Source organism: Hemitrygon akajei, chromosome 18 (assembly GCF_048418815.1).
Source record: "Hemitrygon akajei chromosome 18, sHemAka1.3, whole genome shotgun sequence".
Taxonomy (NCBI): Eukaryota; Metazoa; Chordata; class Chondrichthyes; order Myliobatiformes; family Dasyatidae; genus Hemitrygon; species Hemitrygon akajei.
This window is the reverse complement of record NC_133141.1, coordinates 25,670,969-25,815,147: the sequence shown is the minus strand read 5'-3', so window position 1 is coordinate 25,815,147 and position 144,179 is coordinate 25,670,969. Positions and strand designations below refer to the sequence as shown.

At 42.4% G+C, this 144,179-nt stretch overlaps 2 protein-coding genes across 5 annotated transcripts; one reads left to right on the top strand and one right to left on the bottom strand.

Moving 5' to 3' along the window:
• Positions 1-32,137: 32,137 nt before the first annotated feature.
• On the top strand, positions 32,138-102,343 carry os9 (OS9 endoplasmic reticulum lectin). 2 transcript variants are annotated; one of them, XM_073071138.1, is made up of 15 exons: positions 32,140-32,318; positions 60,578-60,754; positions 62,842-62,905; positions 64,352-64,428; positions 66,351-66,449; positions 68,412-68,613; positions 72,030-72,200; positions 72,875-72,993; positions 75,200-75,260; positions 75,693-75,778; positions 77,122-77,370; positions 77,984-78,167; positions 81,944-82,117; positions 96,267-96,382; positions 101,184-102,343. In XM_073071138.1, exons 1-15 carry the CDS (start codon positions 32,175-32,177, stop codon positions 101,319-101,321), a joined length of 2,061 nt encoding a protein of 686 aa, XP_072927239.1. In that variant the 5' UTR covers positions 32,140-32,174; the 3' UTR covers positions 101,322-102,343. The 2 variants fall into 2 exon arrangements, with proteins under 2 accessions (XP_072927240.1, XP_072927239.1); XM_073071139.1 differs by lacking the exon at positions 81,944-82,117 and having other exon boundaries at positions 32,138-32,318.
• A 17,640-nt stretch (positions 102,344-119,983) lies between these two features.
• Positions 119,984-143,328, bottom strand: tac3a (tachykinin precursor 3a). 3 transcript variants are annotated; one of them, XM_073071134.1, is made up of 7 exons: positions 143,191-143,328; positions 134,800-134,912; positions 131,074-131,176; positions 130,255-130,284; positions 127,637-127,690; positions 125,615-125,687; positions 119,984-120,169 (listed from the first exon to the last, which is right to left on the bottom strand). In XM_073071134.1, exons 2-7 carry the CDS (start codon positions 134,896-134,898, stop codon positions 120,139-120,141), a joined length of 390 nt encoding a protein of 129 aa, XP_072927235.1. In that variant the 5' UTR covers positions 134,899-134,912; positions 143,191-143,328; the 3' UTR covers positions 119,984-120,138. The 3 variants fall into 3 exon arrangements, with proteins under 3 accessions (XP_072927235.1, XP_072927236.1, XP_072927237.1); XM_073071135.1 differs by lacking the exon at positions 119,984-120,169 and adding an exon at positions 123,881-124,298; XM_073071136.1 differs by lacking the exons at positions 119,984-120,169; positions 125,615-125,687 and adding an exon at positions 123,881-124,298.
• Positions 143,329-144,179: the final 851 nt, after the last annotated feature.

The following is a 144,179-nucleotide window of genomic DNA, read 5'->3' as shown; positions in this document are numbered from 1 at the left end:
TCACACTGACACTCCACACCTCACACCTACACTCACACACTCCTCTCCACAGTCCCTCAGAACCCTTCACCCCTCATACACTGTCACTTCACACTGACACTCCACACATCACACCTACACTCACACACTCCTCTCCACAGTCCCTCAGAACCCTTCACCCACCATACACTGTCACTTCACACTGACACTCCACACATCACACCTACACTCACACACACCTCTCCACAGTCCATCAGAACCCTTCACCCACCATACACTCACTTCACACTGACACTCCACACCTCACACCTACACGCACACACTCCTCTCCACAGTCACTCAGAACCCTTCACCCCCTCATACACTGTCACTTCACACTGACACTCCACACCTCACACCTACACTCACACACTCCTCTCCACAGTCCCTCAGAACCCTTCACCCCCCCGTACACCGTCACTTCACACTGACACTCCACACCTCACACCTACACTCACACACTCCTCTCCACAGTCCCTCAGAACTCTTCACCCCCCCATGCACTGTCACTTCACACTGACACTCCACACCTCACACCTACACTCACACACTCCTCTCCACAGTCCCTCAGAACCCTTCACCCCTCCATACACTGTCACTTCACACTGACACTCCACACCTCACACCTACACTGACACACTCCTCTCCACAGTCCCTCAGAACTCTTCACCCCTCCATAGACTGTCACTTCACACTGACACTCCATACCTCACACCTACACTCACACACTCCTCTCCACAGTCCCTCAGAACCCTTCACCCGCCATACACTGTCACTTCACACTGATACTCCACACCTCACACCTACACTCGTCTCCACAGTCCCTCAGAACCCTTCACCCCCATACACTGTCACTTCACACTGACACTCCACACCTCACACCTACACTCACACACTCCTCTCCACAGTCCCTCAGAACCCTTCACCCACCATACACTGTCACTTCACACTGATACTCCACACCTCACACCTACACTCACACACTCCTCTCCACAGTCCCTCAGAACCCTTCACCCCCCACACACTGTCACTTCACACTGACACTCCACACCTCACACCTACACTGACACACTCCTCTCCACAGTCCCTCAGAACTCTTCACCCCTCCATAGACTGTCACTTCACACTGACACTCCATACCTCACACCTACACTCACACACTGCTCTCCACAGTCCCTCAGAACCCTTCACCCCCATACACTGTCACTTCACACTGACACTCCACACCTCACACCTACACTCACACACTCCCCTTCACAGTCCCACAGAACCCTTCACCCACCACACACTGTCACTTCACACTGACACTCCACACATCACACCTACACTCACACACTCCTCTCCACAGTCCCTCAGAACCCTTCACCCCCATACACTGTCACTTCACACTGACACTCCACACCTCACACCTACACTCACACACTCCACTCCACAGTCCCTCAGAACACTTCACCCCTCCATACACTGTCACTTCACACTGACACTCCACACCTCACACCTAAACTCACACACTCCTCTCCACAGTCCCTCAGAACCCTTCACCCCTCCATACACTGTCACTTCACACTGACACTCCACACCTCACACCTACACTCACACACTCCTCTCCACAGTCCCTCAGAACCCTTCACCCCCATACACTGTCTCTTCACACTGACACTCCACACCTCACACCTACACTCACACACTACTCTCCACATTCCCTCAGAACCCTTCACCCCTCCATACACTGTCACTTCACACTGACACTCCACACCTCACACCTAAACTCACACACTCCTCTCCACAGTCCCTCAGAACCCTTCACCCCCATACACTGTCTCTTCACACTGACACTCCACACCTCACACCTACACTCACACACCTCTCCACAGTCCCTCAGAACCCTTCACCCCCATACACTGTCTCTTCACACTGACACTCCACACCTCACACCTACACTCACACACCTCTCCACAGTCCCTCAGAACACTTCACCCCCCCATACACTGTCACTTCACACTGACACTACACACCTCACACCTACACTCACACACTCCTCTCCACAGTCACTCAGAACCCTTCACCCCCATACACTGTCACTTCACACTGACACTCCACACATCACACCTACACTCACACACTCCTCTCCACAGTCCCTCAGAACCCTTCACCCACCATACACTGTCACTTCACACTGACACTCCACACCTCACACCTACACTGACACAATCCTCTTAACAGTCCCTCAGAACCCTTCACCCCCCATAAACTGTCACTTCACACTGACACTCCACACCTCACACCTACACTCACACACTCCTCTCCACAGTCCATCAGAACCCTTCACCCACCATACACTGTCACTTCACACTGACACTCCACACCTCACACCTACACTCACACACTCCTCTCCACAGTCCCTCAGAACCCTTCACCCCCTCATACACTGTCACTTAACACTGACACTCCACACCTCACACCTACACTCACACACTCCTCTCCACAGTCCCTCAGAACACTTCACCCCCCCCATGCACTGTCACTTCACACTGACACTCCACACATCACACCTACACTCACACTCTCCTCTCCACAGTCCCTCAGAACCCTTCACCCCTCCATACACTGTCACTTCACACTGACACTCCACACCTCACACCTACACTCACACACTCCTCTCCACAGTCCCTCAGAACCCTTCACCCACCATACACTGTCACTTCACACTGATACTCCACACCTCACACCTACACTCGTCTCCACAGTCCCTCAGAACCCTTCACCCCCATACACTGTCACTTCACACTGACACTCCACACCTCACACCTACACTGACACACTCCTCTCCACAGTCCCTCAGAACCCTTCACCCCCATACACTGTCACTTCACACTGACACTCCACACCTCACACCTACACTCACACACTCCACTCCACAGTCCCTCAGAACACTTCACCCCTCCATACACTGTCACTTCACACTGACACTCCACACCTCACACCTAAACTCACACACTCCTCTCCACAGTCCCGCAGAACCCTTCACCCCTCCATACACTGTCACTTCACACTGACACTCCACACCTCACACCTACACTCACACACTCCTCTCCACAGTCCCTCAGAACCCTTCACCCCCATACACTGTCTCTTCACACTGACACTCCACACCTCACACCTACACTCACACACTACTCTCCACATTCCCTCAGAACCCTTCACCCCTCCATACACTGTCACTTCACACTGACACTCCACACCTCACACCTAAACTCACACACTCCTCTCCACAGTCCCTCAGAACCCTTCACCCCCATACACTGTCTCTTCACACTGACACTCCACACCTCACACCTACACTCACACACCTCTCCACAGTCCCTCAGAACCCTTCACCCCCATACACTGTCTCTTCACACTGACACTCCACACCTCACACCTACACTCACACACCTCTCCACAGTCCCTCAGAACACTTCACCCCCCCATACACTGTCACTTCACACTGACACTACACACCTCACACCTACACTCACACACTCCTCTCCACAGTCACTCAGAACCCTTCACCCCCATACACTGTCACTTCACACTGACACTCCACACATCACACCTACACTCACACACTCCTCTCCACAGTCCCTCAGAACCCTTCACCCACCATACACTCTCACTTCACACTGACACTCCACACCTCACACCTACACTGACACAATCCTCTTAACAGTCCCTCAGAACCCTTCACCCCCCATAAACTGTCACTTCACACTGACACTCCACACCTCACACCTACACTCACACACTCCTCTCCACAGTCCCTCAGAACCCTTCACCCACCATACACTGTCACTTCACACTGATACTCCACACCTCACACCTACACTCGTCTCCACAGTCCCTCAGAACCCTTCACCCCCATACACTGTCACTTCACACTGACACTCCACACCTCACACCTACACTGACACACTCCTCTCCACAGTCCCTCAGAACCCTTCACCCCCCCATGCACTGTCACTTCACACTGACACTCCACACCTCACACCTACACTCACACACTCCTCTCCACATTCCCTCAGAACCCTTCACCCCCATACACTGTCACTTCACACTGACACTCCACACCTCACACCTACACTCACACACTCCTCTCCACAGTCCCTCAGAACCCTTTACCCCCATACACTGACACTTCACACTGACACTCCACACCTCACACCTTCACTCACACACTCCTCTCCACAGTCCCTCAGAACCCTTCACCCACCATACACTGTCACTTCACACTGATACTCCACACCTCACACCTACACTCACACACTCCTCTCCACAGTCCCTCAGAACCCTTCACCCACCATACACTGTCACTTCACACTGATACTCCACACCTCACACCTACACTCACACACTCCTCTCCACAGTCCCTCTGAACCCTTCACCCCCATACACTGTCACTTCACACTGACACTCCACACCTCACACCTACACTCACACACTCCTCTCCACAGTCCCTCAGAACCCTTCACCCCCCATACACTGTCACTTCACACTGACACTCCACACCTCACACCTACACTGACACACTCCTCTCCACAGTCCCTCAGAACCCTTCACCCGCCATACACTGTCACTTCACACTGATACTCCACACCTCACACCTACACTCGTCTCCACAGTCCCTCAGAACCCTTCACCCCCATACACTGTCACTTCACACTGACACTCCACACCTCACACCTACACTCACACACTCCTCTCCACAGTCCCTCAGAACCCTTCACCCACCATACACTGTCACTTCACACTGATACTCCACACCTCACACCTACACTCACACACTCCTCTCCACAGTCCCTCAGAACCCTTCACCCCCCACACACTGTCACTTCACACTGACACTCCACACCTCACACCTACACTGACACACTCCTCTCCACAGTCCCTCAGAACTCTTCACCCCTCCATAGACTGTCACTTCACACTGACACTCCATTCCTCACACCTACACTCACACACTGCTCTCCACAGTCCCTCAGAACCCTTCACCCCCCATACACTGTCACTTCACACTGACACTCCACACCTCACACCTACACTCACACACTCCCCTTCACAGTCCCACAGAACCCTTCACCCACCACACACTGTCACTTCACACTGACACTCCACACATCACACCTACACTCACACACTCCTCTCCACAGTCCCTCAGAACCCTTCACCCCCATACACTGTCACTTCACACTGACACTCCACACCTCACACCTACACTCACACACTCCACTCCACAGTCCCTCAGAACACTTCACCCCCATACACTGTCTCTTCACACTGACACTCCACACCTCACACCTACACTCACACACTACTCTCCACATTCCCTCAGAACCCTTCACCCCTCCATACACTGTCACTTCACACTGACACTCCACACCTCACACCTAAACTCACACACTCCTCTCCACAGTCCCTCAGAACCCTTCACCCCTCCATACACTGTCACTTCACACTGACACTACACACCTCACACCTACACTCACACACTCCTCTCCACAGTCCCTCAGAACCCTTCACCCCCATACACTGTCTCTTCACACTGACACTCCACACCTCACACCTACACTCACACACCTCTCCACAGTCCCTCAGAACCCTTCACCCCCATACACTGTCTCTTCACACTGACACTCCACACCTCACACCTACACTCACACACCTCTCCACAGTCCCTCAGAACACTTCACCCCCCCATACACTGTCACTTCACACTGACACTACACACCTCACACCTACACTCACACACTCCTCTCCACAGTCACTCAGAACCCTTCACCCCCCCATACACTGTCACTTCACACTGACACTCCACACATCACACCTACACTCACACACTCCTCTCCACAGTCCCTCAGAACCCTTCACCCACCATACACTGTCACTTCACACTGACACTCCACACCTCACACCTACACTGACACAATCCTCTTAACAGTCCCTCAGAACCCTTCACCCCCCATAAACTGTCACTTCACACTGACACTCCACACCTCACACCTACACTCACACACTCCTCTCCACAGTCCATCAGAACCCTTCACCCACCATACACTGTCACTTCACACTGACACTCCACACCTCACACCTACACTCACACACTCCTCTCCACAGTCCCTCAGAACCCTTCACCCCCTCATACACTGTCACTTAACACTGACACTCCACACCTCACACCTACACTCACACACTCCTCTCCACAGTCCCTCAGAACACTTCACCCCCCCCATGCACTGTCACTTCACACTGACACTCCACACATCACACCTACACTCACACTCTCCTCTCCACAGTCCCTCAGAACCCTTCACCCCTCCATACACTGTCACTTCACACTGACACTCCACACCTCACACCTACACTCACACACTCCTCTCCACAGTCCCTCAGAACCCTTCACCCACCATACACTGTCACTTCACACTGATACTCCACACCTCACACCTACACTCGTCTCCACAGTCCCTCAGAACCCTTCACCCCCATACACTGTCACTTCACACTGACACTCCACACCTCACACCTACACTGACACACTCCTCTCCACAGTCCCTCAGAACCCTTCACCCCCCCATGCACTGTCACTTCACACTGACACTCCACACCTCACACCTACACTCACACACTCCTCTCCACATTCCCTCAGAACCCTTCACCCCCATACACTGTCACTTCACACTGACACTCCACACCTCACACCTACACTCACACACTCCTCTCCACAGTCCCTCAGAACCCTTTACCCCCATACACTGACACTTCACACTGACACTCCACACCTCACACCTTCACTCACACACTCCTCTCCACAGTCCCTCAGAACCCTTCACCCACCATACACTGTCACTTCACACTGATACTCCACACCTCACACCTACACTCACACACTCCTCTCCACAGTCCCTCTGAACCCTTCACCCCCATACACTGTCACTTCACACTGACACTCCACACCTCACACCTACACTCACACACTCCTCTCCACAGTCCCTCAGAACCCTTCACCCCCCATACACTGTCACTTCACACTGACACTCCATACCACACACCTACACTCACACACTCCTCTCCACAGTCCCTCAGAACCCTTCACCCCCCATACACTGTCACTTCACACTGACACTCCACACCTCACACCTACACTCACACAGTCACTGTTTTACTGTGTTTCCATACGTCCTGCTGCTACCAAGAAGAGTTCCTCTTGTCAAGAGTCACTTTGTCACTTTAACAATTCCTGTCAGTCACCTTACGTTCATGTACTCCTGCACTTAACATCACTTTATGTACATACAATCAGTCTATGTGTATAAGCTAATGTTATGTATACAGTATACAGCTACACTCAACAGTTACTTGTGCATTGTGTTTTATAGGATTGCTTTTATATTTATTGTGTTGTTAAGCTTATTGTGTATTTTTAAGCTGCATCGGATCTGAAGTGACAATCATTTCATTCTCCTTTACAGTCATGTACTGAAGAATGACAATAAACAATCTTGGCACATTCGCTTTCATTGAACAGGGCACTGAGTACAGGAGTTGGGATGTCACTTTACAGCTGTATCAGACACTGGTGAGCCCATATCTCGGACATTATGTAGTGTTTTTGTCACCAGCCAATAGGAAGGGTGTGATTAAGCTAGAGAGGGTGCAAAAGAGCTTCACAAACACATTGCCAGGACTGGCGGGCTTGCGTTGCAAGGAGATACTGGATAGGCTGGTTTTACCTGGAGCAATGGAGACTGAGGGTAACCATAGCGAGATTTAGAAAGTCTTGAGGGGCGCAGGTAAGGTGGATGATCACTGTGTTTTTCCGAGTGTAGGAGAGCCAAAAGCTAGAGAGCATAGGTTTAAAGTGCGAGGGGTAAAATTTAAAGAGGGCCTGAGGGTCAACTTTTTCCACAGAGTAGATATATGGAATGAGCTGCCACATGGGGTGGTGAAGACAGGTAAAATTACAATGTTTAAAAAAGATTTGGACAGGTTCATGGATAGGAAAGGTTTAGGGGGATATGGACCAAATGCTAGCAAAAGACATCTTGGTTAGCAAAGACAAGTTAAGCTGAAGGCCCTTTTTCTATGTTGTATTACTCTATGACTCCAAACTGAAAGAGGAGCAGTATCCTTGCAGGAAGATCTCCTCGTGCTAACTCGGGAGGGTTTAAGCTAATTCAGCGGGGGGCGGGGGGGGGTGGAATTCAGTAATTAAATACTTGGTGGGGAGATTGGCCTGAATATAGAAGATAAATCAAACAAATCCTGTGAGTAAAGCAGGAAGAGGCAAGTTGAGGAGAATAGGAGAGCCAGTGGGCTAAACTCCATTGACTTCAATGCAAAGGAAATTCACTGGTAAGTCAAATGCTCTGAGAGCATAGATCAGCACTTGGAATTACGATGTTACTACAATAATGAACACATTCTATGACTCTAGGGAGAGGTACATGGATAGGAGGGGTATGGGGGCTATGGTTCAGGTGCAGGTCTATGGGACTAGGGAGAACAATAGCTTGGCACGGACTAGATGGGCCAAAGGGCCTGTTTCTGTGCTGTAGTGCTCTATGACTCTATGGTTGAAGGAAGGACAGGCTAGAGAAATTTCAAAAGTCATGTAAGGCGACACAGAAGAGGAGAGAGTGTTACACTACAGATGAGGGAGAATATTAGAGAGGATATCCTGGAAGGATCATCCAATCAAGTTTAAGAATAAAACAGGAGTGTTCACTTTGCTGGGATTATCACTGTGCCAGGGGAATTCCTGTCTCACCAATTTGATCAAATTCTTTGAGAAAAAACAAAGAAGGTAGATGAAGGCAGGGCAGTAGATGTTGTCTATATGGACTTTAGTCAGGCATTTGAAAAGGTCCCACATGGTAGATTGGTCAAGAAAGTTAAGTCACATGGAATCCAAAGCAAGCTGGCTAATTGCATTGCAAATTGGCTTGATGGTTGGAAGCAGACGATGAAAGGATGTTTTTCTGATTAGAAATCTGTGAATAGTGGGACCTTTGCTGTTTTCAATATTGATGACTTGGGTGTGAATGTAAAATATATGATTAGTAAGTTTGTAGATGACATAAGAACTAGTGGTGGTGTGGATACTGAGGACAGATGTTTAAGGCTGCAGCAGGATATAGAACATTGGTAGATGGAACTTATCCCCAAAAAGCCTGAGGTGATGCATTTTTGCAAGCCAAATAGTGGTAAAACATAAGAAGTACATGGTAGGGCGTTAAGGAACGTTGGGCAGAGAGTAGCAGGATTTAGTGTCAGTGACAACAAAGGGCCAACTATCTATTTCAATGCAGGATGCTGTGCAAATTGGTGGGGAAACTCCAAGTAGTGGTGTTTCCATGTGTCCTCTGCCCTTGTCCATATAGTTAGTGAGTTTGGGAGTTGTTATGAAAGAAGTTTTGGAGAAGGATTAGATGTCAAAAAAGTGATTACTTTTTCCTGGATGGTATTGAACTTTTTGACAGTTGTTGGAGTTACACTCATCCAGCCAAGGGCAGAGTATTCCACTGTGCTCCTGAATGCCTTGTAGATATTGGAAAGGCTAATAGCATTAGAAAGTTAGTTACTCCCCACAGGATTTCTAGCCTCCAGCTGTGTTTGTGTAGCTTGTCCAATTAGATTTCTAGTGACACCACACCCCAACCCCCAGGATATTGATGATCAGGAATAGTCAATATTAGTAACATTGAAGATCAAGGGCAGGTAAGTTAGACTCAACATCTCTCACGTTAAGGCAGCCCACCACCCCCAACACTACTACATTCACATCAACCACTCTTTTCCTCAATCTCTCAGAACGCTTCACCCCCCTCATACTCTGTCACTTCACACTGACACTCCACACCTCACACCTACACTCACACACTCCTCTCCACAGTCCATCAGAACCCTTCACCCACCATACACTGTCACTTCACACTGACACTCTACACCTCACACCTACACTCACACACTCCTCTCCACAGTCCCTCAGAACCCTTCACCCCCCATACACTGGCACTTCACACTGACACTCCACACCTCACACCTACACTCACACACTCCTCTCCACAGTCCCTCAGAACCCTTCACCCCCCCATGCACTGTCACTTCACACTGACACTCCACACCTCACACCTACACTCACACACTCCTCTCCACAGTCCCTCAGAACCCTTCACCCCCCCATACATTGTCACTTCACACTGACACTCCACACCTCACACCTACACTCGTCTCCACAGTCCCTCAGAACCCTTCACCCCCATACACTGTCACTTCACACTGACACTCCACACCTCACACCTTCACTCACACACTCCTCTCCACAGTCCCTCAGAACCCTTCACACCCCATACACTGTCACTTCACACTGACACTCCACACCTCACACCTACACTCACACACTCCTCTCCACAGTCCCTCAGAACCCTTCACCCCCCCCATACACTGTCACTTCACACTGACACTCCACACCTCACACCTACACTCACACACTCCTCTCCACAGTCCCTCAGAACCCTTCACCCACCATACACTGTCACTTCACACTGACACTCCACACCTCACACCTACACTCACACACTCCTCTCCACAGTCCCTCAGAACCCTTCACCCCCATACACTGTCACTTCACACTGACACTCCACACCTCACACCTACACTGACACACTCCTCTCCACAGTCCCTCAGAACCCTTCACCCCTCCATACACTGTCACTTCACACTGACACTCCACACCTCATACCTACACTCACACACCCCTCTCCACAGTCCCTCAGAACTCTTCACCCCCCATACACTGTCACCTCACACTGACACTCCACACATCACACCTACACTCACACACTCCTCTCCACAGTCCCTCAGAACCCTTCACCCCCCATACACTGTCACTTCACACTGACACTCCACACCTCACACCTACACTCACACACTCCTCTCCACATTCCCTCAGAACCCTTCACCCCTCCATACACTGTCACTTCACACTGACACTCCACACCTCACACCTACACTGACACACTCCTCTCCACAGTCCCTCAGAACCCTTCACCCACCATACACTGTCACTTCACACTGACACTCCACACCTCACACCTACACTCACACAGTCACTGTTTTACTGTGTTTCCATACGTCCTGCTGCTACCAAGAAGAGTTCCTCTTGTCAAGAGTCACTTTGTCACTTTAACAATTCCTGTCAGTCACCTTACGTTCAGGTACTCCTGCACTTAACATCACTTTATGTACATACAATCAGTCTATGTGTATAAGCTAATGTTATGTATACAGTATACAGCTACACTCAACAGTTACTTGTGCATTGTGTTTTATAGGATTGCTTTTATATTTATTGTGTTGTTAAGCTTATTGTGTATTTTTAAGCTGCATCGGATCTGAAGTGACAATCATTTCATTCTCCTTTACAGTCATGTACTGAAGAATGACAATAAACAATCTTGGCACATTCGCTTTCATTGAACAGGGCACTGAGTACAGGAGTTGGGATGTCACTTTACAGCTGTATCAGACACTGGTGAGCCCATATCTCGGATATTATGTAGTGTTTTTGTCACCAGCCAATAGGAAGGGTGTGATTAAGCTAGAGAGGGTGCAAAAGAGCTTCACAAACACATTGCCAGGACTGGCGGGCTTGCGTTGCAAGGAGATACTGGATAGGCTGGTTTTACCCGGAGCAATGGAGACTGAGGGTAACCATAGCGAGATTTAGAAAGTCTTGAGGGGCGCAGGTAAGGTGGATGATCACTGTGTTTTTCCGAGTGTAGGAGAGCCAAAAGCTAGAGAGCATAGGTTTAAAGTGCGAGGGGTAAAATTTAAAGAGGGCCTGAGGGTCAACTTTTTCCACAGAGTAGATATATGGAATGAGCTGCCACATGGGGTGGTGAAGACAGGTAAAATTACAATGTTTAAAAAAGATTTGGACAGGTTCATGGATAGGAAAGGTTTAGGGGGATATGGACCAAATGCTAGCAAAAGACATCTTGGTTAGCAAGGACAAGTTAAGCTGAAGGCCCTTTTTCTATGTTGTATTACTCTATGACTCCAAACTGAAAGAGGAGCAGTATCCTTGCAGGAAGATCTCCTCGTGCTAACTCGGGAGGGTTTAAGCTAATTCAGCGGGGGGCGGGGGGGGGGGTGGAATTCAGTAATTAAATACTTGGTGGGGAGATTGGCCTGAATATAGAAGATAAATCAAACAAATCCTGTGAGTAAAGCAGGAAGAGGCAAGTTGAGGAGAATAGGAGAGCCAGTGGGCTAAACTCCATTGACTTCAATGCAAAGGAAATTCACTGGTAAGTCAAATGCTCTGAGAGCATAGATCAGCACTTGGAATTACGATGTTACTACAATAATGAACACATTCTATGACTCTAGGGAGAGGTACATGGATAGGAGGGGTATGGGGGCTATGGTTCAGGTGCAGGTCTATGGGACTAGGGAGAACAATAGCTTGGCACGGACTAGATGGGCCAAAGGGCCTGTTTCTGTGCTGTAGTGCTCTATGACTCTATGGTTGAAGGAAGGACAGGCTAGAGAAATTTCAAAAGTCATGTAAGGCGACACAGAAGAGGAGAGAGTGTTACACTACAGATGAGGGAGAATATTAGAGAGGATATCCTGGAAGGATCATCCAATCAAGTTTAAGAATAAAACAGGAGTGTTCACTTTGCTGGGATTATCACTGTGCCAGGGGAATTCCTGTCTCACCAATTTGATCAAATTCTTTGAGAAAAAACAAAGAAGGTAGATGAAGGCAGGGCAGTAGATGTTGTCTATATGGACTTTAGTCAGGCATTTGAAAAGGTCCCACATGGTAGATTGGTCAAGAAAGTTAAGTCACATGGAATCCAAAGCAAGCTGGCTAATTGCATTGCAAATTGGCTTGATGGTTGGAAGCAGACGATGAAAGGATGTTTTTCTGATTAGAAATCTGTGAATAGTGGGACCTTTGCTGTTTTCAATATTGATGACTTGGGTGTGAATGTAAAATATATGATTAGTAAGTTTGTAGATGACATAAGAACTAGTGGTGGTGTGGATACTGAGGACAGATGTTTAAGGCTGCAGCAGGATATAGAACATTGGTAGATGGAACTTATCCCCAAAAAGCCTGAGGTGATGCATTTTTGCAAGCCAAATAGTGGTAAAACATAAGAAGTACATGGTAGGGCGTTAAGGAACGTTGGGCAGAGAGTAGCAGGATTTAGTGTCAGTGACAACAAAGGGCCAACTATCTATTTCAATGCAGGATGCTGTGCAAATTGGTGGGGAAACTCCAAGTAGTGGTGTTTCCATGTGTCCTCTGCCCTTGTCCATATAGTTAGTGAGTTTGGGAGTTGTTATGAAAGAAGTTTTGGAGAAGGATTAGATGTCAAAAAAGTGATTACTTTTTCCTGGATGGTATTGAACTTTTTGACAGTTGTTGGAGTTACACTCATCCAGCCAAGGGCAGAGTATTCCACCGTGCTCCTGAATGCCTTGTAGATATTGGAAAGGCTAATAGCATTAGAAAGTTAGTTACTCCCCACAGGATTTCTAGCCTCCAGCTGTGTTTGTGTAGCTTGTCCAATTAGATTTCTAGTGACACCACACCCCAACCCCCAGGATATTGATGATCAGGAATAGTCAATATTAGTAACATTGAAGATCAAGGGCAGGTAAGTTAGACTCAACACCTCTCCCGTTAAGGCAGCCCACCACCCCCAACACTACTACATTCACATCAACCACTCTTTTCCTCAATCTCTCAGAACGCTTCACCCCCCTCATACTCTGTCACTTCACACTGACACTCCACACCTCACACCTACACTCACACACTCCTCTCCACAGTCCCTCAGAACCCTTCACCCCCCATACACTGTCACTTCACACTGACAATCCACACCTCACACCTACACTCACACACTGCTCTCCACAGTCCCTCAGAACCCTTCACCCCCCCATACACTGTCACTTCACACTGACACTCCACACCTCACACCTACACTCACACACTCCGCTCCACAGTCCCTCAGAACACTTCACCCCCAATACACTGTCACTTCACACTGACACTCCACACCTCACACCTACACTCACACACTCCTCTCCACAGTCCATCAGAACCCTTCACCCACCATACACTGTCACTTCACACTGACACTCCACACCTCACACCTACACTCACACACTCCTCTCCACAGTCCCTCAGAACCCTTCACCCCCCATACACTGGCACTTCACACTGACACTCCACACCTCACACCTACACTCACACACTCCTCTCCACAGTCCCTCAGAACCCTTCACCCCCCCATGCACTGTCACTTCACACTGACACTCCACACCTCACACCTACACTCACACACTCCTCACCACAGTCCCTCAGAACCCTTCACCCCCCACACACTGCCACTTCACACTGACACTCCACACCTCACACCTACACTGACACACTCCTCTCCACAGTCCCTCAGAACTCTTCACCCCTCCATAGACTGTCACTTCACACTGACACTCCATACCTCACACCAACACTCACACACTGCTCTCCACAGTCCCTCAGAACCCTTCACCCCCCATACACTGGCACTTCACACTGACACTCCACACCTCACACCTACACTCACACACTCCTCTCCACAGTCCCTCAGAACCCTTCACCCCCCCATGCACTGTCACTTCACACTGACACTCCACACATCACACCTACACTCACACACTCCTCTCCACAGTCCCTCAGAACCCTTCACCCCTCCATACACTGTCACTTCACACTGACACTCCACACCTCACACCTACACTCCTCTCCACAGTCCCTCAGAACCCTTCACACCCCATACACTGTCACTTCACACTGACACTCCATACCACACACCTACACTCACACACTCCTCTCCACAGTCCCTCAGAACCCTTCACCCCCCATACACTGTCACTTCACACTGACACTCCATACCACACACCTACACTCACACACTCCTCTCCACAGTCCCTCAGAACCCTTCACCCCCCATACACTGTCACTTCACACTGACACTCCACACCTCACACCTACACTCACACAGTCACTGTTTTACTGTGTTTCCATACGTCCTGCTGCTACCAAGAAGAGTTCCTCTTGTCAAGAGTCACTTTGTCACTTTAACAATTCCTGTCAGTCACCTTACGTTCAGGTACTCCTGCACTTAACATCACTTTATGTACATACAATCAGTCTATGTGTATAAGCTAATGTTATGTATACAGTATACAGCTACACTCAACAGTTACTTGTGCATTGTGTTTTATAGGATTGCTTTTATATTTATTGTGTTGTTAAGCTTATTGTGTATTTTTAAGCTGCATCGGATCTGAAGTGACAATCATTTCATTCTCCTTTACAGTCATGTACTGAAGAATGACAATAAACAATCTTGGCACATTCGCTTTCATTGAACAGGGCACTGAGTACAGGAGTTGGGATGTCACTTTACAGCTGTATCAGACACTGGTGAGCCCATATCTCGGATATTATGTAGTGTTTTTGTCACCAGCCAATAGGAAGGGGGTGATTAAGCTAGAGAGGGTGCAAAAGAGCTTCACAAACACATTGCCAGGACTGGCGGGCTTGCGTTGCAAGGAGATACTGGATAGGCTGGTTTTACCTGGAGCAATGGAGACTGAGGGTAACCATAGCGAGATTTAGAAAGTCTTGAGGGGCGCAGGTAAGGTGGATGATCACTGTGTTTTTCCGAGTGTAGGAGAGCCAAAAGCTAGAGAGCATAGGTTTAAAGTGCGAGGGGTAAAATTTAAAGAGGGCCTGAGGGTCAACTTTTTCCACAGAGTAGATATATGGAATGAGCTGCCACATGGGGTGGTGAAGACAGGTAAAATTACAATGTTTAAAAAAGATTTGGACAGGTTCATGGATAGGAAAGGTTTAGGGGATATGGACCAAATGCTAGCAAAAGACATCTTGGTTAGCAAGGACAAGTTAAGCTGAAGGCCCTTTTTCTATGTTGTATTACTCTATGACTCCAAACTGAAAGAGGAGCAGTATCCTTGCAGGAAGATCTCCTCGTGCTAACTCGGGAGGGTTTAAGCTAATTCAGCGGGGGGCGGGGGGGGGGGGTGGAATTCAGTAATTAAATACTTGGTGGGGAGATTGGCCTGAATATAGAAGATAAATCAAACAAATCCTGTGAGTAAAGCAGGAAGAGGCAAGTTGAGGAGAATAGGAGAGCCAGTGGGCTAAACTCCATTGACTTCAATGCAAAGGAAATTCACTGGTAAGTCAAATGCTCTGAGAGCATAGATCAGCACTTGGAATTACGATGTTACTACAATAATGAACACATTCTATGACTCTAGGGAGAGGTACATGGATAGGAGGGGTATGGGGGCTATGGTTCAGGTGCAGGTCTATGGGACTAGGGAGAACAATAGCTTGGCACGGACTAGATGGGCCAAAGGGCCTGTTTCTGTGCTGTAGTGCTCTATGACTCTATGGTTGAAGGAAGGACAGGCTAGAGAAATTTCAAAAGTCATGTAAGGCGACACAGAAGAGGAGAGAGTGTTACACTACAGATGAGGGAGAATATTAGAGAGGATATCCTGGAAGGATCATCCAATCAAGTTTAAGAATAAAACAGGAGTGTTCACTTTGCTGGGATTATCACTGTGCCAGGGGAATTCCTGTCTCACCAATTTGATCAAATTCTTTGAGAAAAAACAAAGAAGGTAGATGAAGGCAGGGCAGTAGATGTTGTCTATATGGACTTTAGTCAGGCATTTGAAAAGGTCCCACATGGTAGATTGGTCAAGAAAGTTAAGTCACATGGAATCCAAAGCAAGCTGGCTAATTGCATTGCAAATTGGCTTGATGGTTGGAAGCAGACGATGAAAGGATGTTTTTCTGATTAGAAATCTGTGAATAGTGGGACCTTTGCTGTTTTCAATATTGATGACTTGGGTGTGAATGTAAAATATATGATTAGTAAGTTTGTAGATGACATAAGAACTAGTGGTGGTGTGGATACTGAGGACAGATGTTTAAGGCTGCAGCAGGATATAGAACATTGGTAGATGGAACTTATCCCCAAAAAGCCTGAGGTGATGCATTTTTGCAAGCCAAATAGTGGTAAAACATAAGAAGTACATGGTAGGGCGCTAAGGAACGTTGGGCAGAGAGTAGCAGGATTTAGTGTCAGTGACAACAAAGGGCCAACTATCTATTTCAATGCAGGATGCTGTGCAAATTGGTGGGGAAACTCCAAGTAGTGGTGTTTCCATGTGTCCTCTGCCCTTGTCCATATAGTTAGTGAGTTTGGGAGCTGTTATGAAAGAAGTTTTGGAGAAGGATTAGATGTCAAAAAAGTGATTACTTTTTCCTGGATGGTATTGAACTTTTTGACAGTTGTTGGAGTTACACTCATCCAGCCAAGGGCAGAGTATTCCACCGTGCTCCTGAATGCCTTGTAGATATTGGAAAGGCTAATAGCATTAGAAAGTTAGTTACTCCCCACAGGATTTCTAGCCTCCAGCTGTGTTTGTGTAGCTTGTCCAATTAGATTTCTAGTGACACCACACCCCAACCCCCAGGATATTGATGATCAGGAATAGTCAATATTAGTAACATTGTAGATCAAGGGCAGGTAGGTTAGACTCTTTTTGGTTGGGATGTGTGCCTGGCACATATGCAATAAGATTGTTACTTTCCACTTTGCCCATGACTGCATAGGTCTGCTGCATACAATATGGGCTGTTTCCTAAGGAAATGTATGAACATCCTGCTGCTGACCCTGTGATGTAAGGAAGATCATTGATCAAACAATTGGAAATGACTGGGCTTGTTCAAATGTTGCCTTGCAATAAAGAGCAGTTACCCTCATCTCACTTTTGAAATTCATCTCTGGGGTCCATGTTTGGATTAAGGCTGTGAGGAGATATGGAACCAAATAGATCAAGCAAAACCAATACTATGCTTTGATGAGCATGTTATTGGAGATGAGGTCTTTCTTGATAGCTTTGTGGTCAACACCTTCTGTTACTTTGCTGATGATGGAATGATTAAGTGGTAATTAGTCTGATCAGATTTGCCCTTTTTCAGGACAGTACATATCAGAATCATATTTATTATCACTGGACTTACAATGTCTGCAATTTGTTGTTTTGAAGCAGCAGTACAATGTAAAGACATAACATTACTCTAAATTACAAAAATAGTGCAATAAAAGAAATAATGAGGTATGCTAATTGGCTCTTGGACTGTCCAGGAATCTGACGGCAGAGGAGAAGAAGCTGTTCCTGAATTATTGGGTGTGGCTTCCCCATGGCAGTAATGAGATGAAGGCCTGTCCCAAATGCTGAGGATCCTTAGTGATGGATGCTCCCTTCTTGAGGTACTGCCTCTTGATGATGGTGGGGAGAGTTGTGCCTGTGATGGAGCTGGCCGAGTCCATAACCCTCTATAGCCTCCTGCAATCTTGTAGATTGGAGGCTCCATACCAGGCTGTAAGGCAATCAGTCAGAATTGTCTCCACCATACATCCATAGAAATTTGTGAGAATCTTAAGTAACATACTGAATTTCTTCAAACTCCTAACAAAGCAGAGTTTCTAACATGACTTCTTCATGATTGCATCAATGTGTTGCATCCAAGGTAAAACCTCTGAGATGTTGACACCTTGGAACTTGAAGCCACTCACCCTTTCCACTAATGCCCCCTCAATGAGGACTAGTGTGTATTCTCCCGATCTCTCCTTCCTGAAGTCCACAATCAATTCCTTGGTCTTGCTGACGTTGAGTGCAGGTTGTTGTTGCAATGCCAATCTACCTCACTTCTGTATGCCTCGTCAATGCCACCTGAGATCTTGCCAACAGCATAGTCTCATCTATGAATTTATAGATGGCATTGAGTAATATTCCCCATTGTCATGTATTCTTTTGCCAGGTAATTGATTCTGCTCTCTTTCAATATGTATATTTCCTTTCCCCGTCAAAGTCTTGTTCTAAACTAATCTAAACATTAAACGAATACCACTAGTCTTCAGAATCAGTTGACTCGACAGTCCAATTTCTCAGGCAAGGCCGAATGCAAACAGGCAGCGAAGCTTTGCTGTGCTCTGTCCAAGTCTCGACAAGCACTATGATGATGAGTATGGAGTTAAATATTATCACAATTAGATAATAATTAGCTGACACGTGCATATTCACAAGCACAATTGCCGTATCTATTGTGCTGCTGAATCTGTGGTCATGACAGTCTGTTTGATATTGTAATTTTTCTTGTAACATTATAAATGGCAACTCCACCATGGATGGTCCTGAACCCAGCTGCAAAATGAGGTTTGGGCAAGGAGCTAGCAAGCACATCCCGTAAAAACCCAGGGCTACAGAAATGCCAACAGAAGCACGAAAGACCTCATCCCTGGGTCCAGGACAGAGGACCCTGGTGAGCTACTGTCGGCAGTCTATGCTCTAGTAGGGGTAACGGGCTTACGTAACTAAGTATTATAAATGGAGCAGACCATATTACTGGTGTTAATGAGATGTTATTCCCTATTCTGCATCTATAACTGCACTGTCAATACCAGGTGATGGCAGTGAAAGCTGTTGCAAAGCATTTGCCTGCTGTAGGAATTTAGTGCCTGTCATTTCACTTCACTATATATGCATGAAATGAGGGTAACAAAAATTGTCTGGATTCAACATATATAAAACTATCAAGCAGGTTTGTTTGAAAGAAAATCCTTGAACTTTAATTATTAATAATGATGTACTCATGAATAATTTAAAGTCTAAATATGTTCTTGCATTACTGTTACTGAGTGACTAACTGGACTGAAGAAGCATTAATCATGGTGGATATCTCTTGTTCAAACATGGTTGCATTCAACATCATTGCAAATCTTATTTGCATTGCAGTCCTGAGAGGATCTGAGTAATAAAAAGAAAATGGAGTATTGGCCAGGCCACCAAGCCTAAACTTCATTCTTTGGTGTTGACAGCACAAGATCTTTACTGTTAACCAAGGTAAGAACACAAGATCATAATTCAACAATCCAACCAAAGTCAGTGCCCTGATCCAAAGTCCCATACCCTGATACCAGAACATCATATAACATCATCCTTCCTATCTACACACTCCTGGGGTTTCCATGACATTTGAGGACAATTGCTGTTACTGGATTTTTAGAGTTGCAGAATGAATAATCGCCACTATTTTTGCTTCTCGTCTTCTGGAAAAGCCAAATGAATTCTTTTAGGGTAAAGATATCAGCAATTGATTTTTAAATTTGCAGTAGCTTTTCACATTTAAAGAAAAGATGGGTGCCAGTTTTATTGTTCATGGAATAACGGAGCTTATTGCATTCTGAGAATTGCAATTTGTGTTGAAGAGTTGACACTTAAAATTGTGACTATCAAAATTAACTTTGTTATTTTTGACTCAAGTTGCTGGAAAGTCATTCTCAGATCTCCAAGAGAATAGATCCTGTACTGTGGAAAATTGGGTCATTCTGGAGTAGAGCAATTATATGCATATTTTTGGGTGACCCACTTACCTGAAGGCAGTTCTTCTTTACTCAAATAACAATCAGATTTTACTAACCTGGTTTCCCTGAAATTATTATTTCAAGGACCCACACTCAATGGCAGTCTTCATCCAAACTGATCACCTGCAATTACAGACTCATGCCTGCCTGGATTATTTGACCTGTGAAGGTCAGTTTCAGGGCCAGCCCATCTTCCTAGCTTCAGGACCAACCCAGGATGCTACCGAACTCCCCCACTTTTCATAGTTTGTTGAAAACAAAAACATAAAATTGCAAATACTGGAAATATGAAATAAAAACAAAAAAACAATACTGTAACACTCATAGGCCATGGGGCATATGTGAAGAGAGAACTGAAAAGTCTTCATTCAGAACCATTAACTTTGTTTCTCTTTCCAAAGTGTTGAACCTGCTGAATGTTTCCAATAGACCTCTATTTAGTAGAGCTCTACTTTTCGTGATTTTTATTAACGACCTGGATGTGGGGGTAGAAGGGTGGGTTGGCAAGTTTGCAGACGACACAAAGGTTGGTGGTGTTGTGGATAGTGTTGAGGATTGTCGAAGATTGCAGAGAGACATTGATAGGATGCAGAAGTGGGCTGAGCAGTGGCAGATGGAGTTCAACCCGGAGAAGTGTGAGGTGGTACACTTTGGAAGGGCAAACTCCAAGGCAGAGTACAAAGTAAATGGCAGGATACTTGGTAGTGTGGAGGAGCAGAGGGATCTGAGGGTACATGTCCACAGATCCCTGAAAGTTGCCTCACAGGTAGATAGGATAGTTAAGAAAGCTTATGGGGTGTTAGCTTTCATAAGTTGAGGGATAGAGTTTAAGAGACGCAATGTAATGATGCAGCTCTATAAAACTCTAGTTAGGCCACACTTGGAGTACTGTGTCCAGTTCTGGTCGCCTCACTATAGGAAGGATGTGGAAGCATTGGAAAGGGTACAGAGGAGATTTACCAGGATGCTGCCTGGTTTAGAGTGTATGCTTTATGATCAGAGATTAAGGGAGCTAGGGCTTTACTCTTTGGAGAGGAGGATGATGAGAGGAGACATGATAGAGGTATACAAGATATTAGGAGGAGTAGATAGAGTGGACAGCCAGTGTCTCTTCCCCAGGGCACCACTGCTCAGTACAAGAGGACATGGCTTTAAGGTAAGGGGTGGGAAGTTCAAGGGGGATATTAGAGGAAGGTTTTTCACTCAGAGAGTGGTTGGCGCGTGGAATGCACTGCCTGAGTCAGTGGTGGAGGCAGACACACTAGTGAAGTTTAAGAGACTACTAGACAAGTATATGGAGGAATTTAAGGTGGGGGGTTTAATGTGAGGCAGAGTTTGAGGGTCAGCACAACATTGTGGGCCGAAGGGCCTGTAATGTGCTGTACTATTCTATATTCTATGTTCTATAGCACAGTCTCATGGAAATAGACATGATAAAACCTGGTTATTTATTAGAGTAAATAAGAATTGTTCTTTCTTCAGACAAGTGGGTCACCATTTTCTTCTGTTTAATCCCACAGTTCGCTGCTCACTACTTCATTAGGGTGGTCTCTGAGCTGCATACTCAAAGACAGCAGACTTCATCTCCTTTTCCTCCTGTCTCCAAGAGCAGGCAAAGTAACCACAGGCTGCAGATTTACTCAAAAGTACAGGTATTCAGGGACTGCATTTAACCCTCTAGAGACCTCCCTGGTAACCACTTGTTAGGAGCACCAAGTTGTATGGCTGAAGATCTCTATGGCCTCCTATATAAAGAACATACTTCCTGTGGTCACTGTTCCATACCACCTTCTCCAGGTTCCCCTCACACCTCAGGACCACTCTCCCTCCTTCTCCCATCATTGCAATATCTATTCATTCATTGGCAATGTTCCCTTCAGCTGTAAAAGTTAAGTTTATAGAAACACATGAGACTGCTGATGCTGGAATCTGGAGCAAGAAACGAGCTGCTGGAGAAACTCAGCCTGTCAAGCAGCATTTGCGAAGGTTTGAGGTCAAGTCCTCACATCAGAGATAGTGTAAAGAGGTGAGCATTAGGGGTGAGGCAGGGACTGTTAGGTGATAGGTGGATCCAAGTGAGGAGGGATTGATGGGCAGATTGAGCCATATGGGAAAGTATGGATATGGCAAAGGGGGCTAGGAGGTGGTAGGTGGCGTTAGCTTAGTCTTAAACTTATATTATGGTTACAAAGATTGTATTCGCTGTGCTACATTGTGACAGCTCAGAGGATCTAGATGCCATGCTGAAACTAGTGTGCCGTTTCACCAAGAATCCCGACAGCGCTATGCTGTGAGCCTCACACTCAGCACTGTCTCTTTATTGTGATTTTCACAAGCAGCGATAAGCTGACCCACCATGCTGCCTTAATGCCACAATAAAAGAAACAGCACTAAGCAATTTTGAGGCCAAGATATCTTTCATTTGATAGGGCAGATTAATTACCTAGAGAAATGAGAACATTGACCCAGATATTAATTGATTTATTCAATATTCAACATGGGCGTGATTCAAAGTTGGGAATTCTGGTACATTGCAGTACATTTCTGTAATGTTCATGGGGCAGTAATTCCACTGATACCCAGCAAGATATACCATTTTTGGAGATTTTGCAGAGCAGGTTATTGAACTGCAGGTTAAGTAAGTCACAGTGTTGGTTGTTGAGGAAATGTTTAGTGGGCCATACCAGATGTGGGTATGTCAGTGAAAATTACAACCAGCACAGAGTTCTAAGAAGGCAAACTATAATCCAACAATCCACATATCATCCTGATGGTTTGGTACCTGGTTCATAAGGTAATGTTTGCTGCACTCCCTTTCCTTTCACGAGTTCCCATGCTCTATTTCAACGTACCTGGTGCACAGAAACATTTCAATAGTTCCGGTCAATATCAGAGAATGCATACCATATACAACCTGAAATTCTCATTCTTCGTAGACATCCACGAAAACATAAGGATACCCCAAAGAATGAGTGAAAGAAAAAAGCATTAGAATCCCAAAGCACCCCCCCCCCACTACTCCCCCCTCCCATGCGCAAGCAGCACATAGCTGTGAATTAGGAATGGTGTGGTATTAATGGAAGTAGGATCCAATAGTCTGGAAATGTAACAAACCAGCTGACTAAAGTACTCAGTGTCTGATTACTGGAGTTTCACTGCACAATGGAACTCCGCAAGCATCTCATGTAATCGTACATTGTTTTGCTGCTGTCCAGGCCTCACGCAATATGGGAAGGGCAGAACAAGGGGAATTATGCAATGCTTCACATTGGCCAATCTGGATGTCAAGAATGATTACAAAGGTGATGGTGACTTCTGGCACCCATGCCCCTCAATATCCAGTTCACCTTCTTCATCATTTGGCCTTTCCACCTCAACCTGTGGCTTTCAGAGTGGGGGTGGGATGCATTAGTGTATGTAGTTAAAGATCTGGTTCAGGTATTCTCAAAAGAGAAGAGCATCAGGCCTACAAAGGCAGGCACCTACCAGTCTCCACCCAGCTAACAGGAGTCACCAGCCATTCATTCTGAAATCATCACCTGCAGCCTATTTAAACCCAGCTCTCACCCACAGTCCTTGTTCACTCATCCAAACCAGCCATCTCCACCAATTGCTCCTAGCCTTTAGTTACCTTGTTGCTTGTGGTACTTAGTACCTGTCTCTATTGTTTTGTGGCCCCTCAAGGCTTATTATTTTGTAGTTTTTATTAAAGCTATCGCACACCGCTAAATCATCTCCGCTGCTCTGCTTTTGGGTCAAGTTGCCTCTATACTTCTTGCCAGGATGAGTGAATCAGCGGTTGACCCAACAGAGTTTGCTTGCTTAAAAGAATTCATCTGTTGACATGTGCACACAATCCAGAAGCAGCAGGAAACCATTGATTGTCCATGAAGATGAGGAATCCCTCGACCTCACCAAACTCCCACAGGAATACCATGACCTTGCCATTGCCTTCAGTAAAAGGGAAGCCAGCACAGACCACATGGCTGTACAATCAACTTCCTCCCATGCACCGCCCCTCCCCAAGGCCATCTGTTCTCCCTCTCCCTTCCTGAGACACAAGCCATGAATGACAGCATCACCGAAGCACTATACCATGGCTTCCTTCAACTATCCCAGTCCCCAGCCCGTGCAGGATTCTTCTTTGTCAAAAAGAAAGATGGGGTCGCTGACACTGCATTGACTACTGTAGACTGAACAAAATCACCATTAAGAACCATTACCCTCTCCCCTTAACGGATAGAGCATTCGATGCACCCCCTGGGGCCCAGATAATCCACCAGGGGATGAGTGGAAGATGGTGTTTATAACACCCAGTGGCCACTATAAATATTTAGTGATGCCTTTCAGATTTTCCAACAGTCCAGCCATTTTTTAAGCCTTTATTAATAAAATCCTCCAAGATATGCTACACAGGTATATGTTTATTTACCTCGATGACATCTCCATCTTCTCTAAGGACCCCTAAGACCATGTCTGTCATTCCAGCAGCATATTCTCGAAAAGCAACTGTACTGCACATTAAAAAAATGCCAGTTCCACACCGCAGTCGTTTTCTACCTGGGTTGTGTCCTTTCACCCCAAGCCATAGCCATGGATCTAGAGAGTGCGCACCATCGTTGAATGACCCTGACATTGTTCCCTCAAACAACTACAGTGCTCCTTGTGCTTCTGCAACTTCTACCACCACTTCATCCAAAACTACAGTCAAACCACCACTGCTCTCACTACCTCATGGATAACCTGGTCTGCTGCCATGGACCCTGCTTTCGAGGAGATCAAGAGACACTTCACCACCGGTCTCATTCTTCATCGTCCGAACCCCTCTGGACCTTTTAGAGGTGGACACATCTGACATGTGCGCCGAGGCCATCCTCTCTCAGAGAGGACCAGATGGGAAGACACACTCTTGTGCCTTCTTCTCGCACAAGTTCAACTCTACATAGTGACATCCTGGAATAGGAGATGGGAGCTACTCACCATTAAATGGGCCTTGGAGGAATGGGAAACACCGAGTCCTTCCTGATCTGGACTGACCACCAGAACCTCATATCCATACAACAGACCCGCCAACTCAATCCACGTCAGGCCCTCTTCTTCGAGCGATTCAACTTCACCATCTCCGACTGACCCAGCCCCAAGAGCACTAAAACAAACGCCCTGTCATGATAGTTTGACCCAGCTGAAACAGAAATCGATTATCGGCCCATCATTCCATCCTCCCAGAACCCACCCCAATTGTCTGGGACCTTGAAAACCAGATCTGCCAGGCCCTACAGTATGAACCTATTCTGGATGACACCCCTGACAACCGCATGTACATGCTGGTGGCTGTGCACACCGAGGCACTCCAGTGGGCCCACTACTCACTCATCTCTGGCCATTCAGGCACATGATAGACTCTGGATTTTCTGTGATGCTGGTTCTGGTGGCCCGCTGTGATCAGCTCATCGTTGCCTGCCCTCTGTGCCCAGTCAAATTCCTCCAACCAATGGCCCTCTGGACTCCTGCGGTCCCTCAACGTTCATGGTTCCACATTGCTATGGAATTCAATACTGGTTTGTCACTTTCCAATGGGGCCATGGTGATCATGACGGTGGTGAACTGGTGTTCACTCCAAGGCGGCTCAATTCATTGCTCTCACCAAACTTCTGTCAGCCACAGAGACAGCAGACCTGGTTTTCCAACTTAGAGTTCACCTCCACCGTTTACCTCAGGACACTGTGTTGGATGGAGACTCACAATTGTCTCCCACTTCTGGTGAGCCTTCTACTCCTTCCTCTGCATCTCAGTGAGTTTGTTTTCTAGTTATCATCCGCAGACCAACGGACAGTCAGAAAGAGCCAATCAGCAAGCAGAGAAGGTGCTGCAATGCTTCACTGTCCCTAACACTTCCACTTGGAAAAATGTATCTGCTCTAGGCTGAGCTGTCCCACAACTTATACTTTCTCTGCCATGGGCATGTCACCTTTCATGGGAAAGGTTCATGGCTACTATCCCTTGTTAGAAACATAGAAACAAAGAAAACCTACAATGCAAAGCTGTGCCGAACATGTCCTTACCTGAGAAATTACCTAAGTTTACCCATAGCCCTCTATTTTTCTGAGCTCCATGTACCTGTCCAGGAGTCTCTTAAAAGACCCTGTCGTATCTGCCTCCACCACCGTCGCTGGCAGCCCATTCCATGCACTCATCAATCTCTACGTATAAAACTTACCCCTGATATCTCCTCACCCCTCTCTGACCATCCAGGCGCACAATGGACTCTGGATTTTCTGTTCAGCACTATCTCCCTCAATATGCTCAGTCCAGTTCCTCCAACCAGCGGCACTTGAGCCCCTGCAGCCTCTACTGGTCCCTCAGCGCACATGAACCCACATCACTATGGATTTCAACACTGGTTTTCCACCTTCTAATGGGGCCATGGTGATCATGACGGTGGTGGTCTGGTTCTCCAAGGTGGCCCACTTCACTGGCTTCCCCAAGCTTCCGTCAGCTGCTGAGGCGGTGGACTCGGTTCTCCAACATGTAGTTCACCTCCATGGCTTCCCTCAGGACATTGTGTCGGACTGGGTCCCACAATTTATCTCCCACTTCTGGCAAGCCCTCTGCTCCCTCCTCTGCACCTCACTGAGTTTGTCCTCTGGTTATCATCCAGAGTCCAATGGACAGTCAGAAAGAGCCAATCATCAAGTGGGGAAGTTTCTGTGATGCTTCACTACCTCTAACCCTTCCATATGGGAGAAGTATCTGCTCTGGGCTGAGCTGTTCCCACAATCTACACACAATACCTCCTCTGCCATGGGTCTATTACCCTTTGAAGTGTTCATGGCTACCAACCTCCGTTGTTCCCCGTGGAGGAACCAGTGGTGGAGGTCCTGTACACCAGGGTCCTGATTCGCCTTGAGAGCATGTTGGGCCATCCTAGTTTCCATGCACACCTACTACCGTCAGGCTAACCACTGTCAGCACCCAGCCAGTCAACTCCAGCCTGGGGACTGTGTCTGCTGTCTACCTGAGATCTGCCCCTGCACACTGCCTCCTGCAAGCTCTCGCCCCAATTCATTGGTCCCTTCAAGATTACCCATTACATAAATACAATCACTTACTGTCTCCACTGTCAATGTCCCTCAGGATCACACCTACCTTCCACATGTCCTGCCTCAAGACCATTGTCCATGGACCACTTGACCCACCTGAGCCTGAACCTCTGGAACCAAGGATGGTGGAGGGTGCTCCAGTGTACATGGTTCCCCCATTGATGGATTCACGGTGTTGTGGATGGGGTGTGCAGTACCTGGTCAACTGGGAAGGGTACAGCCTGCAGGAGAGGGCTTGGGTGCTGTCCAGTTTCATCTTGGATCCATCACTCATCGAGGAGTTCCACCAGAGCCATCCAGATCGTCGAGTGCCGGCTGTAGGAGAGAGGGTCCTATTAGGCCTGCAAAGGCAGGCACCTCCCAGTCTCCATACAGCAAACAGGAGTCACCTGCCACTCATTTCCAACTCTTCACTTGCAGCCTATTTAAACCCAGCTCTCATCCACAATCCATGTTCACCCTTCAAACCAGCGAGCCTCAGCCAGTTGCTCTGAGCCTTCAGTTACCTTGTTGCCTGTGATGTTTAGTACCTGTTCTCACTTGTTTTGTGGCCCCTAGTGGTTTGTTATTTTGCCGTTATTATTAAAGTTATCGCTCACTACTAAATTGTCTTTGCCTTTGGATCAAGCCTCCTCTACATTTCCTGACAAAGAGAGATAGAACAATGGACATCAAGTAAGGATATAAATACTCCACGGGGAATGCTGAGGAGTATCTTCCCCTGGCTGAGGAAGTAACCTTCACTGTAATGTAAGGCAAAATCAAATGCAACCAGTAATGTATTTCCAAAAGTAAAACTGGAATCCATTTTGGTCAAATGTATTAAAATTATTGATGTTTTCCCCTCATTGCAGACTTAAGGTAGCTTCATTGGAGTCTGTGATCATCATTCCTCTCCCCAGTGACCTAGAACAAGTGGGCACTTCCTTCACTTCAGAAGCACAGTCATCTTGTACCTTCTGGGGAACATCTAGAGAGTGCTAAATTCCAGTTTTTAAACACTTCCCCTAAATAGATACTCTGTGAAAGTTTTTAAGATCTGCTGGTATGTGTTAGATCTGCTTTGCCATGACATTGGTTATTCTGAACCAGTGCCCAGTACCATTTGCTTGACTAAAGTTGACCAATGTAAAACTACTATTTATTGCAATAAAAGTACACAACAGTCTTAATCCCTCAAAGGCATACAAAGGGAACTAGGTCAGTCACCAAGGCAGATTCACAAATGATGCTAAGCCACAGCAGCCTACTGCCAACGTTCATCTGCCACGAGATGAAGATCATTGTGGTCCCAAAGTCTCTTTAACACCTCAGCAACCAATATATTTTTCCTGATGCTGGTCACTGAAGGAGCCTCAGTGAGAGACTAATGCTGCAACATTATGATGAGGTAGAATTAAGTAATTCTCGTAAAATAGATTTGTTGCTCTCAGAATCACATTTGTTAATGAATGAGCAAATTTTAGTGAATAGATGTCACTATATCACAAAATGAAAGGATTACGGCCAGACATTTACAGCACAGAAACAGGCCCTTCAGCCCACGGAGTCCCCAGCAATCATCAACCACTTACTTGCACCAATCCCATTTTCTTCCTCCTGCTTTCCCATCAACTCCCCACACTGGGGACAATTTACAATAACCAATTAACACAATGAACCATACATCTTTACAAAGTGGAATGAAACCCAAGCACGTGGTGGAAACCCACAAAGTCACAAGAAGAACCTGCAAACTCACCAAAGACAGCTCTGGCGATTAGGATTGAAACCAGGTCTCTGGCATTATGAGGCAGCAACTCATCACCTGCACCACTAAATTGCCCTGATTGGAACTAGCAGGAAGGTCATGGCTATTTACTCATGAGGGGTGTGGGTGGTTTCAAAGGGTAATATTACAATCCACGGAAAATTTCTGGAGCAAAAAAAAACTGCTGGAGGAACTCAATAAGTCAGGCAACATCTGTGGAGGGAAATGGACGGTCAATGTTTTGGGTCACCTGAACTGGAAGAGGTGAAGGGGAGGCAATGGTAGGTGATAGGTGGATCCAGGTGAGGAGGGTGATTAGAAGATGGAGGGGACCCAGTGGGAGGGATGTCCGGTGATGGACAGATGGAGTGGGTGGGGGAGGGGACCCAGTGGGAGGGGTGTGTGGGTGACGGACAGATGGAGTGGGTGGGAGGGGACCCAGTGGGAGGAGTGTGTGGGTGATGGACAGATGGAGTGGGTGGGGGAGGGAACCCATTGGGAGGGGTGAGTGGGTGACGAACAGATGGAGTGGGTGGGGGAGGGGACCCAGTGGGAGGGGTGTGTGGGTGATGGACAGATGGACTGGGTGGGAGAGGGGACCCAGTGGGAGGAGTATGTGGGTGATGGACAGATGGAGTGGGTGGGGGAGGGGACCCAGTGGGAGGGGTGTGTGGGTGATGGACAGATGGAGTGGGTGGGGGAGGGGACCCAGTGGGAGGGGTGTGTGGGTGATGGACAGATGGAGTGGGTGAGGGAAGAGACCCAGTGGGAGGGGTGTGTGGGTGATGGACAGATGGAGTGGGTGGGGGAGAGGGACCCAGTGGGAGGGGTGTGTGGGTGATGGACAGATAGGAGTGGGTGGGGGAGGGGACCCAGTGGGAGGGGTGTGTGGGTGATGGACAGATGGAGTGGGTGGGGGAGGGGACCCAGTGGGAGGGGTGTGCGGGTGATGGACAGATAGGAGTGGGTGGGGGAGGGGACCCAGTGGGAGGGGTGTGTGGGTGATGGGAGTGGGTGGGGGAGGGGACCCAGTGGGAAATGAACCATAAGACATAGGAGTAGAATTAGGACTTACAGCCCTTTGAGTCTGCTCAGCCATTCTCAAAGGCTGATCCCGGATATCAGTCACCCCCATACATGCCATCACCTTATTTGTATTTGTGGACCAGTATGCCAAAACATGCTATATTGCCCACCTTGGCCATGCACTTTGTCGGAATGAAAATTGGATGAGGAACCAGCAGAAACATTTCACCGTAAAAATATCCAATACATGTCCCTATCTTCAGAACTCGACTCTTTAATGCCATTTCCCATACATAATTGTAAAGAGGAACAAAATAATTGTTACTCCAGATCTGATGCAGTGCAAAAGAAACAGAATAATAATAAACAAAAGCAATTAATATAAACATGTAAGATAGCTTATAGATATAGATTGATTGTGTGCCCATAAAGTATCACTGGACACAGTAAAATCTGTAAATAAGGTGACTGACAGGAAATGCTAAAGCAGTGGTGGTTCGGGGTGTGGAGGGGTGGGTTAGTGGGTGGAGGGAGTGATCAGCCTGACTGCTTGGGGAAAGTAATTGTTTTTGAATCTGGTGGTCCTGGTTTGGATACTGTGTAACCTCCTCTCTGATAGGAGTGGGACAAAGTCCATGAACAGAAACCAGTAGAAGAGCTGTTTTTTTTAATCATCCATCCCTTATCCAACCACTACTGCCACCTCCTAGCATCTTCCACAGTCAAGTCCAGAATAGAGCAACGAGCATTTCTAGTGTGTATCCTATCCTAAAGTTTCCCCTGCTTGCATGGTTTATACCCCACACTATTCTGCATTTCCCCATAATAAAATCGCGCCCTAGCTGGGTGCTAAGGTAGTAGATGCAGATTCAATAGGAACATTCAAAGAAAAACCTGAAGGGGAACAATTTGCAGATCTGGGGAGTGATATTAAGTGGAAGGTGCCACCAAACAGTTGACACAGATGCGATGGGCTGAACGTTCACGCACTCCAATTTTGATTGCCTATGACTTTAAATAAAGGGGTTTCTGTGACGGACAATACATTTTCTATGACAGGTTTGCCAGTATAAATAGGTCACGTTTAAAAACAACATACTTTTGGATACAATTTTGGACATTAGCATCATATATTAGAAGAAAAAAATGTCCAGCGAGGTCCTTTACAGATTATTCGGCGACTTAAAACCCTATTAATAAAACTAAATAATTTTGACACGTACTTTTCTGAAGAAAATGTACTTGAGCCATCATTGCAGATGTATAACATGATCTGCGAAAGTCAACATTTGTTATCACCACGATTGGCATTCTGGTAAACCAATCATTGTGGGAAAAGTGGCAAATCGTCCGCTCATTATCCAATGAGACGAGGCAGAGGTCTTAGGCCCACCATAATTCTTGGCCCGTTATACCAGTAAGGACTGTATCATGAGTGACTGAACTATTATCCAATCATCTTTCAGAACATGACAAACCCTCCGATCAATCAGCGTGGTGGAAATTGTATTATCAGGTTAGGTTGTCTGTCAGATCCAGTACACAGTGCTGTACCATCTGAGTAACGTGAGAGTTAAAGACTTACATTCGGTGTGGCAGCGCGTCACGGCATGATTGGCTCTTGTTGACCAATAGTACACAAAGGGAGGCAGGATCCAGTCTGATAAAGTTAGGATGAGATCGCGCACGCCTCCACGGTAGTTCAAGATGGCGGCCATAACAAGGAGGCTGCTAGTTGTCATCGTATATTCAATGCAGTTTTTATTTATCTTAGCCTTCCTCAACATTGAAGAGCTTAATGAGATGAAATACGGTATTGAGATCCTCTCGGATCCCATCATTAAAGGGCAGGTGAGTTCGTCAGTGTTGTCACAGGGGCTTTCTGTTGCGATTGGGCACCGTTGCCTTTGAGTGTAATCAAATCAAACTCGTTCACACAGCGCCAGAGGTGCTCGAAATGTTGTGGTCACTTAACCTTTCAAGTGCTATACTTTCATTCACCAGCTTACTTTATCGAAGCAACGCTTTGTGTTAGTTCCTGTCACGCAGCCGTCACTGGCAGGCAGTGATGGTGTGCCACTGAAATATATATGTATTTTAGCAAAAGGTGTGGGTGTAGTTCTACTGTTTTTCGTGAATGGCTATTAATGTAGTTTTTCGTCTTGTGTGTGTATTGTGTGCGTTTTAATTTGGATTGATAAGGATGAGCTGAGGTGAAATACAAGTTCTGGTAATATAGAATCCAAGGAGTTTCCATGGAATTATGAGGTTGATATTCCATCGTAAAGTCAATTATTCTTCGAAAACTTCTTTTGTTGCAGTCTATATTTCTTTGTATCAGCGAAGATGCCAAACAGACTGTGGCTATTGAGAAGTTCAAGACAAATGTCGTGAAAATGTAGCCTTTGCCAGCAGCAGCGCGGTACACGTTACAAGACGAGGGCAAACATATGTGAACAAAAACACTTAAACTGAATTAAAGTATAAATGCGTGTTGCAATAGTACAGTTGCTGCTTAAATCATTTTGATGCGTTGAGGTTACAAAATTGCTACAGAAAGCCAAATATTTATATATTTATGACTTAATTTTTTTGTTCCTTTTGGAGATTTCTAAGTTCTGAATAGAATACTCGTTGTGCCGTTTTCCTCTATGGTTTTTTTGGTGTTTCGGGTTCTGATAATTTGAGTGTGTTCCAGGTAGTGTGTACTTTTAATGTTGCCAGTGGAACAACAGAAGTTGTAGCTAAAGACTTAAGGAATTATTTTTTCTTTACTTTGTATAGACTGATGATGATTTTGCCGGAACGTGTGGCAATATCTTGTGACGCGTTTTACTCGTTTTATGTAGCAAGTGAATTGATAGTATGGCATCTGTTATTTCTACCTTACTTTGATGTAACACCATACGTGAAAATTTGAGACAGTAAGTCCTTAACTATTGCAATTCAGTATAACATTTAGAAAGATAATTTGAAATTGATAAATAATACAAAAGACTACATTTAATGTAGCGAGTTATTTGTGACATTGTCAGATAGCACAAGTGGCTGAAAATCTTTGGCATTTGGCCATATGTTCACAAATGAAAATTGGCCACATGAGTTAAACACCAGAGTGTGTCCTGTGATAGAGGAAGTACATGGTTAATGAGACTAACATATAGATTTAAAAGCATATGCAAGATAGATGGTGTGCCTTAGTTCGATAGATATATTGTCACTGTGCAGTAGATGCTACAATAGAGTTTTCCAGCTTAGATGACATTATCCATACAAAAATCTGTAAGACTATCCTTGTAATTTAATAGTCTTCCTCTCTTGATCCTGGATTTTCAACATTTGGGAAATAAAAGCACAACCTTATTTTGTTCTCCTTTTGCTCATAGTCTTTGCCCTTCCTACTTTTTTTTTTGATCTCCTGTTCTAATGTTACAACCTTTCCTCCACCAATTCTACTACAGTATTGCCACATCCTATCAATGATCTTGCCTTGCCATCCAAGTTCCTTGTACTGGTATTTCCCACTGTACCATCTTGCTACCTTCAAATATCATTTTGTTTCTCCCATCTCTGATTTATGCTTTGCATCTTTCTGGCACTTTCTCCTTGTCCCTGATCCTACTTTGTCTATTCCTATCCACCCTGTAAAGGGATGCCTGTGTTATTTCCTTCTTTGTAATGAGCTTGATTGCAGGTTGTGAAAAGGAATGCTATAATTTCCTCCCAGGAGAGATGGGTATTTTGTCTCAGCATGTCAAGAAAAAGCTAAGTTTCCTCTGACTGATGCTGCAGGTGTAATTATAAAGGTTGATGACTTTCGAAGTGTGCAAAGTTCTATGTTGTTAAGCAGTGGTAAAATTGTAGTAATGAGCAAGTAAGTTGGGGGAAGGGGCACAAAAAGTCATTAGTCATAGTTCTACAGCATAGAAACAGCCCCTTTGACCCACTGTGTCTATACAGGCCATCATGCCTTCCATCATGATCAATTCTATAGCCCTCTGTCTTGCTCATTCAAGTACTTATCCAGCTGCCTCTTAAATGTTGTTTCTGCTTCCACCATCTCTCATGCCCTATTCCCATTACAACCATCTGGGAGGAGGTACAGGAGTTGAAGGCACGCACTCAACATTTTAGGAACAGCATCTTCCCCTGCACCACCAGATTTCTGAACAGTCCTTGAACCCATGAGCACTACCTCTCTACTTTGCTCTTTTGCACTGCTTATTTTTTATATTCCTTATTGTAATGTATAGTTTTTTATGTACTGCACTGCACTACTGCCACAAAACAACAAATTTCACACATACTTTATGTCAATGATGATAAACCTGATTCTGATCTCCCCGGCAGCTCATTCCAGATACCAACTACTCTGTGTGAAATATAAATGCTTTTTAAAGTGAAATTTGTAGCAACCAGAGCATCAACCAGAATACCTCTGCTGTTCTTTGTGTACAGGTTATATGTGACACAAAATTATAAAAGTACAGTGCTCCCTCTGCTGGGAATAATGTACATCATTCCTTTTCCTGACCTGTAATCAAGTAACTTTCCATTTGTAGTCAGCACCTCTTGACTTTGCCTGATTCACAAAGTGCTGCACTGGAGTACCAGCTCTTAAATTATGTTCTCAAAATTTCTGTATTGGCATTTGAATCCACTGTCTTTCATTGAAAGCTAAATGCATTTGAATTGGTTGCACTTAGAAGATAATGTTTCTGTTTTAAGCAAGTGGTAAAAATAATTGGAGGATTGGGAAGGCGGATGAAGCAGTAAGTGTCTTCAGATTTGATCTATTTGTAATCCAATGAAATACAAATGTAATTAACGAATACTCTGGGGAATTGGATCAATTCTTTGTTCCATGGATGCTACAAGGGAAGATATTGAAAGACGCAAATTGGTTTCTGAAGTAGAATCTAACAGACAGAAGGAAATATCCTGTACAGCACCACCTTCCACCCAATTTTGATCTTTGGCCTTCATTTGTAGCCCTGCTGCAGTGCCAAATTTTGGAAAGTTTTACAACAATAGCTACACATTAAGTTAAAACTTGGCTGACTAATTCTTCAAAGTTTGTGAAGATTTGGCCTATCATCTAAAACTTTGACAAACTTCTATAGATGCACAGTGGAGAATATAATGACTGGTTGCATCATGGCCTGATATGGAAACCCCAATGCCCACGAATGGAAAAAGTCTACAAAAAGTAGCAGATACGGCCCAGTCCATCACAGGTAAAGCTCATCATTGAGCACATCTATAAGGATCACTGTTGTAGGAAAGCAGCATCTATCCTGAAGGATCTGCATCGTCCAGGCCATGCTCTCTTCTCTCTCCTGCTAGGAGCCTCAGGACTTGCACAAGAAGATTTCGTTATTATTCCTCAGCCACCAGGCTCCTGAACCAGAATGGATAAATTCACTCGCCCCAACACTGAACTGGTTCCATAACCTATGGACTAATTTTCAAGGACTCTACAGCTCATGTTCTCAATATTATTATTGTTTTTCTTTTTTTTCTTTTTTGTATTTGTACATTTTTTTGACTTTGACTTTGTGTGCAGTTTTTCATTGATTCTGCTGTGTTTCTTTGTAATTACTGTGAATGCCACAAGAAAAAGAATCTCAGGATAGAATATGGTGACATATATGTACTTTGATAATAAATTTACTTTGAACTTTGAATAATGCCTTAATTATATTTTGAACATTGAAAATTTTATTGGTGTACGTTGAGCCTTTTGGGCTTGATTTGATTTTTGTCCCACTTGAATTTTTTTCTTTGCTAATTGATTGTTCCTTAAAATTTTGCTAACAATGCTTCAAAGTATTAAAGAACCTTTTGTGTAGATGACTTGCCTTGGAATTCAGGGTGCCTGCAAATTGCTTGTACCTCACAAAGTATACTGACTCGGAATAATAGCTTGCAAAGTTTTATCTGTGGGACTTGCTATGAATATTAAGTGGCTCACTTTGAGGCGGCTGACATGCAACCTTATTCAGAGTGTTACAGCTTTGCATCATTTGTACAGAGTAGAACTGGTTACTGCATTTTCTGGATGAGATGGGATTAATTACTTTTATCCTTTTTAAATGAAAATATCACGAAGTACACATTAGTGATCTTTTTATTTAAAAATCAAAATTAATTTGCAACAACATGAATAAATGTTCACTTTTGTAATAGCTACATAGGTTGAATTCTGGAGTCTGGGAAATTGTTAACTCAGAAACTTAAGGACCCATGACAGTAATGATACTTGTATACTATGAGATGTTCAGTAGAGACTTAGTCACTTATTGAAGCTTTAGTTATAACATGCCATATTTATTTATGGAATTTCTTCATTTTCAGTAGAGCGAGTTTATAATTGTACATATTATTGGGAGTGAACTTCAATTTTGTTGCACGGGGTCTGATTTAATTAAAATGTGGATACTATTTTGGGGATATTTTGTAGCCTCATGCTGGCTTAATTGAATAGAAATAGCTCCACAACAATAGAAATATGTTTACTTGAATTTATAAACTGGATTTATTCTCTTAACCCTAATATGACTTCTTGACAACTTTCATTGTAATGAAGATGGAGAGGGCAAACAAAGAGGGAGAGCAAAAGAAAGACTTTCATTTGATGATTTTTCTATACCCAAAACACATTGCAACCAGTGAGTCCTTTTTGAAGTGAATCACTTATCTTGTGAGAAATTGTCAGATCACAAGAACAGAACACTGGCAATCAAAATCCACAAGGAGTCCATGGAAAGTGTGGATTACTTCTCGTATCCCAGAGAAGGCAGACGTCAATGACAAAATTTGTCTAATCTGCTGTCATAGCCCTAGCCAAAGTGCTAGGTGAATTCCCCTCGGAGTGCTAAGCTATCGTTTACACCTTTCGAAGTGTACATAAGGGTGCCATTTTAATAACTCATTTGAAAGCCGTTTTTTTTTTAATGTCACATTCCCTCAGTACTGTACTTGAGTATTGATCTTCAACACCATATCAACACTATTCTACAGGCTTGATAGCAGTTAATCCTTTAACCAACATCTCATTTTGCTAGTTGATAGTCCAGATAAAATGACACCAATCTCCATTGGAAGCCAACTTGTTTTCTTTCTTCCTTGGTCTTAATGACGGGCATTTTACTTGGTTCTCTTACCATGGATGTTTACTCACCTGCTGTGTATTTCTTGTCATTTTCTGTTTTTACTTAATACTACTTTTTAAAATCAAAGGAAAATTCAGATTATCCAGTCACTGCTAATTCCTGTCAATGCACCTTGCTATGACTCATTGAGCTTCCTTGTTTTGTAGATTACTCAGATCCAAGACTGAAATGCAAAACATTTTGTTTTATCATGAACCACAGAATTTAATATAAATGGTACAGGGTCAGAAATCTCTGATTGACTTCTGGTGCTCTACAAAAATTCTGGAGTTTTTCCTTTTTCTATTTTCCATCTTTTTTTCTTTCAATACTGCTTCAGTTTTTAGTTAGTGATGTTTGTCAGTTTAAAAATATTGAGCTAATCCGTTTGAGTTCAGGACTGCAAAAGAAAACTCTGATCCTTGATCATAATTTGTTTTGTAATGAGCTAACACAGGCCATAATGAGGTAGACTGAGGTAGAGTCCATCTTGTGATAGGGGATTGGTCAATAGTTTTATAACAGAGAAATAGAAGCTGTCTTTAAGACTGGTAATGTGATGCTTTCAGGCTTGTGCATCTTCACCCAGATGGGAGGGGATAGAAGAGAATGTATGGGATAAGTGAGGTCTTTGATTATGCTGGCTGCTTTATCAAGCAGAGAGAAGTGTAGGCAGTCCATAGAGGGGAGGCTGATTTCTATGATGTGATGAGCCGAGTCTACAACTCTGAAGTTTCTTGCAGTCTAAGGCAGAGCAGTCTCCATGTACGATGCATCTAGGTGGTGAGGGTCAAAAGGGACTTGGTGAATTTCTTTAGCCTTCTAAGGAAGCTGGTGCACTTTCTTGGCCATTGTGTCTGCATGGTTGAACCAGGGCAGGCTACCGGTGACATTCACTCTAGAAACCTGAAGCTCACGACCCCCCCAACACCCTCAGCACCATTGATGTAGCATGTGCGGGCCCACCCCCCGAAGTTAATAACCAGCTCTTTTGTTTGCTGCCATTGACGCAACGGTTGTTGTTGTAATACCATGCAATTAGGCTCGCTCTCTCCTTCCTGTACTCTGACTCATCATTTTTTGACATCCGGCCCACTACAGTGGTGGCATCTGTGAGCTTGTAAATCAAGGATTCCCAACCTGGGGTCCATGGACAGTAATTCAAAAAGCTACTGTTAAGATAGCTTAACAGTATTGGTCCATTGCAGAAAGAAGTTGGGAACTGCTGTTGTAGATGGAGTTAGAGCAGAATCTGGCCATGCATTTATGAGTGTATAGCAAATAAAGTAGAGGGTCCAGGACCCAACCTTGGGCATCAATGTTGAGAATAATTGTGACAGAAGTATTGCTACCTATCCTTACTGGTTGTATGTAGTCTGGTCAGGAAGTGAAGGATCCAGTTGCAAAGCGAGGTTCTGAGTCCCAAGTCTAGGAATTTGGAGGTGATTTTACTTGGAATTACAGTGCACATAAATGAGGGATTTTGATCAATGTAACTGAATTTTTGTTTGCGAATCACATGGTCTTTCTACCCCCCCCCCCCCCGCCCCCACAGTAGAGCACAAAACACAGGGGAAAATTGTAAAGTATGTAAAACTTTAAAACTCAGTGAAATGTCAGAAATTCAAAAAATTCATCTCCCTTTGCTCAGTACTTAGTTAAATCACCTCTCGCAGCTATTACAACCAGTAGTCTTTTTGAATGAATCTCTATTAGCTTTGTACAATGTGATGCAACAAGATTTGCCTGTTCCTCGAAAATTGCTCAAGTTGTGCCAGGTCAGTTGGGGAATGGCAATGGACAGCAGTCTTGAAGTCTTGCCAGAGATCTTCGATTGGACTAAGGTCAGGACTCTGACTGAGCCACTCAGGTACATCAATATTCTTTTGTAGCCAATCCGTGGTAGTTCTGGCAGTGTGCTTTAGGTCATTGTCCTGCTGAAAGATGAACTTTCTCCCCAGTTTAAGCTTTCTGGAAAAGGCTAGCAGGTTTTTTAAATCCAGGATCTCTCTGTATTTAGCAGCATTCATCTTCCCATCAACCTGACCAGATTTCCATTCCCTGCTGCTGAAATGCATCCCCATAGCATGATGCTTTCCAGTAGGGATGCTCTTACCCATCTGATGTGCAGTATCAGATTTACACCACATGTACCGCTAAAAATTAAGCATATCCTTGCCTGTAAAGACTTTGCAAAGCATGATTTAGAAGATACTTTAAAGATGTGGAAGCAGGTCTTGTGGTCAGATGAGACTAAAGTGGAACTTTTTTGCCTCACTTGGAGATGTTTCTAAAACATGCATGCATGTGCAATTCATTTTTGGGGTTGCAAATATCTAAGTAATATACTAATAATCTTTAGAGATTTATAATTTCATTGAGGGTGCATATTTCAGGATGATTTCAAGATCTATCTTTGAACTACTGTATCTAAATTGTCTTGCAAATTGCATTCCACAATAACTGGTGTTATTTTCCACATTTCATTTCATAGACTGGCAAGACTGACACTTATTTGCTAAGATTGCCCAGTATCTGCTACCTGCTTGAATGTGGGTGGCATCAGCAGAATATTTAAAGTTCGAAGTACATTTATTGTCGAAGTATGTGTACATTATACAACCTTGAGATTCATCTCCTAACAGGCAGCCACAAAATGAAACCCAAAAGAGCCTTGCTCTTTCATTTGAGGAAGCAAAATTAAATTTGTGTTTGGGTGTATGCAAACTACAGAAACCACATCTGGAAAAAAGTTGCAGCTGTTTATTTCCAAAGCAGCTGACTGGTGATATGTGTATGAAAAGTCAGTGTAGCAAGATTAGTTGCACAACAAAATATTGTGATATGTCAGATTTTGGTATGGAGAGGAAAACAATGTGTGTTACTATGCAGACTGAGTTCACTTTCAGGAATGTGTAATATTGTTGGTTTGATGCATGTATTACTTCCAGCTAAACTATACAGGCTGGTATCTTTTCCTTTTAAGGGAAGGCTTAAGAAGAAACTTAAGAATCCATCTTCAAAATTGTCAATGGTTGTAGGCAAGAACTAGACACCATCAGTTTAAAAAAAAGTGCCCCTAAATTATTCAATAGGAAATTCTGGAGGAATTGCCTTATATGAGAGCTTGTTGAGGATTACTGCACTTCATTATAAAAGTGTGAAGGTAACAGACAGTTGTTGCTGGTGGAATTGGATGAATAGACTCCTTGAGAGCATAAACACTGACCAGTTAGAGCAAGTGTTTGGTTTTTGTTTTTGTTGATACACGTTGTAATTTCTATAAAAGTTTTGGAAAGAATGTTGCAGTTTTCACTTTTTCCCTCTTCTATTTATTCTTTATAAAAGTATCAGAATGCTGCTCCTGTAAGTAAAGCTCAAGTATTGATGGTTCATTGTGTATGGTGCAGTTGAGTGTTCTCATTATTTTGTATTTTTCTTGTGTGAATGCCTGATTTCCAGTATTTTGTGTGTGTGTGTGGCCTGATTTTCAAGTTAGTTTTGCTGAAATCAATGGATCTTTAATTGTACTAAGGGCAAATAAGCCCACATCTCTATCTGTGAAGTGACAAGTGCTTGGTGATATGCTTTCATTAGGGAGCCACTGAAAGCCAGCTTCACATAACATAATCCCACCATAAAATAGCTGATGTCAGGAATGTGATTGCTGTGGGAAGTATGCATTCATTCACCACTGAGACTGCATATTGGTGAGCCACCCTCCTCTGTAGTACAAGGGTTTACGTTCCTAAGAAAAGGTCTGCATCACTGTTTTCCATAACTAAGTGGCATCATCTGCATATGTTAAGAGAAGTGAGGTGAAAATAAGTTTTGTTTCCACATACACTCACACTCACACACATTCACTCTGTGAGTGACTTTTATTTCCTTATTACACCTTTTTTTGAGTGGCAGTTTGTGAATTCTCGAAGTGTAAATTTCTGTTGCCCAAATAGCTGTATGTAGGATTACCTATACTACAAATCTGGTAGTGGAATTGCACCAATTGCAAAGCTCGGAAATGTTGTCTATACAATTTTATACATTTCATGCTAGCCACTAGTGTTATTTAGCCTAGCTATTTAATATTGCAGTGAACTCCACATTCTTAGCACCCGAGGAGAATTTTGTTTCATTTCTTTTTTGGGCATGTATTGATGGCCTCTTAGTTTAGGTGCTTTCCAATCTAGCCTGTCCAACCAATCATCATGTAAGGACCTCTTAAGTCTCTTTGAAGTACATAGAGCATACAGTAGTACAATATAACACAGTGCATGCCCTTTGGCTCACTATGTTGTGCTGACCTATATAAATCTAAACCTTTCCTCCTACATGCTTCTAACCCTCAATTTTTCTTCCATCCATGTGCCTATCCAAGAATCTCTTAAATATCCCTATTGTTTAAGCCTCTACCACCACCTAGGCAGGTCATTCCAGGCACCTACCACTCTCTAACGCCTCCTCTAAACTTTTCTCCACTCCCTTTAAATGGATGTCCTCTGGTATTGGTCACTGGCATCCTGGGGAAAAGGCGCTGGCTACCTACTTATCTGTGCCTTTCATAATATACACCTCTAAGAGTAGAATAGCCCAAATGTTTGGTCTTTCCCTACATTGTAATCTGGTTCTGCCACCATTCTTATACAATCTTGCTTTTTTTTTAATATATACTTTCCAGTGATACAAACAGGTGCATAGTTTGAAAGTGTTCCAGAATTGTTTTTCACTGTGTAGCAGCCAGTTTTCTTTTTCTACCAAGGTGTTGACTACTCTAGGTGAAATGTTCTCTTGGTGCCAAAGCATTTTGAAGCCTTGAATGTGTCAAAGGTTTTGAAATATATGAAAAATGCTAGCAAGCTACATTTTTTTTGCTCCTTCATGTATTTGGGGAGTGGTTCAGCAGGGCACTTCATAGTACATATCATCATGAATAAACAAGGTACCATATTCTCTTCTCTGGTATTTGTGACTTGATTGAGGCTTTAATGACAAACTAGTTTTGTGTTTTGGTCCCAATCTACAATTTAGCAAATCAGTTTGAATTGATGGCTAAATTTGAGAGCTCAACCTTTTGAGGACAGTGTGAAGCCATGGTGCCTGTTTGTGGTTAGAGCATGATAAACTTGATGGTTGAAGAATACTTGTTCCAGGCCATCTAACTTTTTTTTTGTTCTTCCCAGCTATTCCCCCTGTAAATGCAAAAAAAAAAAATGCCAGGGGCACCACGAGGAGTTTCATGCTGAGAAATTTGGATTGGATAGTTTTGGATTTAATTTTTGGTCGTGTGATTGAAAATTAATTGAGTGAAATCACACCAGCAGTGAAATTGGACTGGAAACCTGTAATTATGAATGGTCTTGTTGACCCAGAGGCAATTTCTAAGAGCAAGCAAGATTGACATGGAATATGGAGTTAAATGTGCAGAAAGAATAGGTAAATTTAGGAAGGACAACAAAATTCTAGGGGCGTATAGCCTGATGGGAGTTCGGGGAGCTGGGTTAAGCACAATAGGCAGAGATTCAAACAGAGAGAGGAGAAATGGGCTAAAAATTCTATATCTGAATGCACGAAGTGTCAGAAATAAGGCAGATGAGCTTGAAGCCCAGGTGCGAATGGGTAACTATGATGTTGTTGGGATAACGGAGACATGGCTTCAGGGGGATCAGACCTGGTAAATGAATGTACAAGGGTATACGTGCTATCGTAGGGACAGAAATGTGGGCAGAGGGGGTGGGGTGGCCCTGTTGGTGAGGAATGAGATTCAGTCCTTTGCAAGGGGGGGACATAGGATCAGGAGAAGTGGAGTCTGTGTGGATAGAATTGAGGAACAGTAAGGGCAAAAGGACCCTAATGGGTGTTGTCTACAGGCCACCAAACAGTAGCATGGATATTGGGTGCAAGTTGAATAGGGAGTTAACATTGGCATGTGGCAAAGGTAATGTCGCAGTAGTTATGGGGGATTTCAACATGCAGATGAACTGGGAGAATCAGGTTGGTGCTGGACCCCAGGATAGGGAGTTTGTAGAGTGCCTAAGGGATGCATTCTTGGAACAGCTTGTACAAGAGCCGACCAGGGACAAGACTATTCTGGATTTAGTGTTATGTAATGAACAGGATTTGATAAGCGATCTTGAAGTAAAGGAGCCATTAGGAGGGTAGTGATCATAATATGATAAGTTTTTATCTGCAATTTGAGAAGGATAAGGGCAGCTCGGAGGTGTCAGTGTTGCAGTTGAACAAGGGAGACTATGGAGCCATGAGGGAGGAGCTGGCCAAAGTTAACTGGATGGATATCCTAGCAGGAAATCCTGGAAGGCAGATTATTATCTGAACAGTGTAGAGTTGGGTAAGGGAGTAATACAAAGAGATCTCGGAGTCCTTGTTCATCAGTCACTGAAGGTGAATGAGCAAGTGCAGCAGGCAGTGAAGAAGGCTAATGGAATGTTGGCCTTTATTACAAAGGGAATTGAGTACAAGCGCAAGGAAATCCTCTTGCATTTGTACAGGGCCCTGGTGAGACCACACCTGGAGTATTGTGTACAGTTTTGGTCTCCAGGGTTAAGGAAGGACATCCTGGCTGTTGAGGAAGTGCAGCATAGATTCACGAGGTTAATTCCTGGGATGTCTGGACTGTCTTATGCAGAGAGGTTAGAGAGACTGGACTTGTACACGCTGAAATTAAGGAGATTGAGAGGGGATCTGATTGAAACATATAAGATTATTAAGGGATTGGACAAGATAGAGGCAGGAAATATGTTCCAGATGCTGGGAGAGTCCAGTACCAGAGGGCATGGTTTGAGAATAAGGGGTAGGTCATTTAGGACAGAGTTAAGGAAAAACTTCTTCTCCCAGAGAGTTGTGGGGGTCTGGAATGCACTGCCTCGGAAGGTAGTGGAGGCCACAGACAGGAGTACCCATACACTAGTGAATGTTTTTATTTGTTAGAGAAAGTACGTCAAATGCTATGTAGTTATTGCAGTTAACTTTTAATGTTAGCAGAAATTATTCTGCAATTTATGATTAGTTCCAAGTTCCTCAATGTTGTATTTGAGATAGCTGTGAGGTGTAGTGAAAGTTACTAATCTAGTTCATGATGCTGCCACTAAGTATACACCATGACTGTATCATTTGTTTTTATTGTGTAATGATAGCCAATTACCCTTGACTTGGAAGGCACTGTAAATTAGCGTGTGATATGATCCGTTTTTTGTGTTTAAAGTAGTTTCTGTAAAGGTCAAATCTACAATTACTTGGTGCAAGAAACGATGTAGTTACTCTAGACTATTATTTGATAATGTTACTCCCATTCAGAATAGGCATAATTGTATAACTTCAGTCAAATCTTGTGACTGCATTTCTAAAAGTGAGTGCAATTAAACATTTAATTTGTTAGCAGCTTTCCTGTTTACATATCTAGTGGAAATACCCTGATTTGATTGACTAAAATTACTGTAGGTTTTTTCATTTAGTTTCATTTCCCCTGCTCTTTAAATAGATGTTCTTTAATTGATTTTAGGTAGCGCAGTTGACTGTTGTGAGCCCCATCCTACTTACAATTCTGTGGCAGTGTTCTCATTATAAACTAAGGTAACATGTTTGTTTTCAAAAGTTCAAAGTACATTTATTATCCAAGTATGTACTGTATACATTATACAACCTTGAGATTCATCTTCAAGCAGGCATCAACAAAACAAAGAAACCCAATAGGACCCATTAAAAAGAGCGTTAAGCATCCAATGTGCAAAAAAAAAACCAAATCCTTCAAACAATAAAAAGTAAGCAAATAACATTCAGAACTTGAGTTCATAGCCACAAAGCTGGTCAACTGCAACCAGTCCATGAGCCAGTTAGTTGCAGCCCACCGCCTCAGTTCAGTGCAGAAACGAGTAAACCTTGGCGAGCAGCGAGTTGAACACTGGCCTATCCCTCACCTCCAGCCCCGACAGTGTGACCTTTTCAATCTGGTCTGGTGCTCATATCAGCCAAACCTTGATTCGTTTCTCTCTCTCGGACCCAGGCCCAGCTGCTTTGACAGGCTCTCAGGCTTGGACCCTGCTGCCTCGATTTGGCCTATACCTAATCTTTCTAATCTGGCCTGGCGCTCAAGTCAGCCAAACCTCGGTTCGTTCCTCAGTCTTGGGCCCAGGCCCTGCCGCCTTGATTACACACTACACTGCTTACACCTTTGAGACTTTAGTTCACACAGCAAAAGCCGCCAGGTCATACAGGCTGTTCAAAAGCTCAACTCCAAAAGGAAAATTACAGGTTATTGATTGCAGTGATTATTTTCCAGAAAAAGTGTGATTTAATAAAAGTAGTAGTTTTGTGAGCTGCCAGTAAGGCATCACTGTTTCACAGCACTATCTTAAACCTGCATTTTGTTTTCATTGCTTTATCTTAAATAACTATCCTGTTGTGTGCTATACTTCGCTGACATTTGTATTATTTAATCTAATAATATAAATATTAATGTTTCATTGTTAATGTAAAGTTACTGATTTAATTGTAGCCAAGCCAAAAGTATCAGAATCAAAATGGAGCTACAACCCCTTTTTACATCCTCTTTCTATATGTAAATTTCTATTTAAAATTTCAGTGATCTTTATAATGTGCACTTTAATTTGAATCCCTTTTTTTTTGAAATAGTTTATTTACTACTTCAATACTAATGTTTGCAGGTATTTTGTACATAGCTTTTCTTCGTACTATTGGAGCCAGAAATAGGAAGATCATACAGTTAACCACATGAGTAAGGAGTTGGTGTAGGAGAAAGGACATCAAATTTTTGGATCATTGGGCTCTCTTCCAACAAAGGTGGGACCAGTACAGAAGAGGTGGTTTGCACCTGAACTGGAGGGGGATTAATATCCTGCTGGGGAAGGTTTGCTGGTACTGCATTGGGGGGGAGGGGGGGGGTTTAAACTAGAGTTGCAGGGAGATAGGAACCAGCTGGCCAGGCCAGATTAGTGCCAGATGTTGATATGACCTCCGACAAAGTCAGGAATCAAAAGGTTGAGCATGGTGTAACTAATAGTCTGAGCTGCATGTATTTCAATGCAAGAAATATTGTAGGAAAAGCAAATGAGCTCAGGACATGGATCAACACATGGAATTATGGCATTGTAGCCATTAATGAGGTTTGGTTGCAGGAGGATCAGGACCGGCAGCTTAATTTTCTGGGTTCAGTTGTTTTAGACATGACAGAACAGGAGCAAGTAAAAGTGGAAGGGTGGAGTTATCAGTCAGAGAAAATGTCACGGCAGTGCTCAGTCAGGACAGATTGGAGCACTTGTGTGATTTCTTTTTTATGTGGGTGGAACTGAGGAATAAGAAAGGTATAACCATGTTAATGGGGCAATATTTATAGACACCCAACAGTCCGCAGGATTTAGAAGAACAAATTGGAAAGAGATTGCAGACTATTACAAGAAACATAAGATTGTTGTAGTAGATGAAAATGTATTCAGGAAAGTTTCCTTAATTAGTACTTAGAAGTCCCAAGGAGAGACAGTGTGATATTTGATCTCCTATGAGTGAATGAGACAGGGCAGGTGACAGAAGTTTGTGGAGGGGAGCACCTTCCATCTCATGATCACAATACCATTAGTTTCAAAGTAAATATGGAAAAAGATAGGCAAATTCTGAGGATGGATTTTCTAAATGGGGGAAAGGCCAATTTCAATTATTATCAAAAAGGATCTGGCAAGTGTGGATTGGCAAAGGTGCACTTGGTAAATGGGAGGCCTTCGAAAGTGAAATTTTGTATTGTATACAAAGCTTGTATATGTCTTTCAGAATAAAAGGTAATGATAACAGGTTTAGGATACAACAACACACACAAAATGCTGGTGGAACACAGCAGGCCAGGCAGCATCTATAGGGAGAAGCACTGTCGACATTTCGGGCCGAGACCCTTCGTCAGGACTAACCGAAAGGAAAGATAGTAAGAGATTTGAAAGTAGTGGGGGGAGGGGGAAATGCGAAATGATAAGGGAAGACCAGAGGGGGTGGGATGAAGCTAAGAGCTGGAAAGGTGATTGGCGAAAGTGATACAGAGCTGGAGAAGGGAAAGGATCATGGGACAGGAGGCCTCAGGAGAAAGAAAGGGGGGGGAGCACCAGAGGGAGATGGAGAATAGGCAAACAACTAACTATGTCAGGGATGGGGTAAGAAGGGGAAGAGGGGCATTAACAGAAGTTAGAGAAGTCAATGTTCATGCCATCAGGTTGGAGGCTACCCAGCCAGTATATAAGGTGTTGTTCCTCCAACCTGAGTTTGGATTCATTTTGACAATAGAGGAGGCCATGGATAGACATATCAGAATGGGAATGGGACGTGGAATTAAAATGTGTGGCCACTGGGAGATCCTGCTTTTTCTGGCAGACCGAGCGTAGGTGTTCAGTGAAACAGTCTCCCAGTCTGCGTTGGGTCTCACCAATATATAAAAGGCCACACTGGGAGCACCGGACGCAGTATACCACACCAGCCGACTCACAGGTGAAGTGTCGCCTCACCTGGAAGGACTGTCTGGGGCCCTGAATGGTGGTGAGGGAGGAAGTGTAAGGGCCGGTGTAGCACTTGTTCCGTTTACAAGGATAAGTGCCAGGAGGGAGATCGGTGGGAAGGGATGGGGGGGACGAGTGGACAAGGGAGTCGTGTAGGGAGCGATCCCTGCGAAAAGCAGAAAGATGGGGTGAGAAAGATGTGCTTGGTAGTGGGATCCCGTTGGAGGTGGCGGAAGTTACGGAGAATTATACGTTGGACCTGGAGGTTGGTGGGGTGGTATGTAAGGACAAGGGGAACCCTATCCCGAGTGGGGTGGCGGGTGGATGGGGTGAGGGCAGATGTGCGGGAAATGGGAGAGATGCGATTGAGAGCAGAGTTGATGGTGGACGAAGGGAAGCCCCTTTGCTTAAAAAAGGAAGACATCTCTTTCGTCCTAGAATGAAAAGCCTCATCCTGAGAGCAGATGCGGCAGAGATGGAGGAATTGTGAGAAGGGGATGGCATTTTTGCAAGAGACAGGATGGGAAGAGGAATAGTCCAGGTAGCTGTGAGAGTCTGTAGGCTTATAGTAGATATCAGTAGATAGGCCGTCTCCAGAGATGGAGACAGAAAGATCAAGAAAGGGGAGGGAGGTGTCGGAAATGGACCAGGTAAATTTGAGGGCAGGGTGAAAGTTGGAGGCAAAGTTAATGAAGTCGACGAGCTCAGCATGCGTGCAAGAGGCAGCGCCAATGTGGTCGTCGATGTAGCGAAGGAAAAGAGGGGGATGGATACCGCTATAGACTTGGAACATGGACTGTTCCACAAAGCCAACAAAAAGGCAGGCATAACTGGGACCCATACGGGTGCCCATGGCTACACCCTTGGTTTGGAGGAAGTGGGAGGAGTCAAAGGAGAAATTATTGAGAGTAAGAACTAATTCCGCTAGACGGAGGAGAGTGGTGGTAGAGGGGAATTGGTTAGGTCTGGAATCCAAAAAAAAAGAGAAGAGCTTCGAGACCATCTCGGTGGGGGATGGAGGTATATAGGGACTGGACATCCATGGTGAAAATAAGACGGTGGGGGCCAAGGAACTTAAAATCATTGAAAAAATTCAAAGCATGAGAAGTGTCACGAACATAGGTGGGAAGAGATTGAACAAGGGGGGATAAGACAGTGTCAAGGTATGCAGAAATGAGTTCAGTGGGGCAGGAGCAAGCTGAGACAATAGGTCTACCTGGACAGGCAGGTTTGTAGAGGTAGAAACGGGAAGTGTGGGGTGTGGGAACTATGAGGTTGGTGGCAGTGGATGGGAGATCCCCAGAGCTGATAAGGTTGGTGATGGTATAGGAGACAATGGCCTGGTGCTCCTTAGTGGGGTCATAATCAAGGGGTAAATAAGAGGAGGTATCAGAGAGTTGTCGCTGTGCCTCGGCCAGGTAGAGGTCAGTACGCCAGACAACAACAGTTCCCCCCTTATCAGCAGGTTTTATAGTGAGGTTGGGATTGGTGCGGAGGGAGCGGAGAGCAGAGCTTTCGAAAGGAGTGAGGTTGGAATTGGAACAGGGTGTGGTGAAGTCAAGACGGTTGATGTCCCGTCGGCAATTAGCAATAAAGAGATCCAGAGCAGGCAGAAGACCAGAGCAGGGTGTCCATGAAGAGGAGAGGAGGGTTGAAGACGGGAGAAGGGGTCATCGGTGGGGGTAGGAGAGTCCTTGTCAAAGAAGTAAGCTCGGAGACGGAGATGGCGGAAGAAGAGTTCAGCGTCATGGCGTACGCGGAACTCACTGAGGTGTGGGCGAAGGGGGACAAAGCTGAGGCCCTTACTGAGGACAGAGCGCTCTGCCTCAGAGAGTTGAAGGTCGGAGGGAATGGTAAAGACCCGGCACGGATGAGAGATGGGATCAGAGGGGGGAGGGAGGCTGGTAGTGTCAGTGGAGAGGGAAGGGTTGGGGTCAGAGGAAGATGGAGCCTCTGAGGGCCCAGGAGCTGACAATGTGATCTGAGGGAGAGGGGATTGCATAGTGGTGGTGGGGGAAGGGGAGACGGGAGTCACAATCGCAGCATGTGAAGACCCGGCCTGGAGTTCAAGGCTGGAGTCGCAGTCGGTAGTTGCGCAGTCGCTTTGAAGCTGTCAATGGTCGTTGGAACCCGCGTTGATGGTGCTAGAGTTTAGGATACCTTGATTTTCAAGAGATATTGAGTCACTGGTTAAGGAAAAAAGAGGTGCCTAGCAGGTATAGGTAGGAACAAATGAGGTGCTTCTGGAGTATAAGAAATGCAAGAGAACACTTCAGAGAAGGCAAGAGGGCCAAAAGAAGGCATGAGGTTGCCCTAGCAGACAAGTTGAAGGAGAATCCTAAGGGATTCTACAGAATGTTAAGAACAAAAAGATTGCAAGGGACAAAGTTGGTCCTCTGGAAGATCAGAATAGTAATCCGTGTGTGGAGCCGTAAGAGATGAGAAAGCTCTTAAATGCATTCTTTGCATCTATATTTACTCAGGAAATAGACACAGTCTGTAGAAGTAGGGCAAAGCAGCAGCAAGGTCATGGACCCTATACAGAAGAAGAGGTGTTTGCTGTGTTATGAAAGTACCACAGCTCTGAGGGGCCGAAGGGTGCGGGACCAGCCCCCTCCTTCGAGAGAATCGCAAGATCGCTATTAATTCGGGTCTTGGACCCAGGAAATGAGAGACAATGCCACGGAGTTGACCATTGTTCTTAGAGGCACCTGTGTGAATTGCAACTCTATAGTACGTGCCAGCTATCAGGGACATGGACACCCTCGGGCAATGTGGTGTGGGGATGGTATCACCCTACCTTGATTGACATTTACAAATCTGCCAGCCATGATAAAAAGGAGACTGCTGGAGGCGGTACTCCAGCGACGCACCAGACGGAGACCATCGCTCATGCCTCTCGTAATAACGGGAAGCTGCTCGGAAGCCACGTGTGATTCGGATCCCCTAGCTAGGGAATCGAGTGGCTAATAACCCCGAAAAGGATTTCGGACTGACAACGAGGAACTCCCGTTCTTGATCTCACGCTTTGAGTCCAGAAGGCTGGCAAGTTTATTTTCTCTCTCCAACCCGGGAACGCCCAGCAGTCCTTCAAGCGGCAAAAAGCCTCCATGAACTGGCGAGACTTTTATATTTCCATTGGACAAATCGTTTAACCCCTAGACAACGATAGAGCTTATTTCTTATTGAGTGGTACTACCCCTGCGCTTTAGATTGAGTATTGACGACGTATGTTATCTGAATGTTTGTATTAACCTTACGTTTGTGCCCCTTTATAAATAAAAACGTTTGAAAATGGTACCATCAGACTTCAGTGGACCTCTCTATCTTTGCTGGTAAGTGATCCAGTTACGGGATACGTAACAGCTGTCCTGATACAAATTGGGGTGGATAAATTCCAAGGGCCTGAAAAGGTGTTCCCTATGAGAGGCAGGTGCAGAAATTACAGGGTCCCTAGCAGAGATACTCCTTAGTGATGGGTGAGGTTCCAGAGAATCAGAGGATAGCCAATATTTTTCTGCGCTGGCTGGTGGCGTAGTGGCATCAGCGCTGGACTTTGGGGCAGAAGGTCCGAGTTCGAATCCAGCTGGCTCCCGTGCACGTTTTCCATCCGTGCTGGGTTGAGCGTTGAGCTAGCAACTCGACCTCGTAAAAAAGAAATTTCCTGCTGCAGAAACATCAACAGCAAAAAAAAGTTGATGGCCTGTGCTCTCTCGTGAGTTGAAAGGCAATTTCTCTTCTTTCTCAATATTTTTTTGCTGCTTAAGAAAGGCTGTAAAAATAAACAAGGAAACTGTAGACCAGTGAGCCTGACATCACAAGTGGAAAAGTTATTAGAAGGTATTCTAAGGCACCAGATATGAGTATTTGGATAGACATGGACTGATTAGGGATGGTCAGCATGGCTTTGGGCATGGTAGGTCATGTCTAACCAATTTGTAGAGTTTTTTGAGGAAGTTACCAGGAATGTTGATGAAGGCAGGCAGTAGATGTTGTCTAGATGGACTTAAGCAAGGCATTTGACAAGGTCCCGCATGGGAGGTTGGTCAAGAAAATTCAATCGCTCGGCATTCAAAATGAGGTAGTAAATTGGATTGGACATTGGCTTTGTGGGAGAAGCCAGAGAGTGGAAGTAGATGGTTGACTCTTTGACTAGAGGTGTGCCGCACGGATCGGTACTGGATCCATTGTTGTTTATCATCCTGACCACTGATATAGATCACAGTGTGGTTAACTGGTTCAGCAACTATGCAGATGAGACACCAAGGTTAGGGGTGTAGTGGAGAGCAAGGAAGGCTATTAGAACCTGCAGCAGGATTTGGACCAGCTGGAAAAATGGGCTGAAAAATGGCAAATGGAATTTAATGCAGACAAGTGTAAGGTGTTGCATTTTGGTAGGACCAATCAGGGTAGGTCTTGCACAGTGAACGGTAGGGCACTGAGGAGCATGGTAGAACAAAGGGCTCTGGGAATACAGATCCATAATTCATTGAAAGTTGGAGTCACAGGTAGATAAGGTTGTAAAACAGCTTTTGGCACATTGGCCTTCATAAATCAAAGTAGTAAATACAGGTGATGGAATGATATGTTGAAGTTGTACAAGATGTTGGTGAGGCCTAATTTGGAATTTGGTGTGCAGTTTTGGTCACCTACCTACAGGAAAGATGCAAATAATGTTGAAAATACAGATGAAATTTACAAGGACATTGCTGGTACTGGAGGACTTGAGTTGTAAGGAATGATTGAATAGGTTAGGACTTTATTCCTTGGAACATAGAAAATTGAGAGGAGATTTGATAGAGGTATACAAAAATTGAGGGGTTTAGATAGGGTAAATGCAAGCAGGAGTTTTCCATCGAGTTTGGTGGGACTACATCTAGAGGTCGTGGATTAAGGGTGAAAGGTGAAAAGTTTAAAGGGAATGTAATGCCCTGGTTCATATTTTTACTGTTATTCTGTATGTATTTCATTTTGGCAGTTCTGTAAGAGCTGCTTGTTTTCAGCTTGCTCCGTTTCGACTTGTTTGGGTTACTATTGAAGACGAGGGATGATATAGAATGTGTGCCATCTAATTAGCGGGAGGTTTTTTTTCTTGGTGAGGGACAATAAGGTTGGTCTTGAATTTTTTTTTTGTTCGGTGAGAGATGGAGAGAGAAGGTGCTGGGGAGAACCAGATGATCCGGTGGGAGACCCGTTTGTTTGAGATGGATTGTGAGCAATGTTTTCTACGTAGTTCAGTCTAGTTTTTGTACTGTGTCATGTAACACCATGGTCCTGGAGGAACGTTGTCTCATTTTTACTATGTACTGTACCAGCAGTTATGGTCGAAATGACAATAAAAGTGACCTGACTTGATGTTTGGAAGGTGGTGTGTGCTTTCACGCTGACCGAGGGCCCAGCGCGTGAGTGACAGAGAAGTTCAAGATGAGCTCCAACTTGTGCACATTTAACTGTTTAATTAGAATGGGCCCTTCTCTTTGTTATTCTTTACTAACCCTTTAGTTAAGATTCATAAATATACTAGTCCTTTAATCATATGCAGTATACTGTCTGTTATTTTATGGCACCAATTTGTAACAGGGTAGCAAATTACACAGCATCCACACAAACTGAGGTTTGGGATGGGAGAGTGCCTCAATCTCATTAGTTTGGTAGGGCCAGAGGTTGTCTTCCTTAGACTCACACAGCCAAAGAAACCAGGGTGTTTCAGGAACATGAGGGGGAACCTCGTCATTCAGAAGGTGGTGAGAGTGTGGAATGAACTGCCAGTGCACGTGGTGCATGTGAGGTCGATTTCAGCATTTAAGAGAGGTTTGGATAGGTAATGGATGGGAGGGGTATGGAGGGTTTGGGCTAGGTGCAGGTAGATGCCATTAGGCAGGTTAAATAGTTTGGCATGGACTAGATGGGCTGAAGGGACTGTTTCTTTTTCTGTGCTGTACTTTTCTATGACTTTATATGAACTTGACACTGATAATATGCTAATGCTATCCACAGATTACCAGCCAGGGTCCACAGAAGTCTGGGAGGTGTTCCTCTTTCAGTGACATCTTCCATCCTCCAGCATTTAAGAAAGAGAAAGACAAGAATAGGCCATATGGTCTTTTAAGCCTGCTTTGTGTGATCTTAGCTGATCCTGTGCTTTGTTCCCTCTTGAACGTTCCCCATGTGTTCAGATTCTTGGGAACTGATTGTGTATGGCTGATGTGAAGAATTCCAAAATATTATTTCTTGTGTAAAGCACAATTTCTGTAACTTGGCCCTAAATGGCTGTTTTACCTTTCCTCGCCAAGAGAATTTGGAGGAAGCTGATGAGCATGTGATGGTAGGGAAATTTGGGGTGAGGGGTACTCTGAAAGTTGGCATGGAGTAAATGGGCCAAATGACAGCTGTCTGAGTCTTAAGCAAATATGAAATTCAAAATAGTTCTTGATTCTAATGATAGAAGCAATGATTTATTTTTATCTCCCTAGGGAGTCCCCCCTCAGTCTCTAATCTAATTTTAAACAAGTGAACTTTAGTTGCTGCTGCCTTCTATTTGGTGGGGCAGTTGATAGGGTGAGATGCTAATGCCCTTTCTCAGAATTGGGTATATTACCACTGACTTGTATGACGTGAAGTTTGTTGTTTTGCAGTAGCAGTGCAGTGCCAAGACAAAGAATTACTATAAATTACTAAATAGTGCAAAAAAACTGCTTGGAAGATTAATTGGTCATACAAGGCGTAATAGGTTAGTTGGTATATGTGGAGAGAACAGAATTAAAGTTGCAGCTCAATTACTGTTCAGAGTTAGAAATGGCTAAATCAATTAAGGTGTGGGGGGAAGTGTTGGGAGAGGCAAAGAGAGGACAAAAGGAAGATTGTGCTGAAATGGAAGGCAAAAGAAATTAAATGACAACAGGAATGACAATACAAGATTTAAGTGAAGTGTAAGTGAATCTGAAATTAACCAAGTGGGAAATAATGAAAATGTATATTATCAGAAATTACTGAACTCTTGAGTTCAGAAGACTGAAATGACCCAGGTCTGAAAATGAAGTGCTATTCCTCAAGCTTGTATTGTGTCCCTGTTGAACAGTGTAGGAGGCAGAGGGCCAGTGATCAGTCGGGTGCAGAATTATCTTTTAGGGACTGAAAGCTTTGTGGTTGTGCTTGGGAATTGAATGAAGGTGTTTAGTAAAGTCATTGCCAATCTGCATCAAGTTCCCCTTCCCTGAGAAGAGAGACCAGGTCCTGAATGGTGAGTGTAGTGTATTAATTAAAAGTACAAGTAAACTGCTGCTTCATGTGGAAGAATAATTTAGGGCCTTAGGTGGTGGGAAAGGAGGAGGAGTGAGAGGTGTCATGAGATGAGCAGTTGGTATTTGTTGAAATGGGTAGAATAGAGCATACTGAAGTGGACTGGTACCTTCTAAATGGTAAGGAAGTATTGGCAAAGGAAAGATACATTTTGTGGCATCATGCTGGAAGTGTTCGATCTGATGGAGGATAATGCATTGCAGGGGAAGGCTGGTGGAATGCAAAGTCCTCCTTCCTAGTCCTAGAAACAGGAATGAAAATAAGTGTGGAAACTTGGAGGGACTATACAATTGAGGATGGGGGGGGGGGGGGGGGGTAGAACATTGGAAACACTGGTATAGAAATTGTCATTGTCTGGACAGTTGTACTCATGACTGAGAAACTGCGAGTATAGAATAGAACCTTTGGAGGAAGCTCGGTTGATGGGTTGAATTACCCCTCAAACATCAGCCTCTTGAACCACGGGATGACTTCAATCATCCTAACACAAACTGATTCCATAGCCTATGGACTCACTTCCAAGGACACTGCAACTCTTTTTGATATATATTGTTTATTTATTTATTATGATTTTCTTTTTGTATTTGCACAGTTTGTCTTTTGCACAATGGTTGTTCCGTCATGTGTAGTTTTTCATTGATTCTATTGTTTCCTTTTATTTACTGTGAATGCTTGCAAGAAAATGAATCTCAGGGTAGTATATGGTGACATATCTGTACTTTGATAATAAATTTGCTTAGAACTTTGAAAAATGTATGCTGTGAGAATTGTGGGCTTGTGTGGGTTAACTATCACCAGCCTTTCTCCTGAAATAGAGTTAAGAATTTCAAGAAAGTTAAGCCTGGCTTTATTTGTCAAATATACATTGAACCATACAGTGAAGTACATTGTTTACGTCAACAACCGACATAGTCCGAGGATTGTGCTGGGGTCAGCCCACAAGTGTTACCATTCTTCTGGTGCCAACATAGCATGCCCACAGCTTGATAGATAGATAGATAGATAGATACTTTATTCATCCCCATGGGGAAATTCAACTTTTTTTTCCAATGTCCCATACACTTGTTGTAGCAAAACTAATTACATACAATACTTAACTCAGTAAAAAATATGATATGCATCTAAATCACTATCTCAAAAAGCATTAATAATAGCTTTTTAAAAGTTCTTAAGTCCTGGCGGTAGAATTGTAAAGCCTAATGGCATTGGGGAGTATTGACCTCTTCATCCTGTCTGAGGAGCATTGCATCGATAGTAACCTGTCGCTGAAACTGCTTCTCTGTCTCTGGATGGTGCTATGTAGAGGATGACCAACCCTTACTATCCATTTGTCTTTGGAATGTGGGAGCAAACTGGAATAGCCAGAGGCAATCCATGCAGTCACGGGGAGAAGGTACAAGCTCCATGCAGACAGCGGTGGGAATTGAACCCTGATTTCTTTGAAGGTGAGAGCACGCAAGATGAAGATTCATCAGTACAAAGGTAGCAGGAAAAACATCATGTCAGGCTTGGCAGTTCATTTCAGTGCAGCTGCAATGCTATGAAGCTGAGACATCTGAGGTCCAATTATTTGGAGTGGAAGCCCTGACAGGCTAGTAGAAACCTACTGCCATTGGGAGGAGATGGGAAAAGTGAAAAGGAAGATAAATCTGGAGGAGTGATTCTGTCAAGAGTTGTTGATACTTGCAACCCTTAACATTTGGGGAAAAATAGAGACGTGTTGTTAGTTTCTCATGTTTTCAAATGTTAAGGATTAAGTTTCAACATCTCTTGATAGTTGCTAAGGATTGAAACGCCAGAGAAAGTGACATGTGAAGAAGGGCAGTGGATCAGAACAACTTTGTGAAATGCATTGGTGCTGTTGGAGAGGGCTTCACGAGCACAAATGTGCTGGTCTGTGAAACGGGTTGTCAGGATGCTGTAAAAACGTAATGAGAGAAATGTTGACTATATCTGTGGATTGAAACAGTTAAGGATGAAAATTTAGTTGGAATCTACAAATGGTTTGTTTAAACTGAAGAATCGATGATGAAAGGAATGTGTTTGTGAAAGCAGATTCTGGCTAATGCCTAATCAGACATGTAAACATGGGAAGGGAAACCAAAATCAATCAAGGTAAAAGATCTTCTGAGACAGCCATGCCTGTTAGTGGTAGATTAAATGCATTTTAAAATCTCTGAAAATGCATGTTTGAAATTCCTGTGTCTGTTTGTTAACCTTGAAGAGTAAAATATTTTCTACGTTAGTAGAGGGATGTCTGCTCTATATATTCTTTGAAAACTACAGGTAAATTTCCACTGTCAGCTGTTTAATAACCCCAGATTAATGTTGTAGGGTTGATAAAACATTAAGTTTAGAAGATTCAATGCAAGCACTTCGGAAATGCCAGTCATATTCTTCGTGCTTTGTTCATGCGGCTTGAACCAGTCTGGACATTCTCTTCTAACCCCTCTCATTAATGAGGCGTTTTCTCCCGCAGAACTGCTGCTCGCTGGATGCTCTTTTTTTTGTTTGTTTTTCGCACCGTTCTCTGTAAACTTTAGAGACTGTTGTGTATGAAAATCCCAAGAGAGCACCAGTTTCTGTGATACTCAAACCAACCTGTCTGGTACCAACAATCATTCTACAATCAAAGTAACACATTTCTTCCCTATTCTGATGTTTGGTCTGAGCAACAACTAAACCTCTTGACCATGTCTGCTGTCCATTCTATCTATGCTTCTTATCATCTTGTACACCTCTTATTCGTCCTCCTTCTCTCAAGAGGAAAGCCCTAGCTTGCTCAACCTATCCTCATAAGACATCCCCTCTAATCTAGGCAGCATCTTGGTAAATCTCCTCTGCACCCTTTCTAAAGCTTCCACATCCTTCCTATAATGAGCTGACTGGAACTGAACACAACACTCCAAGTGTGATCTAACCAGAGTATTATAGAGCTACAACATTACCTTGCAGCTCTTAAACTCAATCCCATGACTAATGAAGGTCATCATATCATACGTCACTTTAATCATCCTGTCAACTTACAGTGGAACTTTGAGGGATCTATGGCAGTGGACCCTAACATCCCTCTGTTCCTCCACACTATTAAGAATCCTGCCATTAACCCTATATTCTGCCTTTCAAGTTTGACTTTCCAATGTGAATCACTTCTCACTTCCCTGGATTAAACTCCATCTGCCACTTCTCAGTCCAGCTTTTCATCCTATCAATGTCCCATTGTAACCTACAACAACCTTCTACACTGTCCACAGCACCACCAACCGTCACGTCACCTGCAAACTTACTAACCCACCTTTCCAATTCCTCATCCAAGTCATTTATAAAAATCACAAATAGAAGGAGTCCCAGAACAGGTCCCTGTGGAACACTAAAGGCCACTGACCTCTAGGCAGAATATGCTCCATCCTCTACCACCCTCTGCTTTCTGTGGACAGACCAATTCTGAATCCACATAGCCAAATTTCCCTGAATCCCATGCCTCCTGACTTTCTGAGTAAGTTTACCATTAGGAACCTTGTCAAGACTCCTTACTAAAATCCATATACACTACATCCACTGCTCTACCTTCCATCCATTTGTTTTGTCCCTCCTCAAAGAATTTAATCAGGCTCGTGATTAAACCTGCCTCTCACAAAGCCATGTTGACTATCCCTTATCAGACAGTGCTTTGCCAAATGCTCATAAATCCTGCCTCAAAGAAGCCTTTCCAATAATTTACCCACTACTGAAGTAAGATTCACTGGTCTGTAATTCCCAGTGTTATCAGTACTTCCTTTCTTAAACAAAGGAGTAACATTTGCCACCCTCCAATTGTCTGGTACTACTCCTATGGTGCAGTAATCTCTTCCCTTGCTTCCTGTAGTAACATGGGATATATCCCATCTGACCCCATGGATATATCTATCCTATCAAAAGTTCCAGCACATCATCTTAATGTTAACATGTTCCAGCACATCAGCCTGTTATACATTGACCTCGCATTCATCAAGGTCCATCTCATTGGTGAATATTGAAACAAAATATAATTTAAGGACCTCCCCTACCTCATCTGACTCCAGGCGCATGTTTCCTTTTTTTTAAAATCCCTGATCTATCCTATCCTCACTAGAGTCATCCTCCTGTTCTTCATGCATGTGTAGAACCTTAATCCTACTTGCCAAAGCCTTCTCGTTGCCCCTTCTAGCTCTCCTAAGTCCATTCTAAAGTTCCTTCTTGGCCACCTTGTAACAATCTGTCTGATCCTTGCTTCCTAAACCTTAAATCTGCTTCTTTCTTCCTCTTCTTCCAGTGAAAACATCTTGCTGCTTTTGTGTTGTAAAACTTCATTTTCCATTTCATTTGGCAGTAAAGATGATCATTATGAATGGGGTTTGAAGAATCGAGGGGTGGCACTGCATGCCCTGTGCCAACAAAAGTTTTGCATTTTCCATCTTGGGCATGCGACCCCTAGCATAGATGATCACAGTGGGAGGGCAACTAGAGTCTATGGAAAGAATTTTCAAGATTGCACCCACAGGAGAAGAAGGATGCAACAGCGAAATTTCAAGGAAGAGATTTTCAAAGAATGTGTGCAGTACTGAAGCGTTTCTATTTAGCAAAATGCACACTTTGTATTGTACATCTGCATTTTTGAAATATTTTCTGTAATGTAACCATTTTATCAATGCAATTAACATCATCTTGCAGTTCTCTCTTCTAAGTGTGAGGACTGAGAATTATAGGCAACTTAATGAAGTTTCAAGTGTGACATTTCTGCATTTCTTTAAGGGGTATAAAGAGTATCCTTGGTAAGGAGTCTCTATACGTCTCTCTTGGTGGAATGCATGGGTTTTCTCTGGGTGCTCTGGTTTCCTCCCACAGTCAAAAGATGTACCCGGTAGGTTAATTGGTCATTGTAAATTGTCCCTTGATTAGGTTTGGGTTAAATCGGGGTTGTCGGTTTGCTAGGCTAAGCAGCTCGAAGAGCCTATCCTGCACTTTATCACGTAATAAGATGAATGAAATAGTCTTTCTAACAAGCTTATTTTTCATTATTTCACTGTTTTGCTGTAACATTTTCATGTTTCTGGGCAGCCATCCGGTTCAAGTCTTTGACATAATTTCACACTGCTACTGCTATCTAAAACTTGCTGTTTTCTTTCTTCCACAGTCAAAATCGGATGATATCGTAATAGTTTCTTCAAAATATAAGCAGATGTATGAGTGCAAGCTGCCAGCTCAAGCCATGAAGTTTCAGCAGGACTCTGAAAATGAAGAACAGTCTTACACTGGGCTAGACATTTCTGAACTGTTGAAGCCAATGCATTCAGCACCTTGCCTTGTAAAGGTGAAGTTGTTGCTATGGACGGAATTAAGCTGAATTATCTGTATCTTTTAAAGTGATCTTTTAGTCTTCACCTCTTGTGTCTTTCCCCTCCTTTGATGCTTTACCCATTCACTGTCATTTTAAAATTGTATGAATGTTGTATACTGTCAGATTAGAATATGTATTACCATTTTAAAATGCTTGGAAGGATGACTTCCCTCATCAACCTTTTACTTGATTTTGTTCTCCCTAGGACATTATTGCTTTGAGGTATAGGTCTGTGGGCCCATTAAGTCTGCTCTGCCATTAATTATTATCCCTCTCAACCCTATTCACTTGCTTTCTCCCCATAAACTTTGACCATCACTAATCAAGAGCCTATCAACCTCTGATTTAAATATACCCAATAACTTGGCCTCACCACAGTCTTGCTCAAGAAATTCCTCCTCATCTGTTCTAAAGAGGTGTTCTTCTATTTTGAGGGTTCTTTGGTTTTAGATTCCCCCACTGTAGGAAACATCCTTTCCATGTCCACTCTATCTTGGTCTTTTAGTATTCCGTAGGTTTCAACAAGATCTCCCCCTTATTCTTCTAAACTCCAGTGACTACAGGTCCAAAATCATCAAATGCTTCTTATACGTTAACCCTTTCATTTCTGGGATCATTCTCGTGAACCTCCTCTGGACTCTCCAGTGCAACCTTTCTTAAATAAGAGATCTAAGACTCTCAATATTCCAAATGTAGTCTGACCATTGCCTTATAAAGCCTCAGATTTGTGTTCCTCTTTTTGCTCTTGTTAATTGTTGTACTGGCCTTTCCATTAACACCTATGCAATTCCATAGAACATTACAGCACAGAAACAGGCCCTTTGGCCCTTCTTGGCTGTGCCGAACCATTTTTCTGACTAGTCCTAGTGACCTGCACCTGGAGGACCATATCCCTCCATACCCCTCTCATCCATGTCCAAGTTTTTCTTAAATGTTAAAAGTGAGCCTGCATTTACCACTTCATCTGGCAGCTCATTCCACCCTCCCACCACTCTCTGTGTGAAGAAACCCCCCCCCCATGTTCCCTTTAAACTTTTCCCCCTTCACCCTTAACCCATGTCCTCTTTTTTTTTGTTCTCCCCTAGCCTCAGTGGAAAAAGCCTGCTTGAATTCACACTGTCTATACCCATCATAATTTTATATACCTCTATCATATCTCCCCTCATTCTTCTACACTCCAAGGAATACACTCCTAACCTATTCAACCTTTCTCTGTAACTCAGTTTCTCAAGTCCCGGCAACATCCTTGTAAACCTTCTCTGCAATCTTTCAACCTTATTAATATCCTTCCTGTAATTATGTGACCAAAACTGCACAAAATACTCCAAATTTGGCCTCACCAATGTCTTATACAAAAACATTGATACAAAGAAATTCAAACTGCTTTTTTTCTTATCTAACTCCTGAAGAATGTAAGGATGCACCACTATTGAAGATATCAATTATTATTAGTTCCTGGGCTGTGGGGTATATCTGGGAAGATCAGTATTTAACATGAATCCCTATTGCTCTTAGATTTTGATTGCCATGAACTGCTATCCCTGTGATGAAGATATTCCCACATTGCTTTTAGTTAAATAGTTTCGAGATTTAAACAGGAGCAGTTGTACATTTCCAAGTTAGAACGATGTGTGACCTTGTTGAAATGGTGTGTTGTTGCATGAATGAAATAACTGGTAGATACAAAGCAGCTTCTTTATTCGACAAAATAAGATACAGCAGGCATCATACGGAGACGCTTTCGGTGGAAAGGTTTGCTGGCCCAACTTGGGGCTCGATATTTATTGGCTAAGCACAAAGGACAATTCCATATTTACAAAGTATAGATAATGCTTTCTTTGAAACTACATACAACTTCACACCTTCTGGTTCACATCCATCCCGCAGATGCCAGCAGCATCTGGACTGGGATTCACAGCTTTTAGGAAATGCATTGTTCAAAATTAAATCCACAATACATTTTCAAGGAACAGAAGACTGGTAGCCAAAGCCTTTTGCTAAATGTAAATGACCTAAACCCAAAAATCACTCCAACGTGGTGTTTATTTTTTTCCTCACAGGTCAAGGAGTGGTGGACATATGAGTTTTGCTATGGCCAGTATATCAAGCAGTATCACACAGAAGGTAAGTATAAATATGAGCTTGTATTGGTAGCCAAATTTTGATTTTTATTTAATTTTGTCAGGATATGTAAATATTTATTGCCCTTAAGGAGATGGTGGTGTGCTGTCATATCAAATTTCCCATAAACTCCCCTGTAAATTATTTTAGCATTTGTAACTTTTATTGCTTTCTCTCCCATGTTCTTTGAATTTGTTATTACCATGCTGGGGGGGCAGAAGGGCTTTAAGTTCAGGCAACCTCCAGGAACTTCAAACCAATTCTTTCCATATTTCCTTGTCCCATGCTACCATACTACCCTTTCCTCTTGCTCTATTTTCATTGCTCAATCTTGAAACCTTTATATGGTTCAACTAACATTTTCAAATTGACACTCAGTTGCCTGATTCTTTGTGTCCTAGAAATGAGTTACTGAGACATAAAATCTTCAATAAAAAATGGCAGTCTTGCCATTTAATTCCACACCAATGTTTAAGTTAACAAAATGAGCAGAGAAGGAATCATATGTGAAGTTAACATGCGTTGACTGGGTCTAAACAAATAACCATCATCAAAACTAGACAAAAATGGTTTTTTATCGTCAAAGCCTACTGCACTCTAGATTTTTAACAAGGTCTGCAAAATGAGCTTCAAAGAGTCTTTTCAAAGCTAGACAGTTCAGCTATAAAAGCAATTCCTAGCTACTAATTTTTTAGTCTCTTTGCTTGTGCAAGGATATACATAGTCTTGCAACCCTTTCTTGACCCTCACCTCCCCACCAATTGAAGCTGCACATCATCTGCAGTAGAGAGGGAAAGAATACAGCACAATTTTGCTTTAATTCTTTGAAGTCATTCCCTAGAAATACAACGTTTGCTATTTTGCTGATTGATACAGGACTGATTTTCTTTAAAGCTATTTGCCTGTTCTTACTGTGTGCCTGAATAGTCGAATGTAGTCTTTTTTAAACTGCAAAACTATCTGCATTATACATTAAAGCTGCTGTTTATTTAATGAGATAAAATTTAGAGCGCTGGCAATTAGGCAAAGCACTGCATCTGCAGTGTCGCTCAAGATGTGTTTGCAACTAGATTTCTTGCCAGAAATCTTCCCACGAATTGTGGGAAATCTCTGCATGGGCCTGGAATATTAAAAACTGATGTTGACCTCTTAACGGGCAAGTTAAGAGTTCAGAGGCAAAAGCAGAATGGTGATTGGAGGCAAAAGCACTGGATAAAGCAAGTGATTTAGAAAAGAACAGCCTCTGAAAGGTAGTTTCCATGCTGGTGAAGTTGTGCTGTATAACAGCAATTGCTTTCTATTAAAGTGCTACTGAAAGAATTGAAGTTGCCTACATTGCCAGCTTCAAGATCAATGCTGTGTTTGTCAAACACTGCATAAAGTTCTCTTTTTAACTCTACTTTGAAGATGGAGTTTGCATTTTAGCTGTAATTTTCTTGTTGTGTTCAGATTCTGAAGTTAAAGGAGATGTGATGTATCTTGGGTTTTATGAATCTGAATTTGACTGGAACAATGAAACTGCAAAGGTAAGGATATAATTCGCATCATAGGTAGGCTGATCTGGTGTCACACTATTGTGGGTGCCAGTAGATCAAAGTTTTAAATGTATGCTGTTATTCAGATCTACTCAAGCCAAAGAAACACATACAAAATACTGGAGGAACTGAGCAGGTCAGGTAGCATCTATGGAAAGGAACAGTGTTGACATTTTGGGTCAAGGCCCTTTATCAGTCTTGATGGGACTAGCCCGAAACGTCAACATGGTTCCTTTCCATAGATGCTGCCTGATCTACTCAGTTCTTCCAGCATTTTGTATGTGTTACTCTGGACTTTCAGCGTCTGCAGAACCTCCTGTGTTTGTTTCTGCTCAAGCCAGATTGCTTTGGCTACTAACCTTATACAGGTATGAGCAATTAACTCTCTAGTTTTATACCTTGAATTTTATTTATCTGTTCTTTCCTCTGGTTTTTAATGTTGATCTTCAGGCTCTTTAATGGGATGATGCCAACTTTGTTCTTGTCTCTAGAATTGAAAGTTCATGTGTCTGAGTCCATTCAAGGCTGAGTCTGTAATTTGAGCTGATGCTTCAAGGGCTGAACAGAGGGAGTGGTACATCCTTGGGGCACTTTTTCAGTGATATGTTTAAACAGAAGCCACTTCTGTCCAGAAAGTAATCTGGTATCTGACCCATATTTATCTCTTAACCAAGATGATAAAAATAAATGGCCGGGTGTCTTATTGCTGTTCATGGGACCTTGCTGCGCGCAAATTGGCTGCTGCATTTTTTTGCATTAGTCACTGCTCCTCAAAAGTACATAATTCCTGTGAGATATCATGAATGGCGCTATATAAATGAAAGTTCTTTTATGCATGTTATTGTTCTCTATCACGGTTACTGCATTACTGAGTTGTGCGCAAATATTTATCACAAGCTTCCTTGCATAAATAGAAGATTTGTACTTTTATAACTTGCTTTGGAGCCCTGGAAGAATGTAGTAAATCATGGTAAGATCACAGGGATGTACCAATTTGCAGCATCCTATAATTGTGCAGGTACAAGCTCCTTTCTGTTTTATGAATACTGAGGCTAAATGTTGCGTTTAAAATATATACTTGCAGTTTTTTAAAAAAATGCCCCGTCAAATGTTAAGCTTGTCTGCTAATCTCCCATAGTTGCTTTCTCACTCATTTTTCAATGGTGCATTTGTTCAGAAACAGAAGTAACAATCTGATAGCTTTCAAATGATATTTTAATAAAAAGCTTGAGATATTAAATATTTAAGTTGTCTAAGTTGTGTATGAAACAATAACATGCCTTTAATCCTCTTTTTTCTGTATCCAGTCTACTGACTTTTTTGATTGCATGTAGATGCAACTATAAAAGCAACTGCAATTTTCTCATTTCTCGCAGTTGTGCCATTGCGGCAATTTTTCTCTCTACTTGTGAAAACAATACTTGTGTCATCTAGCTAAGGTAGTGAGTAGTTGCCATTCCAAGTTAATGAGTTGTTTGACATCAGTCTGGGCAGAGATGGGAATGTTTTTAGGAATTTTGTATTGGCAAGATAAGTAAATTAGACAGCATTTTGAACATAACCATTATTTAGTCACTACTGTCAGAAAGTGTTTGTGGAGAGGACAGGATCAGATGGTGGCAAAGTGCTTCCCAGCTCTTCCACCTTCATCCACAATTCCCAGCCAAAAGGTATTGGATAGCTTGTCAAGACCAGAGCTTGGATGTTGATCAATTCAGCCAAGATCTGAAGGAAAGCAAGTGCCCATGGAATTGAAACCAGTAAAGGAAGAAAGCTATTTGTGAGGTTTGCTTCTAATTGCAGCATGATTTTTAATAGATTACTGTTTATAGATGGTGAATTGCATAATAAAAATTGAATTACAAGCTTTTAAAATTGCAAATTAATTGTATTTTAATCCCTTTTATTTGCAGGCTTCAAAACAACATAAATTGAAGAGATATCATAGTCAGACTTATGTCAATGGATCGAAGTGTGACCTTAATGAAAAGCCAAGAGAGGCTGAAGTGAGAGTAAGTTTACAGTTTATCTTAGAAATTGGCTTAATAATGTACTTTAATCCTATACTTAAATCCAGAAATCAGCTGTGTGTCCACAGTCAAAAGATTAAATTCTCCTTGGCTTGAATCCATCTTTTTAAGTTTATTTCACTTTTGGTATACCATTTACTTTGGAGTGACTTTTTTAAAAAAAAAATATTATTACCTCTTAATGGTGTAGCAGTCAAAGTTGGGTTTATTGTTGTATGCACAAGTACATGTATACACAGGTGCAATGAAAAAGTTACTTGAAGCAACTTCACAGGCACATCGGTTTAGCAGCACTTACAAGAAAAACATAAACATGATGCTGGAAATCTGAAACAACACACAAAATGCTGGAGGAACTCAGCAGGTTAGGCAGCCTCTGTGGAAATGAACAGACAGTTGATGTCTCAGGCCAAAATAAAAAGGTGTGGAGGAGGGGTGGAGAGGAGACTAGCTGGAAGGTGATGAGTGAAGCCAGGTGGGTGGGCTGGAGAAGAAGGAATCTGATAGGAGAGGACCCAGAGGGAAGTAATAGGCAGGTGAGAGGAAGTAAAAGGTCAGAGTATAGAATTGGGAAGGGGGGGCAAAATTTGTTTACTGGAAGGAGAAATCTTTATTCATGCTATCAGGTTGGAGGCTACCCAGGTGGAATATAAGGTGTTAAGGTGTTGCTCCTCCACCCTGAGGGTGTCCTCATCTTGGCACAAGAGGAGGCCATGGACCGACACGTCAGAATGGAGATCTGAATTTAAATGCCTGGCCTTTGGAAAGTCCAGCTTGTGGCGGATGGTGCGGAGGTGTGTGATAAAGCAGTCCTCCAAATTATGGGTCTCGCCAATGTAGAGGATGCTGCATCAGGAGCACCGGACACATACAGACCCCAGCAGGTTCGCAGGTGAAGTGTTGCCTCGACTGGAAGGGCTGCATGGGGCCCTGAATGGAGATGAGGAAAGGGGTGTATGGCAGTTGTAGTACCTGGGTCATTTGCAGGGATAAGTGCTGGGTGGGAGATTAGTGGGGGGAGATGAATAGACAAGGGAATCATGCAGTGAGCAATTCCTGCAGAAGGTTGGCATGTGATTTTAGTGGTAGGATCCCTTTGGAGATGGTGAAAGTTGCGGAAGATAATGTGTTGGGTGCGGATGCTGATGGGTGGTAGGTAAAGACGAGATGAACTCTTATCACTATTAAGGCGGCAGTAAGATGGGTTGAGCGTGGATATACAGGAAATGGGGGAGATGCGGGTGAGGGCAACATCAATAGTGGAAGAAGGCTGAGTTATTATTGTAGGTCATTCAGGTCTGGGCAAGCAGTAATGGAAAAGTGTCTGTGATTGAGAGCAGCATCAGATCTGGCTAGGTGTAAGAAATAAAAAATGCTGGATGAATGCAGCCAGTAAAACAGCATCTGCGGCAAGAGAAACCAGTTGAGATTTTAGTTCTTGTTTGAGATTTCAGTATCTGCAATTTAATTTGTTTGAAGTAGGTATAATATGGGAGAAATTACTGCTGCCTTCACAGCCTGCTTTGACTTGAACCCAAGAGTTTAATGTTGCCCTATGTTGTCAGTATGGGGATTTATAAAAAGACTTGAAGCCAAGTGCTAGTTGAGCAACCTGGAAATTGAGTACAAGTCTCACCATATCAAATTGAGAAATAGAATTCAGTAAATCCTGGTAATTTTTGAATTGGCTTCAGATGCATATCCATCAAATTCTGGACTATTTTAAAGAACCAACTAATTCCTGAATGTCCAAGTGTTTCTGAGGCTGCTGCTTGGTGATGTACTCGAGTGTTTAGATAAATTAAAATGGTGAATTGCTTCGAAGGAGAGGAAGTATTGGTTATATTTGCTTGTTGGTAAATGTACTGTTCAATTGACATTACTTCTAATTGCTAATTTCCTTGTGTTAATCAAATTTCATAACTTTTGTTGTATTTTTAATAGTTTATGTGTGAAGAAGGATCAGGAGATTTCATAGCTCGAGTTGATGAGCCTCAGTCTTGCAATTATGTGCTAACAGTCCACACCACTCGTATCTGCCATCATCCTTACTTGCGTCCTGCTGTTGTTTCCAAGCCTCATCCAATTAAGTGTCAGCCTGCCCTCAGCCCAGAGCAATATGTTGAATACGTCAAGGCCCAAGTCTGTGAGTAGTGAAATTTTCATATCTTCAATCCAACAAGAATGAGTTAACTAATACACACTAGATGACTTCTACTGGCACCAGTATTTAAAATTATTTGTGTTACTCCCTTGTGAAGTAAGTGTACTTTCATTGGCTTTCTGTCCTACGGCCATTTTGTTTTTCTGACTTGTCCTTTGACCTACTTGCCCTGGATTAATGATTTGTTCCTTTGATTTAGTAAGGAGACATAGTTGGCACAGAAAAGCAATAAGGCTTGGCTATAGAAAAATCTATAGACAATAAAGCAATACTGAACTCATTGCGTGTAAGGGACATGTATTCAAAATGGGGGGGGGGGGGGATGTTGTTTAAAAAAAAAAGACCTCCCTTTGCTTCTCTCATCCCTCTCCTCTTAAAAGTTTAAAGCAGAAATGAAAAAGACATCACGCACAAGATGCTGGAGGAACTCAGCAGGTCAGGCAGTATCTATGAAAATGAATCATCTATGAACATTTGACTTATCAGACCGAGACCCCCCCCCCCCCCCACTTCAGGACTGAAAAGGAAGGGGGAAAGACGTCAGAATAAAAAGGTGGTGGGGGGAGGGCAAGTAAGAAAGTGGTAGGTGAAGCCAGGTGGGCAGGAAAAACATCCATGGTATGGAAGTGTGCTTTCCTTTGTTGCAGAGGCCTTGGCTTTTGGTTTTGGCATTCCCTTAGTTGAGTGCTCTCGCTTACCTAGTCTTTTCCTTGCTTAAATGTTTGTTAACTTTCCATCAAAAAACAGGTTATTTCATTCCACTTTACTCCCAATCAGGTTGTTTCCTGGTCCATGATATCAGCTGAACAGTCTGATTTTTGGATTCTGGTCTGAAAAGTTTTGAGTCTTGCAGAGTTGGGGGAAGGAATACTAATGAAAAAGTTATCAAAAACAATATTTCAAACACTATTAAATTGCATATTGGAAGTGTTACCTTCTACACTTCTCAAAAGCTCCAAATCACTGTTTTCAAATGGAGAGATATTGGGAAGTGATGTTCATATTTTTTTTAAAATGTGCCCTGGGTATCCTTGTACACAAGTCACAGAACAGTAATTACAAAATAACTCTATACTTGCTATAGAAAACATATAATAACAATTTGCTTGATTAGGGCTCATTCTTTTGAGTTCAGAAGAATAATAGCTGACTATATTTGAAATATGCAGAATTCTAACGGGGTTTGAAAGTTGGAGAGAAGGTAGCTGGTTTTCCAGGCTAAGGAGTCCAGAACTAAAAGTCAGTCTCAAAATATTTGGGATTGAAATGAGAATTTTTTTTTAAACTGAGGAGTAGTGACCCTTTGGAATTCTCCTCCAGGAGGTTGTGGAGACTTGGCCATTGAGTTCATTCAGAACTGAGATTGCTCTACAGAAATTAGAGGATTCGAGTGATACTGAGATGGTGTTGCAGTAGAAGAAACTGTAAAGTAAACATCGAATCCAGTGAGTAACTTGAATGCAAGGATAAAGAATTGATTATTAACGGAGTCTGGAGGTTTGATTATCAAATCACCTCAAATTGCAAATGTTATTGGGTATATCAAACTTGCTTGGATGTAGCCCTTTTTCTTTAATATTTCATTTAGCAGTCTTGATATTTTAAGTCTTTGGTCTTTGCGGGGAAACATTTGAGAGAGAGATAGCCACAAAGTATTCCCTTCATAACAAGAATAATTTGCAAAGCAGAGCAATCAAAGTTCCACATAGTGTTAGGAGTTTTTCTAAATTGACATCTACTTCTGAAGCATCCTGGGCTTATGCCATTGCCTCAGGTGACTCTTTATTGCTAGAATGTTATTTCCTTTGCAAGTAATGTTTATTAACAAAAAAAGCATCTAGGTATTTAAATTATAAACAAGAGAAAATCTGCAGATGCTGGAAATCCGACCAACACACACAAAATGCTGGAGGAACTCAAGCCAGGCAGCATCTATGGGGGGGATGTACAGTCGACGTTTTGAGCCTGACCTCCTGAGTTCCTCCAGCATTTTGTGTGTGTTGCTAGGTATTTAAATTGGTAATTTGAGGAATGGTATGATAAAAATTTCACAATATGATTTTGTACAGTCTGGGTAATACTGCCTGGGTGGTGGTGGAGGCAAATACAATATAGGTGTTCAAGAGGCTCTTAGACACATGAATGTGCAGAGAGTCGAAGGAAATGGACATTGAATGGGTAGAAGGCTGGACATTTGATTGCTAATTAGGGCCTGTTCCTGTGCTGTACTGTTCTGTGTGCTATAATATGAAATTGCAATGATTCAAAGCTTATTGTCTAATTCTAGACTTTTAGAATTAAACCATAACTATTTGTGCCATTGTGTTATGAGTGTTGTTCGATGCCATTTTTTTGTAGTTTCAATGTTTTATTTTTCTTTAAACTTGTTCTTGTGTTGCTCTCCATTACCACACTGTCCTATTCCCATTTGTATTACTTTTCCCTTGAATGTTCTCTGCACTGTGACACCATGGAAAGTTGAAGTGTTCTTGGCCATGATGTCAGAGGATTAACCAGGACAGGTTATTGATGAAATCCACTCCTAAGAACTTGAAACTACCAACCCTCTTTACCTCAGCACCATTGATGTAAACAAGAGTGTTTTTTTTCTTCCCCCCCCCCACCCCCCCACTTCCTGAAGTCACTGACCAGATCTTTTGTTGACGTTGAGGGAAAGGTTGTTGTCGTAACAAACACCATCCCACTATCTCTCGATCTCCTTGCTGTAATCCAATTTATCATTGCTTGAGTCCCAGCCCATAGTGGTGGTATCATCTGTAAACTTGTAGATGGTATTGGAGCAGAATCTGGCTACACAATTGTGAGTGTATAGGGAGTGTTTTAGTTTTTATTCACTTGGCTATTCTCACATATTCTTAATGCTATAGTAGATTATCTCTGCTAGAATTACATAAGTAATCGCAAATTTTAACTCCCACCTTAATTGAAAGCACCTCCTTGGCTAAAAGAAGGTAACACTTGCCAACCAATCATCTACCTATTGGCTGTCAATGTCGCATCTCATTTGAAATCCCAACCTTGTGAATCTGAAGCTGATCTTCTGATGATTAGTGTTAGCTCAAAGTGTGATTTCTGTTGCAAGGAAACTGCTGTCATTTTTTAGTTATTTATATTATTGGATTTGATTTATTTGTAGTTGGCAACATAAATTGTATCTAACCTTTTTCCAACCCAGGTTTGTGGTAACCTATTTATTTAGATTTCCACACAGATAGCTCTGTTACGCTGCCTTTCCAGATTGATACATTGTTCAACACCCAAAAGTTAATCTAGAAGGCCCAAAGGTCCAATCCTTGACAGAAGTCTAGTAGTTGGAGATGATGCTTTTTCTTCAAATTCTAAGTATTGACTTTTGTTTTTTCTGACACCATCTTTAGCTGACACCAAGCGCAAAGTAGAAAAAATCTCAGAAGAATTGAAAACCTTGGATGAAATGTTGTTGAAAGACCAAAGTACAGAGAGCAAGGAAGAGAACGATCTGACTCAGGAACCTGAAAATAAAGCTGAGGAACTTCCAAGCAGCAATGAGAATATATTTGAATTGGAAGGTATATCACTGTCTGGAGCCATGCACAAAACATTTCATCTGAAGATCAATGTTGGGCTAAAATTCCAAAGATCAGATTAAGGTGTAAATAGTTATCATAACTATACAGAGCAGTGGTCTTAAACTTGAACTGAATAAAACAATATTTAATAGGATAGTAGGGCAGCTGATGGAGAACTTTTAATAATAATCCTCCTTGTCTCTTAGGTCGACTGTATTAATATTTGTTTTGTCCTCCGTATACATCTCCCATTTTTTTTTAAAGGTGAAGGAACAGGAGGAGACAGTTCTGCAAATTTGGAGGTCTGTAGGAAGGCTTACCTAGGGTGCAGAAGTAGTTCCTGGTAACTATGCAACACAAGATGCCCTTAAGAGGTTATTGAATAACCATTGCATCTACCAAATGGATGAATATTTAAGTTTTAGGCTATCTGATTGTTGAGCTGCAACTTTAGTTAATTTCACAGAATGTTGCAGCTGGCAGAAATAGACTTATTCTAGCTGCACAGCAGATTCAGATCTTAAATCCTTTATGCTTATGTACATTAGAAAAAAGTGAAATGTAAACTACTCAATTGTAAATGGATTATTATAGTCCTCCTGTTATACAATGTATAGAATTTGAAGACCAGCTCTGACTGTGGGCTAACAGTTATAGGTTTGTTTCACTTCCAGAAAGTGAAGCTTTAAATTCGCATGAAGTGATTGAAGAGGATGATTATGGTGAGGATTTCTGGAATAAAATCAGCAAACCGGAGACTGATGATCCCTTTTCAGAAGAAAGCCTAGAAGAGGTATTGCCAAATTTTTGATTTTATTTTTGTTTTGAACCTTTGAAGGGCAGCAGATACTGTAATAGTCAAAAAATAGACATAAACACAAGCCCATAGGAGCAGAATAGGCCATTCAGTTTATTGAGTCTACTCCACCATTCAATCAGCAAGTTTGAAAGCTGGTAAATTCCAACAGCCTAATAATTGACATCCCAGAGTTTGAAAGAGGTGATGGATGCTCTAGTTATCTTCTGAAGGTCTATAGATTCGGAAATTGTTCATGTGGGTTGGAAGGAATCAAATGTGACCCCAGCATTTAAGGGAGAGAGTGAAAACTAGAAACTACTAATTTGTTGGGGAAATGCTGGTGTCTGTAATGAAGACTGGAATTTAAAAAGAAAAGGTTGAATAGATGTGAATTTATGATAAGAAAGTCATGTTTGAATTAGTTGAAGTTCTTTGAGGATGTGATCAGTTGGGTAGATATGAGGGAAAACAATTGGATATGGTGTTTTTGGACTTTCAGATGACATTTTGTAAGGTCCCCTATAGGTCAAGAAGGGGACCAAATGTCATTTATATGTTTGCTGATAATGCTGAACTAGGTGGGAGTGTAAGTGGGGGATGGTGAGGAGGATGTAAAGAGACTGGGCAAGTTGAACAAACGATCGAGAGCACTATTAGTGAAATGTAACTTGGGAAACTGAGGTTATCCACTTTGGTGCACAAAACAGCGAGCCAGAGTATTTTTTGAATAGTGAGAAGCTGGGTAGGTTAATGTTCAAATGGACCTAGATGTGCTTGTACACAAATTACTTAGGTCCAAAATGCAGGCACAACAAGCGATTAGATGGGCAAATGGTATTTAACCTTTGAGAAGCTTTAACTGCAAGAGTAAGGAGGTCTTTGGAATTGTGTAAGACCCTGGTGGCATTGCACCTGGAGTATTGTGTACTATTTTAGTCTCCATTCAATAAAACAAAAGGATATAGAGGAACTGTAGAAAAGATTCCCCGGACCGGCTCCAGGGATGGCAGGTTTGCTGTGTGAGGAGAGATCGCGTAGAGTGAGACTACATTCTCCAGAGTTTAGAAGAATGAATGAAGAAATCATTGAAATGTGCAAAACCTTCAAATGGCTTGACAGGCTGGGTGCGTGGATGATGCTTCCCCTGGCTGGGCAGTTTAAAACCATGGGGCACTGTTTCAGAAAAGGGGCAAGCCATTTAAAACTGGACTTGAGAAACTTCTCCCTTTACAGATAGTGAGTCTTGGGAATTATTCTCCTAAATGTCTGTAGAGGCTCAGTGTTCAGAAATACGAGGGAAACAGGATATGAGGCAGTACAGGAAAATGGAGCTGAGGTGGTAGATCGACCATGATCTTAACAAATTGCTGAGCAGGTTCAAAGGACTAGATGGCCAACTTCTCCTTTGTTATGGTTTTTGCTTGAAATATTTCAAGTCCCATTGGTCATCAGGAGTTTTTGTTTGAATAACCATACGAGCCTTGCAGTAAATTGATTATTTGATAAATGGAAAATTTCCTCCAAGATAATTAAACTGTTTGATACCCCATGAAAATGGGGCAATGTGCTGGAATAACCAAGGACCTTTCATTTTGACTGGGGCATTTTACACAGACAGGCACTGCTTGGAACATCAATGCTTCATCATTCAAAGCATTTGTATTGACAAACATATCAAACAAAAAATCCCTCCTTCTCAGTGTAATAAATCTTGAAGAAAGTCTAAGGATTCGGCTGCTTTAAGCTTGCAGTGTCCTGTGTATAATTATTTCCAATAGTTAAGAATTTTCCCCCATTGAGCAAAATTTTAATTTTGACCTTTTGAGTCTATGCTGGCTCTCAGAGTAATGGCATCAATCCCATTTATCCTACTTATTTCTCTAAAACCTATTCACAAATACATTTTTAGCTGGACTATTCCTTTGCTAGTGTATAATCTATAATGTTGTTTACTTGACTCTGTTTCTGTGTATGTTTATTGGACTACTTTCAATGTCCCAAATGAAAATTAAAGCTTACTTCAAATTTTCACCTTTTAATGCTTAAGATAAACACCCTAAAATGAAGCCTTTTTGACAAGAATCAACTTTAGGGATTCATAAACCATGTTGTAATAAATATTTAAATAACTGTCAATGGGAAATGTGCAACCTGCTCTTTCTGGTGATTTATTGTAATGACAAGTTTCTTTATTCATTAGGCTGACTCTAAGCTGAACGATGCAGTTAAAACTGAAGATGATGATCTTCTAGGTAACCAAGGTAAATATTTTTTTAAAAAGCTAATGTCTTGTTTTCCCCTTGGCAGTAAATCATTGACAGAAATAGAAGAGCAAAGCAGCCTTTCTACAGCTGCCCTCCTCCACCACCTCCAGGTGTGCAATGGACTGTTTCCACTTGCCCTTCACCAGATTGCAAACAGAATTGCAGTCCTTCAGTTTTGGAAAGTACTACACTGTAGTTTTTTCTTCTGTGAATAAGCATATATGCTTTTTATTAGATTTGACTTTTAAAATCTATCATAATAAACCTCATTTATTCAATTTTAAGCATTCAAATATAAATGTTAATTTATAAACTGTTAATTTTTTTAGATTTTTAATTAATTTGTATTTTAATATAATCTTGTCACTTTGAGGAGATGTTACGGTAATAGCTATCTTTCCCACCCCTCTTGGTTATTTTCCTATTCAGGAAGGCAGAAAATGCAATTCCGAATAATACGGAACCATGAAGATTTTGCAAAATTAGTTCAAGAATTAAAAGACCAAGCTGAAAAGGTAGTGATAACATAATCCTGTCCATTTCATTTTCAGATGATTTTCAAATGTTGTTCTTGAAACAAAGAGGACGTTGACACTGAAGTTTCAATCCTCTTTATGATGGTGTACTATTATAATTTGCTTGGTTACATTCTGTGGCAAGTTTTTGCTGCTTCAATCACCTGACCAAATTACATGATCGCCAAATGGCTACAGCAGCAGAGGATGCTATTTGGCCAATTTGAATATGTGCCAGCTCTTTCTACGATCAATCCTGCTACACCCACTCCCCTACCTTCTCCCTACAGCTCTGCACTTTCCTTCTTTTCAGATATTATCCAACTCCATTTTGAATACCACAGTTGAATCTACCTCTAATAATATTCTTGGCAGTGCAGCTCATTCACCATATTTGTACAAAAGAATAAAAATTTCTTCATGTTTCTTCTGGTTGCCTGTGCTGACTTTTCATCCTATGCCCTCTGGTTCTATCTACTCTGACTAAAATCTTAATGACGTTGAAATCCCATCTGATCTTCAATTCTCTGTTCCAAACAAAAAACACCCAGCTTTTCCAGTCCATTCACATCACCGAAGTTACTCAACCCTAGAGTTATTTCAGTAAATATTTGTAACCCACTCTCAACATTCTCAAAGTTTGGACTCCAGAGCTGAGAACAGTCATGACTCCTTGCCCTTGAATTTTATAAACTCCAGGGTTCCAGGTGTGTGGTTTTTTTTTCAAACCAACAACTTTTTCAACTTGCTCGGTCATTTTCAATGAGCTATGCACATATGCCCTCAGATCTTTCTTGCCATTGACAATACTGATTCATGTACTTGGCCATTTTGATGAACACAAATGTGAATAATATCAGCCAAGAGCTTTATTTGAACTTGCGTAGCAATTCCAGTTTTAAAACTCTTCCTGCTGCAGCATCTCTTACTATAGCAGACAAAATAATGCTGCAAAATCCTGTTGTGGAACAATGGACCTAGTTTTCTTTTGGCTCCGTATGTAACTGGGATATATGGCCAGATGTACCTCAATTCCCAGTTTGCATTCAGATCTGCCTCCTTGCAGCCTTAGAGATCTGATTCTACCTGAATACAGCTTTGAACAGTGTATTATTGTGAGTAGTGTATCATTTGAACAGTGTTGATGTATGAATTTTTGATGTGCAACTATAACATCAGAAATCTACTGTAACTACTGGTCAGGAAAAAATGGTGTTACTTTACATGCTACAGTACAACATCTAGCCATAGAATTTTTGTTCTACAAATTTAGATTCCTGGGTGAATGCATAGGTTAGTGTGTTGAGAGTTAAAGCTGATTTGTGTTTTCTGGTGTGTGAAAGCGGAAAGGTGAAGATAAGGATCCAGCTACCATGAGTTCTGCACAACATTCTGAAGAACCCACTGACCAAGACTCCTTAGAACAACAAGAGGATACGGCTGCCGCTGCTGATGATGATGATGAGAATGAGCTCCTCAATGATTTTGTAAAAGAACTGGATGAAGTATCTCTGCCAAAATCAAAAATGGCTGAAATTAAAAGGGAAGTGAAGGAAGAAATGGAAAAAGAATTTGAAAATCTTATTGATGAAGTGAGTAATATATTTTAACCTGCATTTTTTTTTTAAATCACTAAAGGTTGAATGGTCTGACAGTGCCTGAGAATTGTTATTTTTGAATGAATGTCAGTGTGACGGATAATGAACTGGCAACCTAAGTAAAAACTTATGTTGAGGAATCATGAATAGATCTGTAGTGTTCTAGATATTTTGTCGTAATAGGATGATCAAGTGGCAGATGCTCAGATAACGTTCTCCCTGGGCCATCGAACTTCAGACTTCATTACCACCTAAAGATATGGCAAAAGTGCTGCCCTAGCATAGTATTTAATGGGAATATGCCATCAGGAGCTGAAGCAGCTAGGTTGTGCTACTGGGTGTAACTATAAAACCGAAGGTAAAGGTTATTGTTAAAGTAACAAAGATTTTTGGTCTTTCCTGTTACTGTTATCTCAGAATTGTTTTTTTCATTGTATGAAAGCTTCCTTGCTTGTAGAATGCGCAACACTATACCTTCTAGCCAAACCACCTTCACCAATCAATAATTTGTACGTATTATATAAAGTCTTGTGTGATCAGAGAATAGAAAACGAAACAGAACATAACTTTTATCGATACAACTAATGAAACTGATAATGTTTCTTAGGCACAAGATGAACTTGAAGCAGAGGGCCTCAAAGGAGAATTTGATCGCAATCAAGCCTCTAAGACCTTGGTTACTACCCTAAACAAACTTATAGACAAGCTTGAAGACAAAGAAACTTCAGACAAAGAGGAGGATAGTGACTCAGCAAAGGGTAGTCCCAGTCACTCTCCAAAACAGACAGCAGGTACAAGGTGTTTTTTTTTTTGGTTAGTAGAAGCCCAAAGACCTCTCCTTTATTGTCCTCACCCTTGCACCCTGACCTCCCTCTTAACTTTTTGTGCTGATGGAAACAACAGTTGGACCCATTTTTTACAAAAAGCATTCACTCATGGGCATGAAACCCAATACCATAACCAGTTTGGCTGATAGTAACAACTTGACAGCAGGGATCAAACACTTACCAGTCAGTGTAAATCATATCACGTCATGTGGGCACTTGTTCCTGTATTTTTCAAAGTGAAGAATTCTGGAGGAAAATCTATACAACTTCTATACCATGACACAGTAGTACTGGTATATATAGGTTCAATATGTTTGCCATTTTGGCATGCAAAACATACTTTTAGCTCCATGTCCTTGAAAGTTCCAATGTTGAAAAGCCCAAAGGTTTGTGTGTTATTTGAGCCTAACTTGTAAAAGGAAGTGATGGGGGTGGGGGGGAGAGAAGAGGCAGAATTAGTCTTGGTGGACAATGCCAGTTTCATTAACTCAGGATCTCAGATCAAGGATAATCGGATCTGTAAACCATTGTTTGCCTTCACTTATGAAAACAAGTGAGGGCTCATGAAACCAGTTATTGTTTTCAAATTCCAATGGAAGATATTAGGGAAAAAGTTGAGGTACAATGTTTGCCTTTTTAAGAAAAGGAAGTTAAGAGTATCACACCTAATTGAAAAGATCTAAGTGCTGTTGTTTTTACTAATAACAGGAAAATTATAGAAAGTGTAGTAAAGTTAATAATATAGTTATCAGAAAACTTTGGCCAATAACATTAAATTGGCCCCTAAGATTTTGCACTTGAAACATGAGTTTTAAGGAAAGGCTAAACCATGAAAACAGATGTGAATAGTAATTTACAGGAAGTGGATTTTGTAAGGTCACAATAAAAAGTTGTGGACAGGAAATGGATAGAGATAACTAAAGATGGAAACATTAGTGAAAGTTGGAAAGTCACCAAGTGAACTGGCAACGCTGCTCAAAATAGCAGACGTGTACATGATAATCTTGCCATCCTTAATAGAATAATGTTGGAGAGTTACTAATGTTCAAGAAATGGCAGATAACAGCCATGAAATTGTGGGCAGTTAGTGGTGCAGAAATTACTAGAAATCGTTCTCAGGAATGAAGTAAAGTTTGATCTAAATACTTAAAATAAATTTCTTGCCCTTTTAATGCAGAGCATCTACAACCTCTTGGGTTAGAGAATTCAAAAATATCTTCATTTAAGTAAAGAAATTCTCCTTATCTCAGTCCTAAATGACTGACCCCAAACCTGAGTTTGAGAGTCCTTGTCTAGAAAACCAAGCAAAGGGGAAATGTCCTCTCGTGTACTCTTGTCAAGCCCTCAAGGAAAATATATTTTTTTCCTTCAGAGAACAAACCCATTCTACTTGACTTCTTTGCAAAGGAGAACCCCTTCATCACAGAAATCTAAAATAATTTTCACTGAACTTTATTACAAAGTATATCATTCCTTGGAAAAGGAGACCAAATTTGTACACGGTGTTCCATGTGTAATCTCATCAAGACTCTCTAAGAATTGCATTAGGATTACTATTGCACAAGGATCCGAATATAAAATAGTTCCTTTTGTTTACTATATCAGTATGTTGACATTTTGATTTGTGTACAAGAATGCCCAAAGCACACTGAATTATTAGGAAGAATCTATTTACTCCTTTGAACCCATTTCCAAGTTTTTTTTTTGTAAGAGGAATCCAGCTGGTCCTAATACCTTTGATTTTCCTCCAGGTACTTGTACAAATGGTTTGCAATTAATCTTGCTACTGCCTTTTCAAGTAGTACATTCTAGATCAACCCTGCCTGCTGCATGAGTCTTTGCTTAAGTCACCCTTTGGTTCTTCTAATCATCTTATAGGCACATCTGATTCTTAATCCTTTTACCAATCAGAACATTCTCTGCTTACTCACTTTGCTTAGATCCATCATGCTTTTGAACACCTGTCAAGCCGCCTCTCTTTTGATGTTTTGGAAAAATAATCCCAGCTGCTTCAGCTTATCATTGCTTCTCGGGGGCTATTCTAGTAGATCGATTCTGCACCCTCCTGAGGCACAGCTGAATTAATTTCTATCCTTCATTCCTTGATCTGTTCTGGAAGTCTCATGGATTTAAGCACATTTCTGGTTATGCAGTCACCTTGAATTGTACCCTCTACACCATATATGTCAAACTCAAGGCCCGCGGGCCAAATCCGGCCTGCGGTGGAATTATCTTTGGCCAACGAGATAATATCTAATTACTATTAAAGCTGGCCCCAGTAATCGAAGCGCCTATGGCGTATGATATGGCTAATGCTGAGTTTATTCAGGTACCAGGTTTTCAGGGTTTTTAGTGTTTATTCGGCAGTCTTGCTCGGCAGTCTTCTTCATAAGAAACGGAATTTGTAAAGTGAAACACTTTGTAGTTATAGCAAAGACTGAGACACATGAGAGCAGGCTGAAAAAACGGAGGCAACGAAAGCTGCGTTCGCACGCGTCCGACTGATCCGGCCCACATGAAGCTGCATTTTGCTCAATCCGGCCCGTGACCTAAAATGAGTTTGACACCCCTGCACAGTCCTGTCCTTGTTCTTCTGACAAAAACGATGAGGATGAGAAAAATTGCTACGTTTTATGGATTTGGAGTGCCTACCTGAAAAGATGGCAGAAGCGGATTCTATATAAGTTTTAAAAAAAGACTTACTCACCTACTAAATGATGAGTCTCCAGTGATAGACAAAATGTGACTCTTCTCTCAAAGAGCTAGCACAATATGGTTTTCTTTGTACCTCTTCCTTCCCCTTTCCTCTGTAGTATATTTTTCTTGAGTCACTTCAGAGTCTTTGGCCTGGGCTTGAGACTTTGCATCCAACACTGTGATCTGGTTGCTGGTACAGTAGCATAGCATTTTGATTCCTGGACTAGTAACATCTGGACTGATGATCTGTCCAGCAAGCCACTCAAAACTGCTACAAAAGGCAATCATGAAACCATACATACCATCCTGCATTTACTTGAGCACTGGATGCAATAAGAGCAGGCAATTAAGTGCATGGGCACACGATCCTTCTGCCACTGACTGCAATGTATTTCAGAATCCTGAGACTGCCTTTCTAACAGCACAGTGAGAATGTCATGTTGGTGTTAGAAATGTTAAGAAAGTAGTTTCCAACAGTCTTAAGGGCAAATAGTAATGGACAAGTAAATGCAGGTCACATCCATAAAGTATACTTTCCAGAAATGCTTTTTAAAAAAGACTAATCCATTTTTCAATGCTATTTACTATCTTTTACATGACCTTACAAAACATCTTGATCTTTAAAGGCTGAAAAGTTTATTTCACAGCTCTGATAACTGATGTTAGGGATATGTCTGGTGGTTCTTCTCTAAAAGTCTTCCAGTGTTAGCACATCTCCTTTGTGTCCAGTATTGGACACAAGGTTGAACTGGGTGTGGCTTCCTCCAATAATTAGTCTATTGTACTTACTGCATTATTTAGTTTTCTGCTTTATTTATTGCTTGCTGTGCTGTGGTGCTTGGCTATGTTGAGCTTTTAAGTCCCTGAAATCCCTAGTTGGCTCACTTTTGTCTCCAGCTTATTTTAAGACCATCTGCAATCAGTATTTCACATTTTCTTTGTGGAATACAGTGTTTAAATATGATCCTAGGGTTTAACTGCTGTATTTTTTTTAACTCAAATAGCCTTTATACCTTTGCTATTGATTTCTTGCTGCATTTCAGAGACTGATGAAGAGACTGAAGGGCACGTTAAAGTTCGAGTCACAAAAATCAACCCAGGCAGTCCACTGCATAAAGAGATGAAAGTGCGTGAAATGAGTGGCACAGACCCCCAGCTCAGGCAGATTCAGAATGTGGTGAAAGAACAGCTGGAGAAAGCAGGATTGAAAGCAGAAGGTAGTTTGGAGACTAATTATTTATACTGAAACAACACATCTTCCATAGCTCCTCTGCGCAAGTGCTTGTTTTCAATGAGAGAATCGAGGATTTCATACAGAACACCTGGATAAAAATAATCTCTGCTCCACATCCTCTTCTGCGCCCTGAATTTTGAACTAGCCTAGAATGATGGAATGAATAATTGCCAGCCGCAAGAGTCCAAAGTCAACGATCTGTAACCATAAGTTTCAATAAACCACAAAGATACAAAGGGACACATTGGGATTTTACAAGGCATGAGGGTGGTTGATGGTGCAGGGGATTAAATAATGGCAGATTGAATTGGTAATTTATCCCTTCTTCACCTGCCTGTAGTTTTTACACTACTGACCACAACATTGTTCTTTAACATCTCTGCACTGATGGAACTATACTTGATTGCATTCTTAGCTATCTTGTTATAACCAAACAGTCCACCAGTAAATAGCTTCTATTCTGGCCTCTGCACTGCTCCCTTTCCCCTTCAAATGGTCTATGCACTGATGTCACCCACCTTTACTTTGTCACTAGTTCTCTTGACCTTTGCACTGACTTTAAATTTTGGGCTTTGTCTAGCATCTTCTAATATGAGATGAGCAAAATTATTTTCAGATAAATTCTTGGAAAAGTTTGAATCCTTAAACTCCATACCCAATTATTTCATCCCTCTTTCTGGAAACTTTGAAACTGAAACCACAGGAAGACCCTGTACAACACTGGTGTCATATTTGACCTTGAGTTGGATATTGGGTTACCACTTAGTCTTCCTATATCTATCTTTGTGATGGTACCTGACTCCAATCCTGTCTCAGCTCCCTTCTGCTGCTTTAAAAGTTATTCTTGCTTTTGGTATTTGTACACCTGATCATTTCAGTGCACTCTGGCTGGCCATCCTCATTTTGCTCTCTATAAACATAAGGTCATTCTAGCTCTGCACACGAGCTCTCACCTAGTCCATTGTCATTGCACTTGTGAACTAGGCTGGCTCCTTTCCTTAAAGAAACTCCTGATTTTTGAAGTGTCTTCAGTTCTCTATAATCTTTTCCACCTTAGTAACCATTCATGATATATGCACACTCCCTACCCTGGCTTCTCAGACATATTTAAATTTAATCTACAGTAATAGAGCTCATGCCCTTAACTGCATTGAGCCCAGCTGTAGAGTTTCTTCTCTAAACCTTTGTCTTTTATCATAATTATATTTTTCTGAAAAGTTCTTTGATCATGTCTATTGATCATTTGCCCTGATGTCTATTTTGCTAATTTGATAATGCAAACAATGAGAAGCCCCTTTGTATGTTTTTGTTAAATTAAAACTGTTATATAAATGGACGTTATTGCTGGGTTGATTAGTTTTAGCTTTGATGTTGTGTATAACGCGCATTGACAAAGTGGAGACTATTTTTCCTGTATCTAATTGTGCCTAACATAGGGTTCCAAAAATGAAAATAACTACCAATCTGGCATTTGCCTCACTCCATTCTTTGTCAGAAACTGTAAAAGGGAAAAGATTGATTTATTAGAACACCTGTAATCTAATCTGGCATGAAGTTCATTGAGCCTGCTGTCAATTTTGTGCCAGTGTTGGCATCATCTCCATTTAGGTTAAATCATTGCACATCAAGATTTAAGTTATTGCAATAACATTCTGATATTTAGCTGGCAAGTTGGTTGCCTTTGTTCTTGGTTCTATTTTTCTCCAAAGATGAAGGCCTTGAGAGAAAATGCACCTGTTGACTTGTGCTAACTTCAACCACGTAATAGTTCTGATAATTCAGTCTTTCTCCATGTTGGGCAGGGTGCAATACAAGATGGCCACTAAATATAATTTTACAGCTTTAGCACAATATTTTTTTAATTCCACAACATGAACTAGTGGAATTTTCAATCTTTAAACATAATTCTATCACATAATAGGGGATTGAAGTTATTGTGAGCACTGAATCTTCCAAAGTTGTTTCTCTGCTTAAAAGTTGGAGGTGTAGAAGAATGAGGCTTATTTCTGTATCCTATGTCCTGGTCCACATGGTGTATTTTATATTTAATAGTTTGAGTGGAAAATACATAATGATTATTTTAATTAATTTAAGAAGTTTAAACTGTTTGGGTTTGCCACTAAAATGTTATTCCTGAGTGTTCAGAGGCTGCAATACTTGAAGATTTGTGTTCCAGAAGTAGCAACACATACACTTACACTGCTCCATTACACTTGTAACGCTGCTATCTATCTAACAATGTGAAAAGTTACTCATGTATTTACAGTTCACTGAGAACAGGACAGTTCCTAGCCAGCTAGTTACCATTCAATCAGTTGAAGTAAAATCAAAAGCAAAATGATGGAAAGGATTGTCAACGGTGCTATCTAGCAGCACTTGCTCACCAGTGCTGAAGTTTGGGTTTTGCCAAGACTCCTCAGCGTCAGACCTCCTCAGAGCCTGGATCCAAATGTGAACTAAAGCGCTGAATTCCTGAAATGAGGGGGACTGTTCTTAATGACAAGGCAGCATTTAACCCAGTGTCATGGTAAAACTGAAGACCTTGGGCATCAATCAGTAAACACTTCAATAGCTAGATGGCAGTTATAGTATGAGAACAAATGTCAGAAGCATTCAGGTGGCATTTGTGTAAGGATAAACAGTTAACATTTCATATGTGGAACCCTCCCTCAAATCTGAAATGAGAAATTATTAATTTGATTGTTGGAGTGAATTATACCTGCCTTAGGACATCACTGCAGGAGGTCCTCAGGACTGTCCCAAATCCAACTATCTTAAGCTACTTCATCAATGACCTTCCTTCCATCATAAGATCAGAAGTTGGAATGTTCACTGTTTGGAACTGAACATTGTGCATTCACATCTCTTTAGTAAGTGAAGCAGTCCATGTCTTTGTGCAGCAAGACCTGGACATCATTCAGCCATGATGATAAGTAACAAGTAATCATGTCACAAAAGTGCCAGACAATGTCCATCTCAAGCAAAAATTTAACCAACTACCAGTTGGTTGATATTCAATGGCATTACCATCATGGCAGATCTCCCACCATCAACATACCAAGGATGATCACTGGTGAGACCTCAACCAGACCAACCACACAAATACCATGGCAGCAAAAGAAGGTCCGAGACTGGGTATCCTGCTGTGTGTGACTCGCCTCCTAACACCCAAAGGCCTTTCCACCATCTACGTATAAGGTAAAAGCCATGAGCATAATGGAATGCTCTGCAGGTTGCTTGGATAAGTGCAGTTCCAATGACACTCAAGAAACTTGACACTATCCAGAGCAAATCAGTCCATTTGTTAGGTACTTCCTCTGCTACCCTAAAGGTTCATTCTCTACCAGCAGTACATAGTGACTGGAGTGCATGCCATCTAAAAACTTCACTACAGTTATTCACACAGGTTACTCAACAGCATCTCCCAAGCTTGTAACTACAGAAAAAAGGATGACTATAGTTTAGATTTACAGTGTTTCTTTAGAATGTGCAGGTACTTGTTTCTTTTGAATAGCTTCCTCCATTGAAGAAAACGGATTAGACGAAGAGCTAGGTTGCCATCATTGAGCTGTGACCTATTCAGGGAAGCCCTTTCAGAATCACTAAGCAACACTAAGAAAATCTAACTGGCTGTTGGGCACTTATGACCTAATGTGCTTTGGATCTGTCTGACCTGTTTTGAGCATTGTGTTTGGAAATGACATTATTATGCTTACATCTATTGTGCAAAAACAGACATCCACATGACCCAATCAAGTCTCAAGGATGGTACAATTTGACTTGTAATGCCATTCATTCTGTGTTAGGGAATGACACAATGATCTGCCAAAAACTGCATCACGTGGGTTATTTGTATTTGGTACCAATTAGCCATATGGCCTCTTAAAAGGATGGTGAATCTGTGGAATTCAGAATTCATTACCATAGATGGCTGTGAAGGCCAAGTCATTCAGTATATATAAAGCAGAAGTTTAATAGGTTCTTGATTAGTAAGGACATCAAAGGGGCAAAGGCAGGACAATGGTGATGATAGGGATAATAAATCGGCCATAATAGAATGGTGGAGTAGACTTGATGGGCCAGATAGCTTAATTCTGCTCCTATGTCTTAAGGTCTTGTGGTCTAAAACGTTTTTTAAAAATTCAGTGCAACCGTTATCCAAATATGTTTCTCAAATGACAATAATGAGTCAGTGTCCTTGGCCGTCTGTAACTAATAGATGACTGTCATTGCTCTCTTTCTGACTAAACTCTACTCAGTGGCCTTAGTTCCTATGCACAAGTATCAGTTTGGCTGTGTTGTGCCACAATTCTTCTGATGCTGCTGAAAACATTTCTTTCCCATACTCTGTCAGGCTGAGGGCTTTGCTCTCATAGTTTATTTTCTTTTATCTTGGCTAACACTTTGCACTGTTCTGCCCTCGGTGCCAACCACCTACACAAACCTATTCTGTGTTCTTCAGAGCAAAATATAAAAGCAAGCAAAGTAAAATTGAATAACATCAAAACTGCATATGCTTATCTATTGCTTAAACACTTCAATTAACACAATACACAGATGATCAAATCAAGTTATTCTTACTCATTTTTTTTCTTGGCTCTTGGTGTTAGTATCTCAGCACCCATTATTAGATGGAAAATGTAATCGGCATACTGTTAAATTGAAAGTTCAGCCCCAGCTTTGTCAAAGAAAATGGGCCACTTCAAGTTTCTCTAGCTTCATTTCAAGTACATTGGTATTAATACCACTAACGAGTGTGTGCACTATGGAACCAGAGTGAGCTTGTACATTTAAGTCCTATGGTTCACCAATGCGCCGTACTTCCCAAAATGTTCATCTCTTTCCTGTTGTAGCACGCAAGTAATTTGAGGAATTAAGGCATGAGACCAATTGAGAAATCTTCAGTTAGCATTACACCATATCCAAACTGAGCAATGTAGTTATGCAATTGTTTTTAAAAGCATCATTTACGGTTGTATTGATCTCAATGTGATTTGATAATCATTGGGTCATGTTGACAAATAGTAGTGGGCAGGTGGGGTGAAGTAAAATTTTGGCCATGTGCTGGGGATATCATATTGATTTCATATAGGAGAGTGGCTGGCACAATAGTAGCTTTGTTTCCTTTGTAATCAAATAACACAAACTTCTGCTTCCCTGCCAGTACTGATGTGCAATGGATTTCTCCCCGATCCAGGTCAAACCCATTGGCTAGTTAAAAAATTACGTATGTTTCCTGAAAGTATTTTATAGTTGTAATTGTTGAAAATGTCAGTAGAACATAAGACATGGGAGCGGGAGTCGGCCACCTGGCCCGTTGAGCCTGCTCTGTTATTCAATAAGATCATGGCTGATCTGGCAATGGACTCATCTCCACCTACTTGCCTTTTCCCCATAATTGTTAATTCCCCTACTATGCAATAATCTATCCAACCTTGTCTTAAATACATTTACTGAGGTAGCCTCCACTGCTTCATTGGGCAGAGAATTCCACAAATTCACCACTCTCTGGGAAAAGTAGTTCCTCCTCATCTCCGTCCTAAATCTACTCCCCCGAATCTTGAGGCTATGTTCCCTAGTTCTAGTCTTACCTACCAGTGGAAAACAGCTTTCATGCCTCTATCTTATTTATCCCTTTGATAATTTTATGTTTCTTTAAGATCTCCTCTCATTCTTCTGAATTCCAGCAAGTATAGTCCCAGGCAACTCAATCTCTCCTCATAGTCTAATCACCTCATCTCTGGAATCAACCTGGTGAACCTCCTCTACACCGCCTCCAAAGCCAGTATATCCCTCAAGTAAGGAGACCAGAACTGCACGCAGTACTCCAGATGCGGCCTCACCAGTACACTATACAGTTGCAGCATAACCTCTTTGCTTTTAAATTCAATCCCTCTAGAAATGGCCAACATCCCATTTGCTTTCTTAATAGCCTGCTGCTCCTGCAAACCAACCTTTTGTGATTCATGCACAAGCACTCCCAAGTTGCTCTGCACAGCAGCATGCTGCAGTTTTTTTTACCTTTAAATAATAATCTGCTCTTTCATTTAGAAGTGCATCTCAGCTTCCACATTTCACTTGATCTGAAGACGTATATGTGTAATTTATTCTTTCATCGATATTAACTGATGTTGAAAGAATAGTACCATTATCTTGAAGTCTATCAGACTTATCAAAAATATGGAAGTGACCCTTGCACCCCAGTTCAAGCACGTGCTCTTTGCTTAAAATGAACACCTTGAATATTGCCCACTTGATAATCATGTAGTTACACTTTTTTTGTTTTGCATCAGCGTTGTCTTTTGGAATGCTTGTTGCCAAACCTTTTATATTTAAAAAAAAAAAGCAGCATTGACATATCCCACAATTGCCTGGATGTGGCAGAATGAACTTGCTACTCTCCAGCAAGCACCTTAAAAATGGTACTTTAACTCCTTGTTGGATAGAGCACAGATTTCCCATGGATACCACTAAGGCCCTCTGTTTGTACCCATCATCATCATCAGCACATAACAAATAAACTAGTAAAGTTGTTGATGACACAAAACCACCCCATCTAGTAAGCAGCAACAATTATTCCAGTCAAAGTCACATGGATCATAAAACTATAAGACATAGAAGCAGAATTAGTCCATTCAGCCCATCGAGTCTCCCTGTGGCTGATGGAATTCCATTCTCCTGCTTTCTCCATAACCTTTGACACTCTGACTAGCTGGGAACCTATTAACCTCCACTTTAAATGTACCTAATGAATCCATAGATTTACTACCCTCTGGCTAAAGATATTTCTTCTCATCTCAGTTTCAAATGAATGCTGCTCTATTCTGAGATGGTGCCCTCTGGTCTGAGACTCCCCCAGTATAGGAAGCATCCTCTCCACATCCACTCTATCTAAGCCTTTCAATATTCAATAGGTTTCAATAGGATCTCCCCCTAAGCCCCACCTCATTCTTCTAAGCTCGAGCTAGTATAGGCCCAGAGCCAAAAAATGCTCTTCAAATGTTAACCCATTCATTACTGGGGTCATTCTCATGAACCTCCTCCTTAACACAGTATACAATTACCAATGACAATTGTTTGTTCAGTAACTACACAATCTAAAAGATGCAACCATCTTTTATTATAAACCCATAATAATATATTGATTGAGAGAATCTTTTCCTAATATCTTTGGCATTCAGCAGTTGGCAACAATATTGCATTCGCTGTATGGCATGGATTGCCTGTAAATACATTGATCCCTTGTAATTCTAGGCATTTCTGTAGGCTGACTACCTAAGAGTATAGTCAATAATGGTAATGGAAAAGCCAGTGTGTAATGTCTTGTGCAGTTTTATTCAGAAGGCAACAATCAATAGGATGACCTTGTTTATCACATTACAGTAGGCTACACCCAAAGCCAGACAGTGGCCAAATCTACCAGCACAGTCTAACCATTTACCATTTGATGTTTTATGCTAATACTATTGCCAAATTCTGTCAACATCAAGCTGGCAGATACTAATGGCACTGAGAAAACAAAGGTAGGAATAAGTTTATGAAGCAGTAGTCACGTTCAACATATCTGTTTGAACCTTTTGAGATTGCCACGAGCAGAATATGTAAGGTATGTTAGTTAAAATGGTGTGTTTAGACTTTCAGAAAGATTTTCAATACTGCGCCACAGTTATTAAACATAATCAGAGAACATGGGTAGGGAGGTAATGTACCACTGGCATGGGTTCATTATTGATCAACTGGCAAAAAGCAGAGGGCATAAAAGGGTAAATCTTGTGTTGGAAGGTGATAACAGGCAGGATGCTGAGGGAATTGGTGGTGGGTCCCAACTGTTCATAATCAATACCAATGGCCGGGTGGGGGTTAGAAGAAAGGAGCAGTTGTAATATAAGTGAAATTTTGAGAGTACAAAGCTTGTATGTACCTGTCGGAATAAAAGGTAACAATAACAGGTTCAGGGAGCCTTGGTTTTCAAGAGATATTGAGGCCCTGCTTAAGAAAAGGAGGTGCATGGCAGGTTATAGGCAGGAAGGAACAAATGAGGTAGTTGATGAGTATAAGAAATGCAAGAGAACACTTAAGATATCAGGAAGGTTAAAAGAGGCATGAGGTTGCCCTAGCAGACAAGGTGAAGGAGAATCCTAAGGGATTGCACAGTGGCACATTGATCTTCATAAATTAATTTATTGAGTACAGAAGATGGGATGCTATGTTGATGTTGTATAGGTGGCTGGTGACACCTAATTTGGAGTATTGTGTGCAGTTTTGGTTACCTACCTACAGGAAAGGCATAAACAAAGTTAAAAGAGTGCAGAGAAAATCTGCAAGTATGTTGCCGGGTCTGGAGGACCTGAGTTATAAGGAAAGATAGAATAGGTTAGGACTGTATTCTTTAGAAAGTAGAAGATTGAGAGGCAATTTGAGAGAGAGAGATAGGAAATTGAAGGGTATAGATCGGGTAAATGCAAGCAGGCTTTTTCCACTGAGGTTAAGTGAGACTACAACCAGAGGTCATGGCTTAAGGATGAAGGGTGAGAAGTTTAAGGGGAACACGAGGGGAAACTTCTTCACTCAGAGGGCTGTGAGAGTGTGGCCTGAGCTGCCAGTGGAAATGGTCCATGGGAGCTTGATTTAAGAGAGGTTTAGATGGGTACATGGATGGTAGAGATATGGAGGGCTATGGTCCCATTGCAGATTGATGGGAGTAGGCAGTTTAAATAGTTTTTGCATGGACTAGATGGACCAAATGTTTGTTTCTGTGCTGTACTTCTCTATAATCCCATGATCCTACAGATACATTAAGAACAAAAAGATTGCAAGAAACAAATTTGTCCTCTGGAAGATTAGAATAGTAATCTTTGCATAGAGCCAAAAGAGATGGGGAGAATTTTAAATGAATAATTTACATCTGTATTTACTCTGAGATGGATGCAGTCTATAGAAGTGAGGCAAAGCAGCAGCAAGATGATGGACCCTATACAGAGGTGGTGTTTACTGTCTTGAGGCAAATAAGGATAGATAAATCCCTCGGGCCTGACAAGGTGTTCCCTCAGACCCTGTGGGAGGCAAGTGCAGAAATTACAAGGACCGTAGCAGAAATATTTAAATCGTCCTTAGTGACAGGTGAGGTACCAGAGGATTGGAGGATAGATAATTTTGTTCTGCTGTTTAAGAAATGCTCTAAAAGTAAATCAGGAAATTATAGGCCAGTGAGTCTGACATCAGTTGTGGGAAAGTCATTTGAAGGTACTCTAAGGGAGCAGATATGAGTATTCGGATAGTCATGGACTGATTAAGGATAGTCATCATGGCTTAGTGCATGTTAGGTCGTGTCAAACTAACCTTTATAGAGTTTTTGTGAAATTAGGAGGAAAGTTGATGAAGGTAAGGCAGTGGATGTTGCCTACATGGACTTCAGCAAGGCATTTGACAAGGTCCCACATGGAAGGTTGGTCAATATTCAGTCGCTCGACATTCAAGATGAGGTAGTAAATTGGATTAGACATTGGCTTTGTGGGAGAAACCAGAGTGTGGTAGTAGATGGTTACTTCTCTAACTGGAGGTCTGTGACTAGTGGAGTGCCATAGAGATCGGTGATGGGTCCATTGTTGTTTGTCATCTATATCAATGATCTATGATATGGTTAACTGAATCAGCAAATTTGTGGATGACACCAAGACTGGGGGTGCAGTGGACAGCGAGGAAGACTATCAGAGCCTGCAGCAGGATCAGGAAGCTAGAGAACCTGGGCCTCTACCTCCCTCAGTAATTGGATTCTCAACTTCCTAACTGGAAGATCACAATCTGTGCGGATTGGTAATGACATATCCTCCTCGCTGACGATCAACACTGGTGCACCTCGGGTGTGTGCTTAACCCACTACTCTCTCTATATCTATGACTATGTGGCTAGGTGTAGCTCAAATACCATCAGTAAAATTGCTGATGATACAACTATTGTTGATAGAATCTTAGATGGAGATGAAAGTTGTAAATTAGCAAGATATACCAGCTAGTTGAGTGGTGTTGTGGCAACAACTTTGCACTCAATGTCAGTTAAGACCAAAGAGCTGATTGTGGACTTCAGGAAGGGTAAATTGAGGGAACCCGAACCAATCCTCAGAGGTTTCAGAAGTGGAGAGAGTGAGCAATTTCAAGTTCCTGGGTGTCAAGATCCCTGACGATCTAACCAGATCCCAACATATCAGTGCAGCGATAAAGAAAGCAAGACAGTGGCTGTATTTCATTAGGAGTTTGCAGAGATTTGGTTTGTCAACTAAAACACTCAAACTTCTATAGATGTACTGTGGAGAGGATTCTGACAGGCTGTATCACTGTCTGGTATGGGGATCTACCGAAAGAAGCTGCAGAAAGTTGTAAAATTAATCAGCTCCATTTTGGGTACTAGCCTCCTTGGTACCCAAGACATCTTCAAGGAGAGGTGCCTCAAAGGTGACATCTATTATTAAGGACCATCATCACCTAGGGCATGTCCTCTTTCCATTGTTACCATCAGGAAGGAGGTACAGAAGCCTGAAGGCACACACTCAGCAATTCAGGAACAGCTTCTTCCCCTCCGCCATATGATTCCTAAATGTACATTGAACCCATGAACACTTCATTTTTTAAAAATACATATTATTTCTGTTTTGGCACTTTTTAATCTATTCAGTATACATATACTTTAATTGATTTACTTTATTTTTCTTTCTATATTATCGTGTACTGCAATGAACTGCTGCTGCTAAGTTAACAAATTTCACGACACATGCCGGTGATAATAAACCTGATTCCTGATTCTGATCTGGACCAGCTGGATAAATGGGCTGAAAAATGACAGATGGAATTTAATGCAGACAAGTGTGAGGTGTTGCACTTCAGTAGGACTAACCATGGTAGGTCTTACACAGTGAATGGTAGGGCACTGAGGAGTGTGCTAGAACAAAGGGAACTGGGAATACCAGTCCATTATTCATTGTAAGTAGTGTCACATGTAGATAGAGTCATAAAGAAAGCTTTTGGCATATTTGCCTTCCTAAATTAAAGTATTGAGTACAAGAGATGGGATGTTTTGTTGAAGTTGTAGAAGATGCGGATGACGCCTAATTTGGAGTATTATGTGCAGCATTTATCACTTGCTTACAGGAAGGATGTAAACAAGGTTGAAAGAGTACAGAGAAAGTTCACAAGGACTTTGCTAGGACTTGAGGACCTGAGTTATGAGGAAAGATTGAATAGGTTAGGACTTTATTCCTTGGAAAGTAGAAGATTTGAGGGGAGATTTGACAGAGGTATACAAAATTGAGGGGTATAGATAGGGTAAATGCAAGCAGACTTTTTCCCACTGTGACTGGGTGAGACTACAACTAGAGGTCACGGATTAAGGGTGAAAGGTGAAAATTTCAAGGAGAACATGAGGGGAAACTTCTTCACTCAGGGTGGTGAGAGTGTGGAACAAGCTGCCAGTGCAAGTGGTGCATGTGAGTGTGATTTCAACATTTAAGAAAAGTTTGGATAGGTACGTAGATGGCAGGGGTATGAAGGGCTATGGTCTGAGTGCAGGTCGATGAGACTAAGCAGTTTAAATGGTTCAGCATGGACTAGATAGGCTGAAGGGTCTGTTTCTGTGCTGTACTTTTCTATGACCATGACTAACTAGTTGCAAGGTGTATGCGCAGAGGCTTCAAGGGTATAGAATAGCTACGTGAATGAGTGAGCATATGGCAGATGGAATATATTGTTGACACATGCTAACTTACTCACTTTTTGGTACAAAGGTGAGGGTGGCACGATAGCTTAGTGGTTAGGACAATGCTTTGTAGTACCAGCGACTTGGGTTCCATTCCTGCTGCTGCCTGTAAGGAGTCTGTATGTCCTCCCTGTAACCACATGGGTTCCCTCTGAGTGCTCTGGTTTACTCCCATATTGCAAAGATGTACTGGTTGGTAGGGTTAATTGGTCATTGTAAATTCTCCCATGATTAGACTAGGATTAGATTGGGAGATTGCTGGGTGGTGCAGCTCGAAGGGCCTGAAGGGCTTACTCCACACTGTATATCAATAAACGATAAATAAATAAAGGCACATTTTTTTTTTTTACACGAGTTTTTAAAAGGTGCTGGTGATCAGAGGATCATGAGTGCCCCTGTACACACAGAAAATTAAAATCCAGTTATAGCAGAAATTGGGAAAGTAAGCTCTACAGTGGCCTTTGCAAGAAGAATCAAAGTATAAGATGTATATAGCCTACATAGCCCTCCATTTTTCTATCATCTGTGTGCCTATCTAAGAGATTCTTAAATGTCCCAAATATTTCTGCCTCTGTCATTGCACCTGGCAGGGCATTCTACACACCCACCCTTCAGTGTATTTTTAAAAAAGACTTGTATGTCAATCATCTCTCAATTTTGTGGTGGTATATTAGGAGATATTAAATTCATAGTATGGGAATAGTGAATTTTTTGTTCTGTGGCACAGCAGAGAGGAATGGGGGCATAAGCATGTAATAGAGAGATAAAGGGGGCCCCTACAGGGTTAGTGCCAGGCAGTGTAAGTCTGTAATGGGCTCAACTGGCCTGAGCCACAAACTCTAGGCTAAAGTGAGTTATAGTGAACTCATGCCTGGATACTAGCCAAGCAATAGCTTTATAAAACTCCAGGACAGAAGTTTGCCATTATACTTATTAGGTAAAAGTGGAACTGTACACAACTCGCGTAGGACATACGTAGGTGCTGAAGCTTGATACTGCAAAAGGCTTATCTCACTCTTTGTATATACAGTGCATATGGGATACAGCTAATGGGGGGGTATAGATAAGAAATATTAGAAGAACAATGAAAATTTTGACTCAGCACATTTGTAGGATGAGTTACTCCCCTATTGTCCATTCTGAAGGTAAACCTTGGACTTTGTGAATTCTTTCCATCTACAGTCGGTTCCATTAAAGTTGCATATTTCTTTTATTGGGAGCGATGAGGTAAGGTAATAGCATTGCCTCAGATACTGAACAAGATACTGTGAGATCAATTCAAATGTGGTTGTGATTTTCATTTCCTCCCCACCAGGGACTGTAAAATGTACAGATAATGCCTGTACTGACTGGAGAGGGACTGAACTGTGGCTGCACTGATTTACTATCTGGATTATTGTAATAAACTATTGTCTAGGTCATGCTAGTTGTCATCATTGTTCTTCCCCTCCCCACCCAATATTTCCTTTCTTCTTTATAATTGACAATATCACTACATTATTTCTTTCCAGTTCCTTTCAAGTCGTACAACTCAAAACTCACTCTGATAATATCAGCCCCATTGGACTTGATTCAAGATTATGCATAACTCCTTTTGCAACCTTCTCTTGAATGTCATTATTTTGTAGCTTAACTAACTGAATCAAATGACCAGCCGTGGCACAATTAGTCAGTTACTGTTATAAGATATCCCTGAGTTGTTATCAATCTACCCATCTGGTTAGTGGTTGCTTTGTTTTTCCATAGTCACTCCTTCATGCTGTAAGTGCAAATGTGGCTTTGCTTTGTACAGCAAGCATCTCCCTGTGTATGCTTGGTTCTTGATATCTTCTTGCGTGTTTTGTGAGGTGTGTCATCTTCTCCCTATATCAGACACTGACTGAGATAGATACTGCTTCTTTCGAACTTTTAGCTTCCAATCAGTCCTGCTGATTTAACCAGCTTTTGGCATTCCTTCATAGATTAGACACTGGTGGGCGGTCAGACCCTATTGTAACAGATTCGCTGTTTTAAACTCTCCTGCAAGTTGCAGTTCTGGCCTTTAGTGCCCAACAAATTTAATATGAGTATAGTCAAATGAATGGCAATTGACTGATTGAAGTACTTGGATGAAGAGGGAGATTGAGCGAATCATTAAAATAAATTTATCCAAATACACGATGAAATTCACACAATCTAAAATCTAATTAATTAGTGTGGAACTCTAATGAAAATCCAATTGTGCTGTTGCAATCAAGTACATTTTTAAGGATTTGAATAAACATTCAGTTATTTGCAGGTTGCAATGATCTGTTCAAACTTTGCTTTTAATAATCCGCCTCTACAAATCAAGCTTTTAAGGATATAGTGAAAGTTCCCTTGTATGTAACCATTGGCTTTTCTTCCAGGTAAAATTGAGGTGAAGATTGTAACAACTGGATCACTCGGAGATGATGATGATGATATGCATTGGCTATCAGAAGAAGATACTAAATCTTTCAGAGAGCTTCTCATCAACTTATTGGTAAGAATAGTTGTTTCATAGAGAGCAGACTACAAGAGTATGTAGTTACAACAATTGATGCTGTTTTCTCTTCATGGAAGTGGGGTTCAGAGCACCTGTATTTATTTTCATGCCCTCTCAATTGGAATGCCAAGGCAGCAATTGTTGAGACTGTTCCACCAGCAGGACTCACAGCAGGTACTTCCAGCAGTAATGGAGGCATACAGTATGCGAACAAGCTCCTTGGCCCAGAGGCTACATTGACCAACATATTAAAACCAGTCCTATTTTATTGACCCCCACAATCCCATTAACTCCCTGCACGATCTACAACTCACCTATATGCCAATACTAACCTACACAGTAGGGTCAATTAACCTTCAAACCAATGTCTTTGGGATGTGGGAGGAAACAGGAACACCCATAGGAAGCCCATGAAGTCAAAGTTTAAAGTACGTTTGTTATCAAGCCACAAAACAAAGAAACCCAAAAACAGGCCTTGTGGATATGAAAGAAAGACTAACTCCCAATGTGCAATGAAAAAAAGCATCATGCAAGCAGTCACCACAGGCAAAAAGCCTCTTTGAAATGAAGACTGCAAAGAGTTTGAGACCCATAGTTCAGCACAGCCGAGTGAATGTCATGGAGCAGCAATCTTAATTGGCCCATACTTGCCTCAGGCCCTGACACCTTGTCCTTTATCTGGCCCAGCGCTTCACTCTCCATCCGAACAGCAGGTTCTGCCACTTTGAGCAATGATCTGAACCGGTTCGCTCCTCACCACCCTGACTTTTTCAATCTGGCCCGATGTTTAAATTTCCGTCCGAACAACGGTCACAAGGAGAGCATGCAAACTCCACACAGATGGTGCTAGAGGTTGTAATTGAACTCAGGACCTTTGGAGTTGTATCAATCAATGAAAGTCACAAATCCATTGCACTCTACTCTTAATGCATTAGCGCCTGTTAATATAGCACATCTACCACTTTCTGATAATTCATTGCGTGGAGGATCTCCCATTTTTAAAAAAATAAACAACTCTACCCCAAGCTATTGCTGTCTTAAAGCTATTCAAAATGCATTTATTATTAAAGTATGTATACTATATACAACCTTGAGATTCATTTTCTTGCAGGCCATCACAAAACAAAGAAACACAATAGCATTCACCACAAAGACAGTCGTACATCCAATGTGAATGAACAAATCATGCAAGCAATTTTTAAAAAAAAAAGTAAACAAGCAATCCACAGAACATGAACCACAGAATCCCCAAAAGTAAGTTCACAGCCACAGAGCCAGTTCAGCGTTGCAGCAGGTCCAGGAACTCGTTGGCTACAGGCTACGACCGTGGAGCCAGGCTCAACGCTGATGAATGCTGATGACTGTAGGTCACGGCTGCAGAGTCAGTTCAGCGTTGAGAGCGAGTAAAGCCTCACAGAGCAGTGAACTGAACACTGGATCGTCCTCCACCCTCGCCCTCAACACCTTAATCTTTTTAATCTGGCCCGCCACTTAAATCAGCCAAGCATTGGTTAGTTATGTACCCTTGGGATGGGCCCTGCCACTTCAGTCCAGCCCCAAGCCTGCCCCAGCACTGGCTGCCATAGCAGTGCCTCTATTCTCGAGAGTCCAGTTCACCGAATATTTCAGGGTACCACAAACGTCAGGTTATATAGAGGGGTCAAAAGCACGCCTCCCAGCAGGAAATTACACGCTGCAGATTGCAGTGATCGCACAAGAAGGTCAACTATCGACATGATTTTCTCACTCCAGAAGAGGTGCAGAGAACAACAGAAACCCCTCGATGTCGCTTTCATCCACTTGACCAAGGCATTTGACCATGTCAGCAGGGATGGACTCTTTCAGGTTCTCCTCAAGATCAGCTGTCCCCCGAAACTCCAAAGTATCATCAAGTCACTCCATGATGACATGGGGGCTACTGTTCAGTACGATGGCAGCTCATCAGAACCCTCCACTATTCGTAGTGGAGTCAAACAAGGATGCATGTTGGCCCCAACATTATTCGGCATCTTCTTCTCTATGCTATTGAAGCACACATTTGGGATGTTGACAAAAGGCATCTACATGCACACCAGGTCTGATGGGTGGCTGTTCAACCCTGCGCGCTTGAGAGCAAGAACAAAAGTGCAAAAGATCTTAATAAGTGGCATGCTCTTTGCCGATGACGCTGCTATAACCTCACACACCAAACAGCAACTACAAACTCTCATGGACCGCTTCTCTAAGGCATGCAAGGACTTCGGGCTTACCATCAGCCTAAAGAAAACAAATGTTGGCGGTTTGGTGTTTATTTTTAGAAGCTTTCTATGTGACGCATGGCTCCGGGGTTGTGCCCTCAATGGGTTCTTTTTTTTCCCCTCACTTTTCTTGCTTAGTAGGGGTTTTTTTTATTCACAAAAATTTTCAATCTTTAAGATAATTTTTTTTGAGGCACTGTAAGTGTTGTTACTTCAATGTACCTGTGTATTTTGAATAATAATAATAGTAAAAAGATTTGAAAAGGAAAAGAAAACAAATGTCCTTGCCCAGAACGTAGCGGAGACACCAGTTATTACCATCGACAATTACGATCTAGAAGTGATCCACGAGTTCACATACTTGGGGTTGGCCATTAGCGACACTCTCTCCCTCGATGCTGAAATCAATAGGCATATCAGCAAAGCAGCATCGATCCTTGCTCGACTCTCCTCGCGGGTCTGGGAGAATCCAAAACTCGCTACTAAGACCAAGACTGCCATGTACAATGCATGCGTTATCAACACCCTCCTGTATGGTAGAGAGACTTGGACCATCTACTCAAAACAGGAGAGGAAGCTCAATAGTTTTCACCTGCACAGCCTTTGCCGCATCCTCGGCATCACCTGGAGAGACAAAGTCCCAAACTCTGAGGTCCTCTCCCGCACTGGACTTCCCACAATGTTCACGCTTTTAAGACAATGCAGACTGCGCTGGCTGGGCATGTCCATTGTATGAGGATGGTAGACTGCCAAAGGACATCCTCTATGGAGAACTGGCAACAGGCAAGAGGAATGTTGGTGGACCCCAGCTTCGCTTCACGGACCTCTGCAAGCGCGACATGAAAGCCTTAAAAATCAACACAGAGTGCTGGGAGGATACAGCAGATGGCTGCAACAGATGGCGAGGTACTCTTCAGTAACACCTAGAGCAAGGCGAAAGAGTGATCCTGAGTCAGCTTGAGGAGTGGAGAGCTAAACTGACAACAATTCCACGACGCCCTCTACATGCAGCAGCTGTGGCAGAACCTACCGTTCCAGGATTGGCCTCAGTAGCCACAGTCAATGCTGCTCGACAATCCAGTGACTACCAGAGGTGCAGTACCCATGGTCGACCACGACCGATGGAGACCACACACAAAGTCCCAAAAAAAAAGTATATTTAGTAGAATTGTCATGAGTTTTGTTAGCTGCCTACAAAGCATTGCTATGCCTCACCAGCGCCATGTTTGCGAACAGGTATACAGTTGCTAATGCATTCAAGCTTGAGGTTCATTGCTGGAGGTACCTGGAATGGATGTGTCCAATGAAATGAGCTAAAGCTGTGCAACTTGCATCAATTTCTGTCCCTCATCCGCTCTTTTTTGTTAAATAAAGCTTTCCCCTCCAATAGCCATCTGGATGCTAATGTACAGATCCCAAGCCATGGACAACTGGCAGTGTTATAGGCAATTAAATGGTCTAAGCAAAACTTCCATTGATAAATAGAGTTACAGCGTTCACTTATTAAGTGTTGTTTAAGCAGCTGGGGTCAAATTAGAACTGTGCCAAACACTTTGTACCTGACTGCTGCGAAACATGGTTTGAGCTTATCTTATCAGTCTTTTTAATCCTGCACATGAGCATATCCCCTGTTGACTTAACTGTGTGCCCCATCTAATTTTTGTCCCTGTCCAAGTCCAGGAAGTTAGTACATTGATGTAATAGCATTTATGCTAATTCTTTTGTACACTTTAATCTTATTTCTTAATCCTTCTGTTGGCCTTTTTCTGACATTTTTGAGGTATGGCAGCTGAGGGATATAAATTTAATTAATTAAATAAAACATGGAATTTTAAGAAGAATTATAGTGGTGGCTGAAATTATTGTCTTATTCTAAAAATCCTGTCCAATAGATAGTGTGAGGTTTTCATTCTTTTTGTCATCGTTGGAGATACAAGACTGCAGATGCTAGAATCTGAAGCAGCACACAAAGGTGCTGGTGGAACTTGGGGTCATATAGCATCTGTATGGAGGGAAATGGACAGGAGCCTTTTTGGGTTGAATTTGCATATTTGCCCTGTCCAGGCTGGTTGACCCACTGATCACCTCCAACTTTTTGTGTGTAGTCCATCCTTGTGTGGCTTGGACTAAATGCAACTCCAAACCCACAGTGCTATGCTTGACTCTTACTTGCCCAACAGGCCACTGAGATCAAGGGCAATTAAGGATGAGCAATAAATCATGGCCTAGCTTGTAACATCCACACGTGAGCTGAGAAAAAATATTTCTCCAAGTTACTCAATCATTAGACCACATCTTGCATCAAAATATTGATAAATTGTGAAAGAGCATTAAACTGAACAGTATAGTGTCACTGGGCACTAATTTCTTGGTTACTTCTGTTGTAGCACATGACTAATTTTTAGGCTTAGTTGATCATTAGTGTTCTGAAAGACTGTGAATGAGACGTGAGAATGTCGAAAGCTGAAGGAAGGTGATTATCTGTTAAAGTTGGGGAGATGTGAAGTTTAAGATTTTCATCTGCACATATTAAACCCCTTGCGTTTCCTCTTTTCAAACAGACTGGTGGCAGTGAAGAGGTTTATAAAGAACAACAGAGGCAGCAGCAGTTGGAGGATAATTACCGCTTTGTGTGGGGTGAAAGCCAAGAAGAAGCGCAGTCATCGAGTAGCACAGATTCTGATGATATGGACTTCTAGGGGCACGTGGCTCTCAGTACAAATCAAGCACATCTTTGGATGTTAGCACATGAACCAGCCAATTTGCACTTTGCCATGTGTAATGGCATGTATTTTTGTGATCGCTGATCACAGTCAATAATAAATGAACCTGCAGAAGAATGGTCATAATTTTCTATTTTTATTGATGAGCTAAAATGGAATTGTTTATCTGATACAGTCCTTTTTGTGTATTGGAAATGTGTATGGACAATGCTAATATGAATGTGTTACAAATGAGCCTTGCCACCAGGACATCAAGGCAGGCAGTTAGGCTTCCTCCTTGACAGAGAGACATGTTTTCATTAGGGGCAAGGACTATTCATAATTTGGAGAGTGAGAACTCTATGTAATGAATGTAATGTTTTGTTTTAATTCCAAAAAATGGATTTCTTAGTTGAAAGTAGAAAGCTAGGCAGATAAAGAATCTAAAACTGAGAATGCTGAGCAACCCGGTGACTGAAATCATATTGTGATCACTACATTATCAGTTTAGAGGCAGCTGAAGTTTCAGATAAAGTCCTCAGTTCCAATCTTTTAGATGGTCTCGTTAGCTTCAGGTTGTTGGGAGGAGTGTAGTTCTTTCCCAGTGGTGATATTTCAGCCTTGTTAGCCAAAGTCAGAGACCTTGAATAATCCAATTCTTGTATACAAACCAATGACCAAGATTGCCTTGTAATTTTGAAATGGCAACTTGCTGCTAAAAGTGTGGACAGCTTAACAACAGCATTCATCTTGCCTTTAGTAATTACATACCAGATCTTTGTCTCTGGTAACTAACCAATTGTTTTACTGAAATTTGTATGTATGTTTGCCTCTTACCTTTTAATATGATATTTTTCTGCTAGTTGCTTTAAATCAGAATGTATGAGTTTGCTTTGTGAAAAATGCAACGATTGTAATGAAAGATTCCCATAAGACCAACTAAATACCTACTTTCTCTGATTAATATTTCAACAACACTGTGATTAAATAATGTTTAATAAAATATAGTATTCAATTTACTATATTTAACCTTTTGTTTGCTGAATCAAGCACTTAATGGGTGACTTTGAATGTCCTCTAACAAACTGTTTTAATGATTTTTTTGCAATCAATCCAGGGGTTTTGATTACGTGCTGAATAGAAACTTGGATGAACAATCCCATCAGGAAGAAGCCAGCATGGACTTGAGTGAAGCTACTTGAAGATTGCTGAAGATGGAGCTATTATCAATGTGGATGACCAGAAAATGGTTCCATGTGGAAACCATAAGTAGTAAATAGTTTGAAAGGGGAATTGGACAGGAAGTAGGAAACTGTGTAATAGGAATTAAAGTTCAAAGTAAATTTATTATCAAAGTACCTGTGTGTTACCATATACTACTGATGCACCATCAATAACTCTCGGAGACGTGAGGTGAGAGATAGGCTTTTATTAGCTGGAAGAGAGCACTATCAGCAGCAAGAGACCATCACACAACATCCTGGAGACTGAGGGAGGAGCAGTGCCTCCAATCGCCTTTATACAGGGGTCTGTGGGAGGAGCCACAGGAGCAGTCAGCGGGGGGCGTGTCCAGACAGGTATATGTAGTTCACCACATTCACCCCCCCCCCCCCTTTGTTTTAAAAGAGAGTCCCCATGGGGCGAAGTTTCTTACAAGTATATTTACAGGTTAAGTCTATCAGGTGGTTGAACCTGTCGCTGCGATCTCGGTGAATGAGAAGATGGTGGAGACAATTGTTAAGAATGTGGTTTTGGGGTACTTGGAGGCACGTGACAAAGATAGGTCAACATGGTTTCCTTACTAGAAAATCTTGTCTGACAAATCTTGGGATTCTTTGAGGAAATAACAAGCAGGATAGACAAAGGAGAATTAGTGGATGTTGTGTACTTGCATTTGCAGAAGGCCTTTGACAAGGTGCCACACATGAGGCTGCTTAACAAGATAAGGGCCTATGGTATTACTGGAAAGATAGTAACATGGATAAAGCAGTGGCTGATTGGCACGAGGCAAAGAATAGGAATAAAGGGAGCCTTTTTTGATTGGCTGCCAGTGACTCGTGTTCTACAGGGGTTGGTGTTGAGACAGCTTCTATTTTGTTGTATGTCAGTGATTTGGATGATGAAATTGATGGTTTTATGACTACGTTTGAGGATGATGAGATAGATGGAGGGGCAGGTAGTGCTGAGGAAGCAGGGAGACTAGAAGGACTTGCACAGATTAGGAGGATGGGCAGAGAAGTGGCAAATGGAATAATGTCAGGAAGTGCATAGTCATTTTGGTAGAAGAAATAGAAGCATAGACTATTTTCTAAATGGAGAAAATTCAAAGATCTGAGATGAAATTCATGCAGGATCCCCTAAAGGTTAATTTGCAGGTTGAGGCAGTGCTGAAGAAGGTAAATACAATGTCAGCATTCATTTTGAGAGGACTAGACAATAAACGCAAGAATGTAATGTTAAGGCTTCATAAAGCTGTGGTGAGGCCTCACTGAGTATTGTGAGCAGTTTTGGGCCTCTTATTTAAGAAAGGATGTGCTGATATTGGAGAGAGTTCAGAGGAGGTTCCTGAAAATGAAAGGCTTATCATAATGAGGAGTGATTGATGGCTCTGGGCCTTTACTCAGTGGAATTTGGAAGAATGATGGGGGAGGGGGATCTCTTTGAAACCTACCTACTGAATGTTGAAAGGTGTTGATGTGGAGAGGATGTTTCCTATGATGGATAGTCTAGGACCAGAGGACGCAGCCTTAGAATAGAGGGACATCCATGTGGAACATGGATGAGGAGGAAATTCTTTAGCCAGAGGGCAGTGAATCCAGGGAATTTGTTGCCATGGGTGGCTGTGGAGGCCAGGTCAATGGGTGAATTTAACATGGTTCTTGATTAGTCAGTCCATGAAACATTGTAGGGAGAAGGCAAGAGAATGGGGCTGAGAGGGAAATGGATCAACCATGATGAAATGAGAGCAGATTCAATAGGCCAAATGGCCTAATTCTGACTCTTTCTCATGGTCTTGTGGTGAAGTCCTATAATCTCAAATGGCAGTTTCACTAGCCTGTAGGAAAATGCAACAATTTTTTAACTTGAAGTTGTTGAGATGTTCTCCTTAATGACTCTGCAAATTATAAACATCTGAACAATATCTTGGTGCTACACAAAGGTCATCAGTCTTCCTAATGACCACGCAGTTAGATATTGCATTAAATCATTAAAATATTTTCCTGTTTTATTTTACTTGGGATTTTTTTTTTGGTTAAAGTCAGAGTCAAAAATGTACAGCACAGAAAAAGGCCCTTTGGCCCATCTAGTTTGTGGCAAGCCATTTAAACTGCCCAGTCCCATCAACCTGCACCAGGACCATAGTTCTCCATACCCCTACCATTCATGTACCTATCCAAACTTCTCAAGCATTGAAATTGAGCTTGCATGCACCACTGTGCTGGCAGCTTGTGCCACATTCCTGTGACTCTCTGAGTGAAGAATTTTCCCTACTAATCCCCTTAAATTTTTCACCCTTAACCTATGGCCTCTAGTCATCCCACCCAACCTCAGTGGAAAAAGTCTGCTTGCATTTACCCTATCTATACTCTTCATAATTTGTAAACCTCTATCAAATCTCCCCTCAATCTTCTACGTTCCAAAGAATACAGTCCTAACCTATTCAATCTTTCCTTATAACTCAGGTCCTCCAGACCCAGAAACATCCTTGTAAATTTTCTCTGTACTCTTTCAATCTTATTTCAATCTTTCCTGTAGGTAGGTGACCAAAACTGCACACAATACTCCAAACTTGGTTTCACCAATATCTTGTATAACTTCAACATAACATCCTATCTCCTTTACTCAGTACTTTGATTTATGAAAGCCAAGGTGCCAAAAGCTTTCTTTATCGCTCAATTAACCTGTGATGCCACTTTCAATGAAATATGAACCTGTATTCACAGATTCCTTTGTTCTACCACGCACCTCAGTGCCCTGCCATTCACTGTGTAAGACCTACCTTGGCTGGTCCCACCAAAGTGCAACACCTCACATTTGTCTGCATTAAATTTCATCTGCCATTTTTCCAGCTTCTCCATATTCCGCTCCAAGCCATGATGGTCTTCCCTCATTGTCCTCTACATCCCCAATCTGGGTGTCATCTACAAAATTGCTGATCCAACAAGTTGTTCAGCAGCAAGGAGCAAAGATAGCTAAGTGGCATCCCTCAAATGAACTGCAGCCTCCTATGATCTCACTGTACATAAACCCCCATGTGGATTGGAACTACATTTGTCAGAACTTGATGAGAAGAATCTGCTTTTTCCATTTGAGGTTAATCTAGTTAATATGAATTTACGGCTATCAAACAAGCAGGTTAATTGGGACAAATAGATCTATGGGACAACTGGCATTACTGTGAAGCATCAGGAAGGCATAGAGGTTCTTGTGGATGGCTAACACCACTACTGCCCCAGTAATTGGGTGACTGATGCTGGGAAGTGCAGGAAATTTTCAAGGTGGTTGCAACTCATAAGCTAATACTCAGCATCCAAACTAGTTATGATAAGACACCTTGGAGTGCAATCCAGAATGTGACATCATAAGACAAAAGCTACATGGTGTTGGAGAGGGTCTGGGCAGTACAAAAGTGTAATGGTTGTTGCAGATTTCATTGTCAAGGAGCAGGATGGCATTTTAACAGTGTCAGTATGTGTTCCACATGATGTGCCAGAGTAAAGGATGCCACAGAAGCAGCAGGAGTATTTGGCATTGAAAAGGGAGTGAGCTGGAAGTCGTGGTGTACATTAGTACCAAAAACATAGAACATTGCTGCACAGTGCAGGCCCTTCAGCCTATGAAGTGTTGACCTTTTAACCTACTCTAAGATCAGTCTAACCTTTCCCTCCTGCATAGTTCTAATATCCCATGTGTCTAAGGGTTTTTTAAATACCCCTAATGCAGGGGTTCCTAACCTGGGGTCCACAGACCCCTCAGTGAATGGTATGAGTCTGTGGCATAAAAAAGGCTGGGAACCCCTGCCCTAATGAGCCTCTGCCTCTACCACCATCCCTGGCAGTGCGTTCCATGCACTCACTTTCTGAGCAACAATACTTACCTCTGACATCTCTCCTGTACTTTCACCAATCACCTTAAAATTATGCCCCTTTATATTAGCCATTTCCACCCTGGAAAAAAGTCTCTGGCTCTCCATTCAATCTATGCCACTTATCATCTTGTATACCTCTATAATATCACCTCTCATCCTTCACTCCAGAGAGAAAAGCTCCAACTCGCTCAACTAAGGGCAGGAATTGAGGCCTGGCTCAAACTTTTTTTAAAAACTAGGGAGGAAGTTTAAAAAGATAGTATCTCAAAGATGAATTATTCCCAGTGCCATCTGCCAGTGAGGCTAGAAATAGATCGGGAAGATTAATGTGTAGCTGGGGGCACTGTGAAGGATTATGCTGAATTGAGGACAGTTCTATGGCAGGAGGAACCTGTTCGATATCACTGAGTTGCATCTCAACAGGAATGAGATTAGTGTCGTCATAGCAAGATTCACATAAGTGTAATATGATCCCCATTACCCAGATCATGCCCTCTTCTCATTGCTACCATCAGGAGCCTGAAGGCACACAGTCAATGATTCTTCCCCTCTGCCCTCAGATTTCTGAATGGACATTGAACCCATGAACACTACCTCAATACTTTATTTTCCTGTTTTAGCACTATTTATTTTATTTAACTTTTTAAAATATATATACTTACTGTAATTTAGTTTATGTATTGCAATGTACTGCTGCATAACAATAAATTTCATGACATATGCTAGTGATATTAAACCCGATTCTGATGCACAAAAGATTTGGAGTGTTAAACAGCAATGGAGTTCTGGGTGAAATCAGACAGTGAGATAAAAAGGAAGTGGAGAAAGGGGAAGCCTTTGAATAGTCAAGTGTAGAATCCTCTTGGATGGAGTTCAGAATTGTTTACTAAGTCACAAAATAGTGATTTGGAAGTGGAGGAATCAATCAACATGGAAATTACAGAAATATCCAAGAACTTTGACATAGCAATATTGGGAGACTTTGGTTGCCCAGTTTTGATGGGGGATAAAGAGTAAAGAGGGAAGGCTTTACTTTTTTTTAAAAAGTGTACAAGAGAAAAACAATTTTTTTTTGAATTGGCCAAAAGGGGGCTTGGTTGTATCAGGTTCTGTGTAACGAGGAGCTCAGGTGTTAATGGGAGCACACATAGACAGCAATGGTTATTGTACCATAGGGATTAGATTAATAATGGAAAGGGGTGAAAAGAAATGTGATATAGAGCTTACAATTGGACAGGAGTTCTTCTGGGTAGGATGAGGAGAGATCTGGCCAGCGTCAATTTTAACCAAATAATTTGTAGGTAATATTATAGCCAAACAAATGTGTGGCCTTGAAAAGTGACTTTTGTATAGAGGTTAGCTACATACCCTCAAGGAGAAAGGTACGGAGCCAAAGTTACAGCACCGGAGATGATAGAAATGAAAGTGATGGTTGGAGTGTATTAGCTGAAATTCTCAACTGGGAATCTGGCTGAAAATAGTAAACTGGGAGGGTAAGTGAAATGAAAACGTGGCATATATAATACACGTGTTCAAAAAGAGATTCAAGGATCTATTGGCATCTAGAAACCAACCAGTTTAACCTTTCAGAAGTAATCAGCAAAATTCTGACCAATTCAAATTTCTTGATATGGCCAGCACAGATGAGTTGAAAACAAAAACTATTTGGCTAATCTGATTTTTTTTTAAACAATGCAATGCAGTGGATGTTTGTATGGATTTTCAGGTGTTTGGTAAGGTCCCATGCAAAAGACTGCTTTGCAAATCTGAAACCCATAGAAATCAAGTGGTCAGTCAAGCTGTGAATAGGAAATTAACTTACAGCTGTAAATCGTGCTGTTTTATGTCCTTCAGACTAGAAGGTGATCATGATGCTCTGCAGAGGTGTGAATCACTTTCTTAATGTATGTTCATGACTTGAACATCAGTGTGCAGGGTAAAAATTACAAATTTAAAGCTTGGAAATATGGCTAAGTGAGGATAGGAATAGGCTGCAAGAGGTAATTGAGTGTAGGAGAATGAGGGGAGACTTGATAGAGGTACATAAAATTGAGAAGTATAGATAGGGTAAATGCAAGCAGGCTTTTTCCACTGTGGTTGTGTGAGACTAGAACGAGAGGTTAAGGGTGAAAGGTGCATATGTGCCTAGGACTTTGACAATAACAGGACAGATTGAGAAAGTAGACAGTAAAACATTGGATCCAGAGAGAGGCAGAGAACAAGTGCAGCGAGGTAACGTGGAACCCGGGCAAACACTGGCTCGATTTGGGGAGAATGTGAAGGTCCCAGAGAGGGACAGACACAACTTATTGGAATGGTTCTGAAGATGAGGGGTCCCAGCTACAGGGTTAGACTGGAGAAGCTGAGCAAAGGAGGCTTGATGGGCACATACAAGATCATGACAGGTTCAGACGGGATAAACACAGGAGTTGCTCCCAACAGCAAAAACAGTTCAAGGATCAGTAGGTACAGATTTAAAATTCTGGACAATATATCTAGAGGGATGTGACAAAAAATGTCACTCAAGAAATTCTGATGCAATACTTGCTTCCTGTAGGATTGGCAAGTGTAGATTCAGACAGGACCTTCTAAATAGAATGGTCCAGGTACATAGGAGTAACTTTTAGGGCTTTGAGGAATGGGAGTCAATAGGAGCAGACAAAGACTCTGGTGTCAAGGGTTTCCACATTTCCCCCTTTTTAAAAAGAAATAACTGCATTTGTTTTTTAATTGCTTCAAATTCTATGGTTTAAGCATGCAACTTCATAATGAGCTGCCCACCCCCATTATCATTTGCCTTGCATAAAATCATGAAAGCTATAGTTAAGGTGGCTGCTCGGTGTTTTTGCCAGATAGTGGAGTCTACAACTAGGGGATATAGGTTTAATGGGAGAGGGGAAAGATTTAAAAGGGACCTGACAAGCCAGTGTTTTGACATAGAGTGGGGTAGATATATGGAATGAGCTGGCAGTAGGAGTGGTAGAGGCAGGTACAATTACAGTGAGAAAAGAATGAGCAGCTTAGTGAAGAGAGCTGGTGAGTGGAACTAGGTGGATATATCTACCAAGTAGCTATAGCACAGGGATGACAGGCTTCATTTTGTGATGTTCCATTCTTAAAATATGCCCCTCTTGTGATGATCCAGTGGTGTTCTCCCAACCTATATGGCATCAGTATGTAACGATGTTACAACAGCACTTTAAAAGACTGTCATTAAATGTTAACGAAAGGTATTTGGACCAAATTGCTGTTGGTGAAGTTGGTGTTTCAATGTAAACATACAGTGTACTTCCTACAGCCTGTTGGTGTCACTGCTGACCTTATCAAACTGTACATTTTCAAAAACACCACCAGGAACACAGTGGAGTTGCATTTATACACCTTGATTGTTCATAAATTAAGGCAGCATATCTGAAAGTAGATGTTCCAAATTAGTTTCCCATTTTTGGATTCTTAAAATATGCCCCTAGGCCAAGAGATGTGAACAGCTATGCACCTGCTGGTAATGATCCAAAGTTCAAATTGAATTTATTATCAAAATACATACTGTATATGTCACCATATACTACTCTGAGATTTGTTTTCTTGAAGGCATTCACAGTGGAACAAAAAATACAGCAGATTCAATGAAAAACTACAGACGTGCAAAGACTGACAATCAATGTGAAAAACAAGATAAACTATGCAATTATAAAAAAAGACCAATAATAAATGATAAATAAATAATACTAAGGACATGAGTTGTAGAATCCTTGAAAGTGAGTCTGTAGGTTGTGGAATCAGTTCAGTGTTGATGTGAGTGAAGTTATCCACACTGGTTCAGGAGCCTGGTAATCAGAAGACCTATTACAGGACAGCAAAAGCCTGTAAGAGCTCCTTTATGGAGTTGATGTGTCCTAGCTCCAAATGCAGTGATGATATCTCATCACAATTGTGTATAATTGGAATGTGTTTATTATTGTCTCATATACTGAGATACAGTGAAAAGCTGATCTTGCACACTGTTCATACAGATCAGATCATTACACAGTGCACTGAGATGGAACAAGCATGAAACAATAACAATGCAGAATAAAGTGTAGCAGCTCCAGAGAAAGTGCAGTGCATGTAGACAATAAAGTGCAAGGTCCCTGCCAAGGTAGATTGTGAGGTCAGGAGTCCATCTTATACTAATAATCTTATAACAGCAGTCCTTGAGTGCTGAGGTGTGTGCTTTCAGGTATTTGTATCTTCTGCCCAATGAGAAAGGGAAGAAGAGAGGATGCCTGGGGTCAGTGGTGTCTTTGGTTATATTGGCTGCTTTACCAAGAAGTGTACACATAATCCATGAAGGGCAGGTCTTGCCTAGCATCTGTATTCAATATTTTTTGTTCCTGTCTACAATCTGGTGTTGGATTCAACTGTTTAATAATTAATTATCTTCTTGTATTTTCTATAATTACTTGAATACAAGTAACTGCCTAGTGTGCTTCCTAGTGGTCACAATATGTATATATACAGTTGTTCAGTGTATCTTCTAGTGGTTATACTGGTATAATTCTGGAAAGTTCTGGAAGCCTCTCTTGCTGCTACATTATTGAAATAAGAGCTTTCTCATTGGTTGACTCTTATCTATCAATTTAAATGGAATTTTAAAAAAATAGAATCCGGTTTAATATCACCGGCATATGTCATGAAATTTGTTATTTTGCGGCAGCAAAAACTATAAATTACAATAAAAAGTATACATAAAAATAAATTAAATAGTGCAAAAAAGAGAGAGGGGAAAAAGGACAGAGACGGAGTGTTCATGGATTCATTGTCCTTTCAGAAAGAAAGAAGCTGCTCCTGAAACATTGAGTGTATGTCTTCAGGCTCCTGTACCTCCACCTTGATGGTAGCAATGAGAAGAGGGCATGTCTTGGCTGTTGGGGATCTTTAATGATGGATACAGCCTTTTTGAGGCATTGCCTTTTGAAGGTGTCCTGGAAGTTGGGGAGGCTAGTGCCCGTGATTGAGCTGGATGAATTTACAACTTTCTGCAGCTTTTTCCAATCCTGCGCAGTTACCCCTCCATACTAGACAGTGATACAACCAGTTAGAATGCTCTCCACAGTACACCTATAGAAAATAGTTAATGTCTTTGGTAGTATACCAAGTCCGCTTAAACTCCTAATGAAATATAGCCACTGTTGTGCCTTCTTTGTAACTGCATCAACATGTTGGGCTATGGATAGATCCTCAGAGATATTGACACCCAGGAACTTGAAACCACTCACCCTTTCCACCTCCCATGCCTTTGAGAACTGGTGTATGTCCTCTCGACTTGCCCTTCCTGAAGACCACAATCAATTCCTCAGTCTTACTGATGTTGTGTGCAAAGTTGTTGCTGTGGTGTCACTCAACCAGCTGATCTTCCTTCCTCCTTGTCACCATCTGAGATTCTTCCAGCAATAGTTGTGTCATCAGCAGATTTATAGATGGCATTTGAGCTGTGCCCAGCCACACAGTCATAGGTGTAGAGAAAGAAGAGCACTGGGCTAAGCACACATCCTTTGGGGTGTGCTGGTGTGGATTCAGTGGGGAGGAGATGTTATTTCCGATCTGCACAGACTATGGTCTCCCGGTGAGGAAGTCAAAGATCCAGTTTCAGAGAGAGGTATAGAGGCCTTGTTTTTGGAGCTTGTTGATTAGATCTGAGAGTATGATTGCATTGGACGCTGAGCTGTCGTCAAGAAACAGCAGCCTGACATAGGTATTACTAATGTCCAAGTGATCCAAGGTCAAGAAGAGAGCCAGTTAGATTGTATCTGCTCCAGACCTGTTGTGGTGATAGGGAAATTGCTGCGGGTCTAGGTCCTTGCTTAGGCTGGTGTCGATTCGAGCTATGACCAAAATCTCAAAGCACTTCATGACAGCAGATGTGAGTGGCACTGGATGATGGTCACTGAGGCAGCCAACCCTGCTCTTCTTGGGCACTGGTATGATTGACACCCACTTGAAGCAGGTGAGAACCTTAGACTGTAGCAGTGAGAGATTGAGGATGTCCTTGAACACTCCCGCCAGTTGGTTGGCACAGGTTTTCAGAGCCCCACCAGGTACACCATCAGGGCCTGACACCCTTGTGAGGGTCCACCCTCATGTCACAGCTTGCTCCAATAAAGACCAAAGGAGTGAAGACTCACAGGACTGAAGGTGAAACCATTGGTAATTCATGTATTGACAGGCTAACACCTCTAGTGACAGAACCATCAACATTTTTCAATGCCATGAAGGCATTACACAAATGGTTTAGTTATCGATATGGCCAGTGAAGGAGGAGGACACCTCATTAGTTCTGGAATGAAAAGCCTCTTCCTGAGAACAGATGCAGTGGAGATGGAGGAACAGGGGCTCAAAGGGGCTTCCCTTCCTCCACCATCAACACTGCCCTCAATCGCAGCTCTTCCCTTTCACACATGCCTGCATTCACCTCATCATCCAGCCACCTCACCAGGGATAGGGTTCCTCTTGTCCTCACCTACCACCCTACCAGCCTCCGCATCCAGCATATAATTCTCCGTAACTTCCATCATTTCTAATGGGATCCCACCACCAAGCACATCTTCACTCACCCCACTTTCCGCTTTCCACAGGGATCGCTCCCTACACAACTCCCTTGACCATTCGTTCCTCCCACTGATCTCCCTTCTGACACTTATTCTTACAAGTGAACAAGTGCCACACTTGCCCTGACACCTCTTCCCTCACTACCATTCAGAGCCCCAAACAGTCCTTCCAGGTGAGGCGACACTTCACCTGTGAGTCTGTTGGGGTCATCTACTGTACCCAATGCTCCCGGTGTGACCTCCTGTATAACAGTGAAACCCAATGTAGATTGGGAGACTGCTTTGCCATGCACCTACCTCTGCCAGAAAAAGAGAGATCTCCCAATGGTCAACCATTTCAATTCTACTTTCCATTCCCATTCCAACTTGTCAGTCCACAGCCTCCTCTACTGCCACGATGAGGCCACGCTCAGGGTGAAGGAACAACACCTTGTATTTCATCAGGGTAGCTGCCAACCTGATGGCATGAACATCTGGTCATTGCTGCCCCATTTCACCATTCCCCCATTCCCATTTCCCTCTCTCACCTTATCTCCTTACCTGCCCATCAACTCCCTCTGGTGCTCCTCCCCTTCCATTTCTTCCATGGTCTTCTACCCTCTCCTATCAGATTCCCCCTTCTCCAGCCCTTTATCTCTTTCACTAATCAACTTCCCAGCTCTTTACTTTGCTGCTCCCCCCTTCCAATTTCAACCATCACCTACGACCTTATACTTCTTCCTCCCCTTCCCCTATCTTCTTGCTCTGACTTCTCATCCTTTTTTTCAGTCCTAATGAAGGATCTCAGCCCGAAACATTGACAGGTTACTTATTTCCGTAGATGCTGCCTGGCCTGCTGAGTTTCTTCAGCACTTTGAGTGTATTGCTTGGATTTCCAGTATCTGCAAATTTTGCTGGGTTTGAAACGATTGTCAAATTAGGAGCGTTTGATGGCTCTGGGCCTACACTCACTGGAATTCAGAAGAATGAAGGGATGGTGAACCTCAATGAAAGCTATAGAATGTTAAAAGGTCTCAATGCAGAATGTTTCCTATGGCTGGGGAGTCTAAGACCGGAGAACATGGCCTCAGAATAGAGGGACACCATTTAGAATGGAGATTAGGAATTTCTTTAGTCAGAGAGTGGTATATCTGTGGAATTCATTGTCACAGGTGGCTGTGGAGGCCAAGTCACTGAGTATATTTAAAGTGGAGGGTGATGTGTTCTTGATTTGTCATGGCATCAAAGGTTTTGGGGAGACGGCAGGAGACTGAGACTGAAAGGGAAAATGGATCAGCCATGATGAAATGGTGAAGCAGACTCAATGGGCCAAATGGCCTTTTTTGCTTATATATCTTATGGCTCTTGAGTATTTCATCAGGCGGTTGAGAAGACTTGGTATGACACCAAAGACTCTCACAAATTTCTATGGCTGTACCATGGAGACCATTCTAATTGGTTGCATCACCGTCTGGTATGGAGGTGCCATTGTACAGGGTCAGAAAAAGCTGCAGGAAGTTGTGAATGCTGCCAGCTCCATCGTGGGCACTAGCATCCAGGACATCTTCAAATGTGATGCCTCAGAAAGGGTGGCACCTATCATTAAGGACCTTCATCATTCAGGACATGCCCTCTTCTCATTGCTACCATCAAGGAATCTGAAGCCACACACTCAACACTTTAGAAATAGTTTCCTCCCCTCTGCCATTGGATTTCTGAATGGACATTGAACCCATGTACACTACCTCAATAATTTTTCCTCTTATTGCAGATTTTATTTATTTAAATCTACTTACTTAATTTATTTTTTTAAATATGCAACCATTTCACCACATCCATATACAAACTTGGCTCGTTAGCTAATTCTGCTAACAGGCAAGTGACACAGCAGTGAGAAGAACTCCTCTCATAAACAATGCACATCGAGGGTTGGTATGATCTGGGTTCCACGAAACAGGAAAGTATGGAATGGTGATTGTAGCAAATGCTGTGTAAATAATGTCCCATACACAATTATCAATAAATGACAGATTGTACACCAGCATAAAATTATGAAGGTATATTTACTAATTTTCCAACTTTATCGTACAGTTAATAGGAAAGGAGAAAAACAAAAGGGCCCATTAGAGATAAACCAGTCCAATGTGCACATAAACATTGGAGCTCATTTCTGGAGTAGTTGAGTGTATCACTTTGCTCACATGCTGAACCCATGTTCTGCGTGGTACACCAGCCACAATTCGAGATTCCCTCAAAGAGCATCTCAAACAAACTGGCTAATTCAGGAATACTGGCACTTCCTCCTTTGAACCATTCATCTGCACAAACTATTTCTTGCAACAGAGTCTTTCCTTCAAGTGGCATTTTGCATCTTCCCTTGTGCTCCGCTCCGCAGCTCCCTCCTAAAGACCTCAAACTGGACTACTGCCCTTCAGAAATCTGATACCACCCAGCCATCCCAGATATTCCATGGCATCCCACTGGGCAGAAAGTTGCAATATGTACCAGGACAAACCTGATTGGCAGACACATAGCTCCTATGGTCGACAATATGGCTCCTTACCTTTAGTTGAAGCCAAAGCACTGTTACTAACAGGACACACTGCTTTTTTCATAAAATTGTTTTAAAAAAATTACCCACAACCTAGCAGTAGAAGTCTTAACCAGGGCATTACAAATATACTGGGAAGGTGGGAGTATGCCACCTTAAACTGCTCCAGTCCTGTTGGTGAAAATGTTGGGGAGGGAGTTCCAAGATTTAGACCCAGAGATAGTGATATACTGGAAATGAGTTGGAGGTTTTCCTCAAAGTGAAGACAGAATTGTGACTTCATGAAGATTTACGCTCAAAAAGAGCATTGCACTGGGAGGTGTGAGAGAAGAGGCACATTACAGGAAGTATTGTTGATTGGCGAAAGAGATACAGGGCTGGAGAAGGGGGAATCTGACAGGAGAGGACAGAAGGCCGTGGAAGAAAGAAAAGGGGGAGGAGCATCAGAGGGAGTTGATGGGCAGATAAGGAGATACGGTGAGAGAGGGAAATGGGAATGGGGAATGGTGAAAGGGGGGTGCACATTACAGGAAGTTCGAGAAAGTTACACACCCGCCACAACGCCGCAGCCTCAGTCTCCGTGCCCGCTTCTTTGGTAAGGACTCTCCAGCCTGCACCGATGACCCCTTCTCCTGTCTTCAACCCTCCTGTTCCCATCCAGAGCTCATTGATTCATCAACTTTGCCTCCAACTTCCATCCTGCCCTGAAATTTACCTGGTCCATTTCTGACACTTCCCTCCCCTTTCTCGATCTCTTGTCTATCTCTGGAGACAGATTATCTACTGATGTCTATTATAGATCCATGGACTCCCACAGCTACCTGAACTATACCTTTTTCCACCCTGTTACTTGTAAAAATGCCATCCCTTCTCTCAATTCCTTCATCTCCAACGCATCTGTTCTCAGGATGAGGCTTTTCATTTCCAGAACTAAGGAGATGTCCTCCTCCTTCAAAGAAAGGGGCTACCCTTCCCTCACCATTAACGCTGTCCTCAATTGTATCTCTTCCATTTCACGCCACCCCACCAGGGATCTTGTTCTCACCTCCCTCCCTCCCCACCAGTCTCTGTGACCAGCACCTAATTCTCCTTAAGTTCCGCCATCAAGCACATCTTTTCCTCACCCCATACTCCCCAACTTCCTGCTTTCCGCAGAGATCGCTCCCGATGTGACTCCTTGTCCATTCATCCCTCCCCACTAATCTCCCCCCGGTACTTACCCTTGCAAGTGCAATAAGTGCTCCACCTGCCCTACACCTCTCCCTCAGGGTTCCATACAGTCCTTCCAGGTGAGGCGACACTTCGCTTGTGAGTCTGTTGGGGTCACCTACTGCACCCGGTGTGGCCTCCTGTATATCAATTAGATCCAATGTAGATTGGGACACCGTTTCGCCGAGCACCTATGCACTATCTGCCAGAGAAAGCAGGATCTCCCAGTGGCCACCCATTTTAATTCCACTCCCCATTCCCATTCCAACATGTCAGCTCCTGGCCTCCCCTACTGTTGCGATGAGGCCACACGCAGGTTGGAAGAACAACACCTTATATTCCGTCTGGGTAGCCTCCAACCTGATGGCATGAACATCGATCTCTCCAACTTCCAGTAATGTGCCCGCCCTTCTCTATTCCCCACTCCCTTTTCCCTCTTTCACCTTCTCTCCTTGCCTGCCCATCACCTCCCTCTGGTGCTCCTCCCCCTTTTCTTTCTTCCATGGGCTTCTGTCCTCTCCTATCAGGTTCACCCTTCTCCAGCCCTGTATCTCTCGCAATGAACTTCCCAGCTCTTTACTTCACCTCTCCCCTCCCCCCACCTGCTTATTCTGACTCCTCATCTTTTTTTCTTCAGTCCTGATGAAGGGTGTTGGCCTGAAACATCAACTGTACTCTTTTCCATAGATGCTGCCTGGCCTGCTGCATTCCTCTGGCATTTTATGTGTTATAGTTATAGCTGGGGGTGGTAGTGGGGACAAGCTCTCACTGCCTACTAAATGCTCCCAATGGTGTGCATCTCAAATAGCCTCTGATAACCACGTCCAGCTCCTGGACATCATGTGTGGCTTAGCTACTAAGCTCAGCCCTGGCAGAACCATATCTACTGACAGGAGAAGGGGCGAAAGTGGGGAGTGTCTCTTTAAACCCAGTTGCTTCAGGCGTTTGGGGTTTGTCAGCCGTGGTTGGCAGCTCATCTAGGAGAAGGAAAGCTCTGATCTCAAACCTCCGCTGCCTTGTGGCTTTACTCACTCGTGGGGAAGGCTTCGGGAGTAAGCCCCATGGGAAAAATCCAGAGCTGGAGTCCCTAAGGCAGTCCTACGTTGAGTTCAATGCTGACTGGCAACTGCTGTGACACTACTTGTACCAAATTGTATCGGTGTCTGCCGTTCCTTCTGCATGGAGAGGGGAGCCTGCTACATGGGCAACAGCCTTCTCACCATTCTGGCTGGGTTTGTGTACCACTTGGACACAATATCAACCCTGAACAATGAAGGGCCTCTACGTGAATTTAAGTATATGTAATTTGTTTGTAGTGTTCTGTGTTGCTACAGTACAAAGCTAATTTTCATGGCATTTACACTCTGTCGATGACAATAAACTTAGGCTTGGCTTATTAGCTTGAGATGAGCAGGGTAGTAATGGGGTGGGAAGGAGTGGCAGTGTCGTAGTCTGGGGCGCTGGCTCAGGAAGCAGTATAGTGTGTATTTGGGAACATTTGGAGGTAATTGGGAGAATGGAGTGGTGGGCAAGTACTTCAGTCACTCTGATTGGATATTTCCTGAGTAGGTCCATTCGAGATGAACGGACAGACCAGGCGAAGGTCAGCAGGTTTATCCCTGCTGTTGGTTCACTCACTATCTGCCACTGACCTGGTCTTTCCGTGCAGTCAGTGGGGGTCCTGGTGATGGACGTCATGCCTCCTCCCAGCAAGATGTCACATTATGTGCGCCCTTGCAGCTTCTCCCAAACACAAGCCACCCTGCAGACGGTGCTTCTCCCAAGCGTTGTTTGGTTTTTAGTTTTGCTTTATTACTGTCACTGGTACGGAGGGACAGTGAAAAGCTTGTCTTACATACTGTTCATGCAGATCAGATCATTTCACAGCGTATTGAGCTAGAACAGGGTAAAACAATCGTGTAACAGCTACAGAGAAAATGCTGTGCAAGTAAACAATAAAGGGCAATAGATCATAACGAGGTAGATTGTGAGGTCAAGGGTCCATCTTATTGTACAAGAGTCTGATAACAGTGGGATAGAAGCTGTCCTTGGGCCTGGTGATAAATGCTTTCAAGCAAGGGTATCCTCTGCCTGATCTGAGGGGGGAGAAGAGAGAATGTCCAGGGCCTTTGATTATTCTGGCTGCTTCACTGAGGCAGTGAGAAGTGTAGACAGAGTCCATGGAGGGGAGGCTGGTTTCTGTGATGTGCTGAGCTGTGTCCACAACTCTCTGCAGTTTCTTGCAGACACGGGCTGAGCTATTACCATACCACACCATGACGCATCTCGATAGGATGCTTTCTAACATACATTGATAAAAATTGGTAAGGGTTGACGGGGCCATGCCAAATTCCTTTAGCCTCCCGAGGAAGTAGAGGCATTGTTCAAGTGTGGTTCAACATGGAAAAGCACCGATTCATCAGATGAAGGAGGATGGTAGGGGGGAATCAGGAGGAGGTTTCCTTGCCCAAGTCATGAGTTGATGCCATGGGAATTCATGGGGTCTGCAGTCGATGCTGAGACTTTCAGGACTACTCCCATCCACCTGTGTCCCACTGGGCCTCCCGCTCTGGTGTGTCCATTCTGCCTGTGGGACTGGACATAATGCAAGAGTCTGACAGATTACCAGTGGGTATGATTCTGTGACCATGACTACATCTGACTGTTCCTTAACTAATCTTCACCACCTTTGTGAGGAAGATGCACAGAGCCAAATAAGCCGGGCTTGTGGTCAAAGAGGCAGTTTATATAGAGTGCCTCAAAGTAGGGCAGAACAATGGAGAGGTAGGAGGGAAAATGCAGTGCTTGGGACTGAAATGACTCACATCCAGGCCGTTTGACTATTCAGAAACATTCGTGCTGGAGAAACCACAAACATGTACTGACTTGTAGAAGGGTAGCCTAATAGTGCCACTTTTCCCTTTCCTATAGTGACTGGCAGTGTGTTCCCCAGTTGGTAATTGAATGGTGCAATGTGCTTTTACTCAACAAATAGGATCATAGTGCTATACAGCACAAAAACAGGCCTTTCAGCCCAAATGGTCCATGCTGATCAAGATGCTAAACTAAGCCAGTCCCATTTGTCTGCATGGGCCCATATTCCTCCAAACTTTTCCTACCCACGTACCTGTCATTTAAAGGTCCTTTAAATGTTGACTAATATGATTTTCTGATGTTTACTGTATATTGTTATTGTCTAAATATGTACAGACCCATTTTCCACACATTTCCATGGCCATTATCAGTCTGTTCAAAGCCTGATTTTAATGGTAGCAAATATAACAAAGATACCAACAATGCATGCAGAATCTAGCAATCTCACTCAAGTCTCCATTGCCCATGTGCATGGGACTTCTCATTCATCTTCTTCACAATAATAGGGCCAACCTTTCATTTGGGTTAATTGAAAGGACAACGATCTTTCAAATTCCTGTTGGAACATAAACGGATTTGTGTTGTAGCTCGCCATTTATATCATTTCAGTTTTACAATGTAGTCTAATTCAGTAGCCACACTCCAAGGCATCTGATTCCCAGTGTCTTTTTAGCAGAATAAGTATCCATTTCTTCTACAATGCACTATAATTGCAACCAAAAAATTACTAGAATGAGGCATGAGTGGATCAATTTTACATTGTCGACAGGTACAACGATGTCACTTAAGAATCAAGTGGATAGGTACATGGAGGGGTGGAACTTAGTGGGATATGGGCCGAATGCAGGACATTAGGACTAGCTGGGTGGGTATGTGGTTGGCATGGATTCGTTAGGCCAAATGGTCTATATCCGTGCTATTGATCCACTCATGCCCCATTCTAGTAATTTTTATGTTGGGGTTATAGTGCAATACCTGTCTCAACCACTTCTTCTGGAAGCTCATTGCATATACTCACCACCCTTTGTTCCACAGGTCCCTTTTAAATCTTTCTCCTCCCACCTGAAACCCAGGCCCCCCCAGTCTTGGGGAAAAGACCTTATCCAAGCCTCTAATAACCTTAAACATTTCTATAAGGTTGCCCCTCATTCTCCTACATTGCATGGAATAAAGACTTAGCATGGCCAATTCACCCCCACAAATCAGGCCCTCAATTCCTGGCAACTTCTTCAAAAAAGATGTTGTGAAAGTGCACCAAAGTCAGGACTGCAGCTCTACAAAGACATTGAAGTTGGGGCAGGGTTCAATGTTTAAAGCAGTATGAGGAGTCATCAATCTCTGAATGGTGCTTCTTCGGTCGAGATGATATTAGTGAAAGGTCACTGGGGATCCAGTGACCTGGAAATGTTCAACAACTGATCTCATTTTTAGGAAGAAGAATTGGAAATTTTTACAGTCTCTTTGTTTTCCTCCCCCCTGTCTCCCTTCAAAGGCCTGAAGGCAGCAGTACAATCTGTCTGGGAAGATGAAGTTCCAAAGCTTGGCCACAGTTGGTGCGTGCTGCTGTCCGTTCGGCCAGGAGGAGGTGCAACTGAAGCACAACTTTCTGCATGTCCAGGAAGCATCCCCTGTCCTCCCAACCTCCAGCAAGAAGCTAGTTCGAGCCTTTCATTAATTTCACATCCTCAACAGTATGTCTAGGTTTCAATGGACTGTCCATAGAGAGGACACATTTCTGCCACATTCCTTGTGAGTCACTTGGTAACTACACAATTATTATTGTCAACTCACCTTTTATTGTAAAGAGTCATTCTATTTTTCTAAAGAATTTTCTCTCTCCCACTATCATTTAAAATAAAGTTTTAAGGTCAGATAAATATTATTAATGTCATCAGCTACTGGGAGGGAATTCTGTGACAAAATTCAAGCTATTTCTGCTCTGTTTTTTACCCATAAAATAGCTTTGTTTAATAAAGATTCCACCCTCTAAATCATTCCTGTAGCTCCATGCTGGCATTTATTCTTTTGGCACTGCATGACCTATTTGAGAGAAAAAATGCTTATAAAGACTATGGAGGTAATTGCTAACAGCAGTGTGGATACCAGTCAGCTAGCGCACCCGAATACAAAAAGCAATGAATAGGTCACGCCAGGTTACATCAAAATTCACTTTGGAGATTACCAACTTCGCAAGTGCTACGAATATCACAGTGTGCTGTTACATATGCGGACACTGGGTGGGTCAGTATCCCCTGCTTCTTTTGCATCAAGTACTTCCATCTTCCAGTCTGATTGCTTAAAAGGACAAGGTTACATCAGTGAGATAGTTGTATTACACGGATAAGCCCGCTCAAAGGATTGGTATATATGATATTGTGGCGACCCACTTTCTACGCAGGCGAACCGGCTCACAAAATGGCGCGCGCGTCAGCAGAGAGGCCAGCCCCAAAATGGCGCTGGGCCTTCTTCTTCACCAGCAAGGGGAGAAAGCCCGTGCACGGGAAGAGACTTTTGTAATGCAACTCCGACATCATTTCTGCCCAGAGAGAGCAGGAGCGGAACTGCGTAAAAGCCAGCGCCGTGAAGTATGAATAAACCAGTCCTGAGTGCAACTTACAGACTGCGTGTCGTTATTTCTAGCTCTGTGTGTGTAGCTGTGTGTGTACAGAAGAAAGAAATAGATTAGCAGTATTTAACATAGTTTTTCCATCGTATTCCAGAAAGGAGCAGTGTTCCAGAAGGATCTTAAAGTGCAAGTCGATAGCTCCCGAAAATGGCAATGCAAGTGGATAGGACGGTAAGGAAGGTGTATGATATGCTTGCTTTCATCAGTCTAGGCATTGAGTATAAAAAGATGAAAGCCATGTTGCAGTTGCATTAAACTGTGTTTAAGCCACATTTGGAGTATTGTGTCCAGTTCTGGTTGGTTTATTATAGGAAGGATGTGGAGGCTTTGGAGTGGGTGCAGAAGAGATTCTGCCTGGAATAGAGTGGATTATCTATAAGTAAATCAAATTATAAAGGGTATAATCTTGCTATAAAAGGTGCATTGATCTATAAGTAAGTAAAGACTGGACAAACTTGGATTCTTTATTCCTGAGCATCAGAGGCTGAGGGGAAACCTGACTGAAGCACAGTATATAAATTTATAAGAAGCATAGATAGGGTAAATAGAATCTTTATCCCAGCAAGGAGATGTCAAGTGTTAGAGAATGACAGGGAAGGGTTAGATTAATCTTAGAGTAGATAATATCACTGGCCAAATGGCCTGTACTGTGCTGTACTGTTCTATGTTCTATGTTCAAATAAATAACCAGTTCCTCGGGGCTTTTTCTATAAATGCTATGTTTCCTGTTCTGCAAGTATCTGACTTGAGTTTTATTCATTGGTACAGAGCTACAGAAGAAAGAAATGGCCAATCACTCACAGAGCTCCCACTGCCCCAGATTATTATGTGCACAAGAATGACTTAAACCTGGCCAATGAAAGAGTTGTCCTATCATGAGCAGCTGAAGAAATTAGATCTGTCTTCTTCAGCGCTGATTCTTCAGAAGAATGCGGTGATCTTATTGGAATTTATAAGATCCCAAAGGGGCACGAGAGGCTAGATGTTGAGATGTCACCTACTACTGTTCCTTCTGTTCTAGATTAGCCCAAGGCCTTTCACTGTGGACATGAGAGAAAGAGGTTCTGCAGAATTTTATTCTAGTCATTTGGTGGGTTGAATTCTGTAAGGTAGAGTGGTTAAGGATTTGTTGAAGTGTAACTCCACATGAAGAGGAGTCCTGTAGAATGGAAGTGCATATGTTTTATATGGGGAACGCACTAAACAGGCAGGCAACTTGGAGTTTGTAACCAGAACTGTTACAGGCAAGGTGGAAATTTTCTGAACTACAAAATGCCCAAGTAGACCCTTAAACTGAAACTCATAAAGGAAGAAGCTGAAAGGCTGATTGTGAGGAAATGTGAACTCTGTGGCTAGATTAGACCATAAGACCATAAGACATGGGAGCATAATTAGGCCATTTGGTCCATTGAGTCTGTTCCACCATCATGGCTGATTCATTATCCCTCTCAATCTCATTCTCCTGCCTTCTCCCCATAATCTTTGATGTGCTTACTAATCAAGAACCTGTCAACCTCCGCTTTAAATATACCCAATGACTTGGCCTCCACAACTGTCTGTTTGCAAGATTGCTTGAAATTGCAAAGGCCGTGTGGGTTTGGCAGTGTTTGACGGTGGTACAAGAGACACAGAACACAAGTATAACATACTGAACCATACTTTGATCTCTGCACACACAGACTACAGGAACATGAAGAGTTAAAGGGCAAGATACACTGAAATTATAACATTAAATGAAAGTGCATATTTATTTAGAGTGGACAGTAAGGAAGATGATATAAAGCATAACACCAGTTCCAGCTCCAGAATAGTGTTCTCACCACAATTTCTTCCTCATCTCCTTGGCTGCCGACGAAGATGGACACTGATTCTTTGAAACCAAAGTCACCACACCCACGCAGAGTTTGAATATAAACATAATTCTACTGTAAATATAATTCTCCTTTGTTTAAAACACATTTACTAGCTTAATTTGGAAAGGTGTGTACTTTGGTAGATGGAGCAATCACTTCCTTCTAATGGCCCCGATTCCTTCCGACGTTAAATGGACCCACAAGCCCTAAAGACAGAGCATAGCTTTGTTTAATTTACAGCTGGTCTCAGTTAGTAAATGCAGAGCCAGAAGATATAAAGATCACAGGTGCTGATATCTGACCTCAACTCAAGGTGGATCAGTGAAAAGGACAATAGGTCTTGGCTACTCAAGGAGTAACTAACAGATGAGAGCAGTGTTAATATGAGCTCAAATAGCTTGGTGTGGTCTGGGCGAACAAAATGAAGGTTGGCTCACGTGGTGAGCCGCTACCTTCAGGAGAAGAGAAGGTTGAGAGAAAACTGAGGGATGAGCAGGGGCAGGGAGAAGAAGAATAACCATACAATAGTCAGTGCAATTTGAAAAGCTTTCAAAACACTCTGTCCTTCTTTTCCACTGATTTGCTATGCATGGATCCGTGGTTACCACCAACACCCCCGAACCCTAGCCGGCACAATCTTGAATTTTATTTTGAACAAATATATTTAAATATATGTACACACTGAGGACCCAGTCGTTGTCTGTTTATAAAAGGTAATCAGTTTCCAGACCACTTGTGTCAAGTGGCTCCCTCTGTGAACTCATCTAGTAGAGAGTGGTCTGTACCTTGCGATTTCAAAACCAATCACTGCTTGTAAGTTTTAATACAAGTATTTAGTTAGCTCATATCATTTATTTTTAGGTATTTAAACATGTAAATTAATGTATGTTATTGCTCTTAGGGCATTGTGGGGTATCTTTATGCTTATTTGCAGAGTGAATTGAGTATAAAGGAGAAGGCCTCATGGTATCCGAGCCTTCTTGTGATATGCAGGAATATTTTTGCCCATATTTGTCATTGATAATAAGGACCTAGTACTTATCCACTGTGTAAGGAATAAGATTATTTCCTTAACTTGCAAAAGTGATGGCCAGATTTTTGTTGGGATGTTATATCGTAAGGAACTAAGTGAATAAATGGAGATGAGGCAGAGATCAGACATGACCTGATTGAACGGTTGAGCAGGCCCAAGGGAGGAAGTGGCCTTGCTCTGCCCTCGTGTGTCAGGTTAAGGCGGGGGCTGCAGCTGACGTCTGGGATACCTCAGCAGCTTCCTGACCACAATCGGACTTTTGGGGATAAGGGGCACCAAAACAGAGTAGCGGTGCTGGAAGAAGCACGACAGGTCAATCTACTGACCCATGCAACTGCAAGTGACCGATCTCATGCTTTGACAGGGGATGTAGTAGGAGCATGTCCAAGTCAGAAAGGAGCCTAAACAACAACATCCACATTCAGTTGCGATGAAATTGTGCCACCTTTAATGACATATATAAATATTTGTAAGGTATGAAATTATTACCTCAGCTTGCAATTGGTGGATGTGCTGTGTCCTTTTCTCTCTGGAACATCTTTATTTAAAGCAGTTGAATCATCTGTTTAAATGTGATATTTGAAATTAATACTTGAATTCTTTAGCTCACTTTTCAGCCAAGGCACAGTTTGGTCAGGCTCTGTGTCACTAGGTAATGGGTTTGAGTTCTACTCCAGGGAATGGAGCATGTAATCCAAGTAGACACCTTAAAGCACTAAGAGGGTGCTACAAGGCCAGGGGTGCTGTCTTTCAATGAGAAATTAAACCAAGGCCCAGGCTGCTGTTCTATAGATGTTTAAGATCATCTGGCATAATTTGAATTTCAATAATTAAAAAGAAAATGCTGGAAACACTCAGCAGGTCAGTCATCGCCGGTGGAAAGTTGATGTTTCAAGTCAGAGACCTTTCCCCAGAACTGGGAAAGAGAAAAAAAACAAGTCAGTTTTAAGTTGCTGGGAAGCCTTAGGCTGGTGTTCTGTGGACATTAAAGATTATCTGAACTCCAGTTACAGCAATCTCCAACTTTAGGTAACTCACTCGATCTTTTTGTCCGTATCAGAATCAGTCATTTCTGCCTGGCATCATGTGAGCTCACTTTACCTTTCTCCATTAGTACATTTTGACCTGCAGAGCATGTCCCACATCCCTGCCTGCAGCAACATGTAACACAGACATGTAATCAAACTCTAAGTGCCTCCATTTACTAATTTGGTCTCACCTTAACAGAGATACTCCCTTTCTTTTACCCATCCCTTCCCCATCTTATCCATGATAGAAAACTAACTTGTTTTCTTTTCCCCAATTTGGACAAGGGGCCTTGGACCTGAAAAATGAACCATTTCTTCTCCCACAGATGCTGTCTGACCTGTTGAGTATTTCCAGCATTCTCCGTTTGCTTTCAGATTTCCAGCGTCTGCAATATTTTTATATTCTGAGTTTCAGGGAGCTGTATGGCCTGGCCAACTCCTCATCATTGAACAACAGAATTTAATGCATTCACTGATTTTATTGCCACTTGGGCACACTTGTTAGGCATTGGCAGATTTCCCGCTGCACTTCAAAGTGAAGGACTTTGCAGTGATTTTGCAAGACAATCTATAAATGCAAGCCTTTTCTTTAACGTGAATCTCACCAAATCCTAATTATATGATCAATTAATGCCTGAATTAAAATAGTAAAGTGAATTTAATATGCTTTGCATTAGAATAAAGATCAATAGATTTATCTTTCTTTATTCCCAGTTCCATCTGCACACCCCAGTTATCAAGCCAAATCAGGTTGAAATTGTTCTTTCTTCTGAGTTCCATTACTTCGAGCAAATACAGCAATGATATTAAGGTAGTTGTTTCCCTTCGTTTTCCCAGCATTTAAGTTTAAGACAATCTGTAGACTTTCTGCCCCTCCCAGATCAACACGCCAGCTTCTGGTGTTGAGAGTCACATATCACTTATATAAAATTATGTGGCTTCCTGAGGGAGGAGAATTCCACAGGATATAACCACACAGTGGGTTAAAGATTCCCACATAATAATTAGAAATGGTCATAGTTGCCAAAATATTAAGAACATTCTGACTGGAAAATATATCACCATTCCTTTACCACCACTGGGTCTAAACAGTGGATTCCTTCCCCAACAGCACCTTCACCAGAAGGACTGCAGCTCACCCCCACCGTCCCTAGGGGCATTTAAGGATAAGCAATAAATGCTGATCTTGCCAGTGATACATTATTCTCAGCTAGAATGGAGATGGTGGGGGATTTTGTCTGCATTTTATAATCATCCTCCACTCAATGCATTTCTGATAATCCCGCTTTTATCAGAGACCTTGTAGTTTTGTTTGTTGCAGTTCTAGAGATTCTGTTTAAATAAGATTTGGTGAAGGTCTTCAAGTTCCACATCTCTTTAATATTCACCATTTTCTTTAAAGCCCCTTGGGCTTTTCCAGATCCAAAAGCAAAACTTCTGTCGTGAAAGCTAAAACAAATAATTTCAACAAATTCATCCTCACCAAGTTCCATGTTTCGTCTTCCCATCAGACCAACGAAGAAATCATCCATGTCCCCTGCAGACAAAACAAACGTTACTAATCCAGCAGGCTGCTTTATTGAGTTTCAGTCCCTGATACCTGAGCTAAATATGCTCGTATACCAGGGCTAGCTTACTTGCTTCCTGCCCGTTACCCCACTGGTCCTCCATTTCTGGCGGTGTTCAGGACTTCCTTCATCATGTCTGTAGCTCCCTCTCGGTTTTTGCTACAGTCAGTCATGCAGATCCCGGGTGGAGGACTCAGGGACACCGTTGCACTCAGATGTTGAAGGATTCTTTATTGCTGTTTCCATAACAATTTGGTTTTAGCCTAACCCAGTCTAGTTTAGCCCTCACACTATCCCTGCCCACTAGCAATGTGGCCGTGAAAATGGTCTCTGTTTGTCACAACACTTTTAGCTATACCAACTTGCTAAAGTGATTTGATAATGCTTAAATGCTGTTTTGTCATTGTGAGGAATTCAAACAATGAAATTGGAATTGTTCAGTGAATCCTTTGATGTCTTAATGCCCCAAAAGTACTGAGTACAGGAGTTGGGACGTCATGTTCAAGTTGTATAAGATATTTGTGAGGCCAAATTTTGGAGTATTGTGTACAGTTCTAGTCACCTACCTATGGGAAAGATGTCAATAAAATTGAAAGAGTGCAGAGAAAATTTACAAGGATGTTGCCAGAACTTGAGGACCTGAGTTATAGGGACAGGTTGAATAGGTTAGGGCTTTATTCCCCGGAGTGTAGGAGAATGATTGAGTTTTGATTAGAGGCATCATGAGGGGTATAGATAGGTGTTTCCCACAGAGGCTGGGTGAGACTAGAACTAGAAGTCATGGGTTTAGGATGAAAGGTGAAATGTTTAAGGAGAACCTAAGAACTCTTCACTCAAAGTGTGGTGGGAGTGTGGAATGAGGTGCTAGTGGAAGTGGTGGATGCGGGTTTGGTTGCAACATTTAAGAGAAGTTTGGGTAAGTACATTGATGGGAGGGGCATGGAGGGCTATGGTCTTGGGTGCAGTTGATGCGACTAGGTAGATTAATAGTCCGGCATGAATGAGATGGGCAGAAGGTCCTGTTTCTGTGCTGTGGTGCTCAATTGCTCTATGACTCTACGACTAAATAATGCAGCTGACTGTTTTGGACACTACCGCCCATGTTTATTCTCCACCTGTATCTTCCCTTGTTACCACCCTACTCTATAAATACAAACTGATATGTACTAGTCTACAAAAGCCAAATGTGAGATCAGAATATGGGCAAAGGCACAAGTGGATTAACCCTGCCCATCACATCCCTTTGCCCAACATTTCTTCTGAATGTTAATTTCCTAGGAGATTAAGGAGGTTTGTCCCATCTCCAAACACTCTTACAAACTTCTACAACTTGTTGAAATTGTCCTGACTGGTTGCATTATGGTCAGATATGATAATTCAAATGCACAGAAGCTGCAGAGTAGTGGACTCTGTCCAATACATCACAGGCACATCAATCCCCACCATCGGTAGTATCTACAGGAGGCACTGCCTCAAGAAGGCAACATCTATCATCATCGAGATCCCCACCGTCCAGCTCATGCTGCCTTCTCACAGCTACCATCGAGCAGGAGTTACAGAAGCCTCACACCAGGTTCAAGAGCAGCTACCTCCCTTCGATTTGGTTCTTGGACAAATCTGCACAACCCTAATCACTAACTCAGGATAGCAACACTGTGACCACTTTGCACAGTGGACATTTTCTTTGTTCTAATTGTGTTCGTTCTTGTAAAAATTGTATGTAATTCATGCTTTAGTTATGCTTTTTAATGCTGCTTATATGACACTGTGTGCCTGTGATACTGCTGCAAATAAGTTTTTCATTGCATCGATACATAGATGTAATTGTGCATGTGATGATAAATTTGGACTCCACTCTATTATCCTTCTGACATCTACTGTATACCCTATAATTCTGTACTCAGTCTAAATCAAATTCGCAATGTGCTATTTACATCATTCAACATTTGGAATCAGGTTCACATTTTTAACCATCTTTTATCTGAAGATCAGAAGTTCATTTCTGAAATAGATATATCCTTATACATGACCACCTTGCAAGCAGTCTTCACTACCTTCACCCTCCACGTTGGAAAATTCCTAAGGCCTTATCAATGATGGCCACACATGAATTAAACTGACCCTACAAACAGTGTCCGTGTCATGTGGTGGGTGGGTTTGTTTTATTAAGAACAAGCCCATCCAGCCCTTCGAACCACACCACCCAGCGACCTCTGATTTAACCCTAGCCTAATTATGGAGCAATATACAATGACCAATTAACCTACTAACCGGTACATCTTTGGACTGTGGGAGGAAACTGGAGCACCCGGAGAAAATACACGCATTCCACGGGAAGGATGTACAGGCTCCTTTGCATCCAAAGTGAATTCCGAGCTCCGATGCTCCTATATGTAACAGTGTCACACTAACAGCTATGCTACTGTGGTGCGCAAGGGTGAGTAGAGGGGCCTGTGCTCTATGACAGAGCTGGATCCTCACAAAACATTGTCTGGCCAATGTTCATTGCAAAGATCTATTGGGAAGCACTTACGTTTTTGAGCCACAGGAATCTCTTTTGTACCTGTAGAAGAAATAAGAAATATATTTGTGTATTTATGGCACTTCTGGCAACATTTACAATCTTCCAGGTCATAACACTATTTTCTGCCTACTCAAGGGCTTTTACCAGGAGCTGAAGAAGGTGGCTCACCTTGATCTTCTCAAGGGCAATCAGTGATGGGAAGTAAATGCTGACTGTGCCCACATAATAATGCTACGATGCCACACGATGGGGTTATAGCAACATGGTGGTTATGTTGCAGGATTACATTGTTAGGAGCATAGCAGTGTGGTGATTATGTTATGGGATCTTACTACTTCAATTGGGCAGGAGGTACAGTACAGGTATCTGTTTTTCATTAATTTATTGTATTTCTTTATTTTCACGTAAATGCCTGCAACAAAATGAATCTCAAGATAGTATATGATGGCATGTATGTACTTTGATAATAAATTTACTTTGACTTTAGATAATTAGCCCTGGATTAATACCGCAGAGAACTCAAGTTTATATTAAAGCAGTTACAGTCTGGAAATAAAATGCAGGAGTTACACAACTGGCCATAAAGAGGAGGATTTTTTTTTTTTTTGGCTTAAAATCTAACTTGTTCCTCAAAGTCCTTTATGGAACTGAAGTTGTCATCTCTATCTGTCTTGGCTGTAACATGGCTCCAAAAACTTTGGCCTTTAACTTGTACAACAGTTGACCAAATATGTTACCCAGTTCAAGCTGATGGGACTGGGTCTTGCCAACACTGCAAAGTGAATTCAAGAGAGATGTTCTAAGTCTTCTAATGAATTTTGTACTTGCCAGCCATTCTCCTTCCCATCAATCCTACAAATCCATCGTAAGACAGACCATCATAGAAACGCTTCAGGAAGAAGAGAGGCAGCTTCTCGTCATTCGGGCTTCCCTGCGACAGAAGATAAGAGCGTCAACCTATGGCCTGCCAGCTATTGACACACCACTTCTTCTCATTTTATTCAGATATAACTTGCAGAAACAGGGCTTTTACCCTGAGTTACCTCCTTTTGGTTTCTATTATTAAGCTTCAGCATTATTATGTGTGGAATATCCTATATTGTCTTGAATGTAAGATTTGAGATGCAAATATCTTGGAGTCAGTACCTTAAGTAGATTTGCAAAAGGAACTCCTAACATTTCAAACATCCACTAACCCTGTTGATTCAGAAGAATTTCCATCAATTTGTCTGCCTTTCCAAAGTTCACCATTGTTTGCCATGATAATTTTTATCTGCCTGGTATGGGGGGAGGGGTACTACACGGGATCGAAGTAAGCTGCGGAGTGTTGTAAACTTAGTCAGCTCCATCATGGGCCTCTGTGGTATCCAGGACATCTTCAGGGAGCGATGCCCCAACAGGCTGCATCCATCTTTAAGGACCTACATAACTCAGAACATTCCCTCATCTCATTACTACCATCAGGAAGGAGGTACAGGAGCCTAAAAAAAAGAAAAAAGAAAAAAAAGTTGACTCTGTGGTTAAGAAGGCATACGGTGCATTGGCCTTCATCAATCGTGGGATTGAGTTTAAGAGCCGAAAGGTAATGTTGCAGCTATACAGGACCCTGGTCAGACCCCACTTGGAGTACTGTGCTCAGTTCTGGTTGCCTCACTACAGGAAGGATGTGGAAACCATAGAAAGGGTGCAGAGGAGATTTACAAGGATGTTTCCTGGATTGGGGAGCTTGCCTTATGAGAATAGGTTGAGTGAACTCGGCCTTTTCTCCTTGGAGCGATGGAGGATGAGAGGTGACCTGATAGAGGTGTACAAGATGATGAGAGGCATTGATCGTGTGGATAGTCAGAGGCTTTTTCCCAGGGCTAGAATGGCTAGCACGAGAGGGCATAGTTTTAAGGTGCCTGGAAGCAGGTACAGAGGAGATGTCAGGGGTAAGTTTTTTTACTCAGAGAGTGGTGAGTGTGTGGAATGGGCTGCCGGCAACGGTGGTGGAGGTGGAAATGATAGGGTCTTTTAAGAGACTCCTGGATGGCTACATGGAGCTTAGAAAAATAGAGGGCTATGGGTAAAGCCTAGGTAGTTTTAAGGTAGGGACATGTCTGGCACAGCTTTGTGGGCGGAAGGGCCTGTATGTTTTCTATGTTCTATTTTTATCACTTGAATGGAAATGTTTCAACAGGATCCAAAATGTTTCCAGTAATAGATGCAGCCCAATTGACACAAATCCTCAATTTAAGTGTAAAATCAAATTGTGAAAGAGAGAGAGACAGAAGGGTAGAGTGGGTAGAAAGAGAGAGTGAGATAGAAGGAGAGAGAAAGGAGAAGGGGAGGGAGAAAAGGGATAGAGAGAAAAAGAGAGGGAGAAGGAAAGAGGAAAAGGCAAGTGCGAGAAAGAGGAGACAAGGAAGCAAGAGAGAGAAACAGAGTGGGGCTCGGGTGGGGGTATGAGGAGAGCGACGGAGAGAAAGAATGTTGAGAGAGAGGAAAAACTTCAGCTTTTCTGTGCCATGAGGATTACTAGAAAAGTTATTAAACATCTTGAGCAGGCAGCTTCAGTCTCCCTTGACAGCTGTTCAAATTTAAATGCCCGATTTAAACAGGTTAATGATGTTTCCACATCAGGACTCCCAGACTCTAAAATTAGTCACTGTAAGAATGGTAACCGGGACATACAATAGAGCAAAAATTAGTGGTAAGCTAGAGGATAGGGAAGCTTTTAGAAACCAACAGAAGGCAACTAAAAAAGCAATAAAGAGAGAATAGATGAAATATGAAGGTAAACTAGCCAATCTACATCTTGGAATAACATTGCCACTATTCAGATATGCAGCCTATCAAAAGTTGACTTGTTAAGAAACAGGAACTCAGTAGGCCAGGCAGCATCTATGGAAAAGAGTAAACAGTCGATGTTTCAGGCTGAGACCCTTCATCAGGACTGGAGAAAAAGGATGAGAAGTCAGAGCGAGAAGGTGGGGGAGGGGAGGAAGAACTACAAGATAGTAGGTGATAGGCGAAACCGGGAGAGGGGGAAGGGTGAAGTAAAGAGTTGGAAAGTCGATTGGCGAAAGAGATAACGGGCTGGAGAAGGGAGAATCTGATAGGACAGAGCAGAAGGCCATGGAATGTATGGTCATTTACTTTGGTAGAAGAAGTAAAAGGGTTGACTATTTTCTAAATGGAGAGAAAATTCAAAAAAATGAGGTGCAAAGGAACTTGGAACTCATTGTGCAGGATTCACTAAAGGTTAATTTGCAGGTTGAGTCTGTGGTGAGGAACATTGCATTTTAGCATTCATTTCAAGAGGACTAGAATATAAAAGCAAGGATGTGGTGTTGAAACTTTATAAAGTTCTGGTGAGGCCTCACTTGGAGTATTGTGAGCAGGTTTGGGCCCCTTATCTTAGAAAGGATGTGCTGACACTGGAGAAGGTTCAAAGGAAGTTCACAAAAATGATTCCAGGATTGAATGGCTTGTCATATCAAGAGCGTTTGATGGCTCTGGGCCTGTATTCAGTGGAATTCAGAAGAATGAGGGGTGACTTCATTGAAACATATTGAATGGTGAAAGACCCTGATAGAGTGGATGTGGAGAGGATGTTTCCTATGGTGGGAGAATCTAAGACCAGAGGAGACAGTCTCAGGATAGAGGGCGTCCTTTTTGAACGGAGATGAGGAGGAATTTCTTTAGCCAGAGAGTGGTGAATCTGTGGAATTCTTTGCTACAGGTAGCTGTGGAGTCCAAGTCTTTACTTGTATTTAAGGCAAAGGTTGATAGATTCTTGACTGGTCAGGGCAAGAAGGGATATTGGGAGAAGGCAGGAGATTGGGGCTGAGAGGAAATGGTGAAATGGTGGAGCAGACTCAATGGGCCAAATGGCCTAATTCTGCTCCTATATTTCATGGTGTTATGGAAGAAAGGGAAGGCATCAGAGGGAAGTGATGGGCAGGTGAGGAGATAAAGTGACAGAGAGAAATGGGTATGGGGAATGGTGAAGGAGGGTTGTGGGGGTGGGGGGGGGGGTGTTGCAGCCCTTACTGGAAGTCTGAAAAATCAGTGTTCATGCCATCATGTTGGAGGCTACCCAAACGGAATACAAAGTGCTGCTCCTCCAACCTGAGAGTGGCCTCATTGCAGCAATAGAGGAGTCCATGGACTGACATGTCAGAATGGGAATGGAAGTAGTATTAAAATGGGTGGCCACTAGGAGGTCCCGCTTTTTCTGATGGACAGCCTCCCCCTTCCCTTTCTTCCATGGCCTTCTGTCCTTTCCTATCAGATTCCCCCTCTTCCAGCCCTTTATCTCTTTCAGCAATTGACTTCCCAGCTCTTTACTTCACCCCCCTCAATGTTTCACCTATCACCTACAACCCTGTATTTCTTCCTCCCCTCCACCCACCTTCTTGCACTGACCCCTCATCTTTTTTCTCCAGCCCTGCTGAAGAGTCTCAGCTTGCTGAATATTGTACTGCACAAGAATTGGAACAATCTCCAAAATGGTAGTACAGATTAAAAAAAAATGTCCAATGAGAAATACTTAAGAAATGGGAGACATACCTTGGTCAGAACACCACCATTTTCCAGCTGTCCCTCATGGTTTGCCCAGCACATTTTCAGGAAGGCAGAAACCAAGGCCAAAGCAATGAAACCTTTCATGGTGCTGGCTCTTGCTGTGATTTGAAAGCAAGTTTAATAAGAAAAGCAAAGAAGAAAGATCACAGGAAATTATTGCATGAACATTCAACAAACAGGGAGGAGCTGATCTGTAGGAAACACGTTGAGAGAAAAAAATCTCCAGCTTAACATTCCAAGGACAACTCATAACATTTAATTGGATAAAAACAAATTGCAAGGCATATGATCAACCACTAGGGACAGAAAAAGAAGGCGGCTTTGATATGCCTTCTCACAATTGGAGTGATAGTCAATAATTGATTCACATCTGTCCAAGCTGATTTAAAATATTCAAGTAGCTAGGGGATTCATCATTTAAAATGGTTGGCCTGTTGATGCTAGTGCATTTGGAGTCAAACTGAGATTTGCCCAATAAAATACACTGCTCTTTGTGATTTTTATAAACGACTAGGATGAGGAAGTAAAAGGATGGGTTAGTAAGTTGGCAGATGACATGAAGGCTGATGGTGTTGTGGATAGTGGAGAAGGTTGTTGTAGGTTACAATGAGACATTGACAGGACACAGAGCTGGGCTGAGAAGTAGCAGATGAAATTCAAACTAGGCATGTGAAATGGTTCTCTTTATAAGGTTGAACCTGAAGTACAGGGTTAATATCAGGATTCTTAACAGTGTGGAGGAACAGAGGGATGTTAGGGTCTATGTCGATAGATCATTCAAAGTTGCAGTGCAAGTTGATGGGGTGGTTAAGGTGGCATACGATGTGTTGGCCCTCATTAATCAGGGGATTGAGTTCAAGAACTACAAGTTAACGTTGCAGCTCTATAAAACCCTGGTTAGACTACACTTAGAGTGTTGTGTTCAGTTCTGGTGACCTCATTACAGGAAGGATGTGGAAGTTTAGAGAGGGAGGAGAGGAGATTTACCAGGATGCTGCCTGGATTAGAGAGTATGTCTTGTGAGGAAAGGTTGAACGAGTTTGTTTTTTTCCTCTCTTTGGAGTGAAGGAGGGTGAGAGGTGACTTGATAGAGGTGTACAAGATGATAAGAAGCATAGATAGAGCCAATGACTTTTTCCCAGGGCGGGAACTGCCAATAGGAGAGGACATGATTTTAAGGTGATTGGAGGAAAGTATGGTGGGGAGGGGGGTGTCAGAGGAAAGTATTTTAAACAGAGAATGGTCAGTGCATGGAACACACTGCCAGAGGTGGTGGTAGAGGCAGATAAATTAGGGATGGTTAGGAGTCTCTTAGATAGGCGCATTGATGAAAGGAAAATAGAGGGCTATGTGAGTAGGAAGAGCTAGATTGATCTTGGAGTAGATTAAAAGGTCGGCTTCATGGGCCGAAAGGTCTGTTCTGTGCTATAATGTTCTATGTTCTACGTGCTGTAGCTAGAGCTACTGAAAACAAGATACTAAAATAGATCCAAACCACCAGCAAATGGCTCTGGTGAAAAAAACTTCTCACCCCAAACTGTTTCCAGTACAACCACTCCCCAACTTAGAACAAAGACATCAGACTCTTCATATTGTTTTGGGGCTGTCTTTGGAAGGAATTTTGTTTTAGTGGAACGTTTTGGTGTGTGATAGAAGTTGTAGTGTTTCGCCCGCTTTTGGAAGAAGATAGAGGTGGGTGTGTGAGGCTGGGATGAGAACAGGAAGTTCAGTGACAAGGAAAATTATAACAATTTTTGAAAGTAGGGTCACTGAGTTTGAGAAAGTGATATTTACACTGAGGGAGGAGGGAAGGAAACCGAAAGTGTCAAAATTAAGTAATTTAGCTCATTGATCCTTTGGAATACAAGGCAACTGTAAGTAGGGAAAAACAGTGATCCGGTTGACTATAGAATTTTATTGAAAGTCTAATCACTGGTCAGAAACATTGCTTTATGGCAATCTAACAAAAAACTGTGCACAAGCTGGGCATGGTCATCTGACAGACAAACAAAGGATTCAGACTCTTGCCATCTTTCATTTAATTCAATGAGGCGGTTATGCTGCTTTATCCAACTGTTTGATTCCTTTCTTTAACACACTATTAGGCTCAAGGAAATCAGAGAACTCTTGGGTCATCAAATTGCAAATACTTGCTATCACAACATTAAAAGAAACTATAAGACCGTAAGCCATAGGAGCAGAATTAGGCCATTCGGCTCATCGAGTCTACTCCGCCATTCCATCAAGGCTGATTTATTATCCTTCTCAATTCCATTCTCTTGCTTTCTCACCATACTTTTGACATCCTTACTAATCAAGAACCTACCTACCTTTGCTTTAAATGTACCCAAATGACAGTCATCTGTGGTAATGAATTCTACAGATTCACCACCCTCTGGCTAAAGAAATTTCTCCTCAACTGTTCTAAAAGGGTGTCCTTGTATCCTGAGGTTGTGTCCTCTAGTCCTAGACTCCCCCACTATAAGAAACATCCACTCCATCTAGGCCTTTCAATATTTGATAAGTTTCAATGGAATCCAGAGTAACACACATAAAATGCCGGAAGAACTCAACAGATCAGGCAGCATTTAAGGAGAGGTATGGTATAAAGAGCCAACAATTCAGGCCAAGACCCTTCAATAAACTATTATGTTCCACAAACATCAGAGATAATTCCCTTAATTCACGTAAGAAGAATGTGGTGACCTGCCTTAATGACTATTGTCCACTAGCAATTATATACACAGTGATGAAGTGTTTTGAGAGGTTGCTGATGAAACACAGCAATTCCTGCCTGAGAAGTGACTTGGATCCGCTCCAGTTTGCCTACCACACAACAAGTCGACAGCAGATGCCATTTCTTTGGCTCTTCACTCAACCTTCAAACATCTGGACAGTGAAGTTGCATACATCGGGATGCTCTTTATTGACTACCACTCAGCATTCAATACTCTTATTCCTTCAATACTAATCAATAAGCTTCAAGACCATGGTCTCAATACCTCATTGTGCAATTGGATCCTGGATTTCCTCACTTGCAGCACCCAGTCAGTTCAGATTGAAAGCACCATCTCCTCCACAATCTCCGTCAGCACAGGTGCACCACAAGACTGTGTGCTAAATCCCCTTCTCTACCCACTTTACATTTATAATCGCGCGACTTAGCACAACTCCAATGCCTTATTTAAATTTGCTGACGACACCACTGATGAATCAAAGGAGGTGATGAATAGACATATGGGAGGGAGGTTGAAGATCTGGCTGAATGATGCCACAGCATCAGCCTCTCACTCAGTGTCAGACCAAGGAGCTGATTATTGACTTCAGGAGGAGGAAACCAGAGGTCCATGAGACAGTCCTCACTGGGGGAATCAAAGGTGGAGAGGGTCAGCAATTTTAAATTCCTCAGAGTTATCATTTTAGAGGATCGATTCTGGGTCCAGAATGTAATGCCATTACAAAGAAAACATGACCGTGCTTCCTCAGAAGTTTGCAAAGATTTGACATGACATCTAAAACTTTGACAATCTTCTATAGAAGTGTGCTGCAGAGTATATTGACTCATTGATTCATAGCCTGGTATGGGAACACCAATGCCCTTGAACGGAAAAGCCTATAAAACGTAGTGGATTCGGCCCAGTCCATTGTGGGTAAAGCCCTCCCTACCACTGAGCATATCTACATGGAGCACTGTCGCAAGAAAGCAGCATCCATCTTCAGGGACCCCCACCACCCAGGCCATGCTCTCCTCTCACTGCAGCCAAGGAAGAAAGTATAGGAACCTCAGGACTCACACCACCAGGTTCAGGAACAGTTATTACCCCTCAACCATCAAGCTCTTGAACCAAAGAGGGTAACTTCACTCAACTTCACTTGCCCCATCACTGAAATGTTCCCACAGTCTATGGACTCATTTTCAAGGACTCTTCATTTCATGTTCTCAATATTTATTGCTTATTTATTATTATTTATTTTTGTATTTGCATAATTTGTTGTCTTTTGCACACTGGTTGTATGCCCAGTTGGTGTGGTCTTTCACTGATTCTATTATGAATTTATTATATGCCCGCAAGAAAAGAAATCTCAGGGTTGTATATGGTGACATACATGTACTTTGATAATAAATTTACTTTGAACTTTAATTTCAACACTTTTGTGCATTTATTTGCATTATTTCACCCTGTATCAAAAATCTCTTAAATTGGTCAGCCCTTTTTACATTGCAAATAAAGTGTGCATCTCCTTCAAATCAGAAGCAAGAATATCTTTTTGAAAGGAATTGGTTTTTGATTGGAGGAAACTAACGTTTAGAGACTGAACTTCAAACCTAGTACATACTAAATGTGTCGGCTCAAGCTAACAGATGCATCTCATCTGAACTACATCAACGAGTTTGTTTATCCGCAGTTTGACCAAGGTTAAAGTGCACGTTGTCTTGCTTGAAGACATAAGCTTCCAGAATTCTCTGTTCTGTTTCAGTTAAAATTACATAGTCCCTCAGAAGTCTTGAAATGCTTCACAAAGAGTAAACTTACTGAAGTGCAGCTGCAAGCGAATGCAGCAACTAATTTGCACACAGCCAGGTCCATAAAGAGCATCAAAAAGACCTGTTTTAAAGGTTCAAAGGTTCATTTTATTATCAAAGTATGTATGCAGAATACAACTCTGAAATTTGTCTTCTCCAGATAGCCAGAGAAAAAAAGAATACCATATAAATTAATACCATCTAAATCTGGAGATTAAGAAAGAAATGTTGGTTAGGACACAGGAGGAACCTGTTGCCCTTTCAATGGTACTATATGATTATTGCTTTTGCATATACAAAAAACAACTGCACCACACCCCCTCGGTACTGCACAAATGTCTGTATACACTCAGTGGCCACTTTATTAGGTTTGCCTGTACACTTGCTAGTTAATGTAAACATCTAATCAGCCAATCGTGTGGCAGCAACTCAAAGCACGCAGACATGGTCAGGAGATTCAGTTGTTGTTCAGACCAAACATCAGAATGGGGAAGAAATGTGATCTAAGTGACTTTGACCGTGGAATGATTGTTGGTGCCAGGCAGGGTGGTTTGAGTATCTCAGAAACTGCTGATCTGCTGGGATTTTTACGCACAACAGTCTCTAAAGTTTACAGAGACTATTGTGAAAAACAAAAAAGCATTCAGTGAGCGGTAGTTCTGTGGGCAGAAAACTCCGTGTTAATGAGAGAGGTCGGAGGAGAATGGCCAGACTGGTTCAAGCTGGCAGGAAGCTCTCTGAATGCACAACATGTCGAACCTTGATGTGGACGGGCTACAGCAGCAGAAGACTGTGAACAAAGAAATACCTAATAAAGTCAGCACTGAATGTAGACAATGTGGCCATGTCTCTGGATTGAGATTTAAAATAAAACCTTCTGATTTAAAAGGAGCAGGTGCTCTAATTAGTATACAACTGAAAGTAAGCAATAGAAACTCCAATCTGCTGCATGTTAATCACAGGACAGTACAACACAGTACAGCCCTTCAACTCATGATGTTGTGTAAACTTCTAACCTACTCCACGATCAATCTAACCCTTCCCTCATACACAGTCCCTAACCCTCCATTTTTCTTTCATCCATTTGCCCATCTAAGAGTCTCTTAATGTCCCTATTGTATCAGCCTCTGCCACCGCCCTCCGCAGCGTGTTCCAGGCACCCTCCACTCTGTAAAATCAGAATCAGGTTTAATATCACCGACTCATGTTGTGAAATTTGTAATTTGTTTAAATGCCTACCTCTAACATCTCCCCTAAACTTCCCTCTACTCACCTTAAAAAGATGTCGTCTGGTATTAGCCATTGCTGTCCGCTCTGTCTGTGCCCCTCATAATCTTATACACCTCTACCAAGTCACCTCTCATCCTCCTTTACTCAAAAGAGAAAAGCCCCAGCTCATTTAGCCTTTCCTCACAAGACATCTTCTCTAATCCAGGCAGCGTCCTAGTAAATCTCCTCTGCAATTAGTCCTAATTGAGTAATACAGAAAGGCAGACAATTCATTTAGAACACATACATGTTCACTTGCCATTCATTTACTTTATACTTGGATTGCTGTCTAGACTTACAATCAAAGTTAGAGTGCATTGCATTTGATAAACCATTGATGGTACAATAGTGTTTAATAAGAATCTGTGCTTGGGTTCTTAGTCCATATACACTCAGTGGCCAATTTATTAGGTACACCTGCTCGCTAATGCAAATATGTAATCAGCCAATCATGTGGCAGCAACTCAGTGCATAAAAGCGTGCAGACATGGTCAAGAGGTTCAGTTGTTGTTCAGACCAAACATCAGATTGGGGAAGAAAAGTGATCTAAGTGACTCTGAGCCTGAAATGATTGTTGGTGCCAGATGAGGTGGTTTGAGTATCTCAGAAACTGTTGATCTCCTGGAATTTTCACACACAACAATCTTTAGAGTTTACAGAGAATGGTGCAAAAACAAAAAAAAAGCATCCCGTGAACATCATTTCTGTGGACAAAAATGCTTTGTTGATGAGCGAGGCCAGAGGAGAAATTGGTTCAAGCTGACAGGAAGATGACAGTAACTCAAATAACCACACATTACAACAGTGGTGTGCAGAAGAGCATCTCTAAATGTCAGACCTTGAAGTCAATGAGCTACAGTAGCAGAAGACCACATTGGGTTCCACTCCTGTACCCAATAAAGTGGCCACTGAGTGAATATCCCATGCAATGTGATCTAGTGGAGAAGTTGGATAGGAGAAACATATCATTCAATATCAAAAGGGTCCTTCCTTCAAGTCACCTGGCGCATCTTGTTACATTGCAAATGCTCCTAATGGTAAACATTTGTTAATCAAACAATGAAACTGAGAATTACAGATGACAAAAGAAAAGCACTCTTAAGCTTCAAAGCTGGACAGAGCATTCCAAATCACTGCAATTTTCCCCACACATACACTACTATCCCTACTTAAGGGAGAATAAGGATATCACGATTAATAAAGCAAGACAGCCTTTGGACTTACTTACTGCCCGCTACGCCACTGGCGCTTAGGGCAGCAATGAAGGTCCTCCATCTCTGGCGGTGTTCAGGGCTTCCTTCATCATGTCAATCGCTTCCTCGCAGTTTTCATTACTGTCAGTCATGCAAGTCTCAGGTGGAGACTCAGGAATACCGTCACACTCAGATGTAGAAGGATTCTTCATTGCTGTTTCTGTAACAATTTTGTTTTTTTCCCAGTCAGGGTTGTTGGGCCTGAGCTGAACCCCTGAACCTGGAGGACCAGTGGACCACTCTTAGTTTGGCCTTTACCCTTTGTTGTATTTGGCATGTGTGACCATACCAAGAGCCAAAGCATAAAGCCCTGACTCCAGCAAATATAGCTCTCCAGGTTATTGAGGCACGCAAGCCTCCAAACCACGACAAGGTTGTGGTCTTCTTGGGAGACAGACTTTGGAGCGTGAAAATTAAAGGGAAATAATGAAAATATGAATTCAATACTGGAACGTGGGCATTCTGGATTTCATCTTTAGAACTTGAGGCTACTGAAATACTGCATGCAAACACTTACTCTTTCCAGTGTTTAGGGTATTGGTATTTAGAGCATTCCTATTTAATTCCGTCAAGGGAAGTCTGGAGACAATGGAAAGCCTCAGACCATAGGCAAGGAGCTTGCATGTCATCAAAAGCTTCAGATAAATCAAAAACGCCGTGTAGAACATTACTATAAGGCATCCGTGGGTTTGAACTTTCTGTGATTTGTTCATGTCATGATAGGTTGCATTGATGGAGTTAATTAGTAGTATTTGCTTGCCATAACCTGCACAACATTTGCATATTAATGAGATTTCATGAAAGGTTCACATCACGAGTGCAGACCTATCTTTCCACTGCCCTGTGCTGTTAGACCTGCTGTCCCTTTACAACTTTCTGGATTTCTTTTGCATATTAAGTACTAAAACGACTGAGTTAGGACATGCTGAGCTATCAGATTTTTAATGATAAACAAGATCACAGCAAAGCCTAACAAGCTGGAGGAAAATTCAATGGCTTACAAAGCAGCAGTGAGATATAGCAAATGTACAATATATTAGAAAAGAGCTATTTACGGTGATTTCAACAACTTTATTTTGTAAAACAAATAATGTTAGCAATTCAAAAATGAGAGATCCAGTGTGAGTGATTTTTAAATGTTTTAAAAAGAAACATAAAATTTTCACAATTAGAAAGTTTAAATCTAAAATTTATGAAATACCTACAGCACAAGAGAGAAAAACACAATATTTTGGGCTTTCCGTCTACTTCGATGATTTTACAAAATATATATTTAAATGCACATGCAACAGTTAACACTACTTCACTATATAATATTATTTAGCCAACCTTGCAAATTGCTCACTGGAAACTTTCTTCTGGAAAATTCACTGTTTCCGAGCCTCCCTTTGCCTGCTCCAAGTTTGAATGTGCAGGTGCTTCACTTTACTTCTCCCTTTATACACAGCTGGGAGTAGCTTGCTTCCTGTCGATCTCTTCAATCAGCTTATTGTGGTCCTCCTGTTTATGAATGGAGACTTGGGGACCAATCAAAGACTGCTGTAAGAATCCAAAAGACGCCCACACTGAAATTAACAGTCAGGTATTGGGCAGCAGTTGACAGGGAGAGATTCATTCCTCCTTTTGTCTCTAATGCTGCCTGTATGCTTAGCACTACTTCTCAGGCAAAGAATTTTAAAAGACTTCAGATCACAGATTTTTCAAGGGTCAGACCTAAAAAGAAGAGTACTTCCACTCTTAAACAGAGCACGAAATGAATGATAGCAGTAAGCTGGCGTGACGTTAGAGAAGCATCACAAAGGACCCATCACTGTTAGCCTATTTATTGCCACATAGGAATATCCACAGTGGCCACTTTATTGGGCACATCCGTACACTTGCTCGTTAATGCAAATATCCAATCAGCCAATCATGCGGCAGCAACTCAATGCATAAGGCAAGCAGACACAGTCAAGAGGTTCAGTTGTTGTTCAGACCAAACATAAGAATGGGGAAGAAATGTGATATAAGTGTCTTTGACCGCGGAATAATTGTTGGTGCCAGACAGGGTGGTTTGAGTATCTCAGAAGCTGCTGATCTGCTGGGATTTTCACACACAACAGTCTCTAGACTTTACAGAGAATGGTGTGAAAAACAAAAAGCATCCAGCGAGTGGCAGTTCTGTGGACAAAAACACCTTGTTAATGAGAGAGATTGGAGAATGGACAGACTGGTTCAAGCTGACAGTAACTCAAATAAACACACATTACAACAGCGGTGTGCAGGGGAGCATCTCTGAACGCATAACACAGCAAACCTTGAAGTGGGTGGGCTACAGC

Bases quoted from the DNA above. Each gene is read 5' to 3' on its own strand.
- os9 (XM_073071138.1), top strand. From the start codon at position 32,175: ATGGCGGCCATAACAAGGAGGCTGCTAGTTGTCATCGTATATTCAATG. The intron at 32,319-60,577 runs GTGAGTTCGTCA...TTTCTTCCACAG, and splicing joins ATCCCATCATTAAAGGGCAG to TCAAAATCGGATGATATCGT. The intron at 77,371-77,983 runs GTGAGTAATATA...AATGTTTCTTAG, and splicing joins TTGAAAATCTTATTGATGAA to GCACAAGATGAACTTGAAGC.
- tac3a (XM_073071134.1), bottom strand. From the start codon at position 134,898: ATGAAAGGTTTCATTGCTTTGGCCTTGGTTTCTGCCTTCCTGAAAATG. The intron at 131,177-134,799 runs GTATGTCTCCCA...CTTCTGTCGCAG, and splicing joins ATGGTGGTGTTCTGACCAAG to GGAAGCCCGAATGACGAGAA. The intron at 120,170-125,614 runs GTAATAATTTCA...ATGTTCCAACAG, and splicing joins TCCACCAATTGCAAGCTGAG to GAATTTGAAAGATCGTTGTC.